Below are 144179 nucleotides of genomic sequence, written 5' to 3'. Positions count from 1 at the left end.
ACTTTTTTCTTTCGGGCACCGGTTTTGGTATTTTCCCCACTTTATGCTTCCAGTCGATATACCGTTGGTTTTATTGATGTAATCTTTAACGTGTTTTCTCATTTCGTATTACCTGAAGAATCGTCGATTTAGAATAACCACCTAAAGAATTGTCACTCCAGCCAGCTCCACCTGAAGAGTTTTTATATTTGGGATAACATAAATATATTCTTTTGCATTATACTCTCTTTTACCTGTTTCAGTCATTTGACTGCGGCCATGCTGGAGCACCGCCTTTAGTCGAGCTAATCGACCCTGGGACTTATTCTTTGTAAGCCCAGTACTTATTCTATCGGTCTCTTTTTGCCGAACCACTAAGTGACGGGGACGTAAACACACCAGCATCGGTTGTCAAGCAATGCTAGGGGGACAAACACAGACACACAAACACACACACACACACATATATATGTATATATATACATATATACGACAGGCTTCTTGCAGTTTCCGTCTACCAAATCCACTCACAAGGTATTGGTCGGCCCGGGGCTATAGCAGAAGACACTTGCCCAAGATGCCACGCAGTGGGACTGAACCCGGAACCATGTGGTTGGTTAGCAAGCTACTTACCACACAGCCACTCCTGCGCCTATTATGCATCGTTATTGCTAAAATTTCAAGGCAAAAAAAAAATACACTGTGATCCTAAATGAACTGAAATTACAATAACTATATAGATATAGTATATAAATCCTGGCGTTGCCCGTGATCGAGTCTGCCCCTACAGTCTTTGGTATCGAGTCTATCCCTATCGTCTATGGTCCGGAAAGTAGACCGTGAAGCAGTGTCTTCTTTTCTCAACCAATCGGGGCTATGCTCTCGTGTCCCTTTATCTAAAATGTCAAATGATGTTAGGCATGCAGCGATGAACAATTGTAATACGAATGTTCAAGAAACGGGAAGCACTGACCCTTTTTCTCTTTGTTGCTGCGATCGCAGCACCTCCTTGTACACAATGTTCCGTGTTTTCCTGTTTTTGGCAAAGGCGAAAAGATCCACCTTGCTCCCCACTCTTGAACAGGCAACATACAGTTCTCCATGTGAAAAACGTGACTCTTCCAAAAGAAGGCCAGCCACAGATAGAGTTTGGCCTTGGAACTTGTTGATGGACATTGCAAAGCTGACACGGATTGGGAATTAGAGTCTCTGAAATGAAAAGGGAATGTCCGCTCCTGATGGAACGAGGGGGAATTCTTGGAATGAATATGTTGTTCCCTTGTCCACATCCCATTAAAACAGACACTTCAATGACATGGGGTAGATTTTTTTTTTTTTTACAAACAGTCGTGTGCCATTACAGAGTTACTGTGGTTCCAGATTCCAAAGCAACATTATCAGAGTGAATATATATATATATAATTGATTTGTTCTATTTCTCAAAAGGTGTGTCCAAAGAGCATGCATTATTTTGCAACCTGTGGCCAAGAGCCTAATGCTTGTCTATTTCAAATTAAGGCTTAAAGTAAAATTCACTAACAAAAAGTTTAAAATGAAGCAAAGAAATTTTCAAATATCTCTGTTGATGAAAATACTAATTCTTGAGGTGTTTATTGTTATGACCAGGGTCCTGCTGCTGCACTTCGTCAAGATGTTCAAACAGGAGCTGTTTCTTTGAAAGACAAATTGAGTATTGAAGTTCAAAATGATCTTCGACATGGCATCGTGCGTTATGGTAGTGAAGTGTTCTCTGCTAAGGTTTGTATTTATAACATTTTAACTTTAATTCATATTTACAACAAGGAGTTAATACATTTAGGAAAACATTCAGTTGAGATAAAGAAGATTTTGATATATATTTTATCACATGTAAATTGATTCTTTAACCCTTTTGATACCAACCCAGCTGAAACCGCCTCTGGCTCCGTAGGAAAAATGTCTTGTTTTCATAAATTTTGAATTAAAATCTTCCACAATTTATGTTCCTAACACTAGCTGAATGATAACTAAATTATTTTACTAAATTCTTTGTTATATTTAAAGTAATTGAAAGAAACACAGAGCATCTCAAAATAAATACAGTAACGAAAGGGTTAAATATACTTTTTAAATTTTAGCCATGTTTCTACTCTACAGCAAGACATGATTTTGTCCTTTGATCATACTTTTAATACTACAACCCCTTCAGGTGAGCAGTCTTACCTTGTGAGTTACTTAGTGACTTGACTGGTACCAGTACCACATAACAAGCACACCCAGTACCACATAAAAAACACCCAGCACACACTGTGAAGTGGTTGGCTAATTTCTTTTCTAAGATTTTCAATCCAGCTTGGCCAGGTAATGAAATAAAAATGCTACAAATAATGCAAATTGTTACCTTTTAATTTTGTGTGAACAAAAAGGATTAACAAAATTTAGTTCGTTTGAAATAACTAACGAGAAATTGATTTTGTAAATTAAGATGCCGACGACCGCTCGGTTCAAAGTCTCCCTTGACCACAAGTGGCCTGAACTCTTTACATGAACACCACCCTGTACATAACTCCATGTCCCCCTACATGGCCTTGCTTTTTGCTTTTTGAGCCAAACATTCAGCTCAAAATCTGATCACAGGAGTAACTTTTTAGAATCTATTAAAGTAAGAAGAAAATTTTATTACTTAGTAAAAGTCTGTTTATTCTTTAATTCAAAGCTATTCTAGGCTTAACATTTCTGGCCAAAATTATTAAAAATTTTGCAGATGAAAGAAAGAAAAGTTTGCTTTTTCTGGTTTGCTCTAGATGTGGATGCTATGTTCATAGCCTTCATAGGCCCTCCAAGATATGTGATTGAGATATCTCTTAAACAACTGCAGCTGAAATGTAGACAGGGAGATAATTCCAGAGGGCTGCAGTTCTGAGGAGGAAGGACTCAAAAATATACTTTAGATAATATTAATTTACTTTTATGATTTATAGCAACAGAAACATGTATTCATATCTGAATTTAGAATATTATTAATTTAGCATTGATTTTTAACAAACACTGTATGTAGGAAATATTAATTAGTTCTATGAAATTTTGAAATTAGAAAGAAACCATGAACATCAGTTACTCTTTTACTTGTTTCAGTCATTTGACTGCAGCCATGCTGGAGCACCGCCTTTAGTCGAGCAAATCGACCCCAGGACTTATTCTTTGTAAACCTAATACTTAATCTATCAGTCTCTTTTGCCAAACTGCTAAGTTACAGGGATGTAAACACTCCGGCATCGGTTGTCAAGTGATGTTGGGGGGAACAAACACAGACAAATAAACATATACACACACACACACATATATATATATATATATATATATATATATATATATATATATATATACATATACATATATATATACATATATACGACGGGCTTCTTTCAGTTTCCGTCTAGCAAATCCACTCACAAGGCTTTGGTCGGCCTGAGGCTATAGTAGAAGACACTTGCCCAAGGTGTCACGCAGTGGGACTGAACCTGGAACCATGTGGTTGGTAAGCAAGCTACTTACCACACAGCCACTCCTGCGCCTACAGTTAATGATTAAATTATTTCAGTTGCTAAACTTATTGAGCCGCTAGCTTTGAATTTTATTTCTTGTAAGAAATCATCCACCTCTAACTGTTTCTGGCTTTCTAGTTAATGGATTCACCATGTATGATGGAAACCCTGAAGACTGTGGACCGGAAGACATTCTACAAAATAGCTGATGTTATGCAAGTAAGAGCTGTGGTTTTCATTTTCCATTTTAGAATGTGAATATAAGTTTATTTTTAATTATTTCTTTCTTTTAGATCTTTTGGCAAGAGATTTGTGACTTAATGTTTAATAACTGTCAGTAATGACTCTTGTTAAATACAATATCTTTTTCAACAAATTTCCATTTTTTATCAAAAATATACATGTAGCCACATTTATCACAGATTCATTCATCAATGATCTGAGATAACATGGTACACTCAGTTGTGAGCCGTGTTATTTTTTCTGTTTGTTCCTTCTCTAGCCATGCCTGGCTCATAAGGGCCGATTTCCTTGGCGTATAGATTCCCCACCTGGACGAGGCACCGGTCCGTCGCAGGTGAGCTGCAAGATGCAGGAGGAAAGAATGAGAGAAAGTTGTGGCGAAAGAGTCAGCAGAAGTTCGCCACTTCCTTCTGCTGGAGCCGCATGGTGCTTAGGGGTTTCACTCATAAGCACACACATCACCCGGTCTGAGATTCAAACCCGCGATCCCTTGACCGCGAGTCTGCTGCTCTAAACACTAGGCCATGTGCCTCCACAAGCCATGTTATACTTATCACAAATTGGTCTGTGATAACATTGGTCAAAGATCCTGTTTGTACTGCAAAACCCTACCCCAACATTCACCCACAATGCTCAGCTTTTCAGAATGCACTGGCTGCCACTTGTGTTTCATGTGTCTGTGTTACTAGACTCTCTCTTTCACTCTTTTACTTGTTTCAGTCATTTGACTGCGGCCATGCTGGAGCACCGCCTTTTAGTCGAGCAAATCGACCCTGGGACTTATTCTTTTGTAAGCCCAGTACTTATTCTATCGGTCTCTTTTGCCGGGACGTAAACACACCAGCATCGGTTGTCAAGCAATGCTAGGGGGACAAACACACACGCACAAACACACACCCACATACACATATATATATATATATATATATATATATATATACATATATACGACAGGCTTCTTTCAGTTTCCTTCTACCAAATCCACTCACAAGGCATTGGTCGGCCCGGGGCTATAGCAGAAGACACTTGGCCAAGATGACACGCAGTGGGACTGAATGCGGAACCATGTGTTTGGTTAGCAAGCTACTTACCACACAGCCACTCCTGCGCCTATGTGTAATTTTTATACAGATCTTTGTACTTACACTTATCAACATGTAACGAATGAATGGAAAAGATACAAAAGCATCTGATCCTTACAAATGATTCAGATGAGCGTATTCTCTACAGGAAAAGGTAGAAAGGGTCAAGGAAACATGTGATAATGGAAGCAAATTTAGTGCCAATGAATCTACCATTTATTCTATTTTACAAAGTGCTTGGAGATGCTTCATTTATCTTTGTTATTTTTTTGGAACCAAACCCCCATAATAAACAGGGATAGTTAGTTAGTTAGTTAGTTAATTTGGCTCAAAAGCAAATAGCAAGGCCATGTAGGGGGACATGGAGTTAAGTACAGGGTGGTGTTCATGTAAAGAGTTCAGGCCACTTGAGGTCCAGGGAGGCTTTGAACAAAGCGGTCGTCGGCATCTCCTTCGATTGAGATGAAATCGTCGCAGGTAGAGCTTTTCGGAATGACCCCGCAGCCGACGCTCCGGAGCAGGAGTGAAGAACAGCTCTTTCGAGAGGTTACACTTCCCGCTTATGATGTTGTGGGCGAGAATGAGATCACCACGGCGGCGGCGTTTTTCAAGAGAATAAAGGTCGAGCGTCCTCAGCCTTTCTTCGTAGGACAAATTTTGAGACCATGAACCATGCGGGTAGCCAGCCTCTGGACTCTTTCGAGGTGCTGTATGTCTTTGAGGAGATAAGGAGAAGAGGCTTGAATCCCATACTCCAATATGGGTCTCACCAGCGTGACATAGAGTGGCAGGAATATGGCTGCTGTGAGCATTCCGAATGACCGTCGAATCAAAAACAGAATTCCGCGCGCTTTGTTGGCAGCATGGACGCACTGGGCCGAAGGCGAAAAGGAGGAATCCACCAAGATACCCAGGTCCTTTACCTGATCGGTCCTCTCCAGCAGCAGACGACCCGGCTCGAAATCAAGTTGAGTTGCTGGAGTAGAGCCGACAGGCAGATGACAGCACTTTGACACGTTCAGACACAGGTCCCAATCGTTAGACCACTTCCAAATTTGGTGGAGGCATCGACGAAGATCCTCTATACTACCGCGAGGAGCGACCAGTTTGATATTGTCGGCAAATAGAAGGGTGTGTTGCGTGAGGTCGTCGGGCAGGTCATTTATGAAGACTAAGAACAACAAGGGCCCAAGCACTGAACCTTGAGGCACGCCACTGCTCGCACTGGAGACATCAGACAGCGAACCATTAACTTGAACTTGGAAGGAGCGATCTGAGAGGAAGGCACCAACCCATCGTACAATATCCGGATGGAAACTATAGATGTATTAGTACAAATATTAACAACTTTACCTTAGCTAATAAAATGCTGCAATTTATTACTTGTTGTTTAAAGAAATAACAACACCATTATGAATTCAAATTATTTAAAAAAATTACATTCCTATATATAGGCACAGGAGTGGCTGTGTGGTAAGTAGCTTGCCTACCAACCACATGGTTCCAGGTTCAGTCCCACTGCGTGGCATCTTGGGCAAGTGTCTTCTGCTATAGCCTCGGGCCAACCAATGCCTTGTGAGTGGATTTGGTAGACGGAAACTGAAAGAAGCCTGTCGTATATATGTATATGTATATATATGTGTGTGTGTGTGTATATGTTTGTGTGTCTGTGTTTGTCCCTCTAGCATTGCTTGACAACCGATGCTGGTGTGTTTACGTCCCCGGCAAAAGAGACCGATAGAATAAGTACTGGGCTTACAAAGATAAGTCCCAGGGTCGATTTGCTCGACTAAAGGCAGTGCTCCAGCATGGCCACAGTCAAATGACTGAAACATGTAAAAGAGAGTAAAGAGTATTCTACAAATATTCTATACAAAGAAGTGGATCCAGACATGGCTAAACGATTGAGAAGTTTGCTTTGCAACCATACGATATCTGGTTTAATCCAAGTCCTGTGGCACCTTGGGCCAATGTCTTTGCCATAGCTGCATGTCAACCTAAGCCCTGTGAATGAATTTGAGGGGATGGAAACTATAGAAGCCTGTCATATGTATTGTACCTGTAATTCATTCTTAGCTCCCTTACTTCAACTAATTTCTACTCATTTGGACCTTTGAATAATTTTAGTTAAGTAGTTTGGCAAGCAAGGGTGATCCCATTGAGGTGGGATGCATAGGGTTTATAGGCTAGTCCCTCCCTACAGAACTTGCAGCATACTTGGCATCACTGGAGCTAGTAAGCAGAAGTTCACCAGGTTGACTGTGGAGGCAGAAGAGTTTGCTTCAAAGTGGCTGTAGATGTGCAAGCCCTAGAAGGGGTTTATGCTACCAGGGGTAGCCAGGCCATCTTAGTAGCATTATAAGTCCCCAGCTGAATCAGTACATTGGGCCCCAAGATCTGTAAGGTCCCCGGGCAACTGTACAGTGAGCCCATGCTTTAAGATAGCACAGGGGCTAAGGGTAGTGTTAAACGGAGGTTGATCAACCCCAGCTGGGTGTCTGATGTTGAAAAGACCCAAAATACCTAATGAGACCCCAAAAGCATCACTGATGATGTGTCCAGGTGCATCACAGAATGATGAACGGGAAAAAACTTAACAGTGATGATGAGGTATTTATATGAACTCATCATTATCTGCAGTTTTAACTCTATTACTATCAGCTGAAATTAACCACTGATTCATGTAACTCTAATGATCTTTAAATTTTCATAAATCTTTGTAATTTAATTTTTAATTGATGCTATTAATTTCTACAGTTAGACATGGTCATCAGTTCTAACCTGTCTACATCCCTGTATAGCTAGTGAATAAGATATTTAACTGTTTGGTTTATTCACATCTTTTACACCTACTTCATGGTGAATGGTTAACTGAAGTCAATTTTTTTTTTGTTCCTTCTCAAGCCATGCCTGGCTCATAAGGGCCGGTTTCCTTGGTGTTTGGGTTCCCCACCTGGACGGGACGCTGGTCTGTCGCAGGTGAACGGCAAAATGCAGGAGGAAAGAGTGAGAGAAAGTTGTGGCAAAAGAGTCAGCAGAAGTTCGCCATTACCTTCTGCTGGAGTAACGTGCAGCTTAGGTGTTTCGCTCATAAACACAGACATCGCCTGGTCTGAGATTCGAACCCGCGGTCCCTCGACTGTTCTAACCACTAGGCCATGCACCTCCACAACTGAAGTCAGTGGTATTGATAAAATCCATCCTATTTCTGCAAGCATGGAATCTTTAGATTTATAATGTTTTCTGAATTAAATCTTGCAGTTGCTGATTTGTTCTTATGAAGATGACACGAGCCAAGATGAAAATGAAAGTCCACGGAAGAAAGACAAGGACAAGAAATACCATTACCCACATGGAAGTAGGTCACTTTATTGATTCTAATTCCTTTATTGCCCACAGGGGACTAAACATAGAGGGGAGAAACAAGGATAGACAAAGGGATTAAGTCAATTACATCGACCCCAGTGTGTAACTGGTACTTAATTTATCGACCCCGAAGGGATGAAGGGCAGAGTCGACCTCGGCAGAATTTGAACTCAAAACGTAATGGCAGATGAAATACCGCTAAGCATTTCGCCCGGCGTGCTAACGTTTCTGCCAGCTCACCGCTTTATATTTTTTTTCATTTCACCCGGTGTGCTAACATTTCTTATTTCTTTATTGCCTACAGGGGGCTAAACATAGAGGGGGCAAACAAAGACAGACAAAGGTATTAAGTCAATTAGATTGACCCCAGTGCATAACTGATACTTAATTTATCAACCCCGAAGGGATGAAGGGCAAAGTTGACCTCGGCGGAATTTGAACTCAGAACATAACAGCAGACGAAATACCGCTAAGCATTTCACCCATCATGCTAACATTTCTTATTTCTTTATTGCCCACAAGTGGCTAAACATAGAGGGGACAAACAATATTTGCATCATCATCATCGTTTAACGTCCGCTTTCCATGCTGGCATGCATTGGACAGTTTGACAATGTTTCTACAGCTGGATGCCCTTCCTAACACCAACTACTCTGAGAATGTAGTGGGTGCTTTTTACATGCCACCAGCATGAGGGCCAGTCAGGTGTTACTGGCATCATGCTTGAATGGTGCTTTTTGCGAACCACAAGTGATAGAATTGAATTTCTGGCAAATTGGCCAAATCTTCAGATTCTCCTGATAAAAACTGGTTCTATGAATGACTATGGGACAAAGTCCTAGACTACCCAGGTGGTATGCTAGTTGTACTTGATAGTTTCTGTTACATATGTCACTTAATTAGTGTTAGAAATGGTTATAGTGAAAGCATAATTGCTAGACTAAGAAAGTAATGGATGAATTTCAAGGAGTAATTGTTTCTGGTGACAACAAAGTTTTCCTTTCTTTATTGAAAAGCAAGCTGAATAAAACATAAAACATGTGATGAGCATTGAACATATGGATTTGTGAAAGCTCAAGGGGAAATTAGTTAAGCATAATCTGTTGAATATGCAGTTTTAGCTTGTCTGATAGACAGAATTGCTGGACATTAAAGGTATCAGCTGAGAAATGTCTGCATTTGAATGGACATCCACCGGACGAAATATATTCCATTTTCAAGCAGCAGAAGACCAGGATGGAGTAGTGATGTGGTCATTTATGATGGTACAGAATTAAAGGAAGTGATAATATGCAGTATCCTATTTTACTTGGGAAACAGATGTTGATAGGTGACAAAAAATAATTTTGGCTCTTAGCTATGATATTTGAAATCATTTAATGGAAAATAGTCATCTGTGTATCATACTTAATGTATATACACTGTTCATAGGCCAGTTATTATAGTATTTGTCCTGAGATAACATCCCTTATGGACACGCTGTGCTTTTTATCAACAGTTTGTATGTATTAACGATTGATACATTTTTTTTTAAAGTAAAACTGCCTCAATTGCTTGTATTGAATTCTAATATAAATTTTACAATACAAAAATATTTTTAGTTTCAGTGTATGATTTTAATGTTTTCTTGAATAATTCATTTTTCCAATAGTTTGTCCATCTTTAAAGAATGTTAGAAAAAGACGATTCCGGAAAACGTTAAAAAAGAAGGTAATTATAAAATCCCATGTATTTCTCTTGAATTTGAAGTAGGATTTGTGTTTGATTCTGTTTCTTCTTTTGCCGTCCTCCATCTTCCATGTTGATGCTGCTTAGAGTGTAACATTTGTGTAAATTGTAACTTTCATTTTCTTCAGTCATTAATCCAGCACTTTAATAATAATAATAATAATAATAGTGAAATTATAGTATACAGTGCTCAGGTGCACCACAGCTTGTCAGAAAGTGCGTATAAAGCATATGCAGTAATGTACAAATGTCTGGAAAGTGAACAGTGTATGAGTCAGATACATGCTTGCGTGTGTCTGGAGGGGAGAAAATCAAGTGTAGTGTTGGTGAATCTCAGAAAGCATGGAAGTTTTGAAGGATGCAGTGCTCCGACAACTAACAACTGATGCCGGCAGTTTGTTCCATGCTTCAGCAACTCTTAGCATAAAAAAATGTTTCCAAAAGTCATGGGAGCTGTGCTGTTTTCTGACTTTGTAAACATGTCCACGGGTGTTAGACAGATGGAGTTTGAAAAGGTGCTCGGAGTTATTGTTTGTAAGATGGTTAATAATTTTATGGGTGTCTGCCAAGTAATCTTTCAACAAAAAAAGGGTATTTTAGTAAACAGAAGAATTACTTCAGGTTACATTACAGTATGGCAATAATGTGTTGAGACACAGTGTCTGTGAAGTTGTGAAGCTATAGTACTGGATGCACATGATCAAGAGTTCAAATCTTCATACCCTGATTGTGTTGAATCCCCAGAAAAAAAAAATTTTTGTTTCTCTCTTTGTGATCAGTTGTAAGAGGCTGTGTTCATTGCTTCTACAGATTGGTGAGATTGATGTAGTTAACGTTTTTGAATAATTACAAGTTGACAATTACAAGAAAATATGTGCAGGGAAGGATTCTAAAGGACTGAATGCGTTGGCTCTTGCAGGGCCTGTGAGGAAAAACATTATATGGGTCACTGGAGGAGGAGGCAAGTCAGGAGTGATTGAGTAGAAGTAAGAGGAGACTAACCGGCTTTGAAGAGCAGAGGCCATATTGAAAATATCAGAAAAGACAGAGAAGACAGCACATTTGTGGGCTGAAGTCTGGAGCATGTTGGCAAGCAACAGTTAGTCAATGTAGCCTCTTTTTTGTATGCCATGTAGTTACTCTCCCTTTCAATAGACACCACTTCATAGTTAGTTACCTGCTTTAAAACCATCTGCTGCAGCAATATTTACACTTGGCATGGGCAGCATTTCCCATGAAGCAGACTCCTTGAGACATGGATCATAATCAGGCCAGTCACGCTACTAAAAAAAATTCGAGGTAATTTTTCATTGGCATGCCATTCCTGGAAGTCTTGCAGGTCACAGTTTGTCCATGACTGATGTCATCATCATCATCATCGTTTAACGTCCGTTCTCCATGCTAGCATAGGTTGGACGGTTCGACCGGGGATCTGGGAAGCCAGAAGGCTGCACCAGGCTCCAGTCTGATCTGGCAGTGTTTCTACAGCTGGATGCCCTTCCTAACGCCAACCACTCCGTGAGTGTAGTGGGTGCTTTTTACGTGCCACCTGCCCAGGTGCCAGTCGAGGCTGGCAACAGCCACGATCGGATTGGTGCTTTTTACGTGCCACCAGCACGGAAGCCAGTCGAGGCGGCACTGGCATCGGCCACGATTTGGATGGTGCTTTTTACGTGCGACCAGCACGGAAGCCAGTCGAGGCGGCGCTGGCATCGGCCACGATTTGGATGGTGCTTTTTACGTGCCACCAGCACGGAAGCCAGTCGAGGCGACACTGGCATCGGCCACGATTTGGATGGTGCATTTTACGTGCCACCGGCACGGAAGCCAGTCGAGGCGGCACTGGCATCGGCCACGATTTGGATGGTGCTTTTTACGTGCGACCAGCACGGAAGCCAGTCGAGGCGGCGCTGGCATCGGCCACGATTTGGATGGTGCTTTTTACGTGCCACCAGCACGGAAGCCAGTCGAGGCGACACTGCATCGGCCACGATTTGGATGGTGCATTTTACGTGCCACCGGCACGGAAGCCAGTCGAGGCGGCACTGGCATCGGCCACGATTGGATGGTGCTTTTTACGTGCGACCAGCACGGAAGCCAGTCGAGGCGGCGCTGGCATCGGCCACGATTGGATGGTGCTTTTTACGTGCCACCAGCACGGAAGCCAGTCGAGGCGACACTGGCATCGGCCACGATTTGGATGGTGCATTTTACGTGCCACCGGCACGGAAGCCAGTCGAGGCGGCACTGGCATCGGCCACGATTTGGATGGTGCTTTTTACGTGCCACCAGCACGGAAGCCAGTCGAGGCGGCGCTGGCATCGGCCACGATTTGGATGGTGCTTTTTACGTGCCACCAGCACGGAAGCCAGTCGAGGCGGCGCTGGCATCGGCCACGATTTGGATAGCGCTTTTTACGTTTGCAAAAAAAAAAGAAGCCCGTCCTTACTAACTTGAAAAAGGCAAATTGAAAACAGAGTAAAAATTTCATTTTTGTTTTGTATTTTAGTACACAGAACAACCAGATATTGAAAAAGAAGTGAAACGACTTTTTAGGATGGATGCTGAAGCTATTGATGTGAAGTGGGAAGTCTTAACCGAAGAAGAAAAAACGCTTTCAGAGAGCAACAGTCAGAATCAAATTGTGGAGGCGAGTGGCACTGCAGTGCAAGCAGAAGACAACATCTATACTGCTGATTCCAGTATTAGTTTGGATATTGGTAAGGATTTTGTGATTTAATTGAAAATTAATGAGATTGATAAGGCAGATGTCCAATTTGAACATGAGAAAGAAAACCTAGGATGTAATACAGGCAAGGAAGAATTGGGTGAAACTATTTAGCGTGAGGGGTGCCAAGAGGAAGTGTGAAGTCTGTGTTAGGTAAAACTAGGTGTTATATGCAGGTAAGTAGTGCAGAGGCTGTTGCCTTACTTTTATAAGAGGTAGAGAGAAGAAACAGCTGGCAGAAACGTTAACACACTGGGCGAAATGCTTAGCAGTATTTCATCTGACACTACGTTCTGAGTTCAAATTGTGCCAAGGTCGACTTTACCTTTCATCCTTTCAGGGTCGATTAAATAAGTACCAGTTACGCACTGGGGGTCAATATAATTGACTTAATCTGTTTGTCTGTCTTTGTTTGCCCCCTTGTGGGCAGTAAAGAAATAGGTAGAGAGAGGGAACAGTATACCTATAAGCAAAATAGTTGTAGTCTTTTAGTAAGTTAGCCATTGGTAATGAGTTGACCAGTCTTCTTTTAGATATGTCAAGGATACTTGTGTGAATCTGTAGCACTGTCCTATATATATATATATATATATATATATATATATATAGTTTACTTACAATAGGTCAAAACCTGATCAGACTAGAAATATTTGCTAGCTTTCATAATGAAGTGTAGTCTTTGGGATGTTTTCATCATCATCATCGTTTAACGTCCGTTTTCCATGCTAGCATGGGTTGGACGGTTCAACTGGGGTCTGGGAAGCCCAAAGGCTGCACCAAGCTCCAGTCTGATCTGGCAGTGTTTCTACAGCTGGATGCCCTTCCTAACGCCAACCACTACGTGAGTGTAGTGGGTGCTTTTTATGTGCCACCGACACAGGTGCCAGACGAGGTTGGCGAACGGCCATGCTCAGATGGTGTTTTTTACGTGCCACCGGCACGGAGGCCAGGCGAGGCTGGCACGGCCACAATCGGATGGTGTTTGTTATGTGCCACCAGCACGTTTTGACAATATCATATATGTAGAAGATTACCAGAAATTGTAAGGCACAATCTTTGAAGTTACCGTGAGGGTTTTGAAAAAAGGTTTTCTGCCATACTATTTCTTTGTTAAGCATGACAATTGTCTTTGTGTCAAACAGAGAGACAAAATTGTGGTGTTCCTATGGAAGAATGTTTTTGAGGTTCTTGTTCTTGTAGAGGAGGAGTTTGCATAGAGATGGCACAGTATGAAGAAAAGTCAAGGAGCACTAAAAAGTGGTACCTTGTGCATAGTAAAAAGGGACAGAAGTAGATCATGAATGCACAGAAAGAAGTACAGGAGACATCTCTAAAGCTTGGAATATATTTATACTACTAAAATATAGGAGTAAAGATTATTTGCCAGGAGTGGCTGTGTGGTAAGTAGCTTGCTTACCAACCACATGGTTCCGGGTTCAGTCCCACTGCGTGGCTTCTTGGGCAAGTGTCTTCTACTATAGCCTCAGGCTGACCAAAGCCTTGTGAGTGGATTTGGTAGACGGAAACTGAAAGAAGCCCGTCGTATATATGTATATATATATGTGTGTGTGTGTGTGTTTGTGTGTCTGTGTTTGTCCCCCTAGCATTGCTTGACAACCGATGCTGGTGTGTTTATGTCCCCGTTACTTAGCGGTTCGGCAAAAGAGACCGATAGAATGAGTACTGGGCTTACAAAAGAATAAGTCCCGGGGTCGAGTTGCTCGATTAAAGGCGGTGCTCCAGCATGGCCGCAGTCAAATGACTGAAACAAGTAAAAGAGAGTAAAGAGTATAACATGGCAGTCCTGGTTTAGGACGAATGTTGCTGTAATTTAGCCCCAGGAGACATCGTCTCCAGCCGGCTGATGAAGGGAAATAACCCAGAAATCACGATACACAGATATTATTTTGTGCTGAGTGGGGGTGCTAGATTCCCTAGTTGGAAATTATAAGGACACAGATTGTGTCATATAGCCAGCTGGAGACGATGTCTCCTGGGGCTAAATTACAGCAACATTCGTCCTAAACCAGGACTGCCATGTTATGTTGGCAAACAATCTTTACTCCAAAGTACTGTTCCTGAATATCTCTTGTGAGATTTACAAATAGTCATTTTCTAATACTAAAATATAGGTTGAAATTTTGCCATCATATATTACTATTAATTGCTGGGGCGGGGGTGGGAGGATGTATTTCCTAATATACCACAAAGTATATTAACCATTTCGATACCAACCTGGCTGAAACTGCCTCCGGCTCTTTGGTGCAAATGTCTTGTTTTCAAAAGTTCTGAATTAAAATCTTCCACCAAACCTTAGTCACAATTTATGTTCCTAACACTAGCTTAATGATAACTAAGTTATTTTACTAAATTCTTTGTTATATTTAAAGTAATTGAAAGAGAAACACAGCATCTCAACAGAAATATGGTAACAAAAGGGTTCAAATATATAATAGAGAAACCATTCTTAACCATTTCGATACCAACCCACCTGAAACTGCCTCTGGCTCTTTGGTACAAATGTCTTGTTTTCATAAGTTTTGAATTAAAATCTTCCACCAAACCTTAGTCACAATTCATGTTCCTAACACTAGCTTAATGATAATGAAGTTATTTTAATAAATTCTTTGTTATATTTAAAGTAATTGGAAGAAACACAGAGCATCTCAACAGAAATATGGTAACAAAAGGGTTAAAGACTTACGAGCCAATGCTATGCCCACCTGTGTTAACAGTTCTATTAATTCACTTTCTAAAGTTATCTCTACAGATATTCTCTAGAAATTAGAGCCAGCTCTAAAAGTTACAGTATTTCATATACCATGTAAACAATGTGATTGCAGCTAAAAGAATGGATATTGGGTGTATATGCATATTTCAAGAGTTGTTGCTCCTTCTTCATGTTACTGTGAAGCAGTCTGACAGAAAACTTCAGATTCAAATAATGGTTGATAGATAAGGCCCCTACCTGGGAAATTTATGAGGTTCTTTTGATAGACTTAGTCAGCAGAGAAAAGGTAGCATCTGTAATCTTTTTGAAGGGCTCTGAGCTTGGTGGGAGGAAGTTATCCTCAGGTCAGGGGTTTGGATCAGAGGCTTGGTATAGAGGGTACACTAAAAGGCCAAGTGTTAATATTTAGCCATCAACTAAACTTAACTCACAAAGCTTTTGTTGTCTTATGGTGCCAGGCAGGGGGTTTGAACTTCATCGTTTGCTGTCTGTTTTTCATGCTGGCATGGGTTGGATGGTTCATCAGGGTCCGACAAGCTGGAGATTGCACTCAGCTCCATTGTATACATCAGTGGTTTTCAACCAGGGTTCCGCGGGACCTTAGGGTTCCGCCAGTACAGTTCAGGGGTTCCGCAAGAAGTTACAAAACTGCTAAAATCAGCAGTAATTTTTAATTCTCCTGTGCAGATATATGTGCATAAGACTATTAAATTATTGCACAGGGGTTCCTCGAGCCAGTGGAATGTTTCCTTGGGGTTCCGCTCCAGCAAAAAGTTTGAAAAACACTGGTATACATTGACATAGTTTCTGTACAGAATGTTCTAGGCGCTTTCTTTTTTCATAGGTGTGTGGATGTATCTTTATGTCTGTATTTGTCCCCTACCACCACTTGAAATCAGTGTCAGTGTATTTCTTATTTCTTTACTACCCACAAGGGGCTAAACACAGAGGGGACAAACAAGGACAAACAAAGGGATTAAGTCAATTACATTGACCCCAGTGCGTAACTGGTACTTAATTTATCGACCCTGAAATGATGAAAGGCAAAGTCGACCTCGGCGGAATTTGAACTCAGAACGTAACAGCAGACAAAAAACCCCTAAGCATTTCGCCCGGTGTGCTAACAATTCTGCCAGCTCACCACCGGTGTCAGTGTGTTTCTGTCCTCGTAACTTAGCAGTTTGGCAAAAGGAACTGATAGAATAAATACCAAGCTTAAAAGAAATGTACTAGGGTCAATTCATCCTACTAAAATACTTCAAGGCAGTGCTCCAGCATGGCCGTAGTCTAATGACTGAAACAATTAAAAGATTATCAACACCCTTATCACACATCTCTGACTGTAGTAAATCACTAGAACTTATTTTATTGATCACAAAAACTTAGAAGGTTGAATCAATACCATAAAGATTTGAACTCACGGTGAAGAGGAATGGAACTAACCACAGCTGCAAAGCAGTCAGCATCCTCCTCCTCTGCCTCTCAGTTACTTTGTATTATTTGATAATATGAAACTAGGCTTGAGAAGACCTGTTGAGTCAAGTGAAATCGTTATCGTGGCCGATGCCAGTACCACCTGAATCAGGGCCCGAATACTAGATACAGTTTAACCCTTTAGTATTCAGATTACTCTGTGTTTTTGTTCACATTGTCTTGAATTAATCATGCATTATCTTGTTGCTTCAATATTTCAGTGACGTCATCATCATCTTCATCGTTTAACATCCGCTTCCCATGCTGGCATGAGTTGGACGGTTTGACTGGGGTTTGGGAAGCCAGAAAGCTGCACCAGGCTCCAATCTGATCTGGCAGTGTTTCTACAGCTGGGAGCCAGTCAGGCGGCACTGGCATCGCCCACATTCAGATGGTGCTTTTTATGTGCCACCGGCACAAGAGCCATTCGGAGCAATGGGGCTGGCATCGACCACATTCTGATGGTGCTTTTTACGTGCCACCATCACAGGAAGCCAGTCAGGCAGCACTGGCAATGACCCACGCATGAGTGGTGCTTATTGCATGCCACCAGCATGGGTACCAGTCAGGCAATACCTGGCATTGGCCACAACAACCGTTTCCATTTGATTTTGATTGTTTATTTTTACTATGACATTCTAGAGTGTGTACAAGATGTTGAATCTGGCCAGGCTGAACTTAAAAGAGGCAGAATATTTTGGCTGGATATGGCCAGTTTCAATGCTAAAGCATTAAAGCTATGGCCAGGTTACAAGTATGCCAGTCTACTAACTCTAGGGACACTGACACTTTCCATTGTTAAAGCTTTCTTCTTAACTTTCATACCATCGGGGGAATACTTGACTCAGATGAACTTATACAAACATATGTCTAAGTAGTTATTTTCTAACCTAATTTATTTTATTAATCATCATCATATCCTGAACGCCTTACTTCCCTGGGCATGGACACATTGAAACTCCGACGCCTGGCAGCTGACTTGGCAAACACCCATAAAATTATCAACCATCATACAAACAATAACTCTGAGCACCTTTTCAAATTCCACCCATCTAACACCCGTGGACATATTTACAAAGTCAGAAAACAGCATAGCTTCCATGACTTCAGGAAACATGTTTTTCACGCTGAGAGTTGCTGAAGCATGGAACAAACTGCCAGCATCCGTTGTTAGTTGTCGGAGCACTGCATCCTTCAAAACTTACATGCTTTCTGAGATTCGCCAACACTGCACCTGATTTTCTCCCCTCCATACACACACAAGCATGTATCTAACTCATGCATTGTTCGCTTTCCAGACATTTGTACATTGCTGCATATACTCTGACAAGTTGTGGTGCACCTGAGCACTGTATTCAATAATTTCATTATTAATATTATAATCATCATCAACAACATGCCAACAAGCAAAGCAGATGTGGACACACTTGTCCGTCCTTCTATAATTATTACAAATCTCATTCCCTTTTATTCTTTTACTTGTTTCAGTCATTTGACTGCGGTCATGCTGGAGCACCACCTTTAGTCGAACAAATGGACCCCAGGACTTATTCTTTGAAAGCCTAGTACTTATTCTATCGGTCTTTTTTGCTGAACTGCTAAGTTACCAGAGACGTAAACACACCAATATTGGGACGGGGGGATAAACACAGACACATAAAACATATACACACACATATATATACATATATATATATATATATATATATATATATATATATATATATATATATGTGTGTGTGTGTGTGTATATATATATATATATATACACAACGAGCTTCTTTCAGTTTCCGTCTACCAAATCCACTCACAAGGCCTTAGTCGGCCCGAGGTGCAACGCAGTAGGACTGAACCCAGAACCATGTGGTTGGTAAGCAAGTTGCTTACCACACAGCCAATCCTGCACCTATTAATCTTTCATTAATCCTCACCTTAGATTCAGAATTTCATGAAAAATAACGCAATATTTTGTCTGTTAAGCAGTTCATGTAATCAAATTACTGTTTTCACAAGGATACTAGTTTCTTTATATGCAATTTTATTTGGAAGTTTCAGTTTTGAATATACAAATATGTTTTTTTTTCCCAACATGGCATGTTTGCAATTTTAAGATCTGTTTATTTGTCTAATCTTTATTCAGAACAAGTTTTTGGCGAACTGAGCAGTTCCGATGATGAAGACAAAGATGTGAACATAATGGACAGTGGTGAAGATGAAGCAGCAATTATGTCCAGAGGAGCAGAAGCCGCCCAGCAGCTTATCGATGGCCTGAGTCAGTCCGTCGGCAATGAGCAAGACTCTGTCTTACTTTCTACCAATGACACAGAAGGAGGGTGTGACGATTTCTCTCTTCTGGACTTTGCCAATTGATAGGGAAATGAAAAATTGTTTTGTCATGTCAACAAAGACTTTAACCACTGAATCTCATCCAGAATTCATCTATAATGAAAGAGCTGTGAAGACTACATTCTTCATACGAGAACCATTGCCAGTATATTTCAAATTATGTTCAGTTTTCATTTAGTGGAGACTATTTCTTGTAAATTTTGATTTATTTACAATACCTGTGGTAGCATTCCAGCATGAATGCTTGAACCGTGTAAATAATTAAATAACCAGGTGAGTTGTCTTGGTTGGTTTTGAAGTCAGGTAATTTTAGTCTGGGTTTCCCTTCATGACCATCACTTAGAAATGAACAGTCAATTACTTTTGTAATTGTTATAAAATTAATAAGCAATCAATATTTAACATTGATAAAATAAGTACCAGTTGAACACTTGGGTTGATGCAACCAAATTACCTTGTGTCACCCTACACCACCCCACACCACCCCAAAATTGCTGGCCTTGTGCCAAAATTTGAAACTTATATTTAACATTGATTTTTAAAAAAATCTTAATTTGACTAATAAATTCAAAAATTCATATAAAAGATGTTCACCTATAAATTAGTTTTTGTTATTTCCTCCGGCTTTAGTATCTCTTCTTCAGTTTTATTCTTCTGGTTTCATCAGGCAACTCTTTTATAAAGAAAAAAAGAATGAAGCCTTATATGATGGAAGCACTCCATTGGTTCCGACGACGAGGGTTCCGGTTGATCCGAATCAACAGAACAGCCTGTTCGTGAAATTAACGTGTAAGTGGCTGAGCACTCCACAGACACGTGTACCCTTAACGTAGTTCTCGGGGATATTCAGCGTGACACAGAGAATGACAAGGCCGGCCCTTTGAAATACAGGTACAACAGAAACAGGAAGTAAGAGTGAGAGAAAGTTGTGGTGAAAGAGTACAGCAGGGATCACCATCATCCCCTGCCGGAGCCTCGTGGAGCTTTAGGTGTTTTCGCTCAATAAACACTCACAACGCCCGGTCTGGGAATCGAAACCGCGATCCTATGACCGCGAGTCTGCTGCCCTAATCACTGGGCCATTGCGCCTCCACGAAGCCTTATATAACCTTGTGATTATAAAGAAGAATTTTGTTTTCAGTTGAAATCTTCGACATTGTTTTAAGCTTCAATTTATTTATATAAGCATCACAATCTCTTTTTCTTTTCTATATTCCGATCTTTCAGTTTATCTTTAAACAGATTAACTTTGGACAAAACTAAATCAAAAATCTACCACAGAACTTCATATGTTGCCCAATTCTCATTACACAATCTGTTACAGAGCTGTAGGAAAAGTTCTGCATCTGCAAGAACGGTCTAAATTGCAAAGAACTTGAGGTGATTATTCAACGTTGAAGGTGAAGTTCAATGTTTATAGAAAACATTTGGCAACCAGACATGTTTCGTGGTCAATATTCCATCTCCTACTTGTCATAAACTATGTTATTTCATGATTTGGTTGCATCTTAAATGTTACAATTCACTGAAGGATTGACTTTCTCTGGCCTTTATGACCAGAAGAACCAACTTCAGCTGACTCTCAAACCAGAGGTCATAGTTGGATTATCATCATCACTACACACATTGTGCACTTACTCTCTTTTACTTGTTTCAGTCATGTGACTGTGGCCATGCTGGGGCACTGCCTTTAGTCTAGCAAATCGACCCCAGGACTTATTCTTTATAAGCCTAGTACTTATTCTATCAATCTCTTTTGCCGAACCACTAAGTTACGGGGACGTAAACACACCAGCATCAGTTGTCAAATGATGTTGGAGGGACAAACACACACACACACACATATATATATATATATATATATATATATATACATATACATATATACGACAGGCTTCTTTCAGTTTCCGTCTACCAAATCCACTCACAAGGCTATGGTCGGCCCGAGGCTATTTGTGTTGGTTGCAAATAAACAGATCTTAAACTTGCGTAAGGTGGCACGCAGTGAGATTGAACCCGGAACTGTGTGGTTCGTAAGCAAGCTACTTACCACACAGTCACTCCTACGCCTTGTATACTTTTCCTTATTCATTTGCATTACACACATGTGCCCAAGCTGCAGCAAATATATATATACAAAGATATATCGTTATCTTTTTAACGTCAACTTTTCTACACTTGCATGGATCAGATAAAATTTCTGAAGGCAGATTTTCTATGGTTAGATGCTTGACCAAGCTTGATAATAATTCCCTATGGTCAAGCATGTTTTTCATGGCAATAAACAACATTGTTTATATTGGGTTATAGGAAATTTCATTGCAAACATTTTTGCAGTAAGAAAATTCACTGTAAAAAAAAAATGAATTGCAAAAAAAAAAAAAAAGATTGGCTGTTTTCTTAAAATGGCAACTTCATCAACTTTTTAAGAAAGGTAATTTCTTTAAAATGAGTTACCGTGTTTACAGTCTCCCACAACAAAAATGTTTACAGTGAATTTTCCAGACACTGTTTGAGGGTCATACTCATTTACAACCATTGTGTGATGTCAAGACAAGGGTACACACACACACAACCGAATTCTTTCAGTTACCATCTACAAATCCACTCACAAGACATTGGTTGGCCTGGGGCTAAATCAGAAGACACTTGCCCAAGGTGGCATACAGTAAGACAGAACCCAAGGCCGCATTTTGTGGTATTTCATCTGCTGTTATGTTCTGAGTTCAAATTCTGCCAAGGTCGACTTTGCCTTTCATCCTTTTGGGGTCCATAAATTAAGTACACACTGGGGTCGAGGTAATCGACTTAATCCTATTGTCTGTCCTTGTTTATCCCCGCATGTGGGCAATAAAGAAATAAGAATCCAAGGCCACAATTTAGATAAATGTAAGATCATTAAATGTAGTTATATTACATATTGTGGATTTGTCCAACCCAAGCCACTATGAATAAAACATGCAAACAATATTGATAACACCATTAAAACCATTTCTTACTTCATACTGGGAATGTGAATAAATCAGCTGCCTTTTGTTTTTTTGTTATTGAGAGCTGTGTCCATTGAACCTTTGCATGCCCTTCCATATGTAGGAGACCAATCCAATTAATATTCCTGTTGAACAATCGCAAGTTGGTGACCGCAGTAAAAACATGTACAAGAAGTTTCAGATGGATAACGTCTGGGATGGAAGGACTGGGCGTAGGGATTAGTACAAAGCGGTGGAGACAGGGTGAATGAATCAAGAATGCTTGTGGATGAGTGGAACAAGATCAGCCAGTTCCAATGAGCTTAGGCCATGGCTGTAGTGATCGAAAAAAAAAGAGAGAGAGGTAATATTACTTCTATGGGTCAGAGGTTGGATTGTGTTGATGAGCAAGATCAGTGATGAATCATTCAGTGTAGGATGTCTGTGACTAGCAGTGTCCCAAATATGGGAGTAGGGCCCACACTTAAGACTCATAAAGGGTTTATAGTTGTGAGAGCTGAGATATTTTCTGGTGCTGAAGCAAGTCGTCTTTATGATACATTCTTTACTTTGTTGAGGATGTACATTTGCCAAGTGCAATTCTCAGAAATACATTTGTTGTGATCTTGAAGCTTGGATTGAAGAATTTGGCAAGAATAGGACTAAGCTCAGAGGAGCATTGTTTGAGGGCAATGAAAAGGAGGGTATATCACCCAAAACGTTGTGTTAACAACAAACAAGATGAGGACAAATATCCGTCAGATGTGGATAATGCATCAGATGAAGTGCTTTGCTCAAAAACATAACACACTGCCCAGTCTAGGAATTGAAACCACAATCTTGTAATCACAGTTGCAACACTTTAACCACTAGGTCATCCATCCTCACATAAGTGTGAGTAAAGAGAGAGAGAGAGAGAGAGAGAGTACATTCAGGGTAACAACCTGGCAAAATCATTAGGGTGCCAGGCAAGATGCTTACTTTCTTTACTCTTTTACATGTTTCAGGCATTTGACTGTGGCCATGCTGGAGCACCGCCTTTAGTCGAGCAAATTGACCCCAGGACTTATTCTTTGTAAGCCTAGTACTTATTCTATAGGGTGTCTTTTGTCAACCGCCATGTTATGGGGAGCTAAACACACCACCATCAGTTGTCAAGCGATGCTGGGGGCACAAACACAAACATACATACATATATATATATATATATATATATATATAACGGGAAGCTTTATGAAAATAAACAAAAGATGAAGGCAGGTGGAATACAAACAAACAATTGTATTAGTATGGCGCTCAGGAATATAAATAAAACAAGTCTTTTACGTTTCGAGCCTACGCTCTTCAACAGAAAGATACACAGAAAGAAACAAGGAGAGAAAAAAAATGCATGCAGAGGCTAGCAAATCAACATGGCAATCTGATATATATATATATATATACGACGGACTTCTTTCAGTTTCCGTCTACCAAATCCACTCAAAAGGCTTTGGTCAGCCTGAGGCTATAGTAGACACTTGCCCAAGGTGCCACACAGTGGGAATGAACCCGGAACCATGTGGTTGGTAAGCAAGATACTTAACACACAGCTACTCCTGCCTTCCAAGTTCAAATGTTGTTGTGGTCAACTTTGCCTTTCATCCTTCTGGGGTCAATAAAACAAGTACCAGTTGCATACTGAGGTTGATGTACTCCTTCCTTGAACTTGCTGTACAAGGCAGTGAACTGGCAGAATTGTTAGCATGCTGGCCAAAATGCTTAGCAGCATCTCCTCCATTTTTACATTCTGAGTTCAAATTCTGGCACGGTCGACTTTGCCTTTCATGCTTTCAGGGTTGATAAAATAAGTACCAGTTGCACACTGGGGGTTGGTGTAATTGATTTACTCCCTCCAACGAAATTGCTGGCCTTGTGCCAATATTTGAAACTACTATTCTATGTACGTTCACCCAAGACTTGATCAAGAAGTTGAATAGGAGAGAACCAGAATGGGGTGGGGGGTAAAAGGGGACAAGAGTATGAGAGTAGAAATCAAGTGATTGGAGGGGGAGTGATTGATGGGTACCAAGGGAGTAGGACAATGGTAAGAATAAAAGATAGATGACCATAACAAGTAGTTCGGGGAAGAATGAGTAATAACTTGTTCCCCGTCAAGCCATGCCTGGCTCATAAGGGCCAGTTTCCCGGTTTCCTTGGCGTTTAGATTCCCCACCTGGACGGGACGCCAGTCTGTTGCAAGTGAGCTACAAGAGAAAAGATTGAGAGAAAGCCGGAGCTTAGGTGTTTTGCTCATAAACACACACATCGCCCCGTCTGAGATTCGAACCTGCAATCCCTCGACTGTGAGTCCGCTGCTCTAACCACTAGGCCATGTGCCTCCATGAGTAATAACTGGCAGAACAGAAGCAGTAATGACAGTGTGTATTGGGTAGAAACAGATTTGGTGCAATCCCTTGTACAAAGGTTACATGAGAAGCACAGGAGAATAATACTTTGATTCTAAGATTCAATTCCATGTCTGGAATTTCTTATCTAACTCTATAACAGATTCAGATGACTAAGTCAGCAGCACATTAGAATTCCCACAGACAGCCAATCTTAAAGTTTGGAGGATTGTGATATACAGAAGTAGGATGAGGTTTAAGCACTGATGACCATCCCTCCCTCCATCTGGACACTAGATTCAACACTGAACTCATTGCTGACCATAGCTCTGTACATGGATTGTATGACTCTCACCATTTGTTTATGCCTAACTTTCTGAGTGACCCCTAAAACATGGAACCTTGTCAAAGGCTTTTACTAGGTTGATAAATACTAGCTTTGGGGAAGGCGGTGAGCTGACAGAATTGTTAGCACGCCAGGCAAAATGCTTCGCGGTATTTCGTCTACTGCTACGTTCTGAGTTCAAATTCCACCAAGGTCGACTTTGCCTTTCATCCTTTCGGGGTCGATTAAATAAGTACCAATTACGCACTGGGGTTAATGTAATCAACTTAATCCCTTTGTTTGTCCCCTCTATGTTTAGCCTCTTGTGGGTAATGAAGAAATGAAATACTAGCTTTGGGGCTTATTCCCAGCTAAATACTTTTCCTGCAGTTGTCTTACTTGGAAAATGTTATTGTAGTATTTTTCCTTATACAAAGTCAATCTACATGTCATCTAGCTTAATTTTCTTGCTAATAATTGAACACATAAATCTTACCATAACTTTGTAACCTGGTCCGGCAGTTTGATGCTTCTGCAGTTACCTCTCTCTAGTATATCTCTTTTACTCTTCGAGTAGATAGTGATGCTGAATCTATACCAGTCATTGCATATAACACCTTTCTACAGTTCTTCACTGACTCTACTCTACCAATCCCTTTGAGCATTTCAATGGTAATTCATGATGGACCAGATGCTTTCCTTGCTTTCATAACCTTAATTGCTTAACCCTTTCGTTACTGTATTTATTTCGAGATGCTCTGTGTTTCTTTCAATTACTTAAAATATAACAAAGAATTTAGTAAAATAACTTAGTTATCATTCAGCTAGTGTTAGGAACATAAATTGTGACTAAGGTTTGGTGGAAGATTTTAATTAAAACGTATGAAAACAAGACATTTGTACCTCAGAGCCGGTTTGGTAATGAAAGGGTTAATGTACCTCACTGCTATCATTTAAAAGAGCAGATCTCTGTCAGGCCCTCATTTTCTCAAACATTCTCCTCATTCAACAATCTCTTGTAATAGCACTTCCATGCTTCTTTCTTTTCAGGATCAGTAACGATAAGTGCCCCTTTCCCCTCTTCTTAGTAAACTTGCCCTACAATTTTCTGCCCTTCCTAATAGTCACCAGTTGCTTTATTCTTTTATATTATAAATATATTTTCTGTTTCTTCAATTTAACTATTTTTAGATATTTACCATTTTATATTAGCTCTATCTCAAATCTGCCACATAAAAAGCACTCGTATAGGTGCAGGTGCCACGTAAAAGCACCCAGCGCACACTGCAAAGTGGTTGGCATTAAGAAGGGCATCCAACCACGCAAACCAAGCCAAAACTGACTATGGAACCTGGGGCAGCTTCCCAGCCCTAATCAAACCGTCCAAGCCATTCCTGCATGGAGAACAGACGATGTTTATCATTCAACTTTTTAGCATCATTTGTTTTCATAATTTTTGGGTCTTTAACTTAGGTTTTACTACATCAAACAGTGGAAACAGGAAATCCTTATCACTTCCCAAGGATAATACAAATCGAAAAGTTTTAACAGGAAAGTATTTTTGTAACTTGTCTATAGATTACAGTATGAAAAATTTATTAATTTGTGATTAAAATTCGATAATCAGCTAAAGATCAATGGAAATGACTTGTAGTGTTATTGTATTCTTATCCTTCTGTTTTGCAATCGAGTTTATTATAAGTCTTGGGTCAAATTTTTTACAAGTTTTGTTTTCAGTTGGTTTGGATCGACATTACAAATAAAGTAATTACACAGCTGGCTTGATTGAACAAAATATATAATTAATAATCATGTGTTGATAACCATAAGGCAAGTAATTAAACAATTTGATCACATGGCTCCACAGCCTATAACTCTTAGTAAATAAACCAACTTTTAAATTTGAATGTGAAGCGTGAAACAGTCTTAATACAAAGTAGGAAGTCAAAATACACTTAACAAGCTAAAACAATGTAAATGAAAAGTAATTTGTGTTCTAGAAGAGGAAGGAAATGAAAGTAACCAATGAAATGGACGCTCTCAAAGGCTGTTGGGCGAACTTTCAGTCAGTGGAGTAGCAAAGGCGGGGGTCGAGATGATACAGATTTCGCGCCGTTTTCATTCAAACTTTTTTTTCTTCTATAAAATTAAGAACTTTAAGAAGTTCCTCATATCATTATTATTAGAAACATTAACAGTTTGTTTTAGCCACTTTATTCGTTATTTATTGTAAGAATATAACACATTTTAAGGATATCGACGCTTACAAATTCTTATCGATCTTAGTATGTATTTAATTAAAACCCTGTTATAAATGACATATTCATCTTACGTTGAATATCGTCTAAATGAATGCTTTAATAAAATAAAATGCTTTCGAATTAATAATTGTGTGTATTACAGTTTCCCCTACTTAGCATTGGTAAATTTACTTTCTGTTAAGTCCTCTCACAAATATTCTTAGCGAGTCTTACGGACAACCTAAGAGAGATTTTCTTTCAATACAGTTATTACCATTACGGATTAATGATCTTGTCTTTAATTTGCATGTTAGATTCCTCTTCTTCTTTCCCTCCCATTTAATAATTACACTGTAGCCCCTACTACCGTTGCCCGCGCCTCCTTCACAACACTCATCTCACACTATCCCCCTGCCACACATTTTTCGCTCGTTAAAAATCTACCACCATTATCACCATCAACAACATAAAATCTTCTTCGCCGTCAACTCCTCTCACTTCGTGGCCGAGTTTTCAAGGTAAGAAACTACACAACCTCCACCACAACCACCACCACCTCCACAACACTACAGCCTAATAAAAATGGTAACAACGAATACAGAAATAAATGCTCAAAGTGCATTTATCTTCGCCATTGCAAAAAAATCTTACTTTTATTAACAAATCCATTTCTCATCAAAGACAACCATCGCACCACCGTCTTTCACTTCATCGTTCTTGTTAATCTAATTTGATCATTACATATTTAATACATGACTCTTCCAGCATCATAATAAGATTAACGAAGCATTTTTTGTCATTATTATAATTGGTTATGAGATAGTATTTTCCTCCCCGAGCAAAATTATTGCCATTTGGTGACAATACACTATTGTATGAAGTATATATATATCTCTATATATAATATATTTATATAACTGTATATATACAGTTCGCCCCACTGTATCTATGGTCTTCTGATGCGAAATAATTCGAGGTATGGTATGCTATATGTTATGAAGACCATTAGATTTCGTAATCTCTTACTTATTGAAAGAATGTACCCGTTTTTATTTTTTTACTAACAAACAGTTGAAGTCAATCCCTAAATAATTGGTAATCTATCGATCTATCGACGTCAGACACTTTAGAACCTGTATTTATTTCGAGAAGCAGCTATCACAAACAAAACACGAAAATATTCAAAATCTGGAAAAATTTCAATATTTTTTTCTGTATCGACAAATATTTAAAATTACTTGCATTCAACTTTTTGAAATGAAAACTACATTTTATGACAGACTTCGATCTATATTACTATGTCTAGCATCTTTTGCCTAGTCTTTTCATTGATTACACCGATTCTTTTCGGGTGTAATTTCGTAAATAAATCTTGTCTTAAAAGCACTTGGTTTGCCATTTCCATTTGTTATGGTATTTTTGTGCTTGGATTTTTCCTTTATTTTTTTTCTCTCTCGGTATTACCTCCCCTTGCACTCGTAACTCTTTTGCCCGTCGAACGAATGTTACTAACGAAGAAAGAAGAAGCTGGTTCCTTCCTCCTTCATTCCTTTCTCCCTCCCTCTTGCTACTTCTTCTCCTCCTCCCTTCACACAAACATATAGCAACTCTTCCTCCTCCTACCTTCACGCAAACATATAGCAACTCTTCCTCCTCCTACCTTCACACAAACATATAGCAACTCTTCCTCCTGCCTCCCCTTCCTCCTACCTTCACACAAACATATAGCAACTCTTCTTCCTGCCTCCCCTTCCTCCTACCTCCACACAAACATATAGCAACTCTTCCTCCTGCCTCCCCTTCCTCCTACCTTCACACAAACATATAGCAACTCTTCTTCCTGCCTCCCCTTCCTCCTACCTTCACACAAACATATAGCAACTCCTCTTCCTCCCCCTCCAACACCGGTCCGTTGTCATCGTTTGAACTCTCTCTCTCTCTCCTTTCCTCTCCTCCTCTCCCTATCCCCCCCATCTTGCAGGAATGCGTCTTGACAGGATTTGTTGCTGTCCGTCAGAGCGACTGAAATAATGAAAATCGTACATAAATTTCTGTGTGTTTTCCCCCATAAAAAAAATACTATTATGTCTTTACATTTGATGTGAGTTTGCGTGTCCACCACCAGAGCTGTAAAAAAAAAAGTCGTCGTTGTTGGAGGCGAACCGTCGCCGCTGCCGCCTTCGCCTCTTTTCATATTTTCTTTTCTCTTCCAAACATTTGTCCAATATGGCGGCCGCTGCCGTTCTTCTCGGCTTCGGTTGTTGTTGTTGTTGTTGTGTCTCCTTGTTGGCTGCCTGAGTGAGTCGTCCTGCGCTTCTGCCCGTGGCCACCACCACCAACCAACCACTCACTCACTCGGATCACCTCCGGACACCGATGGTACAAATAAACCCACCACAGCAAAAACACAATGAAAATTAAAGTTTTATTGCGCTTTCCTCTTTTTGTTATGCGACCTTTTTGAAAAATTCTGGATGAGTATACCGAGGTTTAGCTACTGAGACTTAAAACAGCCCCTCCAGGAAGAAGAAGAAAACATATATATATATACCCCTCATCATCTTGTGTATATAAACATATATACATTCATATATACATACATATATAGTTATATATATATATATACACATATTTTGTACTGAGACGGAAGTTGTAACAACAAATATATTAAATTATAAAAAAAAAGGATCGTGGCGAAGGTAGAGTTGCTTAAAATTTCCATTTCCATCTGTGATCAATTATTTTGTTTACATTGTGAATATGCTATGGTTTATTTACACATTTTTAATTGTTAATCAGTGATTTTTAAATTTGTATTTTAATTGAGGTTTTGTCGTAATTTTCCAAAGCAATATTTTTGTGTATTTTTGATAAGAAGACCAGACCAGACCAGCCATGCTTTTTCCCCTCACTTCTATCGCCTTCAACTTCACTTCACTTCACTTCATCTCTCTTCTACTTCCTTCCAGATCAACTTTTTATTAAATGTCTCTCCACATATTTCCCCACCACACTTGCAAAAATATCTTATTGTTTGTGTGATGGTTATTTTTGCTTATGTGCAGAGAGACTCGAAGAGAAAGAGAGAGACATTGATTTTCCCACAAATTTTTTGTTATACCTTCGTCTTGCTAAGCTAAAGATCTGGACTTGAGGATTCAAACTACTCTCAAAATAAGCGAAAACCTCTCAGTCCTCTGCAAATATAAGCTCCTAATGACTATTTTATTACCTTATATCCATATCATAAGTGATCAATCGGTTCTTGAGAAGCATTTTCCAGGCAATATTATTCATGTCAAAGAATTGCACTTTGTATCATTTTACTCTTTAAGTTTACACATCGTTTCCTCACTCATTGCAGTTTTAATTCTCTCCTTTTTACCCACACGAATATCTATTCTGTAATTTTTAATGTTTTGACCCTTTAGCATTCAAACTGGCCAAAATATTTAACCTGTTATATATTGAAACTGACCAGATCTCACCTTTCGTCTCAGCCCTACCATGTCATGCTAAAACTAAATCTCTAAACTACAAGATAATATTGCAGGATTAATTCAAACCATTTTAAATAAACAAACATCACATTTGACAGAATAATAATCTAAACACTAAAGGATTAAATAGCCTTTTCATCGAGGGCCACTTAATTCCTCCTAGAAGCGAAATGCTGTTTTGTTGCATGGACAAAAAATCTGTATAAATACACTTTGCTCTTGAAATAAAAGCCTTTCGTTTTCAAGTGTTACTCTGTGTAATCTCGTCGATGCTTCGGTCATATTCGGATAGGAAAGGTTAAAAATATAAAAAAAAAACCCGCCTAATTGCAAATTCATTATTCCAACAACTCTGTCCAATATCCCACATTATTTTATATCAATCAAGAAACTTTGTTAATTTTTACCCAACAAACAAATCTTATATTTCTCTATGAAACAGACTTTTCCCTCCCACTTAAACCAAATTTCTGGCGATTTTTTTTTTTTACCAAAGATTAATTAAGACGAAATAAATCACGTTTCCCATTGATCATGCCTCCTAGCAGCCTTTTCTTTTGATAAAATAGGTTGTTTTTCTGAATCCTACAAGAGTTTCCTGCATCTAATTCTTTCGTGGTATGCTTATTTTGTCTCTCAGTGATTTCTGGTGGAAAATCTATTCTGGATTTCACTGTTAATATGGCCGTCTTTCTATATTTATTCTACACGCTGCTTCTTACACAACAATTGGCTCTACAATCCTCATATTTAAACTGACGAATTTCCCTATATTCGAAGCAGTCTTTGCCATTATAAAAAAAAAAAATTCGTGGTTGTCGAAATTTATTATAAAAATACATTTTTCTGTTTTCATTTTGCGCTGACTTCCTTCCCCCCCCCAAACATATTAACACCTTTTTTTTTTTTTTTATCTAATTTAATTTATTTTAAATTCCGAAAAATGGACGTTTATTTATTTATTTATTATTATCTAGGTAGGAATTTAGAATATGGGAATTGGGTTAAGAATTACCGATCGGCAATAAATAACCTGCAGTTTTGAAAATTTCCTTTTGCAATTTGGCATATTTTTGCCTGAGTAGTGGAAGTTTGTAGAGCAAAGATTACACACTATAATTGTAACCACTTGAACAGGTTTACTTACACACACACACATATTGCAATATCCGCGTAGGTTTTGATCCTATAAACCATTAGATCCCACTCTCTCCAATATGTTCACCCATTGTATGGATGTGTGTGTATATATATATATATGTGTGTGGAAGAAAAAAGGTGTTCAGAATGCTGGATGGTTGTAAAAAATGTATATTTATTTACACATCACATATTATTTCTTCATATCTGAGGAAATATGTGTTATGTAAATATATTTTTACAACCATCCAACATTCTGAACACCTTTTATCTTTCATATGTATTAAATCTGTACATCACCCCCAATACTTCTAACACACACACACACATATATATATATATATATAATATTATATAGGTGGGAGCGATTTGTTTTATAAGGGCCTTTAAATAGTGTTCTCTCTGTGGGTAGCTGGTAGTATGTGATTATTATTATTATTATAAATATACCAACAGAACATCAGCACTTCCCCTCCCGCCACCTCAGTCGATAAACATTCAAAAGGTGGCGCATATTTTTGAGGTAATGGAATCCTTCCTTTGCTGGGGCGAAGCTTGTTTGCTTTATTTTTTATTAGCCTCAAAATGGACCACACATACACACACACACACACACATATATATATATAGTAGTAGTATTGAGATCATTATCTGTTATCGCTAAGAGTAATAATCTCAGCGCTATAGTAAATGTTTATTCTCATTCTGTGTTGAGTATTTCCTCTCTTGGTTTAAAATCAAATACACACACACATATATATATGTGTGTGTGTGTGCATATATATATATATATACACATACACACACACATGTTTTAGCCATTGGAGTGCAGCCATGCTGGGGCATCGCCTTGAAGGGTTTTTTAGTCAAACGAACCAACCCCCTGCACCTATTTCTTTTGAAGCCTAGTATTTTTATTCTATCGGTCTCTTTTGCCGAACTGCTAAGTTACGGGGACGTAAACACACCAGCATCGGTTGTCAAGACATAATTGGGGGACAAACACAAACTGATACACGGATAGATACACACACGCACACACACAAACACGGCGGGCTTCTTTCAGTTTCCGTCTTACCAAATCCACTGAAAGCTTTAGTCGTGCACAATGTGCTTGAGTTTTTCTTTTACTTTCAGTTGTGTGTTACAGTGTTTTCTATTTTTATTAAAGGCAGTAAGCCAGAGGAGGGGGGGAGATGCAGTTGGGTTTAGCTTAAATCTTTTTTTCGAAATATTGATAACTTATGTTTTTTTTGTTTTTTTTTATCTGTTCAGTACAGAAGGCAGGCAGTGGTAACATCTTGAAGAAAATATACTATGAATTTATAGCTATTTTTTCCGCCACTGTTGGATATATATGTTAGATATATTCGTCCTTATTCGTTCTGTCTATCTATCTATCTTAGTTTTTGGTCTTTGCATTTGTCTGTCATATTAGCTTCCTTTAATGATACCAGTAATTCCTCCATCCCAACTATAGCAATTGTCATCTTTCGATTAGTCAACGGTTGTCCATACCAGTGGTTTTCAACCAGGGTTCCGCAAGAAGTTACAAAACTGCTAAAATCGGCAGCAATTTTTAATTCTCCTGTGCAGATGCTTGTGCATAAGACTATTGAATTATTGCACAGGGGTTCCTCGAGCCAGTGGAATGTTTCCTTGGGGTTCCGCTCCAGCAAAAAGTTTGAAAAGCACTGGTCCATACTAACACATTAGTACCATACTCGCAAAGGCATTTGCTATAGTTTGGATATGGGAATCACTAGTTAATGCTGAAACTATCGTACATGTATCATTAATAAAGCTTTTCATTTTAATTAATGAACCTTGACCTAGAGTTTGCTTCCATTGGTAATCGCTTTTGTGCATTTGGAATTTTTTCAGACATTCCCTGAGAAACCTTGTTAGATTTATGCTATAAAATACCTTCTCTGCTTTTGAGAAAGATCCACTCTTGTATAATACTCCCAATCTTTACAATATTACACAACTCTCAACACTGGAACTCTGTCATCACTTCTATAATTTGTAATTAATTCTCCAATGTCAGTGTCACATAGAAAACACCTGTGCCCTCTACAGAGTGGTTGGCGTTAGGAAGGATGTCCAGCTGGAGAAACCATTCCAAAACAAATGGCTGGAACCTGGTGTAGCTCTCTGGCCTTGCCAGCTCCTGTCAAACTGTCTAACCCATGCCAGCATGGAAAATGGACGTTAAATGATCATGATCATCATTTTGTGTAGAAAACAAAAAAATAAGGTGTGTCCAGTTTTCAATTGTACTTTTAAGATTTTGTGTAAGTTGCTTCCTCTTCTGGAACACAACAATGGATTTGATTGATGGTTTTGAAAAGGCTGTTTTTCTGAATATAAATACCAGTTCAAATTAGGCATAATATTTGAGAAATTAGTTTTTCAAATTATTACTTTTTATTTATCTAGCATATATGTCGAAGTGGGGAAATGCTACAAACTGGGATTTGATATATTAGTTGTATTTTGTTTTACATAGATTTTCTATTGTTTTATGTTTTTATATGTTGGTTGTTCTGGTTAACATTCTTAAGAATGAAATTTATAGCTACATTCATTGAAAACAATGATGTGCTATCAGCACGTAAGTCAGTTTTGGTCAGTCTAACCAATTAATATGAAACTCTATGAAGCAAAATCAATTCTCTGTCAATTTTACATAGCATTAATTTGTTTACCTACTTCCGAAATGCATCCAGGAAAGACTACTTGACTAGCATCGAGTCATTCATAGAAATGCTCCAGCAGGTGGTATCTCCTCACTCAACCTTTCTACTGCAACTATAATGGCCCCTGCTCCTCAGAACTGGCTGAGCTGACGCCAGTTCAACGTACTTCTCTCCTCTCTACCCGTCATTATTGTGTCCAGTACCCCAGGCTCTGCACTAATCATTATGCCTTGCCCTTTCTGTTCCTGTCTTTCCTGCTGGTGGAACATTGAGATTTATCTCACTTGTCTAGAAAGGCCTGTGGAGGTGACCACAGACATTGCATCTTCCTCTAGGCTCTGCCAAACAAAAAAACAAGTGAAATACTGTTGTTTTGCTTTCACCTTTTGTTCTTAGTTTTGAGAACTGTGTGACTAAGATTTTGTCTCACTTACATCTTGACTGTACACTGTGTCATCATCATAGTTGCTATTAACTCCAAGAAGCTTTCTCATTCAGTATGCCTCATTCTAAGAGATGAAACTATGAATCTCAACTTTACTGTGTAACTTGTTTTAATATTTATATCTTAGCATTTAAACTAGCCTTGTCTGGCCCAAATATTCTACCTGCTTTACGTTCAAACTGGCCAAGTCCACTCTCTTGCACTTACCCTCCAATGCCATTCTAAAAGTAAACAATCTCATCATTGATATCTCTAGAGCAACAAAATAATTCATGATTAATTGAAAACAATGTGAAAGGAATAAGCCTTACATTTCGCAGAGTAACTATACAATTTCATGTTCGGTCCTAACAAAAGGCACCTTGGAAATCTGTCGTGTGTGTGTTTTGGTGTCTTGTTTTGACCTTGCACAATAGTTGTGAATGAGTGCATTCATCAAACAAGTTGTCATTCATTTCTAATCTTCCATGAAAGCCTGTCCAGCCATGGGGCCAAAATTACTTTGGTTGGAACAGGTAGGGAGGTAGGGGTTGATGACAAGAAGGGCATCTGGCTGTCAAAAAACATGCTTCAACAAATTGCGTCTGACTCAGAGAAAAGTGATCATTAAAACGATGATGATGATGATGGCCATGTTGCAATCTGCTTGGTCTCTGGTTATCCGATATCTTATTCCAAGGTGTGTACAGAGTATTGGAATCGATTTGAAGTCGGAACCTTTATTCCTAAGTAATGCATTTAGCCACTAGGTCACTTGCACTTTTTTTTTACTTGTTCCAATCATGTGACTGTGGCCATGCTGGAGCACCGCCTTTAGTCGAGCAAATCGACCCCAGGACTTATTCTTTGTAAATCTAGTACTTATTCTATCGGTCTCTTTTGCCGAACCGCTAAGTTACGGGGACGTAAACACACCAGCATTGGTTGTCAACCAATGCTAGGGGGACAAACATATACACACGATGATACACATATATACGACGCTTCTTTCAGTTTCCATCTACCAAATCCACTCACAAGGCTTTGGTCAGCCCGAGGCTATAGTAGAAGACACTTGCCCAAGGTGCCACGCAGTGGGACTGAACCTGGAACCATGTGGTTAGTAAGCAAGCTACTTACCACACAGCCACTCCTACACCTATTACAATTATGCCACATTTACAATTAATGTGACATTTTTAGGATATTTGAATTTATTTGTTTTTTTTTTTAAATAAAAGCAACCCTATTAAGTTTTTTTATTTAATGCTGGGTTTTAAACAAGCTGTATTGCATCCTACTTTTTTATTTCTCTCAGTTTTCACTTAGAAAAAGTAGTTTTTATCAGTTACAGCTATTTAGTTCCTAGCATTTGCTAAAGATCTTACAACCTGTGTGGGCCCTTGAAGGTCAGAATAGAGGAATGTTAAAAATCCTTAATGATGGGAGAGTCAAGAATTGCTAGAATAGAATTTCTTTGATAAAGAACCACTGAAACTTGGTTGGGGAGGGGTGGGGCTAGATCATCTCTAAAATTATCATACCTTGCTCTCATTATTTCTAGTTTGGGTTAGGTAACAACTGATGTACATTTAACAATAGCTTTAAATAAAGATTGGAAATAGCATTAAAAATGGGTCCTATAATATAGTTCAGTTATTGAAGTTTGTTTTTATGGCAGTTTTTCTACCTTTTAACAGCTTTACATCATTTTGGATCGTCATCTTTAGCCCTTTAACATGTAAACAAGCTCAAGTATTCTGCCTGTTTTATGTTCAAACCAAAAAGATCCTTCCTCTCGCACCTACCGTTTATCATCATTTAACGTCTGTTTTCCATGCTGAAAAAGCACCATCCGTTCGTGGCCGTTTGCCAGCTCTGTCTGGCACCTGTGCGGGTGACACGTAAAAAGCACCCACTACACTCACGGAGTGGTTGGCATTAGGAAGGGCATCCAGCCGTAGAAACACTGTCAGATTTGACTGGGCCTGATGAAGCCTTCTGGCTCCACAGACCCCAGTAGAACCGTCCAACCCATGCTAGCATGGAAAACGGACGCAAAACGATGATGATGATGATGAATGGGTTGGACAGTTTGACAGGATCTGGTAAGCCTGAGGGCTGCACCAAGCTCCATGTGTCTGTTTTGGCATGGTTTCTATGGCTGGATGCCCTTCCTAACACCAACCATGCCACAGAGTGTACTGGGTGCTTTTTATGTGACACCAGCACCAGTTTCAATTCTGCTGTGGCAGACAGGTGTCTTTCTAAAGATAAACAATCACATCATTGAAACCTTGAAGCTCTGGGATAATGCATGATAATTCAAAACAATGTGAATATCTAAGCATTAGATTTGATAGAATGATTTGAATTCTAAGGAGTTAATCTAGAATTGAGTGAGGCTAGAAAAATTTGGTCTCTTGATCAAGGATAATATTAATTCTAGAATACATCATTATTTAACGTTCCCATTTTTCTTGCTTGCATGAGTCAGACAGTGTTGAGGCAGGCTTTCTACATTTGGATTCCCTTCCTGTTGCTAGCCCTCACCTTTTGGCAAGTAAGATAATATTTCCCAGGGCCAGATGTTTCCCACAGAAGACTGGGAACGAACAATATTGCATGTATGACAGAGATGCTCATTTACAGCCATCACATGATGTCAAGGCAAGGGTTCAAACAAAAGCATATATAAAAATGATATATATATACACACACATGTGCACACAAATAAACATCTTTCGGTTTCCATCTGCCAAATCTAATTACAAGGCTTTGGGCAGCCCTGGACTGTAATAAAATATTTGCCAAAGGTGCTGCGCAGTGGGACTGAACCCAAGACCATATTGTTGGGAAGCAAGCTTCTTAACTATGCAGCCATGCCTGCACCTATCTAAATCACAAATAAGTGGTCCATCAGCTTCTATGGTTGCTCTTGTAATTCATCATGTTAATGTTCAGTTTTCTCTGCTGCCATGAGTTGAATAAGTCTGCAGTATGGCAGATCCATACTCGTCTTTGATAATTTTGTTTTTTTCCTGTTACTGTCACCCAGGACTCTTCATCAATTCATATTTGAATTAGTGATTGTCTATTGATATCTAATCAATAAAGTTTAATGTAAATAGAATTCACATCACCAATCTCTCTATACATATAAAGCTGAAGTTGTCTGTGTATGGCAGGTTTGGTAGCCTTCAACTAACACTATCTCCTCTGAGACCCTGCGGCGCAAGTTGACCAAAATTTGGAGTACGATAGAAGAAGGCTTTCTCTTCCTTCCGTAGAAGAAAAAATTCAAATCGGACCATGTTAACACCAAAAATTATTTACATCAAAAAGGTGTTTTTTTTATTCTATGAAAAGCCCTATTTTCTACGATTTTTTGGTGTATTTCAACCAGAAAAATGTTCACTTAAAAAGAATAACAAGCTACATAATGCCAAATTTTTACTTTTCAAAAATTCCAATTCTAAAGGGTCGAAACAAACCCGAGCAACGCCGGGTGATACTGCTAGTAAAAGAAATAACTGGCTTGAAAGGGACTCACAGAGGTGACCAGAAGCAAAATGTGCTACTGTAACTGCAGACACTTCCAATCTAGTTGAGAATGGCAAACTTTATTGAAAAGTAACAACACTGAAAATACTGGGTTAAACTAATTTAACCCTTTAGCGTTTAAACGGCCCACGCCTGGCCTGTATATTCTACCTGTTTTATGTTCAGACTGGCTGGACCCCCCGCCTCACACCTACTCTGCAATGTCATTCTAAAACAACAAAATAAACATAAAAATCTTGAAGCTTTGAGATGATGCATGAATTTTTTTTTTTTTTGGTAAACATGTATTACATTTGACAGTGTGTGGCATATGGAAGTGTTAAATTTGATGTCCTAAAATCCTTATCTAATTTCCTTTGGCCAGTCTACTAACCTTCCACAATCTTTTTACTTGTTCTATCTTTACAATGTGTACCTTGAGAAATCTCTAACGTAAATTGTTTTTCATTTTGCTAATGATCCGTTTACTCACACAGCACATTCTAAATAGCCAATGCATGTTTGCTAGTTGCTGGTACATACAAAGTGAATTCCACTCACATTATTCTCAAGGTATCAAGTTATGAATGATCTGCTGTTAGCACTAATGACTATCTTAAACAAGACAGTTGGCTCTTCTGTTAGTTGCACCAATACAGTTTGCACACTCAGAGTATGTTTTCATTGTTGCTTTCATCCTCATTGTTTAACGTCCGCTTTCCATGCTAGCATGGGTTGGACCAGATGGCTGCACCAGGCTTCAATCTTGATCTGGTAGAGTTTCTACAGCTGGATGCCCTTCCTAATGCCAACCACTCCGAGAGTGTAGTGAGTGCTTTTTATAGACCATTTGACTGAGGGCTGGCGAACCAGATGGCTGCACCAGGCTTCAATCTTGATCTAGTAGAGTTTCTACAGCTGGATGCCCTTCCTAATGCCAACCACTCCGAGAGTGTAGTGGTTGCTTTTTATGGACCATTTGACTGAGGGCTGGCGAACCAGATGGCTGCACCAGGCTCCAATCTTGATCTGGCAGAGTTTCTACAGCTGGATGCCCTTCCTAATGCCAACCACTCCGAGAGTGTAGTGGGTGCTTTTTATGTGCCACCAGCACAGGGGCCATTCAGGTGGTACTGGCAACGACCTCGCTCAAACCTTTTTACACATTCCACTGGCACAGGTGCTGGTAACGATCGCGTTTGAATGGTGCCTTTTACATGCCATCGGCATGGAAGCCGGTTAGCCGCTCTGACAATGATCACGCTCAGATGGTGCTCACCTAATATACACTCTTTACTCACCACATCATCAGCAATGTTTAACTTCTGCTTTCCATGCTGGTATGGGTTAGATGAAGGGAGCCAGCAAACCAGAGGACTTTCTGTGGTTTCTATTGCTGGATGCCCTTCTCAGTGCCAACCACTTCACTGAATGTACTGGGTGCTTTTTACACGGCACCTGCACTAGTGAGATCACCAAGTAACTCATGCTTCCAAAATATCTGACCATTTCTTCAACATTATTTAAGATGGAAGACTTAAATTTTAATGTGCTTTCTACCATTGTGGAAATAATTATGAAGAAGAATCAGCATAGATTTAAATTGCTTTGGGTCATAATTTGGGAACTGCTGAACATCTTAATGGCTTTTTTTATTTTATTTATTTATTTTTTTCCACTCTGCTTGGTTGTTTAACAGAAAGCTGGCTTTGTACCAAATAGTCAAAAGAATATAATTGTTTTGTCCTAAATTTAATCAGATTTTTTTTTCTGCAATCTCTAACAAGATAATGGAGTTCTTGGATTGGATTATCTGAGAACTTTCATCTCATTTGTTATTCACAAACATGTTCAAAGAATGTCTCATTTCATCAAACTCCTCCCCATCCACATAAAAAAATTACTCAGATAACTCTTATTACACATTTACATGTGTTGTTGAAGGGGGTTTTTTTTTTGACATTTTTATCAAATACAAATTACATACCTATTTAGAAATATAATTAAAAAAAAAATGAGAAAATATTTTATCTGATGAATGCTTTTTTTATTTCTGTGAGTGTGCCTGAAGCAGATTATTCAAATTCATAAATCCATCTGTTTTGCAAACGTTACTGTACAGATCGTTAGATTTGGAATCAGTCTTTGAAGAAGATGCATTTGTATGACATTCTTTGTATTTGGTCTTTGAGCTTCTTTGTGTTATTTTGTAGAGATCAAATGTTGCATTTCATTTTCTTGGGTTTTACAGCTGGTGTACCGATTATATACTAAATTTAGTTTAATTGATTATATTGGGTTGGCAAGAAAGTAGTTTCGGTTTTTTTAGTGTGAAATAAAAGTTGTTTTTTTTTCATACAAAGAATGAACTTTAATCAATTATATATATTTCCATTTTGTTTGACCTTTTGCCATCCTTCTGGCAACTTCATGATTCCACACTCATACAACTTCTGGTCCTTATCAGCCAGAAAATGAAGCATGTGCTATTTCAAGTTATCATCATTATTGAAAGTTTTGCCAGTCAAAGAATTTTGCAAACTTTGAAATAAATGGTAATCTGATGGTGTAGAGTCAGGGCTATATGGTGAATGGGACATCACTTCTCAACCAAGCTCCAATAATTTTTCACAAGTTTGCAAAGATGTGTATGGTCTAGCTTTGTCATGGTGGAACATGATTCCTTTATGATTTGCCAGTTCTGGCCATTTTACTTTGCTTCCTCCACTTTCATTAGTTGTTGACAATAAACATCTGAATTGATTGTTTGGTTCCTTGGAAGCAACTCAAAATACACAACACCTTTGTAATCCCACCAAATTGCCAGCATGATCTTTTTTTGATGCAATTCCGCCTTCGATGTGGTTTGGGTTGGTTCATTGCACTTGGACCATGATTGTTTCTGATTGATGTTATTGTAGACATTCCATTTCTCATCGCCAGTGATGATTTGTTTCAAAAAAAGCTTGATTTCATTGTGTTTAAGATGCATATTGCAAATATTGATTCGTTGTGCTAAGTGAATCTCTTTCAATTTATGTGGAACCCAAATATCAAGCTTCTTAACGAGTCCAAGACATTTAAAGTGATTTTCAATTGTTTTGTGTGATACATTTAACCTCTCTGCAATCTCTTGCACAGTTATATGACAATCAGATTCGATTATGGCTTTGATTCGGTCATCATGATCTTCAGTAGGTCGACCGGAATGTTGGTCGTCTTTGAGTGAAAAATCTCAAAGATGAATGGAATATTTTAAACCGTTTCTGACATGTGCATTCTGTTAAGCAATCAACACCATAAACTTCACATTTCTCTTTGTGGGCTTCAACAGCTTTCTTGCCTTTACAGAAATTAAAAAAAAATATGGTGAAAATGTTCGTCTTTGCACTCCATGTTAAAAGTGACACAGAACTAACAGCTGTAAACAAAATTACGTGCAATTCGCTTCTAAAGTAACGGCTATCAAATGTCAAAAGGAAAAAATCATAACATTGACAAAAACGAAATTACTTTCTTGCCAACCCAATATTTCTTTCAAGCTATGGTAATTTGAAGAAATTTATTATGTGACTGGCTTCCGTGCCGGTGGCACATAAAAAGCACCAACCGTTTGTGGCCGTTGCCAGCCTACCCTGGCACCTAAAAAACTCCATCCGTACGTGGCTGATGCCAGTGCTGCCTTGACTGGCTTCCATGCCGGTGGCATGTAAAAAGCACCAACCATTCGTGGCTGTTGCCAGCCTCCTCTGGCACATAAAAAGCACCCACTACACTCACGGAGTGGTTGGCGTTAGGAAGGGCATCCAGCTGTAGAAACACTGCCATATCAGACTGGAGCCTGGTGCTGCCCCCTGGCTTCCCAGACCCCGGTTGAACCGTCCAACCCATGCTAGCATGGAAAACGGACGTTAAACGATGATGATGATGAGTTAATCTTTTTGAAAGACTTAACCATTTTGTTATCCTGTTTCTGTTGAAATGCACTGTTTTTGTCTCAATTGATTTGAAAATAATGAAGAATTTAGGGAAATAAGTTGGAGCTAGTGCTTGGAACGGAAATCACCATGGAATTTTTGATGGAAGCTTTTAATTTAGATCACTTCAAATCAGAAAGTTTGTACCATTGACAGCAGGGATAGTGTTAGATTGATATCAAAAGAGTAAAACATCTTTGCAAGAATTCTTGTTTCTCCTAGTGCAAACTTTCTGTTGCATTTATGGTACATACTAAACTGATTCTTATATACTCTTAAATATGAAATGATTTTTGTCTTGTTTTTCTGCCTCATCATCTGAGTATTTTGTTCAGTGACCATCTAATCAACATTTGTTCTTTTCTCTCTCTAACCCCCCTCCCTGGCTTTTCTTTCTGTGTATGCTCAAAACAATAGGCTTTTCCTTCTATTTTTCCTGAGCGTAAACCTAATACACTCTGTTCTTTTTACCTTTGTGTTTAATTTTTACACTCACACATGCCAGCTTAATTTATCTTTAGTTGAAAGACACCTGTTGTTTGTATTTGTAATTGTGTACCATTTCTCCAATTTTTTTTTTTTTTCCATCCTTGTTCTTGTATTCATTCGTTTGCTTTCTTCCAAAGAATCTAGTGCTCTTAGCTTAGATTTTCTTGGTACCGGCCAGGTTAGAGCAGTCTCAAGATTAACCGGCCGAAACTGCAAAGATGATCTGATACTCAACTGAAGATTGAAAGCACCGAATGACCCGTCCTTGTTTTTCCTTGTCATTTTTTTGTATCGTCTGTCTGAATGTTTTGTTGTTGCCTGTTACACTCTTTTTTTTTTTTTTTGTTCATATATATATATATATATATAATGTGTGTGTGTATTTATGCATGCACTGTTGCTAACTACGTGAACCGATGTAAGAACATTGATGTCCGTCTCTTGATCCAAAGGCTAGTTAGCATAAACAGTAATGAAAAGACAGATTTTACATTTAGAATCTAAATTATTTTAAATGCTGATTAGAATTTTTGTGAACAAAATTACTTGGATAATTAATATATATATATATATATATATATATATTATATATATATATATATATATATATATATATATAGTAACCTAGAGAAAAATCTGAAGATTACTTCTACTGAAAACAGCTTGCTTGTTTTTGACTTCTCAGTACCAATATTGTTTTTGTCTCTAGGCCTTGTGTTGCACACAAACACTTTATGCTGTTAAATACCTCATAACTATAGAATTTCATTTTTATTTATGTTAACTTTTCAAACTTGTTAACCACCTTTATCTAAAAAAAAAAAATTGAGATTTTCCCTCATATACATATAATTCAGTTTGCTTTTATAATTTTTAGCAATGTGCAGCACCTTGGGCAAGTGTCCTCTCCTATAACCCTGGGCCTACAAAACCTTGTGAGTGGATTTGGTAGACAGAAACTAAAAGAAGCCCATTTTATGTGTTTGTGTACACCCTTGCCTTTGACACCATGTGATGATTGTAAACGAGCACCCCTGTCATACAAGCAGTCTCATTCATTTTCAATCATCCATGAATAACATTGTGGCTGTGGGAAGAAATATTATTTTTCTTGGAAATGAGTGAGGGTTGGTGACAGGAAATGTGTCTGACCCTAGAAAACCTGTCTCAATAAATTGCATCTGACCCATGGATAAGTGGATGTCAGACAATGATGACAAAAACTTTGGTTTTGCAATTAGATTCATAAGCTTTATTTTTTTAGTATGTTGCTGACTTATTCCATGTTAAGGCTATTTAAATTTTCTCGGTTTTGGACAGGATGAATTAAAAGATGTGTAATTTTCTCAGTATGGTACTACTAAAACACTTCTGTTTTCTGTTGTATATTTTGAGAATTAATTTGAGCTAATATAATTCATTATTAATATTTTTGTAATTGTTTAATGATAATGATTAAATTTATTAGGTTTCTCTAAGTGAATAAAAGCTTTTTTTTATTATTATTATCAGCATCTGTTTTCCATTCTAGCCTTTTAAGTTATTTAACCCTTTAGCATTTAAACCAGTCATATCCAGCCAAAATATTCTACCGGTTTTATGTTTAAACAGGCCAGATGTGATTTCTCCCACCTACCCTACAATGTCATTCTAAAAATTAAGTTATCATCATCGTTGTTTAACGTCCGCTTTCCATGCTAGAATGGGTTGGACGTATGACTGAGAGCTGGCGAACCAGATGGCTGCACCAGGTTTCAATCTTGATCTGGCAGAGTTTCTACAGCTGGATGCCCTTCCTAACGCCAACCACTCTGAGAGTGTAGTGGGTGCTTTTTACGTGCCACCGGCACAGGGCCAGTCAGGCAGCACTGGCAACAACCTCGCTCAAATCTTTTACACATGCCACCGGCGCGGGTGTCAGTAAGGCAATGCTGGTAACAATCCTGCTCGAATGGTGTTTTTTACGTGCCAACAGCACGGAGGCCAGATAGCCACTGCGACACTGGTAACGATCACGCTCGAATGGTGCCTTTTAAGTGCTGTTGGCATATAAGCCGGTTAGCCGCTCTGTCAATGATCACACTCGTATGGTGCTCTTTGCACCCCGCTAGCATGGATGCCAGTCATCGAATTTGATTTTGATTTTTGATTTCACTTGCCTCAACAGGTCTTCACAAGCAGAGTTTTAGTGTCCAGTGAAGGAAAGGTACGCATAAGTGGGTTGATAACGCCCCTGGCATAGACCACGAGATTATGGTCTCATTTGGCTTGCCGAGTCTTCTCACACATGAAATCTCATAGCTACAAGATAAGGCATAATTAATCGAAAGCAATGTGAATAAATAAACATTACTTTTGACAATAACGTGAATACTAAAGAGTTAAACACGGGCAAGTTGATGGCAGTATGAGGAGAGTGGCAAACAACATGCCTTGGAGTATTTAGTTATGGTCCTTCACATCTGAGTTCAAATCCCTGGACTTATTGTAAGATAGCTAGCAGTCCCATACTGTTCCGTCCAGTTTGCCTGCCATAATGTTTATCAAGTTAATGTGGTGAAAGTAATAGCCAGGCAAAGCGTTTTGATTAATTGAAATTTATTAAAAGGATTAGTGATATGTGTTAGATCTATAAATAAACTGTTTGGTGTATTCAGACTTATGTTGCTCTATAGTCATGAATTAATCTATTTTTGTTGTGCTACATCAGCTTAAATAAGCGTTTATCTTTTTATACAAAAGACATTTGTTTTGAATTGTTTGTTGTAAAACATTATTGAATCAGGGTAAAGCTTTTTCGAGGCTCTTGAAACATTTGGCTAATTTCATTAATCTCCAGTTGTAGATTTGCTAAGAGTGACTTTTAATGTTCTGGAACTGGATTTTACTCTCATGATGTATTTTGGGAGTTGCCTGGTATCATAAGATTATAATATAACACACAATGATGTGTGTGTGTGTGGTGTGTATTGGAGTTAGGTAAACAATTGGTAGACAAGGTTTTGATGAAATCCAATTTCCCAAACCATGAATACTGACAGCTGAATTGATGAGCCGTTCGATGTGATTGATCTATCATTGTTACATAATGCATGTTGTCTATGTTAAACTATCATTTTAATAAGAAGTATGGCAGATGGATAACATTTACTTCTCATTTTAAATGGAGGTTTTTTTCCCTCTCTTTTTTTCTCTGTTTAATTCTATTTCAATAGTTAAAATTGGAAATTGATATTATTCCATTAAGTTACCAACTTGGTCAATATCTTGATCATTCCTCTTGCTCAAAGATTTCTCTAATATCAATAAGAGTAATTTTCATTGGAATATTTTCATTTGTGTGTTAGGTTTCTTTTAATTGTCTCTCGTCTTCTCATTACCATTCTCCCTATTGCTCATTTCTTCAACCCCAGCCCCTCTACCACATATCTCTCCACTCCTGTCACTCTTGCCATTTGTTTCACCTCAGACGATAGGGAGTCTACCAACCTCCCTCCCCCTCCATTGTTCTCTTGTATAAGAGTCTACACTGGGCCTGTTTGTACTCTCTGCCCTTAACCTCTAACTCTCACCATTGCTAACCTCTACCATTAGCCAATCTCTGTCTCTTCTTTTCCACCATTTTTATCATTATAATCTGCCAGACCAGATTGGAGCCTGGTGCAGCCGCTGGCTCTCCAGACCTCAGTCAAGCCGTCCAACCCATGCCAGTTTGGAAAATGGGTGTTGAACAATGAATGAATCTATTCCCTTCACCTGTTTATTCTGGCTGTTCTGCTATCACTAGCTCTCTATCCTATTTACCTAAGTGAACATGTCTCAAAAGTACTTTTCACCATTAAATTATACAAGGCAACTATTTCTGCTAATGCCCTGATAAATAGCACCTAGTATACTGTATAAAGTGGTTAATAAATGCATGGGGAAAATCGTAGGGTCAAGAGGTCCCTTTTTTTCCCCAACTTGTCGAGGACTTGACATTTCTCTAGTGCTGGTGCCAAGATAATATGTTCCCAGCACACTGCAAAGTGGTTGGCAGATGAGTGGAGAATACATGGCATTGAGAGGACCTTTTTATTTTGTTTTGCTGAGGATATGGCAACCTCTTTAGTGCTGGTGCTGTGATAAAATGCACATTCAGTGTAGAAACTAAACTAAAAATGAAACATGCATTGTTGCAAATCCATCTAATCCATGCCAAATGTTGAAATGCTAGTTTTATTGTTTCTATCACATCTAGAATGTTATTTAAAATGTTGTGGCTGTAATGATCTTTGCATTTTTTTTTTCTTGAATATATTTATATTTTCTCATTTACTATCTTTTCTGTTTAGTTGGAAATTAAGTGCTGTGTATTTTTCTTTTTTTTTTTGAGGGGTTTCCACCCTCATATTTGCTGCTACAGTTTGTATCCACATGCTATAAATAATACGCTAAAAATTTGTAGAAAAAATTGTAAATTCAATTTAATAAAACTCAAATATGTTAGACATCTTATATTTCACGTAATTTATTTGTTAAAACAACCTTTTTTTTTACATTCTATTTTGCTCACTCCAGTTTCATTTTCTGTTGATCTTATTTTTAAATCAGTATTAATATTAAATTTCTCATGAGGAGGCTTTCCTATTGTTAATTCAAATTTCTACACACACCATCAATATACTCTCCCTCTCTTAGATATACATTCAACATGTGAAACCATTTGTATAACTGTTTTATTTTGAGCCTTGAAACCTTGCAAGATAGCATTATAATTGTTTTATCAGAGCATGAAACTTTTAGTAGTTCATATTTAAATTCTGTGCTTATTAAATGGTATTTATCTGTCATTGGATGAAGTACCTTTTATGATCCCGCGAATAATTGATCGATAGACCATATATATATATATATGCATTATATGCATGCTTGCTTTCTTTACTGGGTGTTTTGAAGCAACTATTTTTACAGTGGGGGTTGTTTGTTATCCAGCACTATTTTTAGTGGGTGAACTAGAGCAAGCAGATTTATACGCCTTGTTTGGTGGTGGTGGTCGGGGGGCATGCAGCAAATCATTGTAATAGTGTAACAAGATATGAAATTATGGCAGTGTGGTCAGTTGTCCAGCATGTTGACCTCACGGCTACTCATATTCCTAAGTGTTAATGTTAAACAATGCAAATTCATTGCATACATACTCGTGTGTTTTATTCATATTAGTCTGCTTTACAGCTTGTGTAAACTAAAAAAAAAAGATCAATTATTTGGAGTAGTTTACAGCTGATTAACCTTTTTAATGCTGACCACTCAAACACTAGGACTTGTTTGATATTTTATGATGTTTTTCTTGTTTATTTAGACACTTTGTATAATTAAATAATTTGTATTGAAAGAAATATGAATACATTAATAATTAATTTTCTGTTGTGACTAGCTTTAATGAAATATATTAAGGGTAAATTGTGAAGGCACATGGCTTATTGGTTAGGTTGTTTGGTTCACAATCGTATGGTTGTGAGTTCAGTTTTGGGTGGTGCATTGTCCCCTTCAGCGAGACACTATTTCATGTTGCTCCAGTCCACTCAGCTGACAAAAATGAGTTGGAGTTGTAACTATGTTTCAAAGGGCCAGCCTGCCCTGTCACATTCCATGTCATGCTGAATCTATCTGAAAATTATGTTAAGGGTACACGTGTCTGTGGTGAGCTGGCAGAGATGTTAGCACGCCGGGCGAAATGCTTCGCGGTATTTCGTCTGCCGCTACGTTCTGAGTTCAAATTCCGCCGAGGTCGACTTTGCCCTTCATCCTTTCAGGGTTGATTAAATAAGTACCAGTTATGCACTGGGGTCGATGTAATCAACTTAACCCTTTAGTGTTCTCATTATTCTGCCAAAACTAATGCTTTTTCATCCACATTGTTTTGAACTAATCATGCATTATCTTGTAGCTATGAGATTTCAATGAGGTAGCTGTTAATTTTTAAAACAATATTGTAGGGTTGGTCTGAGAGACCAGATCTGGCCAGTTTGAACATAAAACAGGCAGAATACTTTTGGCCGGATGTGGCCGGTTTAAATGCTAAAGGGTTAATCAGTCTGTCTGTCCTTGTTTATCTCCTCTGTGTTTAGCCCCTTGTGGGTAGTAAAGAAATAGGTACATGTGTCTGTGGAGTGCTCAGCCACTTGCATGTTAATTTTACAAGCAAACTGTTCTGTTGATCGAATTGACTGGAACCTTCATCGTTGTTACTGACAGTGCCGGTTACCAGTTCGTTAAGGGTAATTAGTTTGATTGTGACATTCATCTGAGTTTTGGTGCCAGTTGACATATTTTCACAAAATATTTTTCTACACCTCACCAAAGCAGACCAAAAAACTAAAAAGGGGACACTGTTTTTACCTTAAGAACGTTGACTGCAGTTGGGGGTTCCTTGAAATGTGGCTTTCATGAATCAGACATCATCAACAGTTAGAGTAGTCCTAGTTATTTATTTGCTTCTAAGCTTTGTTGCTTTCATTGATTTTTCTTGTTTTTATTTCGTTCTCATAGTTATTCTTATATAATCGTGTTGGGAATAATGAAAAGAAACCGTTTGATCTGTCCTCTCACATAACCATAGTGTCATTCTACAAGTAAACAGTTACATTATCAAACTCTGTGTCATGAGATAATTGCAAACAATGTGAATAAAGAAGAATAAGCTTTACATTTGACTGAGTAATCAGAATGGTATAGGGTTAAGCTAGTTAAAATAGTTTGCTTTGTTATCAGCAAATTTTTTTTACTTATGTTTTTAATTAATTACTGTTTAGAAGAATTCTGGTTATTTACTGATCTGGTTCTAGCAATCTGTTGCATTTTGAATTAACCAAGTGCATCCGGTTTGATAGTCAACCAGTATTAACCATTTCCTTTATAGACATGAAGTGATAAAATCTTTGTTTCTCTATTTTTATCTTAGTTTATTTTCATTGAAATACTCATAAAGAGATTTCAAGCTCATTTATAGTATTACTTTTTTTTTTTACCTTGAAAGATTGAATTTTAATAAGCATGAGAGCATGTTAGTTGTTATTGAAATAAATTTTAATACTATTTTTTGTTTTCTGTAGTGCAGTTTGTTAAAGATATAGAAAATGTGTTTCAAAAGATCAGTGATTTTGTGAGCTATGATAAAGCAAAGTATGATAGTTAATTGTTTATCATAATTGTTCATTTAAGATTGTCTTTTAAAGTCTCTGTAGATATCTGCCAATGTTCTCCTGATAGTCTTCTTTGTCATTTTCTTTAAAACCTCTGTGGAAATTAGGTCTACACACTAGGAGCTTCTATATATAAATGTGCAAGGGTCTGTTGAGATGATGCTTGTAAATAAATGTGTTAACTACTGGTTACTTACCTTAACCCTTTCATGACCAACCCGGCTGAAACCGGCTCCGGCTCTGAGTACAAATGTCTTGTTTTCATAAGTTTTGAATTAAAATCTTCCACCAAACCTTACAATTTATGTTCCTAACACTAGCTGGATAATAACTAAGTTATTTTACTAAATTCTTTGTTATATTTGAAGTAATTGAAAAAAAAAAAAACCCCTCTGAAAATCTCAAAATAAATACAGTAATGAAAGGGATAGGAGCTCAATATTGTTTGATAAGGCTCATCAGTATGTGTGGTAAGGAATTCAATTCTAAATTTGAATCTTACTGAAACTGACTTGGAATTTCATTATTTTGGGGTTGATTTAAATTATTTATGCCCATGTTTCAAAAGTGTATTAGCCATGTACCAAATATAGAAGTTTCATCATCATCATCATATATCTTTTTTCAAGCTTGCATGGGTTGGTTCTCTCCTCCAGACGAGCATCTTGCCATGTGTGAGGTCCAACTTTCACTACTTCCCATGTCTTTCTTGTTTTCTTCCTGCAGTTTCTTTCTATTTGGAACTCTTGGCACTTCTTCATCCAACTCTCTTTCACATGTCCACACTAAATCTTTTCTCTTGCCCACTATATCTGATTCCTCTTATTCGGAATTTTCCCCTCAGCTTGTTTGTGCTCCATCATTCACTCATTTTATAACATTATGTATCCAGTGGAGTATCTTGCCTCATTCCTTTCCAGCCTTTGCATTCCCTCCACGTTCACTGATCATTTCCCCCTATAACAGCAATGCGCTTAAAACACAAATGCTATTCAATCTACCCCTTGTTGTCAGCAAAGGTAACAGCTTCCTGAATTTTTCTTTCTTTGTTCTTACTCTGGCTGCTAAGCTTTTTGAACAGCCTCCACCACAACTAGGGTACTCCTTCCCTCTGAGCATTTGAAAGAATTTATTTCATGGGTACTCTTACTACGAACTACTTTTGCTGCTTCAAAATCTTTCTTCTGTGTCGCCCTCCATATGATCCCACTGCATCTCTTTTGAAACCATATTTACATCAGATAAACTATGGCCACTTTCCATGGTGTGGTACTCTTGTCTTTCCTGTTATCCAAAATTTTAGTCATTGCTAGATTTACTGTTAGGCTTGTTGATGTTAGGTTTTGCTTCTAGGTTTGTCTCCCCCCCCCCCCCCCCGTCAGATTCAGCAATGAGAACTAAGTCATTAATGTGTAGAAATTCCCATTAGCAGCTATTTTAAAATCCTGTTATGACCTGGTGAACTATAATAATTTGGAAGGTGTCTTGAACTTCATTAACTCTTACCTTACTGACAATATCTAGGCACGTGGCTTGCACACCTCTCACAACCCCTTGATCTACACTTAGTTTGCTTAGCAACCATATTGTTACAGAAGGTGCTACTTTGTGGACGGCTTTCTCCAGGCAATGAAGGCAAGGCACAGTGGTTTGCTCTTTGTTAACTTTTGTAGTTGTCTCTCTATGAAGAGGGCATCAGTAGAAACCTCTTGTGGCATCATTTAAACTGCATCTTCATTCTGTCAGTTTGATGCTTGTAGCAGTTGAAGATGTGACTGTTACATTAAGTCATTGAGAATGGTCTCATTCTGTATCAACTCATTGGCTATGCAAGTGACTATGCACATGGCCTAGTGGTTAGAGCAGCAGACTCGCGGTCAAGAGATCATGGGTTCGAATCTCAGACTGGGCAATGTGTGTGTTTATGGCGCAACGCCTAAGCTCCACGCGGCTCCGGCAGAAGGTAATGGCTAACTCCTGCTGACTCTTTCACCACAGCTTTTTCTCGCTCTTTCCTCTTGCAGCTCACCTGTGACGGACCGGCGTCCCGTCCAGGTGGAGAACCTATACGCCAAGAAACTGGGAAACCGGCCCTTACGAGCCAGGCATGGCTCGAGAAGGAATAAACAAGTGGCTAGCTCAGGAGTGTCAAACTTGTTTGACTGTGCAGACTGATTGGAGGATAAACTAGATCTTGTGGGCAGATTGGTTGGTTTTAGGAATGGCATCCAGCAGTAGAAACCATGTGAAAACAGTCAATGAAACCTGATGTGGCTCCTGACTTTACCAGCTCCTTACCTGCTGATTAAATCCATTAATTAAAAAAAATATATATTTAAATGGCTAGAGAGAGTGGTGTACAAGTTGTTTCATTAACCTTTTAGCATTCAGATTTCTTTGTCAAATGTATTGTTTATTTCTTCAAATTATTCAGAATTAATCACACATTAATCTTATAGCTTCAAGATTTCAATGATGTGTTTGTATATTTTTAGAGTGACATTGTAGGGTAAGTGTGATAAGTTTGATCTGGTCAGTCTTAACATAAAACAGAATGTTTGGGCTGGATAAACTGCTAAATTGGTCAGTATCTGTCTTTCAGTTTATAGAAAAATCTAGACTGTCAAGTTCCTATTTTGGGGTATATATATATATATTTTTTTCATTTGCCTATATTTTGATGATTTCATCTTTACTGAGTGGCTAGTCTCCTTTTGTACTTTTGAGTATGGGAATGTTATATACTACTGAAATTGTAAGTGCTTTTGATTTTTCACTGAGCACTACATTGTGGTGTTAAAATGTTCCAAACTGGGTACCCTTGGATATAAGCCATTGTGCTTGAAAAAATATTTTGAGGAAATTTGACCCTTAGAAACCCTAAAAGAGAAGCGTTAAATAATTTTAACTACTATAAGCACAAGGCCTGGATTTTGCGGGAGGGGACTAGTCAGTTACATTGATCCCAGTATTTCACTGGTATTTAATTTATCGACCCCGAAAGGATGAAATGCAAAGTCAACCTTGGCGGAATTTGAACTCAGAATGTAGTGATGGGCGATATGCTGCTAAGCATTTCGTCCAGTGTGCTAATGATTCTGCCAGCTTGCTGCCTTAAATATTAAATAATGAAAAATGTTCAGTTTTATTATACTAACATACTATAAAGAGGTGTGGAGGCGCAATGGCCCTGTGGTTAGGGCAGCGGACTCGCGGTTTTGATTCCCAGACCGCGCGTTGTGAGTGTTTATTGAGCGAAAACACCTAAAGCTCCACGAGGCTCCGGCAGGGGATGGTGGTGATCCCTGCTGTACTCTTTCATCACAACTTTCTCTCACTCTTACTTCCTGTTTCTGTTGTACCTGTATTTCAAGGGGCCGGCCTTGTCACACTCTGTGTCACGCTGAATATCCCCGAGAACTACGTTAAGGGTACACGTGTCTGTGGAGTGCTCAGCCACTTACATGTTAATTTCACGAGCAGGCTGTTCCGTTGATTCGGATCAACCGGAACCCTCGTCGTCGTAACCGACGGAGTGCTTCCATCCATATAAAGAGGTGTCGCTAACTCTGAAGGACAAAGGAAACGCAAACAACATGCAGACACATAAAACACTTGAACAGGAGTGGAAAAAAAACCTATTCAAAATAACGATACACAACATATGAACACACACACAGGAGCCTAATGAATGCATGCACTTAACAAGTGAAAAAAGAAAGTTAATTTATGTCATTTGCACAAACATTAATCAATATTGGATCTCATTTAATAGTTATGAATACAATTAGTATTTCATGTTTCTCGTTCACACATATGTTGCTCTTTATCATTCACCCTCACGTGTGTCTGCTCACGTGTGTCTCAGCTGTATGGTTTCAGGTTCAGTCCTACTGCACAACACTTTGGACAGGTGCCTTTTATTGGGTCATCCCATAAATAATGTGGGTTTTTTTCAATTGCACAAACTAAAAGTTGGGGATGGGTGGGATAAACTACTTGCATCAACTTGCAATAAAAAGCAGGTAGTAATTTTACCTTGTACTTATTCTTAGTGCAAGTTTTGAAGAGTGCAGTTCGATTTTAACAGCTGTTTTTTTTTTCAAAGCTATGATGGAAGTGACAAAGGAGCATATTTGGCATTATGAGTCCCAATAAGGGCAACAACACAACAGAAAGTGCAAGGAATATTAATGCAGTGTATGGGGATCAGACAATAAGCATAAGCTGGTGTCAGTGTTGGTCCCAGAAATTCTGAGCCGGAAAGTACAGCCTAGAAGACAAGCCTTGTCCTGAATGATCCATAGAGCTCAACAAGGATGTCCTGCAAACCCAGTGGGACAAAGTCCCACTATAACTGTTGAACTACCAGAGAACCTTAGATTTGGCCAAACCTGTATGTGTGTGTGTGTATATATACTCTTTACTCTTTTACTTGTTTCAGTCATTTGACTGCGGCCATGCTGGAGCACCACCTTTAGTCGAGGAAATCGACCCCGGGACTTATTCTTTGTAAGCCCAGTACTTATTCTATCGGTCTCTTTTTGCCAAACCGCTAAGCGATGGGAACGTAAACACACCAGCATCGGTTGTCAAGCAATGCTAGGGGGACAAACACAGACACACACACATATATATATATATACATATATACGACAGGCTTCTTTCAGTTTCCGTCTACCAAATCCACTCACAAGGCATTGGTCGGCCCGGGGCTATAGCAGAAGACACTTGCCCAAGATGCCACGCAATGGGACTTAACCCGGAACCATGTGGTTGGTTAGCAAGCTACTTACCACACAGCCACTCTTGTGCCTATATATATATATATATATATTATATATATATATATATATATATATATATATATAATATATATATATATATATATATATATATAGATGTGAACTTTACTGCCAGAATTTAACTGTTAATTCCACATCATCAGGCACATATTTTGGCCATTAGAATTACATATCATCAATCATCTGCTTAGCTTCCTATTTGTGACATGTGTGTGTATTATAGCTTTGTATAAGGCGGCAAGCTGGCAGAAATGTTAGCACGCCGGGTGGAATGCTTAGCAGTATTTTGTCTGTCTTTATGTTCTGAGTTCAAATTCCACTGAGGTTGACTGCCTTTTATCCTTTCAGGGTCGATAAATTAAGTTGCGTACTGGGGTCAATCTAATCAACTGGCCTCCTCCCCCAAAATTTCAGGCCTTGTGCTTGGAGTAGAAAAGATTTTTGCTTTGTATTGTGATATTTGTATTGCTTCCATAAGTATTATGATTTTTTTCTCTTTTTTTTTTTTTTTGTGGTGAATTCTGTATATGGATGTATTATCTGTTAATATTTTTCCATCTAGTTTTGTTTTATAGTGTGTGTTGTAGTGTGTTGCAGTTGCTCCTTGTTGTAAATGCATTGTGAGCCTGTAAGAAGTGCAAATTCATTTCCTGCTGAACTATACATCTGTGGTGGTAAAGTACTTGTTGAAAAGTAGCTATTTTCCTTCATGTGGTCAACAGGTGCCATAACCCAAGAATCCAAATATGTTACACTTATCTGTACAACATCTGTACATGACAATCTTACTGGTATTTTTTCTTGTTGGTTGCTGACAGAATGTTGGCAAGAATACTTCTGAATCCTCACTTGCCATCTTATCACCAACAATCTTCCGTTAGAAAGCCAGTGTGGTTTCTGTTGCAAAGAGATCTTTACTGATATGGTATTAACCTTGTATCTCTTCTACAGCTAAATAACTCTGTTCCTGTTGCTTCTGTCATACTTTTTACTCTCAATATCTTGCATAAAGCCACTTAGCCTTTTTACTATACCCTCCTTTGAGAAGGCTCTTTAGTCTTGCCAGTTACAGAATGGCGTCACTAGTACCAGTGTCAAAAATGAAGTACCCAAGTACACTCTGTAAAGTGGTTGCCATTAGAAAGGACAGCCAACTGTAGATGCCAAACCAAAACTAAGACAAGGGCAAGATGTGGTTTTCCAGCCTGTTGCATTCTGTTGAATCTTATGTCAGCAAAGAATGCAGACATGAAATTTGGCCATGAAGTACGACAAATATTTTGGACAAATGTGTCTTTGTCCAACACATGCCAACATGGAGAAGCAGATGTAAAAGTGATGATGTTGGTCAACTCAAAGCTATATTAGATGATGCCACAAAGACAAACTCAAAACCATATGGTTGTGAAAAGAGCCCCTCTCTTTCATGTACATGCACGCACGTCTATCTAACCATCTATAAATACACACTTTTGCGAGTATGTCTCTCTAACCATATATCTGTAAGTGGACGTGTGTGTGCATGCACGCATTATATATGTGTTTATATGGCTATCTATCTATATCTATGTTATTGTGTGGATAGCCATGTCAGTATGTATGTATGTATGTATGAATTCTCCCTAAAATCTTTGTAACTATATACATGTGTGTAAAAGTATTCTAACCTTTTTAGTTGAGTGGATTCTTCTCTTCACTCTCTTCTAGTCTTCTGCTGCTTCTACTTTACCAAAGATCTACCCATCAACAACCTTCCCCCATTAATATTTCTCTGCTACATCCCTCCATTACATTCCAGTCCCTGAAGAATCTAAATACTACAACTGTGCTTATCTCCAGATGATACAAGTTATAAGTAACCATTGAAGTAAAATTCCATTCATTCATTCATTGTATCTGATGGTTATTAAACCAGTCTTTCCTACCTGGGCTTTATCTATGCTATGGCCACTCTTCATATTGGTTCTTTTACCATTCATTGTCATGGTGGTTTTTATTTTCAAGTTCAGTGCCAGCTTTAAAAAAGATTGTAAAATTTATTTGTATAATGTATTCTATACTCAAGCTTACTTCATTGTTTTTTAATAGGTTCTACACTAAGTATATATATTTGTGAATATATGCATGGTTGATTGTATTAATGTATATTGTATTGTATTTAGTTATTGTACTTGCCATGCTGAGGTTCTGCATTCAAGGATTTTAGTTGATCAAATTGGCCCAGTACTTCTGTCTGGACTTATTTTATCATTCACTGTTTGTTGAATTCACTGAGTAACTGGACACAAAGAAACAATACAATTCAGAAAAGCAAATATAAGAAGTATTGTTGAAGACAAGTGCTCATGGTGCCATTCAGTGCAATTGAACCCGGAACCATGTAATTGCTGGGCAAACACCTTCATAACTGTACAGCCTAAATATTTTGTCAGTTTTGTTTTCATTGTATATGTAATCACTTAAATGTCTGCTATGACAAGTGTTTAACCCTTTAGTGTTTAAATTATTCTGTTAAATGTAATACTTCTTCATTCAAATTCATCATCATCAACTTGAATTAATCAAGCATTATCTTATAGCTTTGAGGTTTCAATAATGTCACTATTTATTTTTAGAGTGTCAATGTAGGGTAGGTGTGAGAAGCTAGATATCACCAGTTTGAATATAAAACGTAGAATATTTGAGCCGGATATGGCCGGTTTAAACACTAAAGGGTTAAGGTAATTAAGAACTAGTGAAATCCAAAGAAATTCAATGCTTTTTAAAAAAATTTCTTTTCTTTTGAGGCATAAATTTATGTCTTTGTAATATGGTTCCATTATGTTAAGGATTGTTCTGATTATGAGTTGGGCAACAAATTAGGTTTTAGATCATTTATGGTGTTAGTAAAACAATATGATTTTACTAATATGATTTTTTACAATATGATTTCAGTCTTCCTCTAGCAGCAGAGCGATCATTTAATCCATTGTACTATTTAGTTTGCAGTTGGGATTGTTTCAGGGACGTGCCACCTAGGTAGGCAAGGTAGGTAGTGCCTACCTTGAATAAAATAGATCGATAGCAATACTTTCTTGTTATGGCAAAATATGCACCTAATTCCAACCCATGCTAGCATGGAAAACGGACGCTAAACGACGATGATGATGATGAATTCAATAAAATTATGAAGGTTAATCTGATTGCATAAAATGCAAAATATTTTAATTTATGTTTGTAGATTAAGTAGGCATAATTCTCCCCTGCCTTTCAATCTCAGTATTTAAGCTACACATAGTACTACTGTAGTACACGTACTGTGTACACTCGTACAACACCGTTTTCTTTACGTGCTATAAAGGCAGAAATAAATCTGCCTTCAACTCAGTCGCTCGCCTGTGTTTCACTTATTTTTTGTGTTTTTTCCCTCAGTTTTAGCTAATTTCCATTTTTCCCCCCTTTCCAGCAAAGGATAGTGACTATCTTTATATATTTATATATTTTTATCCTTTTATCTACTAACAAATCTTTTGGTGATAGTTTACTACGTGAAGGTCACCAACTGCCCCATCCTGAGTAATTGCTGACAGCACGTACCTGGATTGTTTGTTTCTTACAAACCGTAAATGGCACCCTTCAGCTCCTCTTGACGTATTTGTTGACTTTCTTCATACGTGAAGGATGCTGAAGCTACTTCTGTGTACCAGATGATAGATAATAATAGCAGACCTCTTGTACTCTCTTGCTTGTTTCAGTCATTTGACTGCAGCTATGCTGGTGCACCACCTTAAGCAGTTTTAGTCGGAAGAAACTGACCCCAGGACACATTCTTTGTAAGCTTAGTATTTATTCTATCGGCCTCTTTTGCCGAACTGCTAAGTTACAGGGACATAAACACACCAACATTGGTTGTCAAGTGATGGTGGAGGGACAAATAAAGACATGCACAGGGATGCACACAATGGGCTTCTTTTCAGTTTCTATCTACCAAATCCACTAAAAGCTTTGCTTGGCTCAAGGCCAATAGAGAACACTTGCCCAAGGTGCCATGCAGTGGAACTGAACCCAGAGCCATGCCTGCACCTGTATAATCATCTTGTTATAAATACAAGTTTGTCGTTCATCAACATTGTGCTATTGAAGACAAGCCGTTGAGAAATAAAAGCGGTAGTGCATTGGGCCATGATTGCAATATAAATATATTACGACATGAGACCCATGTTGTTAATGGGTTTCTAGAATGGATTCTGGTTGTTCCTGTTTTCTGGAAGGGCTCCCTTTTCACCTGTAAATAACATCAGTGGTTTCATTACTTTTAGGAAATTTGTACTTGATGTGTCAAGGCTTTGAAGTGTTTGAGAAACTTAGTACACCGTTTCCCCCTTTAGTATTCAGATTATTTACTCAAAGATGGTGCTTGTTTATGCACATGGTTTTGTATTAATCCTGCAAGATTTTGATGAGGTGGTTGTTTATTTTAGAATGACATTCTAGGGTAGGTGTGAGAGGCTAGATCTACCCAGTTTGTACATAAAAGGGGTAGACTACTATATGGGCCAGATACAACCGGTTTAAATGCTAAATGGTAAGGTGCATAAATTTTACATTATCGTGTTAACTAATTGAAAGAAATCGTTTATCCAGTGAAGTCATGCTGTATATCTGTAATTCCCAACCTTTTCACTACCAAGGACCCCTTTTATTTAAATGATTTTTCCCAGAGACCCCTTTTAACTCTTTCGATACCAACTTGGCTAAAACCACCTCTGACTCTGTAGTAAAATATCTCTGTTTTCATAAGTTTTGAATTAAAATTTTCCCCCAGTCACAATTTATGTTCCTAACACAAGCTTAATGATAACTAAGTTATTTTACTAAATTATTTGTTATATTTAAAATTGATTGAAAGAAACACAGAGAACCTCAAAATAAATACAGTAACGAAAAGGTTAACATGCTTATAATTATGTGTGTGTGTGTATATATATGTGAAATTTTGAATTTAGTTCACAGATCCACTTCCATGTGCTACATTTACAGAGACCACAGGTTGCAAACCACTGCTGTATATGGATACGGTTATTTAGGGCAGTTTTGGTATTATAAACCAAAAATTTTGTCTTAAAATACCAAATGTTTAAATGTGAAGTGAGAAATGATTGTCTTTCCTCATGATAGATTTGAATAGTTATTTAAAGATATTGGTTCTGTTTATCCTCTGTATTAAAAAATAAATATAACTTGTCGGTTTTACTCCGATAATGCTTTAGTAGTTTTTTACTCTGGAAAGTTCTTTGAAAGGGAAATGAAAATAAAATTTGTTGTGCAGAAATTTTGCAGGTGTGTAAAAGCCCGTTTAAAAAGAGGATAAAATATGTAATGCAAAAAATTTGCGCAGGAGTGAAAGGATAACAAGAAACTGGAATAGCTGCCGCAGTTATTTAGTAATCTGTGGAAATGGGTGATTGCCATGTCAAGTGTGAAAATAAAAAGTGTTTTTCTAGAAAAGCAGGCATGGCTGTGTGGTAAGAAGTTTGCTTTCCAATCACATTGTCCCAAGTTCAGTCCCACTGCATGGCACCTTGGGCAAGTGTCTTCTCCCATAGCCTCAGGCCAGTGAAAGGCTTGTGAATGGATTTGTTACACGGAAATTGAAAGAAGCTTGTTGTATGTGTATATGTGTGTGTTTGTGTCACCACTTGACGGTCAGTGTTGCTGTGTTTACATCCCTCTTAGTAGTTTAGCAAAATAGAATAAGTACCAGGCTTTATGAAAATAAAAAGTGTTGGGGTCAATTTGTTTGAGTAGAATTCTTTAAGGCAATGCCCCCAATATGACCTCAGTCTGGCTGAAACAAGTAAAAGATAAAAGATTCTGTATAGCATGAAACCACCCAAATCAAAACCTTCTTGTTTATATTGACTTTAAAGGAAGCTGCCAACTCTCTGGTTGTGTTGCTGAATTTAGGGGATTTGTTTATATCAAAGCTTTCATGCATTCCTGGATACTTTGTTTCAGAAGGGAATAACTCAGTTTACCTGTAGAAATTTCATAATGAACAAGGTGTAGAAAAAAGTCAGGGAAAAGGATTTGTTTGTGGTGTTTGTATGTCCATATTTGTTACTGATTGTATTCATTCCCAACTTTTCTTTTCATCCGCTTTTCGAGGGCATCTGCATTTTTGTGTGATAAATTATCAATCCTGTGCAACATTTTAGCACAAATGGATGAATAACAGTAAAGCAACAGACTTTTTAACATCCATTGTTCATGTTCGCATGGGTGGGATGGTTTGACCAGGTTTGGTAAGCTGAGGGGCTGCACCAGACCCCAGTCTGATTTGGTTTCTATGGTTGGATGCCCTTCCTAACATCAACCACTTCGAGAGTGCAATGGGTGCTTTTACGCACGGCTTCTTTATAGTAAATCTGACCCCAAGTAAATACACTATAAGTATTTGAATTTTCAGGTATTTTCTGTTTAATCATTACAGGAATGAGTGTTCCTAGAAAATGAAGTTATAAAAGTACTCAGTAGTGGACAGTAGAGTGTTGGGTTAGATGCTTTGAAGCATCTGGTTTGATGAATGCATGTTGACTCGCAGTTGGATTGTGCAAAATAAAGAAATAAACTGAAACACTGGTAGTCATCTCATTCAATTAGACTTTTATTTGAGTTTATATTGCATTCTTTCTTTCCTAATAAGGGATTTGAACAATTATTGAACTTTAGATATGTTTATCCGAAAAATAAGTAAAAAAATTTTTTTTTTTTTTGCTTTGGAAATCACAAGGAAAACAGTTTCATATTTTGAATCACTTTGAATTGTAACATATAAACACAAACTGGGACAAGCAGAGTAATAATATTACATATTTATTTTATAGGTGAAAACCGAAGATGCCACTGCCAAAGGGAGGCAAGCCTAGTAAAATTGTCTATCCTCCAAATTGCAAAGAGGTATCGGAGGATATTGGAAAAGATGAACTTGTTCGAAGACTTAAGGTTTGTTTTTGTTTTTATTAAATTTTATTTATTACAATTTCAAAAAATTTTATACAAAAATAGCTGAATCTTTGTAATCATGAATACGATGTGATTATTTTTTCATGAACTAGGTTATTTATATCACTTAGTGGTTGGAAGCAATTACTTGGTAGATATTTTCAAGTCTCTCTCAGATTAGCTTTGATTAACCTATGACCAAATATGTTCTAATAGCGACCATCTCATCCTTTTTCTCAGACACTTTATCCAATGTGTTCTTTTTCCAGAACACTATAGGTTGCTATTTTCAGTGTGTTAGTCATTTAAGGAGACAAGTAATTTTAGATCAAATTAGTAAAGTATAAAATATAGAAGTCGAATGTATTTAAGCCATTTGATATTAGCTTTATACAACCCTATATGTCTTTTATTACACCATTATGTTAATTATATCAACAAATCTACTCTTTAATGCATTTTATTTATTAATAAGATAAAGATATGAATTTGTTTGGCCTCATATTATTACTATTAGTATTTGATAGCAATATATTGACAGTATAAAAGACCAAGTTACCTTTTTCTTTACTGGTTTCTTTTTCTCTTACATTTTTGGGATGTGGAAGGAGAAAGCAGTGGCTGTGCTGAGAGGGAGCTGTGAGGAATTATAAAGAGAGAGAGATTAGATAAAAAGATGTGGTAGATTGATGGAGTAGAGAGGAGGGAGAGAGAGGAATTGCCAGCAGAGACAGGTAGTGAAATATATGGAAGGATGAGATTGGAAGATATACTGTAAGTAGTTGATAAAGGAAGGGTAGGTGGAAAGAAGATATCAGATGGAGATTTGAGAAGTAACTTAACAAAAAAAAAAAGGTTATATGGAGGATAAGTGAATGATAAAGAGAGATTAATATGACATCAAAGTCTGTGTGTTGGGTTTGGGAAAATGAAGAGAAGCAGAACAAGGAATTGGGTTAACCTGGAATTATCTATTGCAGATTACAAAGAGGAAGGAAAACAAAATTTTCTTAAACCTAAAATTTAGGTTTGCATAATTTTATAGGCACTACTATACTACTACTACTATACAAGTAAATATCATCATCATTTAACATCTGTTGTCCATGCTGGCATGGGTTGGATGGTTTGACGAGGGCTGGTAAACTGAGGGGCTGCATCAGACTCCAGGCTCATTCGGCATGGTTTCTATGACTGGATGTCCTTCCTAACACCAACCACTCCAAGAGTGTAAATGGGTGCTTTTACATGGCACCGGTATCTGCTATGATATATATATGTGTGTGTGTATGAGAGAGGTGGGGTGTCACATTGTTCACTTCAGCATTAGCTGTATAGTAAAAAAATAAAATATTCAGTAAGCCCTCTTATTTGTACAGTAAATTTTGATTTGTTACAATTTCTAAATTACGATGTTTAAAGTGAAATTTTGTAAGTAAATTTACATAGTTAAACATTTTGTTTTGATATATGTATTTTTGTGTGTTTTCCTCAGATGTTGGCCAGAGTATTCCAAGACATGGGGCAGGATGAAAATGAAAAATACTCTGAACTAGCATTACATCTTGCCACTGAATTTTTCTTCGATCATGCCAGTAAAGATGTTCGTCTGCTTGTGGCATGCTGTATTGCCGATGTTTTCCGTATTTTTGCTCCTGAGGCTCCGTATAGAGATCCAGACCACTTAAAGGTAGAGCCATTTTCATTGTAAAAATAAAAGCTTAACATTTTTTCAACTTTCTTTTAAAAAAAGTTGACCAAAGTTGAATCTATTCAGATATTTTTTACTATCTTTCAATCTCTGGTTGTTATTTTTGCTTTAGATTTATTTACACATCTTCTGTAAAAAGAATTAATGAATTGCATGTTTTCAGATCTCTTCTATTTATGTTAGAGAGGGGAAGTAAAATTAAAATATATATTTCTTTACTACCCACAAGGGGCTAAACATAGAGGGGACAAACAAGGACAGACAAAGGGATTAAGTCGATTACATCGACCCCAGTGCGTAACTGGTACTTAATTTGTCGACCTCGGCGGAATTTGAACTTGGAACGTAACGACAGACGAAATACTGCTACGAATTTCGCCCAGCGTGCTAACGTTTCTGCCAGCTCGCCGGAGAGATAAATGTTGTATGTATAACGAGATGCTCGTTAGCTTCACTTAACGAATAAGGTTTGTGTGGGTATTTTGGGGGTACAGTCATGACAGAATACTTGGTGCTTATTGTAAAATTTATTCATTTACTTGAAACTAAAGTTTCGCCTAAGTGTTATTTATTCCATCTGATGGACAAGAAAGTGAGGAGCTTAAGTTTTAAATACATGAATACACATGCTTCTACATCACATCATCATACTTTTAATTTATTATTAACGACATATTTTCATTGGTGTATTTAATTAATTTTGTGTTTTTCTCTTTTTGAAGGAAATTTTCATGTTCTTAGTCAAACAACTACGTGGTCTAGAAGATCCTGAATCTCCTTCCTTTAAACGTTATTTCTATTTGTTAGAGGTAAATATATTCTTTAATTGTTTTTTTGTTGTTTTTTTTCCTGAAATTTATCATTGGTGTGAAGAGGCCTTTTAATTTTTCTTTTTTTCCCCCTGAGCTAAATTTGCTTGCTGCTTGGCATTTGTTACAATTTACATTCATGGTCGTCATGGCTGGAGCAAGCCCTGGAAAATATAGGCATTTTTCATCTATTCATATCTAATTAATCAATGCTTTCTCCTGTGGCTTTGAGATTTTGATGATGCATTTGTTTGAGAATGAAATTGTAGGGAAGGTGTGAGAGGCTGGATCCCTCTAACTTGAACATAATACATGTAGAATATATGGATTGGACGTGGACAGGGTTAATTTGTATTTTAAGTGTGGTTTTATTTGTCAAGTCATATGTTGATAGAGATTCATAATTTTTTTTTTTTTTTTTTTCCAGAATCTTGCATGGGTGAAGTCTTTTAACATCTGTATTGAACTGGAAGATAGTCAAGAAATCTTCTGCAACTTGTATAAACTTATGTTTTCAATTATCAAGTAAGATTTTTTCATGTTTACTCTCACAATAGTTTTGTTACTTCATTTAAAAATTTTATTAGAAAGGAATGTTAATTTTGTATGTGCTTAACATTTAAAGGCACCAACCGTTTCAACCTAATTTTAACTGAATCTGATATCATTGTTATCATCGTTTAACGTCCGCTTTCCATGCTGGCATGGGTTGGATGGTTTAACTTAAGGCTGGCGAGCCAGAAGGCTGCATCAAGCTCCAATCTGATCTGGCAGTGTTTCTACAACTGGATGTCCTTCCTAATGCCGACCACTCCAAGAGTGTAGTGAGTACTTTTTATGTGCCACTGGCACGAGGGCCAGTCAGGCAGTACTGGCATAGGCCCCTGTCGAATGGTGCTTTGTACGTGCCATTGGCATGGGAACCAGCCAGGCGACACTGGCAATGTTTCAAGAGAATGGCAAGCTAGCTGAGTTGTTGACATAGCAGACAAAATGCTTAGTGGCATTTTGTACATCTTTATGTTCTCAGTTCAAATCCTGCCACAGTCAACTTTGCCTTTTATCCTTTCAGGGCTGGTAAAATAAGTACTAGTTGAATACTGGGGTCGGTGTAATCAACTTACCTCCTCCCCCAAAACTGCTGGCCTTGTGCCAAAATTTGAAACCGATATCAGAAAGAGTGGATGAACTATAAATTACTTGATTCATTTTCTTGATGCTTTTTGTTGATATTCTGTGATGGTTCATCAGAAATCTGTCATACCCTTTTAATTAACAGATTGTGAAAGCAAATGATAATTCTGTAGTTGCTAGGTTTTTTAAAAATATCTCTTGTAAAAATTTCATCTAAAGACGTCTAATGTCAATAAAAGCATTCTTTTAGTTATCCTGTCATAAGTTTATGATGAAGCTTTCACTTTATAATATTTAATTCATAGGAGACTATCTTTTTTATTTTTATTTTATTGTCTCCTGTGGCATGTTTACTATTGTGTTGTGTCAAAATTTTTGCTATATCTTGGTAATTTATTTGCAAGTTACAAAAGCAGCCTAGCATTCACAGTAGAGGCCTTCGTGTGGCACCGTCTGAAGCCATTTTTCTGCCAGTTCTTTGATACCATTTCATGTCCGTTGAGGTGAAGAACTCATCATCATCATCGTTTAACGTCCACTTTTCATGCTGGTATGGGTTGGACGATTTGACTGAGGACTGGCAAACCAGATGGCTGCACCAGGCTCCGATCTGATCTGACAGAGTTTCTACAGCTTGATGCCCTTCCTAACACCAACCACTCCGAGAGTGTAGTGGGTGCTTTTACGTGCCACCGGCACGTAAAACTCCTTCACTGAAGTTTCCATCTCCTCTTAGCCGATGAGGTGCCACGAGCACTGGAAGTGAGCCAAAATATTGCACAACTTTTCATTCAGCACAATAATAAGAATGCATTTTTACCTATTCATCTGATGTTTGTTAATTATATTTTAGCCCCTAATAACCTGATACAGCCTTTAGCCATTAATTTCAATTTTACTCTTTTCAGTGAAAAGCATTCAGCAAAAGTTCGTACATTCATGTTAGATATGATGGTTCCTCTCATCACTGAAGCTGACACTGTCTCTCAAGAATTGCTTGATACCATCCTCATTAATTTGATTGAGCCATACAAAGTAAGAAGTTTTTGGATTTCTTTTTTTTTTTTACAATATTGAATGAAATTATTAGTTTTACTTTATAGTCTTGAAAGTCAATATAAAATCAGAAATGGTTCTTCTTAATTTTACTGTTTTTTTCTTTCACTTAGAGCGTTAGTTGGACACAGCAGTTTGTTTTATCTTATTTAATCTTATCTACTTTCACCATCTGATAAAACTGCTAATAAATCTTTACCAACCAAAATTATCAATTTAACTTCTTTAAAGGTTACTCACTCCTTATGCACTTGCCAAATATTTCTTAACGCACCAAAGTCAAAACCATTTTTAGAAAATGCTCTTGCTTTGAGTTGTTACCATATTTTCTATTTTACTAAATGTTAATTTTCATTGAGACCCAACGACTCAAGTTTGTTACAGTTATATAGAATTACAAGTTATCCATTGATCGTAGAAGGTTAAGGATTAAAGAAGTTAAGGATTCAGTTGTTGTAACTTATCTAAACAAATGCTTTCCCTCTGTTTGAATAATGTGAATTTTATTCTTCAGTCACAGAATAAATTAGCATATAATCTTGCAAAGGATCTGTTGCGAAAAACCAGCTGTGCAGTAGAACCATACATTCAAACTGTAAGTAGTTTGGGTTTTTTTTTTGTTGTTGTTATTGTTTTTACATTGTTGTTTCATTCTGTAGAATAAGTTGTAACTCATAAAATACATTTGTCCTAATTTAGAGATAATTCAGGAAATATTCTTTTTTAAATCCTCTTTTGTTTCTTTTCTTTATTGAAGAAAATCTCATAAATGTTTTGCTTTTTCTAGTTTTTCAACAACTTGCTAATGATTGGCAAAACATCTGAAAGTGAAGTCTCAGACCATCTTTATGAATTAATCTATGAACTCAACATGATATCTGGTACCATGCTTCTGGCAGTATTGCCTCAACTAGAATTCAAATTGAAAGTAAGCATTTCTAAACTTGTTTTTGTAAAATATCTGCATTTGTTAGGGCTTTTATGTGCATCATTTTCTTGTAGTTAATATTTTCTGTTGTTAGCTTACAGAAAGAAATGCTTTTAGTGAATTAAAATAATTATTAAATTGGGAGTTCTCTAGTGTTTAGTGAAGTCCCTTTGAATTGGATCCCATCTTCAACAGTAAGTTTAAACCAGGGCTATGGAGGTTTTTGGTTCTTATTTTATCTATATTTACTCTCCTGAACCCTCATTGTCATTCACTGTTTTAAAAAATCATAATTAAAATATTAATTAGGAATTGTATAAAAGTATTTTGTGTATTGTAGAAGCATAACCAATTTATTGCAGAGTAAATTTTAACAACAAAATCGTATCTGGACCTTGGTTGAGAGCCACTGGTTTAATAAACTTATGAAGTTGCCTCACTCCCTACACAGTCACTGGTGTACTTTAAGAGATTAAAAGATTTGCAACATGTTAATAAAAGTTCCTAATTAGTTAGTTCAGACAAGTATTTAGTTTGTACAAATTTTATCAAAAATTTACTGATTTTTAAAATTTTTCTTTTTCTTTCTTTTTTCTTTTTTTTTTCTTTCCCCCCATTTCTTTTAACTTTCTAGAGCAGTGAGGAAATAGAAAGAAAAAATGTAACTCGTCTTTTGGCGAAGATGTTCTCAGACCCTGAGTCCGAACTAGCAACACAGCACCGTGTGCTTTGGAATTGTTTTTTAGGAAGGTCAGTAAAATTCTGCAGTTTTTGTCATTGGATTAGTTATTCTTACATGCTTGGCTCTTGTTCAACTGAGTCTTTTTTTGCTCAGAAAACTACCAGCTTGTCTACCTCGTTTACTTATTCATATCAAAATGTTGATGATAATTTCATTATTATATTAGTAATTTCACTAGGTATATACTTGTGGATAAAGAACCACAAAATTACCCTGTACAACATTTTTTTGTATTATGTCTCTGTAAACTCATTCAAAAAAATGGACATTGGATTTAGTTGTAGTGAGTCTGAATTTAAAGCTTTAGTTATTTTGTAAAATCTGTCTGGTTCATGATTTACTTTAGAATTTAATTGGAACACAAGCCTTTTTTTTTTTTTTGTTAAATATTGCAATGAAAGTGCCCTATAGTATTAACCACATTCAGTTTGAATTTAAAGAATTCTTTTTGTATATTAGATGGAAATAAAATTTGTAATAATTTTCCATGTTATTTTACCTGAGTTGTGAGAATACATATATTAATTACATTTAGATATCCTTCCAAGAAAACGCAACTGAAACTGTTATTTAATTTTACTTTGGAGCAAGTAGTATCTACTTTAGGCTTTAATCATTTTGCTTTTGGATATATTTTTATAAAAGTTATTGATTTCTTTATAGATTCAATGATATTAGTACCGGAGTAAGAACAGTCTGTGTTCAGTATGCCCAACGTTTCATTCTCCATCATTCAGATTTAGTAAAAGATATAATTGGTAAGTATTTCAAAATTTTCTTCCTATTAGTTTCTGGCATGAAAATTAGGTTTCTTTTTCGGAATTTCTACTGTACCCAAGATATCAAAATATCAGTCATAATTTTCAAAATTTTCCTGAAGTTATAAAATATCTTGTTCTTCATTTTTGGTATAATTATAATTGTTTAGGCTATTGATTTTACCTCCATCAAATGGGATAAAATGTCAAAGCTTTGTAGAAAAATATCAAATCTGGTTAGGGAATAGATTAAAGGAAGGTAATTGTATTCTTCATGCTTAACTAATAAATTAAAGCATAAAGCACCATCCGAATGTGGCCGATGCCAGTGGCACATAAAAAGTACCATCCAAACGTGGTCGATGCCAGCGCCGCCTCGACTGGCTTCTGTGCCAGTGGCACATAAAAGGCACCATCCGAACGTGGCCGGTGGCACATAAAAAGCATCATCCAAACGTGGCTGATGCCAGCGCCGGTGGCATGTTAAAAGCACCAGCCGATCGTGGACGATGCCAGACTCCCCTGGCACCTGTGCCAGTGGCACGTAAAAAGCACCCACTACACTCGTGGAGTGGTTGGCGTTAGGAAGGGCATCCAGCTGTAGAAACACTGCCAGATCAGACTGGAGCCTGGTGCAGCCCCTGGCTTTCCAGACCCCGGTCGAACCGTCCAACCCGTGCTAGCGCGGAAAACGGACGTTAAACGATGATGATGATAAAGAAGTGAATGATTGAAGGTGAGTCTCTGCATCTAATATTGTCAAAGATGACCACCTTTGCAACAAGATTTGTTAAAATTTGCAATCATCTTAAATCATTTCAAAGTTTCAAGACAAATTCTTTATCCACATGTTAAAAATACATGCAAAAAAAATTATGATTTAAAAAAAAAAAAAACTCAAGAAATACATGTACTTTATCATTTTAGAACAACTGAAAATTCGTCAGCATGATCCCGAAGAGACTGTTCGAATGGAGGTTGTATCAGCAGTTTTGAATGCTGCAAAGAAAGATTTCAAAATGATAACTGATGAACTGTTGGCTTTCATTAAAGAACGAACTCTAGACAAGAAGGTAATCCACATTTTAATTTCAAATACAAAATTTACTTGATATTTAGTATTAAATTTTTTCATAAATGATACCACATTTGTACTGGTCCGGATCATCAATAAGGTTTAAGCGTTTTACTGTTGCTAATACCAATTACCAACTTAGGATATTTTCCAATTTGGTTGTTGAAAGCAAGTAGATGACTTTGACTAAGGCTACTATACATTATCATTGACACAAATTGAAATCAGAAGACTTATCTTTATTGCAACTTGGAGCAGTGATGTTGATTGCAAGTTTCTAAGGTCCAGTTTGATATATCTCAGGAGACTTCATTTAGTATCTCCTCCCTCACCCCACCCCCTAAGTTTTCTTGAAGGTGTTTATTACACTTTGCTGACATACATAAACAAAAGCTGTGCACACACTCTCATGCACATTTTTTACCTACCATATTTAACTGAATTTATTTGACCAATCCATGCCACAGTGAGACACTTACCCAAGCTGCCTCATGGAATTGAACTCAACCACGTGGTTGTGATAAAAACTTCTTTATCACATAATCTTCCCCTTTGTTTTATATACTTACTCTTTTACTAGTTCCAGCCATGCTTAAGCATTTTACTTATTTTTTCTTGTTTATAATTATTATTTTGAAAGTTTATAAATGAAGTAAGAAATATTTCGTTCAATTTTTAATGTGATGAAATCTGATTTTCTTAGTTTAAGATACGGCGAGAAGCATTACTTGGACTAGCTCACCTGTACAAGACTTATATTAACCAAGATCCTGACAACACGGCAATTGCAAAGCGTCTTGCATGGGTTAAGGATAAAGTTTTTCACGCTTATTATCAGCACAGCCCTGAAGACAGGTAAATATATGGCCAGATTGGGGTCTAATTCATCTGGTAAAGAAATTGTGAATTTAAATAATATCATTGTCCACTTTTCTATGTTGGCATGGGTCACATGGAGTTAATTGAGGCAGATTTTCTGTTGCTGGTTGCCCTTCCTATTGCCTCCCAGCCCTACCTGATTCCAGGTAGGATCCCCTCATGGGCAGACATGTTTTCATGGAATATTGGAAATGAATGACTGGCACTTATTTACAACTATCATGCAATGTCAAGAAGACACACGTGTACATGTACACACACACACACACTCTCTCTATGAAATCTACTCAAAAGGTTTGGGTCAGCCTTGGGATGTAAGAGAAGACACTCTCCCAAGGTGCCATGTGGTGGGACTGAACTCATGGTTGGATAGTGAACTTTTTAACTACACAGCCATGCCTGCACCTACAATCTGGCCCATACAAAGCATGGAAAAGTGGACATTAAATAATGGTAATGACCAGTGTGTGAAATACTTTCTATTTCACTGCAAGATTATAAAGTCTTGTGTCTCATTATTCCTTCTTCTAAATGTAACGTATTCATATGAAATATATTTTCTATTAGATATAATGATTGTATGCCGACATGTCTGCATTTGTTTGAAAAATACATGAGTATGTATTTATATGAGTATTTCATTATTTACTTAGAGTATTAATTCTGTTTTGGATGAGTTACTATTCACAATGTGGAATTTTTTAGAAGTTAAGTTAGGATTGGGTAGAAGTTGTGGGTTTCCTTGCAGTACAGTTCTTGGAAGTGCTGTGGCTGTTAGGAATCCTTTGTTGATCTCCTTTGAAGAGGTGTAAGAATTATCCAATACTTGTTTTCTATAGGCAGTTCTAAAAATCGTCGATAAATGATATCACTATCAAACTTTTACCCTATATAGTGTTTTCATAAAGGCTGTTCTTTATAGCCATTCTAAAAATATTCACACTTTTTAAGATTTATTGCTCACTCAGTGTATTTGTGGATGAAGACTTTTATATAACAGATGGAGTGGTTGGCGTTAGGAAGGGCATCCAGCTGTAGAAACATTGCCGGATCAGACTGGGCCTGGTGCAGCCTTCTGGCTTCCCAGACCCCAGTTGCGCCATCCAACCCATGCCAGCATGGAAAGCAGACGCTAAACGATGATGATGATGATTTCCTATTTCTCAATGAATATATTGAGTCTTTATTTTATTCTAAATAAGCTGCATTTGGGTGAATATATGTTTTCTCTAAATTTCTTTTTTTTTTTTCCTTTAGGTTACTTGTTGAACGCATTTTTAACACTTGTCTTGTACCCTATACGCTGCCGACATCGGAAAGAATGAAACGGCTTCACAACTTGTATACATCTTTAGACGAACATGCTCTGAAGTAAGATTGACATTCGTGTTTCTTTATTATTCTTTGTTGAAAGTTATTTAAATTTGCAATATAAAAGTTTTTATAGAAACAGTTGGATCAGGTGAAGTGAAAAATACAGAACAGTTTTGTGTGCCAGTGAAAATATTTATAAAGCTTTACTTTTAAAATAGAGCAAGTGTCTGCTTTGGCCTACTTTCACTATATAAAATATATTGTTCCTAACTAGCACTAAAGAATCTTAAATTATTAATCCGTTAGAATTAAGTTGTCACAGTTTTTTGTACTTGATTAGATTTTCTTAAACCAATTATCCTTCTCAGGAAATTGCAAGATTATCTTAACATTGTTCTAGTTTATGACCTTATTAACCAAAACACTCTGTTTTGGTCCCAGCTTCCATCAGCACCATTTTATGTGCATTACTTCCATGCTTACAAGCATCATCTTACGTACCTGCACCAAAGACATCTCTCATCCCCACTATTATAGTTATTATTTCTAGTATTTTCTCTGTTTATTTGGGCTCTAGACCTTGTGTCATTATCTTAACCTGTCGTCTCAAACTAGAGATTTCATAAACCACTTTTCTCATTTCAGCATGATTTAGTGAATATAACTAAACATAGTTGTTTGTGTTTTAGTTTAGACTTGTTCTTTACACATTGATTTTCTGTGTAACAATTGCTTTCTTAGCACAAAGTTTATATCAGTATTTTTTTTTTTTTTCAGAGCATTTAATGAGTTGTTGAAGTACCAGCATGGGTAAGTTTTATTTCTGTTTTTATCTTTTTATTTTGCTATATCTTTTGAATGTGTTCTAGTTTGCTGTTGAAGGTAGATACATACATCCATGAAGCATTATTATGGTTGTGTGTAGATGTTTAGACAGTGTCTGGAGAGATGCAGTGTGATGTCTATGAATGTGTATGGCTAGAAATGCCTTCTTGTATGCTATTGTTACGTAGAGGAAGAAAAACCAGGCTTGAGTCAATAAAACGGAAGCGGAACACTCTCAACACATGCTACAAAAAGCAAGTTCCCAAGAAACTTTTAATGCAAATCTTGAACACTACTGAGGAAACTTAAGAAAAAACATTAATTATGGTGTAATTGAAGTTACTTTTGAATATTCACTTGGATTTGATTGGTCAGTAAAGTCTATTGTATGTTGTGTAAATGAAATTGAGATATTTTCTGGTGTGATGTTGTGATTAATATGTATTTGTACAATATTTGTTGTTCCCTAAAGTTTCCTATGAAGAGGTCTTTCATTGCTAGATTATAACTGTCTGTATTATGTGGACAATTTCACTTTATTACTAACAGCTAAGCCCGGTTTCACCCGGTCTGTTTGGATGACGTGGCTATGATCATTTTCGGTTAGGCATAATCTATAACAGCATTTGTCAACCATATCATTTCGGGTCCCCTGTTTCGATTGGATCCTTCTTCCGCTGTATGAAAATTTCCTGGCCCCACCCCCATCAGAAAACAGTTTCTAAGCAACTGGTTGTTTTAATGGCGGAAGAAAGAGGGGAATTCCATTAGAAAAAGTTTTAATTGATTTTCTCGGTAAGTATGGGGGCTGAGAAAAAAAAATACAAACTGCATTCCAATCTATGCACCCGTCTCCACATGTGTGCCATTTCTCATGCGAATCCATCCAGCCGTTTGGCTGTGAACCTCAAGGCAAGAAAGAATGCAATGATTGCCCATGTCCAATTTATATTAGAGATTTTAGTTGACGCTTTTCTTCTGGAGGCTACTTCGTGTGTATTTTAAGTGAGATATTGGGATGCCATACGTTTAGAATTATTCAAATTTATCTTTCCCCTCTCTCTCTCTCTCTCACTTTGATTATTTCTTCTTTTATCATCTGGTCTCTATTCCTCACTCATTCTTCCCTCATCATGCTGCTCATATTGTTTTTATTCAATCCTCTTCTTGCCAACATAACCATTTCTCTCTCCCTCTCTTTCTCCTCTACAAACCTTTCATGCCTATCAATCTGTTTTGCCCATCTTGCTCTTCCTTCACTGTCTCACCTTGGTTCTCCCTCCCTCTCTCTCTCTCTTATCCCTTGTTTTTGTATTCACCCTCTCAGTCACAGGGACTCTTTAGTCTTGCCTGGATCAAGACAACCTCTCTCATAGCAGTACTGTGATGACATGCACTCAGTACACTCTGTAAAGTAGTTTGCAAATTAACGGAAACACTGTAGGGCCAGGAAGACTCTTTAGTCTTTCCAATGGCATGACAACTTCTCTCGTATTGGTATCATAATGAATTGCACCTGAAAAGTTGTTGGTATTAGGAAGAGCATCTAGCCATATAAACTTTGACAAAAATGATATGTGGGACATCCTTGATTCATCTTGGAGAGCATTAACTAAGAACTGACTTAGACCGTGATAACCTGTCCAGCCTATGCCAACATTTGAAAGCAGATGTGAAATGATGATGATGATCTGTTGTGTATCAGAAAAATATCACTACTCTATCCTAACTTTATTAACTCCTTCTCTTTCAGAGTCCGAGTTTGTGTGCTGCAGTGGATTGATGCTCTTGAGCAAAATTTGCAGGGATGCCCTGCTCCTGTGGTAGCCAAATTAATAGCTCTTGCCAGTATGTATACCCTTGTTACTTAATTTTACTTGACCCTTTGCCTGTCCAAAGCATTTTCATAAATTCATCCTAAATGTCCATGCTTGTTTTCAGTCTTTTAGTTAGCCCTTTCAAATGTTTTCAGTCTCAAGTTACTATGGTGGTTGATAAAATTAGGAAATGTGTATCATATTCGATGCATGGGTGTCGGGGAAATGTGTCCTGTGTATCACATGTGATACACAGCTGGGCAAAGAGTTAATGGTGAGTTGAGCTCTGATTGCACCAAATTTGACTATTTTTAAATTCCAGCTAAACCACTATCACCTCGTGGTTTTACTCTAGATGTTCTTTGAAATGGCTTGAACAGTATTAGAACATCTCATTTCCTTTTTATTTTTTATCCCATAAATTATGAAACCTTATGTCTCTAAGCAATCAGTGTCTTTATCTCTATCATCAGTATTATGTTTACACAAACTAGAAATTTGAATTAAACTTAAGGAAGGCAGGGTGAATAGGGAAGCTTTCTGGAAACTTTCTTAAAAAGACATTTGAAGTAGTAACTGGTGTTTCATTTATTGTAACTTTTAAAAAAAATCAAGTGCAGTTGTGTAGGAATTCTGCTAGTATTTTTCTCTGATTAACCTTTTGATGTTTGCAAGTCTTGAAATTACCTATAAATATGTGTGTGTGTGTGTATGCAATTCATGCTGATTTGAAAAATCAACTCCCTTCTCCGGTTCATAAATGAAATAAATTTCAAAGAAATATTCTTGCTCTTTTTGTTTTGAATATTTATTAAATCCAATGTTGCAATTTGTATTTTCAGGACAGTTACCTGAACCTAATAAAGCTCAGGAACATCTTAAAAAATTCAATCATATTTTGAGAGAAGATAAACGTGTTCGCCATTGTCTAAAAGCACTGGTCAGCTCAGACTGCACATGCCGCAAGGCTGAAGATGCTGTTGTAATTATTTTCTTTGGTTTTCTTCACTTTAATCCTTTTGATACTAATCTGCCTGAAACTGCCCTTGGTCCTGTAATACAAAGTCCCTGTTTTAAATTAAAACTTTCCATCAAAATTCCATATTGATTTACGCTGCAGGTACCAGTTTTATTAATGACTAAGTTATGGTGCTAATGCCACATAAAAACACCCAGTACACTCTGCGATGTGGTCGGTGTTTGGAAGGGCATCCAACCATAGAATCCATGCCAAAACAGACCAAGGCACTTGGTGCAGTCCCTGGTCTTATCAGTTCCCATCCAGCTGCCCAACCCCTGCTCGCATGGAAAACTGACATTAAATAATGACTATTTTACTAAAATTCTTTGTTATTTTCAAAATTAATTGAACTAAAAGTAATGTATTTCAATAGGGTTGAGGAATATTTGTTTGTTTCATAAGCGCAGGTGTGGCTGTGTGGTAAGGTGTTTGCTCTCCAACCTCATGGTTTTGGGTTCAGTCCCACTGTATGGCACTTTGGGCATACATTTGTCTTCCACTACAAATCTAGGCCGACCAAAGCCTTGTGAATGGATTAGGTAAATGGAAACTGAAAGAAGCCCATCATGTGTTTGTACCCCCACAACTTGACAACCGGTGTTTGTGTGTTTACATCCCTGTAACCTAGCAGTTCGGCAAAAAAAGATCAATAGAATAAGTAGCAGGTTTGAAAACAAAACTAAGTACTGGGGTTGATTTGTTTGACTAAAATTCTTCAAGGTGGTGCCCCAGCATGGCCACAGTCTAATGACTGAACGAGTAACAGATAAAAGATAAACCTCATTGAATAAAAATAAATAAATTTTTCCCACATGTTTTTTTTTTTTTTTTTTTTTTTTTATTATTTAAAAAAATTTTTATGAAAAACTGTTTTCATACTCAATGGTAAATTCTTTGATAAATTCCCATTACAGAAAGAAATATTGCGAAAGGTTGGGAATCCTGGCCAGCAAACTCCTTTCTACACAGCTGTGAAGTCTTTATTAGAGCGTATAGCCCCAGTCATGATTGATGCAGATGCTATCAGTGCCTTGGTGAAGTACAACTGTGATGTAATTAGTGGCTTGATATATGTTGATGATGGAGTTCTCGCAGCTGGTGAGAAAGGTTTGAAACTTCTTCTGGTTAGTATTTAACCTTAAACTACTTATTTTTTTATTATTTTCTCATTATGAACTTAATATATTGTTTACATTATCAGAATGAATTTCAAATTATTTCCGTTCAATGTGTGGTTTTTTTTCTTTCCTTGTTCCTACAGGCTTTGTCCAGTGTCTTCCCACCCTGTTTTAACAGAGAGAGTGTTTTTGAAGATTTATTGACATTCCTGAAAAATGAAGATGAGGTTATATGTGAGTAATTAATTAAGGATTATCTTTGATTGTTTTAAATTCATGATTGTTATCAAATTCTTCCCAGTTTCTATTTTGTTAATTACTAGCAGTATCGCCCGGCGTTGCTCGGATTTGTAAGGGAAATAACTATATAAGCATTTTTAGAGAGTTATAGCCAAAAAATAGCAAAGAAATGCATTAAAATTGGGGAAAAAATGATGGTAAATTTTTTTTTAAATCGTTGACGCATCGTAGACATTTTTAGAGAGTTACTTCCCTTATATAATAGCGAAAAAGTGCATTAAAATGGAAAAAAATAATGGTAAATTATTTTTAAAATCGTAGACTCATCGTAGACGTACGCTAATACCCAGAAGGGCTCGATATGAATCACGACTATAAGATACCCGGTTTTGGTTAAACTGCACCGCAAAATGTGGGAGTAGTTAGGAATCTAAATCGTAGGAGATAGACACACAACTTCACTTTTATATATAAAGATTTTTATGAGAATAGTGTTGTGTTCCTTATGTAAAGGATTTTTTTTTCTTTTTGTACTCTTAGTAAGGTTGACCAAACTAAAGGGTTGCTTTCATCATTTGACATCCACTTTGCCATGCCAGTATGGCTTAGATGGAATTTGTTGAGTTAGATTTTCTATAGCTGGCTGGCCTTCCTTTGCCAACTTTTCAACACACACATAAGTGAAGGTACATAGCCTAGTGGTTAAGTGCGTTACACTCATGATTGTGAGATCATCAGTTCAGTTCCCAGGCTGGCTGTGCATTGTGTTCCTGGGCAAAACACTCATTTCATGTTGCTCCAGACCACTCAGCTGTAAATGGGTCACTTGTAGTGGACTTATCTTCTGGTCAGAAACTTCTTTTTTTTTTTTTTTAAAGCAGACATTTAGCAAGTGCTGCCTGACTGGCCTTTGTGCCGGTGTCACGTAAAAGCACCCACTACACTCTTGGAGCAGTTGGCGTTAGGAAGGGCATCCAGCTGTAGAAGCTTTGCCAGGTCATTGGGCCTGGTGCAGCCTCTGGCTCACCAGTCCTCAGTCAAACCGTCCAACCCATGCCAGCATGAAAAGCGGACGTTAAACGATAATGATGATTTGTATGGATGGATGGTTGATGTAATTCAAATTAGCTATAGGATGGGAACAGGAGGGGTAGAACCTCAGTGTAACAAATTCCAATGACCCCTCTTACATTCTGCATCTTTTTTAATTTCAGCTGATTTAACTCTTCAAATATTTGTGAACACTGGTTCCAATTTGAAAAAAGACTGTCCAAATATATATTCGTAAGTATCAAAACATTGAAAAATATTTTTTTGTGAGATGAATATTTTCTTTATTGGCAGAATTGTTAGCACACCAGGCAAAATGCTTAGCGGCATTTCGTCTGTTTTTACATACTCAGTTCAAATTCTGTCAAAGTCTACTCTGCCTTTTGTCCCTTTTGGAGTTGATAAAATAAGTACCAGCTGAGCACTGGGGTCAATGTAATCGACTTACCCAAAATTGCTGGCCTTGTGCCAAAATTTCCTTTGTTGCATTTTTTTTTATTCTATAAATTTTATATTGAACAGGATTTTATGTTTTGCTTTTTTTATTTATTTAACAGAAGCCTGTTGCCAGTTCTTCAGACTACAGCCAAAATGGGAAATATCAGACAAACAAAGCATGCAATCAAATGTATCAGTATTGTGTACAAACATGAAAAGGAATCTATTTTACAGCAGGTGTTTGAGGTGAGTTTTTAATGCACCTCCCCCCTTTTTGTTTTTGTGTTTAGAGTTCAGTTGGATATTGTTTGATAGTATTGAGTTAAGCCAGCTTTTGTAGAAAGGATGTTTGAAAATATGTACAAAGCCTGTGATTTGTATTTTTATCCAAAATACCTGTTGAATGTAAAGAGTGCAGAATGCTGGCTTACGGATTTTGGCTCAGGAGTTGTGAAATTGTAAGGTTTTTTCTAAACATAGATTAAAAGTGATTATTGTAGGGTTGTTATAATGAAAAGCTAGCTGGTTAAATATTCATCATCATCATGTATCTGTTTTCCATGCTGGCATGGATTGGACAAGAGCTAACGAACCAGAGGGTTGCACCAGGCTCCGGCCATTTGATTTGGCATGGTTTTTATAGCTGGTTGCCCTTCCTAACACCAGCCTCTTTACAAAGTGTACTGGGTACTTTTTAAAAGGTGTTGGTACAGGTGCTCTTTTACGTGGTACTGGCTTAAGTGCTTTTAGTTTATGATTTAAATGTAATTGCAACAGATTACAGTTAGACTGTCAGATTGTATTTCAAATTTAAGAAAAATGTATTGTAGTTGAAAGTTGAGAACAATTTATTTCTATTTGAAATCATATGTAGAGTATTTGATCAGACATATATTAAATTTACAACTAATTTTTCCCCTCCTCTCATTTTCTATTTTTGTAGCATGTGAAGAAGTCCTTGAATCCTGAGTCTGCTAATTTCCTGACTTCCATAGTGTCAATGGGACATATTGCTCAAATATGTCCGGGAGAATTTAGTACTGAAATGAAAAATGTCGTGTCCAAGTTAATTGTTAAAGATTTATTGATGCAAGATCGAGTAAGTGGACATGTTGACTTTTGATAAAGCAAAACTTTAAAAAAAAGTGTTTTTTTTTTTTTCGCTTTTAATAATCATCATCATCTTATGTCTGTTGTCCATGCTGGCATAGGTTGGATGCTTTGACCAGGGCTGGTAAGCTGGAAGTCTACCCCAGACTCCAGTCTGATTTGGCATGGTTTTCTGAAGTTGGATGCCCTTCCTAACACCAACCACTCCGAGAGTGTATTGGGTGCTTTTACATGCCACCGGCATGGATACCATTTGTGTGACACCGGTATCTGCTGTGATTGCGAATTTGCTTGGTTTGATGGGTCTTCTTCTCAAGCTCGACATAATGCCAAAGGTCTCAGTCGTTGCCTCTCTGAGGCCCAACACTCAAAGGGCACTTGGCTACTTTGCCTCCATGAGGCTCAGTGCTTGAAAGGAACTCAGCCACTCTGCTTCCGTGAGTCCCAATGTTCCAACAGTGCTCATTACGTGACACCAACATCAGCCATGATTACAATTTCACTTGGCTTGACGGATCTTCTCAAGCACAACATATCGCCAAAGGTCTTGGTCACTAGTCATTGTCTCTGTGAGGCTCAATGTTCGAAGATCATCTCCATATGCTGGAATTGTCATAAACAACTGATTCACTTTACTGTACATACACCATTTAAATCTACTAATGGATAAAGATTTTCAACAAATGCTCAATTTCTGTCCTTATACTAATGTATGCCTTCTCTCTCTCTCTCTTACACAAAATTGAGCATTAATAGCGTTTGAATTAGATTATATTCCCCTCAGTGATTAGTTCTTTAATGACAATCATTGATCCAGCTTTGTGTTTTTATTGTGCATTAATTTCAGATCAGACAGGTGCTTAAAAACGGAAATTCAGTGGATATCATTATTACTTTCATTAAGAAGGTAGCAAGCTGGCAGAATTATTAGCATGCCAGGCAAAATGCTTTGTGGTATTTTGTCCGTCCTCACGTTCTGAGTTCAAATTTTTGGGGGTTGATAAAAAGACCACCACCCGAACACTAGGGGTCGTTGTAATCAACTTGGCCCTTCCCCCAAAAGTTTCAAGCCTTGTGCTTATAGTAGAAAAAATTATTATTATTAAGGTGGTGAACTGCCAGAATCCTTCCTGTGCTGGACAAAATGCTTAGTGACAGTTCTTCCTGCTCTTTATGTTCTGAGTTCAAATTCCACTGGGGTTGATGTGATTGACTTGTCTCCTTAAAATTGCTGGCCTTGTGCTATAATTGGAACTAATTATTATTATTTAATTTATTTTTGACAGACCCAAGGTGTACATGTTCATGATAGCTGGTATGCAGATCATGCTATTTCTGAAGAAACTCAAGCAAAAGTGAGTGCAACACTCCCTTATTAACAAATTTGAACACACTAGGCAACTAAAAGTTTTTTCACAATATTTTTAAGGCTTTAATAAACTGTCATATGCTTTTTGTAATGGATGCCACACATGGCTACTTTACAAACTTTCTTTAGATTAAAATCCTGTTTTAATTGCCCTTTTTTTTTTTCTTTTAACCCTTTTGATAACCCGGCTGAAACTGCCTCTGGCTCTGTAGTACAAATGTCTTGTTTTCATAAGTTTTGAATTAAAATCTTCCACCAAATCTTAGTCACAATCTATGATCCTAACACTAGCTTAATGATAACTAAGTTATTTTACTAAATTCTTTGTTATATTTAAAATTAATTGAAAGGGACACACAGAATCTCAACAGAAATATGGTAACAAATGGGTTAAAATATATAATAGAGAAACCATTCTTAACCATTTCAATACCAACCCACTTGAAACTGCCTCTGACCCTGTAGTACAAATTTCTCGTTTTCAAAAGTTTTGAATTAAAATCTTCCAATAAACCTTAGTCACAATTTATAACACTAGCTTAATGATAACTAAGTTATTTTACTAAATTCTTTGTTATATTTAAAATTAATTGAAAGAGACGCAGAGCATCTCAACAGAAATAAGATAACGAAAAGTGTTAAACATGGTCTTTGTAACCATAATTGGTCACCTGTGATAATAATCTTGTTTGTATTAAACATCTGTCTTGAAGAAAGAGTAATATTTTGAATATAATGTTGACAGGTTTTGGCTATGAAAATGTTGGTTCGCTGGTTATTGGGCTTACGGAATAATGCAGGAAATTCAGCAACATCTACTTTACGGCTACTTTATACTGTGATAATCCATGAGGGTGATCTTATGGAGAGAGGAAAGATAAAGTAAGTATTTCTTCATTTGCTGCATTATTGCACTTGTCATCTTTACTGTTGAGATTAAAATGTTTTGAAACTGAGTAACAGATAAATGAAAACCTACTAAAAATGGCAACGAAACTCTTATATTCTTATGACTGTAGTATATTTCTTTATTGCTTGACTTTCTGCATTATCAAAAAAAAAAAAAAATGGGGGGGGTTAGTGAGATCATCATCATCATCGTTTAACGTCCGCTTTCCATACTAGCATGGGTTGGCCGGTTCAACTGGGGTCTGGGAAGCCAGAAGGCTGCACCAGGCCAGTCAGATCTGGCAGTGTTTCTACAGCTGGATGCCCTTCCTAATGCCAACCACTCCGTGAGTGTAGTGGGTGCTTTTTATGTGCCACCGACACAGGTGCCAGACGAGGCTAGCAAACGGCCACGATCGGATGGTGTTTTTTACATGCCACCAGCACGGAGGCCAGTCGATGTGGTGCTGGCTACGGCCACGTTCGGATGGTTCTCTTATGTGCCACCGGCACTGGTACCGCAAACTACAAATTCTATTGATGTGGATCGATTTTAATTTTGATTTTCACTTGCCTCAACAGGTCATCCATTATTGTAATGTAGGAATAAGGGGCTCTCTCTCACATGCCCACCACCATACTTAGATCCAACACTTAAATCCAATATTGTGTATCACTGGTGTGCCTTTTAAATTCTCTCCCACTCAAATCAGATCTAATCCTTCATTCTTTCTCACCTGATGACTTGTTGGTTTGGACGATTCATTTATTGGACTCTTGCTCAACCATTTTTAGCTTGACTGGTTCTTCACTGTATTTTGTTTTTCGCTGGGTTGGGCACAGAAGGAAGAGCAGCACCCATGCTCTTTGTATGGCCTCTGAGACATGTTGGAAAATCAGCAGTGGAGAAACAGTTCCTCAAGATATTAAGTTACTGCCTCCACCTTGATAACACATCACTATCATTCTTGGTTCTCTCTCTAAAAGGCTGGTGTGTGAGCAGAGATGTGGGAATTGTGAAGTCTCTTTGAGGCCATGGTTACATCTATGGACCCTTTGTCACAAAACCATACCTTGTGTACCCTGTAAAATGGTTGATGTTATGAAAGGCATCCAACCATAAAAACCAAGCCAAAATGAAACCTGTGCGAGATAAGATTCCTTGACCCATCTAGATGGGGAGTGGCCCTCAAAAGTGTGGTTATTCCAACTGTGGTGACGTGTCCTATCCATGCCAAACGTGGTTAATGTATGTGAAACAATGATAATAATAGTTTTATAGGATTAGTAGAAAACAAAAGAAATACCAATGTATTTATGTGGAAATCTATTTCATGTTGTGCAATTCAATATAACTTGAGAGTGATCTCCTGATAATGTAATTCCTTCTTGGATGTTGGAGGGTAGGTGGTGGAGGATTACATGCATGGATTCACTTATTCTTGTTAAATTATTTTATTTAAAGCAAACCTGAATTAGCTCGTCTCCGGCTACAAGCAGGCTGTTGTATGTTAAAGTTGGCAGAAGAACCCTGCTTTGCAGAGCTTATTACCAGAGAACAGTTCCAGGCATTAGCATTGCTTATTAATGTAAGTTGTTTTTATTTTATGATTTATTAAACGTCAGTTCTTGAAAATGTTCTGCAGATCTTACATTTACAAATGTTAGTTGGAAATAAAGTATTTTCTATATTTTGTATTAGTTTTTTTTTATTTTTTTTTTTTTACATAGTATTCTTTTTGTCTTTTGCAGGATAGCTGTTATCAAGTCCGTCTCCGGTTCGCTATGAAATTGAACAAAGGACTGCTAAGTCTTCGCTTACCTCTTGAATATATGAGTATCTTCTCTTTGGCAGCTAATGACCCTGTCAAGGAACGACGAGCTCAGGTGAAGCAGTTCCTTTATGCAAATATTAGCAAAAGGAGAGAATATCTCAAACAGCATGCAACAGCAGGCTGTAAGTTACATAACCAAGCTTTGCTTTTTGACTCTAAGCATTTCACATTAAAGTAAGAAATATAATTAGAAGAAAACCATTTGAAATTTGAGAAAATTATTAGTTTATTATCATTGATGTAGTTTTAATTTGTTTAAGGAAAGAGCTTCACTAATTGCATTGAATGAATAGTACGCTTACTTTTTCTATTTCATAGCTAATTAATGATTTTTTTTAATTGTCTTTTTTTTTTTCCTCTCCCTTTTTGAAAATTTGATAATTTGTATCAAATAACAATTTGCTGCTAAAGTGGAATCGGTACTAATTCTCTACTTTAAAAATACATTTAACGAAATGGACGTATTCATTGGACATAAGAATTTAGAATTTTATCCCAAAGTGTCCACTACAGCTCCTTGCATATCTAAAATTTTCAACAGTTTGCTTGTAATGTTGACTCCCTCTCTCTCTCTCTCTTTCTCTCTCTCTCTCTCACCCCCCCCCCACCTGTTAGAAAGCTACTACCTTATAGACGTATATAACATACATCACACACTCCCATCTCTTGGTTCCCTAACTGTATTCTCTTACACTTTCATCTGTTATTACTACTCGGATCATTTCTGTATCCTTCATTTCTGATCAAAATGACTCCATATCCATACCATACTGTAAGTCATCTTGAATATATTCTAAATGTGTTCTCTCCCTCGTTGTTTATCACTCAATCAGACGAAACTCATCCATTGTAAGTTTAATTAAAAGCAGTAGGTCAAACACTAGCACAATTGACCATTTTGCTGGTCACTTCTCATTAGTCTCAATTAGTTGGACTTATTCTCTGTAAGCATTCCAGAAAATCAGGAGAAAAACTAATATTTCTGGTTCTGTGAGTTTTTTCTCTGAAATATATATTTAAAAAAAAATCCTATTCCTCTTCTGGGGAATTTATTCATTACAGAAAAAGGAATGTTTGATAACACATACACACAAAAGCATCATGTACAGATAAAAAAAACAAACTCCATCTTATTTAGAATTTTTCGTCTTTTTTCCAGCTAAAATCTTTTCCTTACTCCCAGATTATATGCTGCCCTATACAATTCACCTGTTGGCTCACGACCCTGACCTCAAATCACATGATCATATGCAAGCTTTGAACATCATTAAAGAGTTAGTATAATTAACATTTATCTATATATACTTTTTTTTTTTCTTTAATTATAAATTGTGAATTTTTAAAAATTCGATTTTTAACTATAAAAATCTTTAAATTCTAATCTTAAGTCTCTGAAAATGTATCATTGTTTATTTTTAGATGTCTTTGGTTTGTGATGGATCCCTTGATGAGCCGGAGTGAAGACTATAACTATGCATTCTTCAGACGGATGATTGAAGATATTAAACAGACTAAAGATGCACAGGGCCCAGAGGATGATGAAATGAATAAGGTATGATCTCACATTAGGGCAGGTACAGAATTGCCTCTCTTATGTAGACTAATGGAAAACAAATGTGCATGCTTTCTCCTAGTTCACATCAATATATGAGATCAGTAGCAAAAGCATGTTGTACAGGATTAATTATTGTGAATATATTATGTAATGTTGGAACCCGTGCCAGTGGAGCACTAACAGCTCCATCCAAGCAGGATCACTGCCAGAGCAGCTGTCTGGCACGTAAAGAGCACCAATTGAGCGTGATCGTTGTCAGCTTCGCCTCACTGGCACGTGAACAAAACATTCAAGCGAGATCGTTGCCAGTGCTGCTGGACTGACTCTTGCGCCGGTGGCATGTAAAAAACACCATTTTCGAGCGTGGCCGTTGCCAGTACTGCCAGACTGGCCCTCGTGCCAGTGGCACTTTAAAAGCACCCACTACACTCTTGGAGTGGTTGGCATTAGGAAGGGCGTCCAGCTGTAGAAACTCTGCCAGATCAGGTTGGAGCCTGGCGCAGCCATCTGGTTCGCCAGTCCTCAGTCAAATCGTCCAACCCATGCTAGCATGGAAAGCAGACGTTAAACGATGATGATGATGAATGTTATAGTTAAAATGCGAAACTGTTGTTATGAAGAAAGTCCTCTTCAGGTGTGTGTATGTGAGAAGATAAGTTGAGAGATAGTAAGTTACACCTATGAAGATAGAAGGTGCTGCAACTTGAGTCAGATTGCTTCTTTAAGCCTCGAGCATGGCTGTATCTGGCCAAAATATTCTACCCGCTTTATGTTTGAATTGGCCAAATCTGGCCTCTTGCACCTGCTCTACTATGTCATTTAAAAAATAAACTGCCATATCATCAAACACTTGAAGCTACTCGATAATTCATGGTAGATTCAAAACAATGAATAAATAAGCATTGCATTTGACAGAATAGTTTGAATGCTAAATGGTTAATGTGTAAGGCGTCGAGCTGGCAGAAATGTTAGCACGCTGGGCGAAATGCTTAGCAGTATTCTGTCTGCCGTTACGTTCTGAGTTCAAATTCCGCCAAGGTCGACTTTGTCTTTCATCCTTTCGGCGGTCGATTAAATAAGTACCAGTTACGCACTGGGGTCGATATATTCGACTTAGTCCGTTTGTCTCCTCTCTGTGTTTAGCCCCTTGTGAGTAGTAAAGAAATAGGTTAATGTGTAACAGTGTGACTTTTTTGATATGCCCCATATTAATTTTCAGTTATTTATTTATGTATGTGTATATGTTTGTGTGTGTTCTTAGTAGAAATACTATTAAGTCTACTTTCTCAACATTATGAATTACTTAGCTTAATGAGAGTTATGTTATACAAAAAATTGTTTGGTTGAAGTAAAAAAAAAAAATTTTTTTTTTTTTTCCTTTTTTATTTTATAAGAAATTATATGCTGTTTGTGACATTGCTTTGGGATTGATGATGACGAAGGTATCAAATGTTGTCCTGAAAGATACGGTCATGGAGCCTGTTCTTCCAATAAAACTGTTCACCAAACCAGATCATGTAAGTCTTATATTGATGTTGCACTGTTTGATTGGTTACCTCTTCTCTTTTTGAAGAGCTCTTCGGTCTAACTTTATCTCACTATTGTGGTCTAGTGGTTAGGATTCCTGGCATTTACCCAGGCGGCCCGGGTTCGATTCCCGGCATGGGAACTTGATTTTTGTCCAACCCATGCTAGCATGGAAAGCGGACGTTAAACGACGACGATGATGATGATGATATTATTGGAAATCTTAAAATAAACCACTTTTTTTTTTCTCTCTCTCTTTAGACAACTTCACAGTTTGTCTTACTGCCTTATTTTTATGGCACTAAATACTTGTTTCGCCACACCCCTCTCTCACACACACACACATTGGCAGAAGTGATGGGATCTTAAAAGTATGGTCAAGCACTGACTTGTGGAAAAGATGGAGGCTGAATACAGCTTCATGGTGTGCAAGCACTCATTTTATATTTAATCTTTTACTTGTTTCACTTGTTAGACTGTGGCCATGCTTGGGCACCGCCATGAAGGGTTTTAGTCGAATAGATCAACCTCAATACTTATTTTTAAGCCTGGTGCTTATTCTACAAGTTTCTTTCCTAGGGCCATAAATAAACCAACACTGGATATCAAGTGGTGATGGGGGCCAAACACACACATACACATTATGGGCTTCCATGCAGTTTCTGTCTAATGTCCATTGTCCATGCTGGCATGGGTTGGACGGTTTGACTAGGGTTGGCAAGCTGGAAGGCTGTGCCAGACCAGTCTGATTTGGCATGGTTTTTTTATGGCTGGATGCCCTTCCTAATGCCAACCACTCTGAGAGTGTAATGAGTGCTTTCATGTGCCACCGGCACGACACCAGTATCTGCCACGACTGATTTTGGTTGGCTTAATGGGCTTTCTTCTCAAGCACAACATAATGCCAAAGGTCTTGGTCATTGCCTCTGTGAGGCCCAACACTCTAAAGGAACTCAACCACTTTGCCTCCATGAGGTCCAGTGTGTGAAAGGAACTCTGCCACTTTTCCTAGAATGATGTATAAGCATATTCTGTTGTGTCTGGAGAGACTCATTTTCTTTTTGTGCCTTATAATGTAACACACTCAATGGTAAAATTTCTTATTTTTATTTTCCTAAAATTTTCGTTGCGTCTTTCAACCTGTTCAATAGTCTTGATTCTGTCCGTTATTTACACTGCAGTATAAGCAGTATATTATAAACCAAAATAACACCAGTAGAATTATGATTCCTTTTTATTTTGTTTTGTGTTTAATCTATTTGATTCTAAAGTCATCTTTTATGTCTTTCCTACAGAGTTATAGCAATACCAAGTTATACCTCCCAAAGGACTTCATCTTTGATACAGGAAAGGTAAGATGAAAGATCCATAAATTACTTTTGCTGGTAGTTATTCAGTTTCCAAATATTATTGCAATGTGGAAATATGCTTTTCAGTTTTCTCTGACATGGTGTTTTAAAATATTTTTTTTCCCCTATCTTTCTTAGAAAAAAGTTGCCCCGACAACTCTAATGAATACATCTGAGAAAGCTGTAACTGCTAAACCATCTGTGCCGTTCACCACAACAGAAATTATTGTGACCTCCCCTAAACCTGTTGTAAATCCTAACCCTACATGCCCCCGAGAATCAAAGAAAAAGAAGGAAAAAGAAAATGAAGCAAAAGAAAGGTAGATATTCTTTATTATCAATACTTAAAACTCTCTAAGTCCTGACCTCAATTACTGAATGATAATTATTTCAGACAAATTAAACTTTTAATAGTAAAAAAACTTATAAACTTGCCATGTTGTATTGATCTAATATATATATATATATATATATTGCTTGTTTGATTTTAAAGAATTTTTTACGGATCTTCTTTAGCATACTTCCCTAGCCAGTGGTGTGTTTCACCATGGGGAAAAGTTGCAGGGAAAAGTATATTTTTAATAAAAAAAAACAATTTCCGTCTTACCTTTAATTTCTGAATGATTTCTCAAAACATGGTGGATATTTAGAGCATGGTATTGATTGTCCCATTTTGTTTACATAAATTTCCTTCCTTGTTTTCATTTTCGTATATCATCTTTAGGAAAATTAAAACATTTTCATAGTATTTTTAATGTCCTTAGAAAACCTGTGAATTTCTAAATGGTCTAAGCATGTGGGTGATTTTTCTCAATGAGCAAGGGAAAAATTCAATTATATACACTGAAATTGCATCCCAAAAGTTAGTAATAATGATTCTTGATTAGTTAGTATCAGAAATTTCCATGGCAACCAGACTAATAAAATGAAATTTTATAAGAGGATAACACATCTTAGACTTGGTTGTCAGAGATATGTTTTTCTTGCTTGCACAAGTTACCTTATTAGAGTGCAACAGTATTTCAGCTGCTAACACATTATCTCGTCAATCTTTAATTCATAAAAATGCAATTAATTACTTCCAAGCAGCATTAATTCATAAAATCTTTTGTACAGTTGGAAAAGTTCAAACTTTTTTGTGTTTTTAGTATGTTTTTCTGTCATAGTGATGCAATTTAAAAAAAAAAAAGGATTGGTGGAAACTTCATATGAATATATAAAAATGAATAATTTAAGCACGTCATAACTGCCACCAAGTACCACTGGTGGTACATTTTCATAATTTGAGAACATATTTTAATTCTGTATCTTTGACAATGTTTTGGGAATATTTAGATAACATGGATGCTTAATATTAAAATTTAATTATGAAATATTGTAAAACTGCAAAAAATAATTACGTTTCCTTGTAATTAAACCGTATGCAATGTGACTAGAAATATGTGGCACCACCAGTAAGCTCTAATAACAGGCTGTGGTGGTTAACATGTTGAGTATATGTGCATAATGTCACATCATGTTTTGTAAGCTATTGTTCATTATCTTATTGTTCTTACTCTGTTGATTTTGGTGGGGTGTTGAAGAGTTTTATTTCTTTTAATTACAATAATGTGCTTTCCTTCCTCTACCATTCAGTACGTCTTCACAAAGTGACAAGAAAATGAAGAGTGAGGAATCAACTAGTGAACAGAAGGCTCGAACTAGCCGAGCTGTGAGACAGACATCTGCTGCTGTCAAAAAAAAGGGTGCTTTAGTGAAAAAGGCTACACTTCAAGCTGGAAAGAAAAACAAAACCCCCATAAAATTAACAAAAGCTGTAGCCAAATCTAAAAAGGCGACAGGTATGCAGGCAAAAATAACAGACTTTCGTTCGCCCAAGCGACAAACTTCTAAAAATTCTCCTTTAAAAGTTTTATCACCTACAAAACAGATTTTGAATGGCTCTACAAAAGGCACAACACGCCGAGCTGCACAAAACCGATCGTCCAGTGCACCAACAAATAACAAAGCTGAAAGTAGTACAAGAAAAAGAACAGCAGGATCTCCTGATGAAAATATCCCAGCAAAGAAGCGAGCAGCAAATGAAAAAGAATCTCGGTAGGACACTTTGTCATCATCATCATCATCTGTGTTGTTACATTAAGAATTATGCAATTACGTGCACAGGCAGAGCTGTGTGGTTGTTAAGAAGCTTATTTTGTAGCCATGGGGGTTTTGGGTTCAGTCCCATTACACAGCACCTTGGGCAAGTGTCTTGCAAAACATTGGTCACCCTGGGCTGACTAATATCTTGTAAGTGAATTTGGCAGGCAGAAAAGTTAAAGAAGCTTGTTGTGTGTGTGTATCATCTATCCATCCATTATTTTAAATTCCGGTTTTGTTCCCATTAACGGGGGTGGCCGGATCTACCTCAATGCCATAGCAACCGTCCTCACACCATCTCGCCATTTTGCCCTGTTTTGGGTGTCCTCCTTTCTCAAGCCATATAATTGGTTTAGCTCCATGCAGTTAGCACCTCTTTCAAGTTAGCATGAAAAATAGAATTAAAATAGTTTACATATAGGCGCAGGAGTGGCTGTGTGGTAAGTAGCTTGTTTACCAACCACATGGTTCCGGGTTCAGTCACACTGCGTGGCGCCTTGGGCAAGTGTCTTCTACTATAGCCTCGGGCCGACCTAAGCCTTGTGAGTGGATTTGGTAGACGGAAACTGAAAGAAGCCCGTCGTATATATATATATATATGCATTTGTGTGTCTGTGTTTGTCCCCCTAGCATTGCTTGACAACCGATGCTGGTGTGTTTATGTCCCCGTTATGTAGCGGTTCGGCAAAAGAGACCGATAGAATAAGTACTGGGCTTACAAAAGAATAAGTCCCAGGGTCGAATTGCTCGAGTAAAGGCGGTGCTCCAGCATGGCCGCAGTCAAATGACTGAAACAAGTAAAGGAGTAAAAGAGAGTATGTATACACACTGTGTAACGAGTGCTCAGTTATATGGGAATGGTGAAAACTCAGTGTGTTTTGTTTAATGTATTTGTGCAAAAATATGGGTGTACTCAATTATATGCTGACAGTGGGGGTCTGTTGAGTTTTCTAATATGTGCAGCGTCTGGAGATTGTCATTCCACAAATGCAATTTGTTCTTCAATGAACTGCAGTCATTAGTGGAAAGATACAATGTGATAGTAATAACAATAATAGTAGTATGGTAAATTATATGGAATTTTCAAAATGCTTTTGTTTTTGTTTTTTGTTTACCGGTGTAGTAAAAAACCAAGTAGTAGTGTGAGTAATGGTAGTGAGAAGGAAGAAACTTCTGCTGAATCAACTTCATCCATCCAATCAGCAAGCAAGGAAAAGGAGGTGGAAGAAGCTGAAATTAATGTAAGTGGTGTTTGATTTATTATTGTGAAACTTAAAAGATTTTTTTTCTTTTCTCATTGGCTTGTTATGAAATTATGTTCTTATGTATGATATGTTGGCTTACATTATCTATGTATTGGTGATAATTATTTTTTCACCTAATTTTAAATGAAGCTCATTGATTGTTCAAGCTTTTGTGTTCAAAAGGCACCATATAATTCTGTGTCTTGATACTAATTAATTAGCAATGTTGCTTTCACATCAGTTTGGCAGAATAGAACAACTGTTCAAAAAGGTACTATTTTTAGCTACATTTCTGTTGTGCTTTTCATTTTTGTGTGTGGGATTTATCAGATTTTGACAGCATTTCAATAACTAGTTATTATTTGTTCTTTTCAATATTGGTTCTTTTATATTTTTAAAGAGCTCTTTTCAATTTGTCGTTTCTCTAAATGTTCCAGACTAGCCACTAACTCGATATTTATATGCAGATGAGGTAATAAAATGATGAATTACTTGATAAAATTTCCATTTAACGCTTATTGCACATTATAAGCTTGATTTTGAGACAGGAGAGAGAAACAGGCCCCTTGGTAGGACTTGAACCATATATCTTATTGTGTCTTGAGCAACTCTTACCAATAACATATAGATTGCCTGGAACTGCAAATATTCTGGAATGTGCTTATAATGTCTAATGTCATTAAAAATATTTTTTAACATTAGACTTTATTAAGGTGGCCAACTGGCAGAATCATTAGCCCGCTGGGCAAAATGCTAAGCAGCATTTCGCCTGTCTTTATGTTCTGAGTTCAAATTCCACTGAGGTCACCTTTGCCTTTCATCCCTTTAGGAGTGATAAAATAAGGACCAGTTGGGCACTGAGGTTGATGTAATCAACTGTCCCCATTCCCCAAAGTTTCAGGTCTTGTGTCCAGAGTAGAAAGGAATATTAGATTTTATTAATATTTTCACTGCAACAAATGCATGGAAAAGATGTTAAGACAGAAACAAAAATCGAGAAACCGCGTGATGGTTGTTCAGAGTATTATCTCAAGCAGTGTTTATTTGGGTGTCAGCCTATGCGATACACTTTTGATACAAAGATTTGTATTGTGCCTGAGGTACATAAATTTCCTTCCAATCTACGGCTATGAAGAACAAAAACTTTTTTATGATTGCATTAAGAAGTATCAAGCTACAAGAAATGATTTCCTACGATATCATGGTATCGACCAGACTAACGGATGTTGTTATATATCGCTGGTCACAATGCACTTTGCATTCTTTTAGTTTTCCAATGATGCCACCCAAGATATTAATAAATATATGGATTTTCAAAATACAGACTTGTTACATTAGACAGAAATCTGATTCTTGATTGCAAAAATTATAAGCGAACCTGATGTTAGTAGTGCAGTGAGGTTCCAGATGCTTCCATTTCCAGTTTCTCACTGTTATTTATGTTGAGTTTGCTGAGATCTGTGTTCAGTTAATTTTCCTTATAGCTAGATATTCCATTTCTAGAATATACAAATACTCTCATATTTTATGTTACACAATCATCTTTAATTAATATATTGTTTGCAATGAAGATTTATAATCTAGTATTCGAAAATGATAATGACAACAACCATTAAAAGCTCCTGTGTTTTCTATACATACTAAAGTCTGTTACGTGTGATTACTTGTGTATTTAATTGTTGTAGATGAATTAAATTTAACATTTGTGGTTTCCCCCAAATTCTTGTATATTTTAAATTTTGCCTTTTCTACATTTTTCCTTCTGATATTTCACAGAAGATTGAACCTTTTTTTTCTTTTTCTTAACTTGATTTACATGATAAAGAATTTCTTGTCTTCGATAGGCAAATAATGTAAAGTCATTAAAGCTCACCTTTTTTTCTATTGTCGAGATTGATTTAGAGTTTTGGAGTTGGGGGGAAAAAAGGGAATGATTATATAGTAGATAGCTTGTGTTAAAAGCTGTTCTGAATATTGTTCTTAAATAAATATTTATATATACATATGAATAAGCATTGTAATCTACTCTGTGGTTCTGAATTTTAAATCCTTTCTTTTAGCCCTAGAGAGCTTTGAAACTCTCTTTCATGGATAATCCTTGGGAATCCTGATTGGTAAAGACCATACTTTGTATAATACTTTTGTGTTGTCTTATAAATTTTTAGGGTGAGCTTTTAAATTGTGCAAGCTGGCCTAGAAAAGGTTTTCTATTGTATGTAGCTACAAGAAAACAAACTACTATGATAGACCTTTTCACTCTTTGGTTACTGCATGTGCTGGCAAACTTTGTATGGCAAATATCCATTTTACGTTGAACAGAAAATAAAGTGCATACTCTTATAATTATTATTGTAAAAAAGTTTTGTATATTTGTAAAACAAAAACATCCCAACAAATTATGAACTTCTATATTGGCTCTCTCTTCTCCCCACTTTTTTTTAAGGTTATAGTCTTAAATTATATTATTGACACTTTACTAACCTTTAATCTTTTGTATTTCCTCTTTCTTTTTTTTTTTCTTCTTTCATTCATACTAAATTGTTATGTAGTTTATATTGCTCTTTGAAGTTTGTGAAAGGATGATTAGAAATTAACTTTTAACTCAACATTGAATTGTTTTCAATTCAATTAGACTCTAGCTCGATGTCCTTTATTTTCTGTTCTCTATCTTCAATCAGTGTTCTTTGTTTTCTCGTAGAGGAAAGTGCACTCCCTGTTCCTTGCTTGTACTGCGTCCCATATTTACATCAGTGCCTTGTTGACATTGTAACAGTTGGATACATTGCACAAATTTGGCCTTCTTGAACTTCCATTGGCAAAGGGCTTTATTAATACACATTCTTCTTTCTGATTAATAAGGGGAAGTGCAACTGAGAGCCACTAATCCAACCCTCCCCCCACTCCTACTTATCAAATAACATTTCACCAATCCTTCACTCTAATATAAATTGACCCAACACCATTTAAACTGCTGCCAAACACATTAGCTTTTATGCAAACTTCACATATGCCAAAGAAACCCGAAGAATTGCAGATTCTGCATTTAGTTATATATTAGTTGGAACCATTATGTTATCATTCTGGAGCATCGTAACAACAGCACCAAAAAAAAAGTCTTAGATTTGTGGGATGCTTAATTTGTACTACTAGTCCATACTTCCATCTTAAGTTTCTTGTAGTCTTGTATATCAGTGATGATGGACATCAGACGAACCTGTTTTAGTCCTGAGGGAGAAGGTCAGTTGTGAGGCAGTTTTTGCTTTGTTAAGGACATGCATTTGGCCACTAATGTTGCTGTTGTTTTAGGCCTGTGATAGCCATGAATAAGCAAGACTGTCCTCGAAAGTGCTTTCATTCTGTGCAGCCAAACGGTGATTCAGAAGCTGATTATTGTGCATCTGGAAGCCAGGTATACCTTAGCCCACCTGGCGTTCCTTATATGCCGCACTACAAACATCTACTTCATTTAACCCACAGACATGAAAACTAAACTAAAAAAAAACGAATAACTGCAGTTTATTTATCACATAATATTTAGTAAATTAACCTCATTCCACTATTTTTGTATTTGGCCAAAATGCTTTGCTTACTCAGTCTGTATAGCATCAGATAAATTAACAGTTCTTTGAGGGTGATTGGTGTTGGAAATAGCATGCAATGATAAAATTGTGTTCCAAGAACACATCAGTATATCTCCACCTTTGCAAAATTTCTAAACTATGTCAGCATGTGGAAATGAGCAACCTTAATTAAAATATAAATCTATTAAAATTATTTATTTAGAATTTAGCTCTTACTGAAATTCCATTTCAATTCAATGTCACAAAGTTGTAAGAAACGGTAGAGGTACCTTACTATTTACTTTCATCTCTATTCAGTTTAAATCTACTAATACCAGATTTACTTTTCTTTCACTAGGATTGATAAAATATCAGTAATATCCAGGCTACTACAATCCAATCAACTACACACACATCCACTCCTAAACAGAAATCCGCATTCACTTAAAGTTTATTTGTCATTGTATGACCAAACTCGAGTAACCAGACTGTACAAATCAGGAAATCTAGTTGTGTGGAAACTCCGTGGTCCATTGTTGTACAAACTCTTGATATGGTGGTCATTTAATTTGATGAGAAATGTTGCTTACATATTCTGCTTTAAACAATCAACACAAACATTATAGCCAAATAATATACACATCTTCTCAGATAAACCATCCATATTGATACGAAATACCTCCACCTGTTTCTGTCTAACTATGATAACTTAAAAAGATGCCATCCCTCATTTTTGGAAGTTTGTTCATAAAAAGCAAAGCTCCCGCATAGCCATAGAATCTCACAATATGATTTATAAATATATATATAAATACATACATGCACATAAAACATATAAGGCGTTTAACTATTTTAAAACAATCTAAATTGGACATATTGTGTGTATCAGATAATAACTTCATCAAAATAACTCTAGTTCTTCATATTGTCATGCGTGTAATAGTTTGCCCAGTGTTAGAGAGCAAACCAGTGATTGTTTTACGTCTCTTAACCGTCATCATTTTTTTTTTTTTTTTTGTTTTCAACTTTGCTTTTAATAGTCAAAGCTACATCAAGTTTGTGAATTTTTATTTGCTTACATTTATCATCAGCTTTGTCCTTTTGGATGTTTCTTTGTATTTTTTAATTATATATATATGTGCGAAACACATTATTACAAAACTAAAATAATCTGGAACTGGTTTTAGTCAGTATTTTCCTTGTAACAACAGTTCTCTTCTACTCCATGTCATTGTAATAATTCTGACCATAAATGAATATCTTTTCAGTTACTATAAATGAAAGTTTATTTTTGTCATGAAATGCCTTTTTTTTCTTCTCTAAATGTGTTATTCTGTTTCCTTATTTTATATCCAGAAATTGTTCGTTTGCACCTTGTTAACTTTTGAACTTCATAACACAAGCTATTTCAGAATTAGTGTTTATGAGATAGAATCTCGGTGTATATGTACATATGTATGTGTGCGTCTGTATATATGTAAATGTATCTGTGTGTGTATCATGCCCTAAACAGTTAAGACTTTTTATCTGAGATGTGTAGTAACGTACATTGAATAATTAAGCAAAACAAGTTTTGGCTATTTCCATAATGTGTGATTCACATAGACAAGTTGTATTTTTTTTAAAATCTTTATAATTAAAGGGTTGATCTGACTAGACTTCATGAAAAACCAAACCCCTGTTCAACTGGCCGTTGAGAGGGAAAGAAGAGTTAGTACACAATTTATAGTCATATTACAACTTCATTAAATAAGTTAATTTCATTTGCATAATAGTGATTTTATTGGCAACATAGTTAATTGATACTGTATATGTGCAGCTTTAGTGTGTGCTTGGTCTCTGAAAAGGAAGAGCAGCCACTTGTAAAACAATACCTTAGTAATATATTCATCTTCGTCTGTCGTGTTAATAGATTAGAACTTTTATTTAACATTATTTTTTGTGAACCTTGATGTCACGAATGAAATACATTCAGGCTTTCAGTATGATTCTAACACCAGAATTAACCCTTTCGTTACCGTATTTATTTTGAGATGTTCTGTGTTTCTTTCAATTAATTTTAAATATAACAAAGAGTTTAGTAAAATAACTTGGTTATCATTAAGCTAGTGTTAGGATCATAAATTGTGACTAAGGTCTGGTGGAAGATTTTAATTCAAAACTTATGAAAACAAGACATTTGTATGACAGAGCCAGAGGTGGTTTCAGTCAGATTGGTATCGAAAGGGTTAAAGATAATTTCACCCAGAGGTTTAAACATTTTTAAATTGTTAGTCAGTTGCCATCTGAAATAAGCATTCAAAAGGACAAAGCCTCTTCCTCTTCCTCTTCTTCTTATTATTATTATTACTACTGCTACTACAATACATTCTAATTGAAACTGTGAGATATAGCGATAATAGTTTAAAGGTATAATGCTATGTAAGTTTTGGAAAGCCTGCAACAAATTAACATGTGGCATTGTAGAAGTGCAGATCTGTCGAATGTATGCACAAATATTTAAATTTTTAAAAAAATTATGGCTGAACTTCACAGATTTTAAAATATTTCAAGAAGTGTAGTTAGTTGTTGTTGAATTGGTTTTTTTTTGTTTTGTTTTTTTCTGTAGAGTTGATCTTGAAACAGTCAAATATTGCTTAAAAGTGTATAATTTTTTCTAAGTTAATATTTGCATGGATGGTAACTATATATATATTTTTTGTGTAACTTATTGTTGATCAGTTTTTATTTACTAAAGCTTGGTTATGTTGCATGTAGTTTCAAGAGTTTCTCCTTAGAAAGCATGAAATTATGTATGTTCATAATCATCAATTATTTTATTGTTGATTTGTATGTGCAGTGATTATCTTAACGAGCAGCAGCTGCTGGACATGTTTCTCTTCATATATAAATGTCAATATATTTTAACCATTTGGCAAGTAAATGTCTTATCATTTTATTTAAACCGAGAAAGAAAGGCGGTGCCCTTTCCTTCCTAGTGAGTTCAGTGTGGTTGTTTGTAGAGAAACTATAGGTAGCAATGGAACTGGTAAATCTTTGAAGGTAAGATTGGGGCAGAGTAATTAGTATTGGGTTTGGTTTGGCAAACAAAGAGAAAACTTGAGTACATTGTTGGGCAAGGTATTACTTGCTAATCTAGAGGAACAAAGATTGTTGTAGTGTTATAGGACATTGGCCCAGTACAAGCGAACACTTGCCCGTCCACTGCATTGTCCCTGCTTTGTTAGGGGTCAGCAATTGTTGAAACTGAGGAAACCCATCCTCTTAGATGCAATTTTGGTTTTGCCACATCAGAGATTGTAAAGCCTAGCATTTGTAGAATCTTTGTTAGTTTTTGACTGTTGTTCATAAACAGAGAGAATATAGTGTTTTGTGTTTTCTTTCTGTATAGGATTTGTGTGTATTCAAAGTCTCCTTTCGTAGAAGTTAGGCAGGTTCAACTGAAAACATTTATGTCATGTGTGACATAATATCTACGTGGAAGTGGAAGCACTCCGTCGGTTCCGACGACGAGGGTTCCGGTTGATCCAAATCAACGGAACAGCCTGCTCGTGAAATTAACGTGTAAGTGGCTGAGCACTCCACAGACACGTGTACCCTTAACGTAGTTCTCGGGGCTATTCAGCGTGACACAGAGAGTGACAAGGCCGGCCCCTTGATATACAGGTACAACAGAAACAGGAAGTAAGAGTGAGAGAAAGTTGTGGTGAAAGAGTACAGCAGGGATCACCACCATCCCCTGCCGTAGCCTTGTGGAGCTTTAGGTGTTTTTACTCAATAAACACTCACAACACCCGGTCTGGGAATCGAAACCGCGATCCTATGACCGCAAGTTCGCTGCCCTAACCACTGGAGGCTAGTAATCCATTGTCTTTTGTTGGGAATTTGTTTTGGCAAAGAATGATATTGAAATGTCCAAATGGTAAGCACTGTCTTTCTGATGTGGACTGATTTATTTTGGTTTTTAAAATCCCCTCTCTCTTAATAATATAAGTACCTGTTAAACACTGGGGTCAGTAATAATTGCCTTACCCCCCCTCCACGCACTTGCTGGCCTTGTGCCAAAATTAGAAACCAGTGTGTCCTTCCTTCCTTGTCTTTTGTTGAATTTAGAATTGTGAGTAAAATTGTCGTATTTATTACTAGTCCGGTACAATCAAATGTTAGTATCTAAGCAAATATATTTACACTTTTCATACTGAAGGTTCCTTTGTAACAATTTTCAAATCACAGGAGTTGCCTCATTAACTTTTTAGCTCTATTTAGTATCAACTCGTCAAGGACCAAAGTATTCATATGAATAAACTTCTAAACATGAACAATAGGCGTAGGAATGGCTGTGTAGTAAGTAGCTTGCTTACGAACCACATGGTCCCGGGTTCAGTCCCACTGCGTGGCACCTTGGGCAAGTGTCTTCTACTATAGCCTCGGGTCGACCAAAGCCTTGTGAATGGATTTGGTGGATGGAAACTGAAAGAAGCCCGTTGTATATATGTATATATATATATATATATTATGTGTGTGTGTATGTATGTGTGTCTGTTTGTTCCCCCAACATCGCTTGACAACCAATGCTGGTGTGTTTATGTCCCTGTTACTTAGCAGTTCAGCAAAAGAGACCGATAGAATAAGTACTGGGCTTACAAAAGAATAAGTCCCGGGTTCGAGTAGCTCGATTAAAGGCGGTGCTCCAGCATGGCCACAGTCAAATGACTGAAACAAGTAAAAATATCTTGAGATATTTCACTTAATCAAGATCAGCCTTAATAAACCTGTGTATTTTACAAAACACTCTTAAAATCTTGAGTATAAAGAAAATTAAAACATAGAGGCAGTCTGTTGTTATAAATGTATTTGTTATTCTGTAGACATTTACTGATGAACATCTGGATAAGCACTTTAACATTTCTTTGGTTTTAATATCTGTACAAATATTAATTCAGTGTAAATGTTGTTTTTTTTTTAAATATGTCAGTAAATGTGTAATAGTGTTAGCCCTTTAGTAATTAAACTGGTCGGATCTGGCCTCTTGCACCAACCTACCTTACAGTGTCACTTTAAAAAATAAATAACCACATCATAAAAATCTTCTAGTTATGGGGGTAATGCATGGTAAAATTCAAAATAAACATGAATAAACAAACATTACTTTTGACAGAATAATCCGAATGCTAAAGGGTCAAAGCTTCCATTCCCCTTTCCATACAAAAATGGTAATATGAAACGCAGTGAGTTACAATGGGGATAGTAAAAATTTACTTCCTGGGGAAAAACAGAAAAATAATGGAGAAAATTCATTCTTGGTGTATTTTTGAAAACAATTTATGGCGGTGCCCCAGCATGGCCATAGCTCATGAGCTGAAACAGGTTCGATTCAATTCATGATTATTGTTTGCATAATTATTTTGCAATGCATCCATGAAGGACTGCATGTGAATAAGTTGTGTTTGGGATGTTTTGTGACATATCTGCAACATGAGAATATCTCCTGAAATGACCAAAACATTATCATGAAAGTGTGTTTAATCAACCCCCTTTGGCACTTAAACTGGCCGTATCCAACCTGAATATTGTACCTGTTTTATGTTGAAACTGGTCACATTCAGCCTTTCACACCTACCTTACAATGTCATTCTAAAGATAACGGTTACATCATGGAAATCTCTTAAGTTTCAAGGTGAAGCCTCATCAATTCAAAGCAGTATGAATAAATAAGCATTACCTTTGGCAGAGTAATAGGAATGCTAAAGGGTTAAGTGAAGTACATGTTACAATGAATTTGCATTTCAATATAGATCATGATGGCACTAGAGTTATTATTCCTTTACAGTCTTAGAAAGGCTTTTGTTTCTTCTTTAGTTGAAGCACATTTTCTATTGAAGTGATCTTCGAAATATCTTCTGCCATAATTATTTTCATATTAACTATAATTTTGTATAAATACATAAAGAAAAAGTATATTAAAAAAAAAATCTCCTGACATGTCTAATATTTGTGTTGTTCCTGAAAGCTCATGTCCCATTATTCATACAAATATCTTCTGCATTATTCTCACCAATATCAGAAATATTTAATGTTTGTATTATCCTAAAGTTTTGAACCCTTTTCTCTCAGTATATTCAAGCTTTCCAATTGATCTTTGGAACAAGTTGTTTTTTGTGGTGTAGTTTAGAAATTGCAAACTAATTGTTATCAGTAACAACTGTAAATGCTGTTATGAGTGGTCAGTATTATAAACTGTTATATAAGGATAATTTATATGGAGAGAAGGGCATATAAAAGCATTTAAAGAATGAGTTAGTTGCAATCCACCAATTGATCAATGTTTAATAAAAGATCCAAAAAAATTATAGCTTTTTTTTTTGTATCCTTTTTTTCATTAATTTCTTATACATAATTTTTTTCTCTCTCTCTGCATCTCCTTTGTTATCACCTAAGTTTTCTGTTTGTTTTATATTTTACAGGTTCGACGGCGAACTCGACCCAGAAAGAAGTGATTACATCATTTAAAAGCTGTACAAGAAGGCCAGAACTCAATCCATAACTTGATACAATTGTATAAAAAACAGAATGTTAGTAGCTCATGAAAATCTGATGTTTAGTATTTCAGTCATTGCTCTAATGCAGAAATCTTTGAGCTCAGCTCTTGAAGGAAAGCTTTCATTCTGAAATGGGATCAAAACAGGAAAACATATCACACGATATGCTATTTTCTTTCTTTCTTATGACAGTTTCTGTTAGGAATTTTCCCATCTGTACAGTAAAAGCAACTAAATCATCTTTGCATTGCAATGATAGAGAAGAAATTGGTCAGAAATTGTGTTAAGAATAATACAATCACAATTTTAGTGTGAGTTTTATGTTGGTGGTATAACTGGCTTTTACATTTTTAAGGGATTCTATTGTATAGGTTTGTACAGATAAGCGTGATCCCTAAAAGTTAACTAAAACCAGAGCATGAATATAAACAGATCACACCAACTGTTAAATAAAAATTACAATTTCTTAAAAATTGTAAAAAAAAAAAAAATAATAATAATAATAAAATACTTAGGAAGGTTAATTTGAGTTGGTGATGGGGAGGGAGAGATAATTACAAAAAAAAAAAAAAAAAAAAACAAATTTGAAGAGAAGAAAATATTTTCACTTGGCTAACATGTATTTCTGTGTCTACATGTGTGTAGTTAAGTATTGTTTCAGAACTTCATTTCTCAATCTCATTCCTGGAAAAGTTGTTAAAAACAAACAAACAAACAAACCAAACAAATAAAGATCATAATAATATAAAAAAAAAAACAAAAGCAGTGTTGGCCAGTTTGTTGTGTGTTCTACACATTGCCATCAGACATTTTGCAGTATTTTTTTATCATTCACACTTCTGAATACAATGAAACTGTATGAGAGACAAAGAGAATGTAGACTCATTTACATGCCACCCCCACCCCCCTCACCATTTTCTTTCTTTTCGATTAATGAGTTTTAAACGCATTAATTGTGTTAGGGTTATTTTTTTTTGCCTGTGTTGCATATGTATAATCACACATATGCTGTCTCACAAACACACACACACACACACAAACACAAACACATATAAAAACCAAATTTTTTTGTGTACTTTATAAATAAATAATTAGCAATAATATTCCACTCATGAAGGATGCCTTCCCCTCTTTCTTTTTCTTTTTTTTCTTTTTGGGATCCCCTCATCATTATTGTCATAAATTTATCACCCTTTCTTCTCTCCAAATTCCTTTCCATTTAATGAAGCTACTGAAAAGTACCCACAACCTTGTCTGCTGACCTTGTGGTTAATTAGAATGTTTTCTCACAATACAAGAAAACAAAACTATTGCAGTTTAATCCCAACTTAGATTACATTTTCTCACATTTCTATATAAGAATATTTTTTATTGAATAAATTAAATTTAGATAATGAGTCTGAGTTTGAAATTATACCTTTCAACTTATTTATTAGTTGCTCTTTTCTCTTCTGTACCACTTTTTTTCTTTTTTTTTTTTGTGATCTTTCCACCTTGTTTCATTTAATTTACATTTATTCCTTTATGTGTTCCAGCTCATAAGGCTGTGGCCATGCTGGAGCACTACTACCATTGAGAAAACTTTCTTCCCATTTTCTTTATAGTGAAAGGATTTCAATAAAAAGATTATTTGAACTTTTTAACTCCCACCATTATACCATCTTCAAGGCTAATTAACTGATCTGTTATATATTTCTTACCAACTTGCAGCATGGGAGCTTATTAAAGACTGAAGAACTACATCCAATATCTGGCATTTAGTTGATTTTACATTCCAGAGAGTAAAATATCTTTACCAGCTGCTAATTTAGTAGACTATCTCGTTACCTTTCATGAATTATGACTAATAATGATGTTTATGGAATTCTTTCTTTAAATAAGTCTCAGTTTTAAAACAAAAATATTGTGGTTGCAATACTCTTAGTTAATTATAATTTTAAAACATTGACTAGTTTATGTGATTAATGATTTATATCATTGGATTTAAATTAGAGACCTGTAAGTAATTAATTGTAACAGAAAAGCAAAATCATTTTTCATAATCGTCGTTTTACTTCGAGTAAAACTGGGTAAATATTTTAGTCTTTTCCAGAATCATTTCTAATGAAGATTTCTAATGATGATTAGGAGTTTCGTTAATTTTAGAGAATATTGAATATTTTACTTGTAAATTAAAATTCATGAAAGTAATTACATGCTCTTAGAAATAAGTTTATGTATGTATGTGAGCTAAATGATTAAACAACGGTCTGATTGATTTCAGCTTATTTCATTACCACCATTTTAAATTAAATATTTGAAGTTTGAAATTAAATACAAATTCCACTTGAAATACAGCCTTACTGTGAGGACTGTGAGCAAAAATGTTTTTAAATTCTTATTTCAGTTTTCATTTGATTTCTTCACTAAATGACTAGAATTTAAAATTGAAAATAAAAATCCTTTAGCTTTCTCTGATGCTCAACTCATGCAGTTTCTGACGAATAGCCTCTTGTTAAATCATTTTCTTGTCCTTGTTCATTTATAATTGTCAGTAATTCTTGTTTTTCAAATAAGTTTTCTTCATCCTCCTCGCCATCATTTCTGTTTTGTATTGATCAACACTTAGATATTGAAATAAAAACACATTTCTAAGTATGCAGTTACTTCATTTTTATTATTAACTTGTCTAGAATGATCTCATAACTGGTTTTGTTTGGAATTTTAACACTGAATGAGGTGACAGATTTAAAAAGAAAAAAAGTATATATGTTTGTGAGACAATAATCTTCAAATTTTCTTGCTTGCTACATCTCTTTACACATCAAAAGGTAAGTTGGAAAATATAGAAAACAACTTCATTTTTTCTTTCTTTTTCTTCCAAATTTGTCTCCTACAAAGGTTTACATTCAGCAGTGAACTGTGAAAGCTCTCAATGTGTCCAATTGACTGAACACGTTGGTGATCAATCATAATCATCATTTAACACCTGCTTTTCCATGCTTGCATTGGTTGGATGGAATTTGTCGAGGCAAATTTTTTATGGTCAGGTGTCTTTCATGTTGCCAACTCTCACCTGTTTCCAATTAAGGGATGTTTTTGGACATTTTCACAGAAGCTTGGAAACCAAGAACACTGCTTGTATGAGAAGGATACTGGTTTACAACAGTTATACGATATTAAGACAAGGGGAACACCACCTCACACAAATATCATCCTTTAATGTCAATTTTCCATGCTGGCGTGATCATCGCCAGGGTCTGACTGGCTCCCGTGCCAGTGGCACGTAAAAGGCACCATTTGAATGTGGCCGATATTAGTACTGCCCGACTAGCCCTCATGCCAGTGGCATGTAAAAGCACCCACTACACTCTCAGAGTGGTTGGCATTAGGAAGGGCATCCAGCTGTAGGAATTTTGCCAGATCAGAGTGGAGACTGGTGCAGCCTTCTGGCTCGCTGGCTCTCAGTCAAACCATCCAACCCATACCAGCATGGAAAGTGGATGTTAAAAGATGATGACGATAATGACAACACAACTACATAATTAAAAATCAATGTTTAATTAGATAATAAAATAAAAAACCACATTTGAAACTTCTAAATTACTCCAGTAGTTTCTTGAGAATATTATTTACTAAAACGGGGTCAGCTCGTTGCCCTGTCTTCTTGATGACTTCACCTATAAGGGAATTGATTGCTTTCGTTTTCCCTTTCTTATATTTTTTGACCTGCAAGAAATAAATCATACCATTTTTAGATAACCAGAAATACAAATACATTTTATTTTAATATTCACAGAATATTGTTACGGCCAATATTGCACACACGAATACACAGTAATCTGCTTTTACAATTTTGACTCAGAGGATGAAAATAAATTCACTTACAGCCTTGGCGTTGTTTTCTATTACTTCTGAGCAGGTTTTTTCTAAATATTCAACATTCTGTATTTGGTTCCAATTTCTGGATTGTACTATAGAACTGGGAGTTTGCGAAGGATCTTCAAACAGTAAAAGCAATACCTGTAATGTAAAAAGGGCAATAGAATTTTAAATGTCCCTTTCTTGTTCTTCAAAGAAAAGGTAATGTGGTATTATGTAAATAACTGGAGAATTAAAGAGTTATATTGTAAGCTGTTTAGCTCATTATATGAATTTTCTTCAATTGCTATTATTTCTGAGGTGTAGTTATAGGCTCATTGGACAAGGATGTTTGGTGCTGCCAATATCTATATAGGGGGGCAAAGGTTCCAGTCTTTAGGTCTCTGTCCTACTCTATAGTTATGAGACTCAGACACTGCTCAGGGCCCTTAGGAGTTCCCTGAAATCTTTTGATACCAGGATGCTTCACAAGATTATGGGACACTATTGGTTGGATTCCATTCCTTGGTGGAATTTGAACTCAGAACGTAACGGCAGATGAAATACCGTTAAGCATTTCGCCCAGCATACCAACAATTCTGGCAGCTTGTCACCTTAACACTTCTGTATATTAAGTGGAAGAAATAGCAAATCTTTGAAAGGCTGCATTCTTTCATTATTCATGACAGACGAGGTTACTGGACCATTGGTGCTTTGGATTAATCTTTGCTGACTCAGACCGTTATTTCTTAAGACTCCCGATTTTTACCATTCTAAAATCAGTTTCTTCACTCGTATTGACACTGAATTTCAGACCACAAAATTGTGGTCCTTGGCATTAGCACAGTTTTCAACTGTATCACAAGACTCTTCTGAATATTTTACCCTTGTTTGATCTATTGGCTCACATCTTTTGGAATGGAAATTTCCTGTCAAGTTGCTGCACTGACAAGATTTTTCGATCCCTCATCATTCAGTTATGTTTCCTATACACGTTTTTTTTTTACTTTGCTGCTGTTGCTTCTAACAATACTCATTCCTACATAGAATAACACCACCTTATGTGAGCCTCTATCTTGATCTAGGAATAATTAAATCACCCTCAATTGTATTTTACAGTCTAAAAAATAAAAGAGGAGCACATTGATCAATTCCATCCAAGATATATATATCATCATCATCGTTTAACGTCCGTTTTCCATGCTAGCATGGGTTGGACGGTTCAACTGGGGTCTGGTAAGCCATGGAAGCTGCAACAGGCTCCAGTCTGATCTGGCAGTGTTTCTACAGCTGGATGCCCTTCCTAACGCCAACCACTCCATGAGTGTAGTGGGTGCTTTTTATGTGCCACCTGCACAGGTGCCAGACGGGGCTGGCAAACGGCCACGATCGGATATATATATACTCTTTACTCATTTGACTGCGGCCATGCTGGAGCACCGCCTTTAGTCGAGCAAATTGACCCAGGGACTTATTCTTTGTAAGCCTAGTACTTATTCTATCGGTCCCTTTTGCCGAACTGCTAAGTGACAGTGACATAAACACACCAGCATCGGTTGTCAAACAATGCTAGGGAGACAAACACACACACACACATACATATACATATATACGATGGGCTTCTTTCAGTTTCTGTCTACCAAATCCACTGACACGGCTTTGGTCGGCCTGAAGCTATAGTAGAAGACACTTGCCCAAGGTGCCAGGCAGTGGGATTGAACCCGGAACCATGTGCTTGGTAAGCAAGCTACTTACCACGCAGCCACTCCTGTGCCTTATATGTCTATGTGTGTGTGTGTGTGTGTGTGTAACAAAAATAAAAGGAATTAATAAATCCAGCTACATCAAACAACCAGATGCCAATAAATTCGAATAGTAGTTCTCGTACGATAAGTAAATCCAAATATCAGTTTGAAGAATTTCACAAAATCCAGAGAATAAAACAAGAATGGAGAAAAATCACATCTCTATTTGATGATTACACTACACATCACCAATGATCGTTTCTATTGTGCCAGCATATTTGGATAGAAAAAAAAAGGGTACAAAATTTCAGTTATAGCATCGTCATTGTCATCACTAAACGTCTGCCTTCCCTGCTGGCATAAAAGATTGAATCCACTGTCTTTTAGTGCAAAGCCTACCTGGGGTTAAACAAAAATAACACCACCCTTTGATTTGTTCTGTTCATCTATGTGCAGCTAAGATAAGTGAACAGGCCCCTACTCTCCTTCAACAGCACCTCCCCACACATTAAAGGAACAGTCTAGACCAAGTGTTCTCAACCATTTTTTTTTTATCTATGGGCCTGTTTGGTTACCATTCTGTTCTAGTGGACCCCCTTAGCCGTTCGATGCCTAAAAACTGGTTTTATAGATGCTTCTTTCAAAATCCCTATTTTGTTTTTCACAGATCAACTTTGTGGAGGTCAAACATTAGAGAAAGAAACTTCACTGTTTTTTGAAATAAATGCATCCAAAGCAACATTTTCCTTAAAATACTATTGTGGTTCCCCAAGGGTCATGTGAGCCCTAGTTGTAAATGAACCACTGGTCTCAACAGTGCTTAACCCTAAAAATCCCTACAATTATTCATTATCGTTTAACGTCCGTTTTCCGCGCTAGCACGGGTTGGACGGTTTGACCGGGGTCTGGGAAGCCAGGGAAGTCTGGCATCGGCCACGATCGGTTGGTGCTTTTAACGTGCCACCGGCACGGAAGCCAGTCAAGGCGGAACTGGCATCAGCCACGTTCGGATGGTGTTTTTTATGTGCCACCGGCACGACTTGCAATATTCTTACAGTGATGATGATGATGAGTGAGAGAAAAAAATTCAAATAAAAGTAAGTCTGGAACTGAATGCCTCACTAGGAATGGAAGTGACTTTACCTCTTTTGCGGTTCCTCTGGAAATCTCACCCTGATCCAACATATCACAGATGTCTGCCAATGCCACAGCAGTTATACCACTTGGAAAGAGAGAAAATTTAGAAATAACAGCAATTTTGTTGTCATGTATTTCTAGCATCAAATGTTGCTAATTTAAAGTTAAGATATGCTTCATCAGATTATTTGAAAATTAAGAAACAGTTTTTGTGGACACTGAAAGTATGACATCATTATCATTGGAATCTTCCTCATCATCATTTTAATGTCCTCTTCTTTATGCTTGCATTATATTTCTTTATTACCCACAAGGGGCAAAACAGAGAGGACAGACAAACAGATTAAGTCGATTATATCGACCCCAGTGCATAACTGGTACTTATTTAATCGACACCGAAAGGCTGCAAGGCAAAGTCGACCTCGGCGGAATTTGAACTCAGAACATAACGGCAGACGAAATACGGCTACGCATTTCACCCGGGGTGCTAACGGTTCTGCCAGCTCGCCCCCTTCTTATGCTTGCATCAGTTGCATTGAATTCATTGAGCCAGATTCCTTTCCCATGGCTTGACTTGAATTTGCAACAACAAATGATTAAAATTTAAGATATGAATATGTAACGATCACAGAGTCATGGCAATCATTTAAAATAATAAAGCAAGAAGAATAAAAACCAACAGCCACAAATCCTCATCGCCATTGTTACAACATTCATTTTTCCATGCTTGCATGGGCCTCACAGTTTATTTGAGGCAAAGTTATTACAGCCGGATGCCTTTCCTGTCACCAACCCTCACCAGTTTCCAAGTAACGTAGATTTTTTTCCCCATAGCCTGACACATTCTTGCAGAATATTAGACCTGAAGGACCTCCACTTGTACGACAGTGACACCAGTTTACTACTGTCGTGTGATGTCAAAACGGAGATACTAACACACACACACACATGCAGAAATATATCTTTTATCTTTTGCTTGAGAAGAGCCGACAAGCCGTGTGATACCATAGCCCATGGCCTATGCCAGTGGGTGTAACCAGCCCACTTATGAGTACCCCTCATTCATTGGACAATGAACTTTGCTTGCAAAGACCTATTGAGGCAAGTGAAATCAAAATCGCTGACATGGCTGATGACAGTACCGCCTGATTGGCACCCATACCAGTAGAACATTAAAAGCACAACCGAGCATAATCTATGCCAGGGCCATGGATTGGTTCTCGTGCTGGTGGCACATGGAAAGTACTATTCAAGCGTGAACGTTGCCAGAGTCGCTTTACTGGCACATGTCCCGGTGGCACGTGAAAAACAAAATTCAAGCATGATCGTTGCCAGTGCCACCGGACTGGCTCCTGTGCAGGTAGCGTGTAAAAAACACCTTTTGAGTATCGTCATTGCCAGAACTACCTGACTGGCCCTTGTGCCAGTGTCACGTAAAAGCACCCACAACACTCTTGGAGTGGTTGGTGTTAAGAAGGGCATCTAGCTGTAGAAACTTTGCCAGATCAGATTGAATCTGGTGCTGCCTCTGACTCACCCATCCTCAGTCAAACCATCCAACCCATGCCAGCATGGAAAGCGGACGTTAAACAATGATGATGATTGTTTCAGTCATTAGACTCAGGCCATGCTGGGGCACCACCCTGAAGAATTTGTATTCAAGTGAATTGACCTCAGTACTTTTTTCCTTAAAGCCTGACACTTATTTATTGGTCTCTTTTCTTTCTCTCTCTCTCCCTCTGACTAGGAAACCATTTATCTCCTCTACAGCCAAGACACCTGTTTCTGGCCCTTTGTCACACTCAATGCCCCATCACCTGGCACAAGGCCACCTCTTCCAATGTCCCCTCCCCTCTCAAAGGATCTTTGCCTTGCGAGTTACTTGGTGACCCTGTCGGTGTTGTACCAGGTAAAAAGCATCCAGTCCACATTGTAAAGTGGTTGGCATTTGGAAGAGCATCCAGCTGTAAAAACCTTGCCAGTGCTGGTGTCATGTAAAAAGCTTTCAGTCCACTCTGCAGGGTTCTGGTGTTAGGAAGGGCTTCCAGCCATAGAAACCTTGCCAGAACAGAAACTGAAGCTCGGTGCAATCTTCTGGATAGCCAGCTCCTGTCAAACAGTCCAACCCATGCCAGCATGGAAAACAGATGTTAAATGGTGATGATGATGATTTAATAGAAGATAACATTATGAATGTTTAAAAGGTTACCAACCTTTGCTTCACCGTAGTATTAAGAGCATTGAGATATTGAAGAAACTCATTCATTAAAAAGTTGCAGATGATTTGAACCGATGACAAACGTCCTTTGCTGGCATTCACAGAATCTTCAAACAACTGTAGTAAACCATCTTCAAACTAGAATAAATAAATAAATAATGGAAAAGCTTAAGTTACAAACTGTTTTTTTTTTAAATATGTTAATTTTAATGCCTACATGTGTACAATATTGAATAGAAACTTAGTAATTCTCCCTCTTATCACTACTTTGCAAAGTATACTCGTTTACTCTTTGACTTGTTTCAGTCATTTGACTGCGGCCATGCTGGAGCACCGCCTTTAGTCAAGCAAATTGACCCCCCAGGACTTATTCTTTGTTAGCCTAGTACTTATTCTATCGGTCTCTTTTGCCGAACAGCTAAGTTACGGAGATGTAAACACACCAGCATCAGTTGTCAAGCGATGTTGGGGGGGACAAACACAAACACATAAACACACGCACATATATATATATATATATATATATATATTATATATATATATATACGACAGGCTTCTTTCAGTTTCCGTCTACCAAATCCACTCACAAGGCTTTGGTTGGCCTATGGTGAAGTTTATGCTTTAATAAGACCAAAACCAGTCCAGTGATGCACACACACACACATCCAATGGGCTTCTTTCAGTTGCCATCAATTGATATTATCTACACAGAAGACCATTTTGTTTTAAGCTTTAACATTTAAAGATAGATAGACAGAAAACTTTAACTTACGAATCTGTTTTAAATGTCATTTTATATTACATTAAATGAAGAACCGTGAATCCACAGGAAATTTGATTATTTCCATTTCAATAACAAATTAAATTTGAAACATGTTTTAATTGATAGCTCACCAAAAGTATATTGCTGACTTCAATTGATAAATTGTAATTTTTCTGTAGATGTTCTCGTTTTTTATTGGGTAGTTCTGGCATTTGTTCTCTGAGAGTGTCAATGTTAACGACTTCAGAATGTGCATCACAAGGAACAGTTGAATTGTCATAAACATGAACAGGAAGCAAATTTGGTTCTGGCATAAATCGATAATCTTGGAAACCTTCTTTGTCTCTCATAGATACCGTTTCTCTGGAATTATAGAAAAACATAAAGAGATCACGTTTTGCTTTTCCGTTCTTCTAAATATACCTGTGAAAATAGCAAATAAAATAGATTTCAGTAACGTTTTTTAAGTTGCACAAAAAATGAGTGTGAACATAAATTTGTTTATATTTTATATAATTATCTTACACTAATTGCAAGACAGAAGTAATCAATCTTTGATAAGTCTTTGAAGTCAAGTGAAACTAGTTGGTTCAATAGTAATTTTTAGCGGATAAAAGACTTGTCCAACCGTCTGTTTATCCATGCATCCATCCATACATACATATAGCTACATAGACAAACAGACAGACACACACACACTATGGCAAGTAAACCTTCAATATTCATCCATTCCAACTTACAAAAATTTTCGTCTTTTCTAAGTTTACTTTGAGTTCTCTTGATTCCAGGTTTTGCTTCTCATTGAAATCTTCAACATATTCTGCTCTATAAACGAAGTCTTCAGCATATAAAAATTACAGTCATCATCATCAGCAGCATTGTTTAATGTCCGCTTTCCATGCTAGCATGGGTTGGACGGTTTGACCGGGGTCTGGAAAGCCATGGAGACTGCACCAGGCTCCAGTCTGATCTGGCAGTGTTTCTACAGCTGGATGTCCTTCCTAATGCCAACCACTCTGTGAGTGTAGTGGGTGCTTTTTACGTGCCACCGGCACAGGGGCCAGGGGAGGCTGGCAAACGGCCACAATCAGTTGGTGCTTTTTACGTGTCACCGACACGGACGCCAGTCAGGCGGCACTGGCATCAGCCACATTCGGATGGTGCTTTTTACATGTCACCAGCATGGGTTTTAAATTTCGCTGTTATGACTTGGAGGATTATCATAAACAAGGCAAAGCTGAGGCCTGAGCTCTGATTAACTCCTGCCTGCATGCTAAATCCATTGCTGACACACCACTTTACATGGTTTGTATGGTCCTCACTTTACATGGCTTGTATGGTCCTCACAAGCCATTTATCTGCTCACAGTTTCCTCAGTTACAACCAGATTATAAATTGTGGAACTCTGAGCTCCTCCAGGTCAGCAGATTCTTGGTACTTTTGGCTTGCTCTTAGCTAAGTACTTCTCCTACAATTGTCCTGCAAAAGGAAGTGACAATAGAGAAAAAAATATTATTTTTGGCAAATCCTCACTCACCCAGTTTCAGAGTCGAACGAACGTGTTTCATTCTCGATTTCCTTTCCTTCATTTCTGTCGACAATTTGTCTTTCTATCTCGTAATCTTTGATATGAAAGAATTTTTGAAAGGTAAAAATAAAACAGACATTAGCTCTTTAGCATTTAAACTGGCCAAATCCAACCCAAAAATTTTATCTGATTTATGTTCAAACTAGCCGGATCTGGCCTCTCGCACCTACCCTACAATGTCGTTTTAAAACTAAACAGTCACATCATTGAAAGCTCAAAGCTATGAGATGATGCATGATTAATTCAAAACAATGGGAATAAATTAGGCGCAGGAGTGGCTGTGTGGTAAGTAGCTTCTTTACCAACCACATGGTTCCGGGTTCAGTCCCACTGCGTGGCACCTTGGGCAAGTGTCTTCTGCTATAGCCTCGGGCCGACCAAAGCCTTGTGAGTGGATTTGGTAGGCGGAAACTGAAAGAAGCCTGTCGTATATATGTATATGTACATATGTGTGTGTGTATGTTTGTCCCCCTAGCATTGCTTGACAACCGATGCTGGTGTGTTTATGTCCCCATCACTTAGCGGTTCGGCAAAAGAGACCGATAGAATAAGTACTGGGCTTACAAACAAATCGAGTTGCTCGATTAAAGGCAGTGCTCCAGCATGGCCGCAGTCAAATGACTGAAACAAGTAAAAGAGTAAAAGAGTAAATTAGCATTACATTTGACAGAATAACCTGGAGGCTAAAGGGTTAATAACTTGAAAATTTTAAAAACTAAGATATAGACACAGTGTGGTTAGGAAGCTTGCTTTTGCAACCATAAGATTTCAAGTTCAATCCCATTGCATGGTACTTGAGGCAAATGTCTTCTACTTTAGCCCTGGGCTGACCAATGCTTTGTAGACGGAAACTGTGAGGAAATCCGTATGTGTGTGTGTCTTTGTATCTGTATTTGTTGCCATCACTGCTGCTTGACAACTGGTGTTGGTTTGTTTACATCCCTGTAGCTTGGCAGTTTGGGCAAATGTGACCAACAGAAAAAGTAACAGTCTTAAAGAGAAAAATAAGGTGATGCCCCAGCATGGCCACAGTCCAATAGTTGAAACAAGTAAAAGATAAAAGATATGTTTTTCAAGGAATATTTATGGCCTTTAGACAATCCTATGCTAGCTCACAGTAGTAAACCTTCATTGACCCGGGCCTGGTGGTTAGAGCAGTGGACTCGCGGTCGAGGGATCGCGGGTTCAAATCTCAGACCAGGCGATGTGTGTGTTTATGAGCAAAACACCTCAGCTCCACGCAGCTCTGGCAGAAGGTAACGGCGAACTTCTGCTGACTCTTTCGCCACTAGGCATAGGAGTGGCTGTGTGGTAAGCAGCTTCCTTACGAACCACATGGTTCCAGGTTCAGTCCCACTCCATGGCACCTTAGGCAAGTGTCTTCTACTATAGCCTAAGGCTGACCATAGCCTTGTGTGTGTGTGTATATGTTTGTGTGTCTGTGTCCCATCCCCCCATCGCTTGACAACTGATGCTGGTGTGTTTACGTCCCCATAACTTAGCAGTTCTGCAAAATAGACTGATAGAATAAGTACTAGGCTTACAAAGAATAAGTCCTGGGGTCGATTTGCTCGACTAAAGGCAGTGCTCTAGTATGGCCACAGTCAAATGACCGAAACAAGTAAAAGAGTAAAAAAACCCTCTCAATATGTTGCTGGAATCAAGACTCGGAAAATCCGGAGATGTTTCATGCCACAACATCTTGTCACTTCTTTAATTAACTGTGTCTCTCCCCATTCATATTTTATTCATTGATATCGTAAAGATATCAAATAATACTGAACATAATTTAACTGCTTCCATAACTCTATCAAATACTTTGAGATGACATTTCTTCAGCAATAACATAAATAATTAATAATAACAAGACCAAAGCCTTGTAAGTGGAAACTGTAAGAAGCCCATTGTGTGTGAGTCTGTAATCACCACCATCATCATCATCATTTAACGTCCATTTTTCCATGCCTGCATGAGTCAGGCAGAATTTGTTGAGACAGATTAGAAAATCTGCAGTAGAAAGTGCTGGATGCTCTTCCTGTTGCTAACCCTCACCTGCTTCCAGGTAGGGTAATATTTCGCACAGCTGGAAAATATTTTTCGTGGTAGATTGGAAATAAACGACTTCACTAATATGAAGGTGATGTTCCTGTACAACCATAGGTATGGGTGTTTGTGTCTCCTTGTTTTGACAACATGGGATAGTTGTAAAGAAGTGCCAATGTCATACAAGCGGCATTCATTTCCAATCATCTGCAGGGACATGTCTGGCCATGGGAAAATATTACTTTGCTTGGAAATAGTCGATGGTTGGTGACTGGAAGGGCATCCAGCCTTAGAAAATCTTAATTAATTCTGTCTCATCTAAGCAAGCATAGAAAAGATGGATGGTAAAACAATGATGAAGAATAAAGTTAAATAAATAAAGCGAAAGTACTTTACCAATAGCTTTGGCCACATTCCTAATACTGTTGATGTTTTTTACTTCAGTGCGCACTCCATAGGGTTCACTCGGACGGTGGATGGAGATGTTAGCATCAACACGTAAAGAACCCTCTAAAGAGATGAGAAACAAATACAAATTGGTAATTAACAAACAGAACAAAAGTCAGGAGATTTAGATTAGTCAAAAGCCAAACTAATCCTTGTACCTGACATCTTGCCATTGCATGTTCCCAACGTCATCAAAAGCAACTGTAATTCTTTCAAAAAGGCAGCAGCTTCCTCTCCGTTCTTAAAATCTGGTTCTGTGACAATTTCCATAAGCCCCATTCCTGTTAACGAATTCCCCATAAAAAAAAATTGAATTAGTAATAAATCTCACAAAACAACAATAACAATGTAATAATATTGTTTCGATTTAACTGACATTATACCAGAGGTGGTAGTAGTGGCAGTGCTACTACCACCACCAACAAATTATTGACAGCTCTTTCCTAAACAAATTGAGACAGATGCCTGGGTGCTGAGAATGATTTGATATGGATCTTTTCTCAGCTAGGCATAAGCTGCACTTCCTGCTGCTGCTGAAGTATGCCTTGCATCTTTCTAATATTTTCCACTTTATGTTGTATTCTGTGGTACTTTCTTTCAACAACCATAGGTATTTGGCTGGAGGTGTGGCATTTTCTTTTTCTGGCATGTTAGGAGCAGTTACCATATTTTCTTCCATAACTGCCAACTCTGAAAAGCACAGGGTTACATATTCAGGCTGTTACCTAACATCCTTTTGAACCCCTAATGCCAAATCAATTGGTAAGATCAGCTGTGATGGATATATATAATACTGTACGCTTCAATTAATATATATCTAACAGTTTTTATTCCACTCACAAAGCTTTGGTCAGCCTGAGGCTATAGGAGAAGATACTTGCTCAAGGTGCCCTGTAGTGAGACTGAACCTGGAACCATGTGGATGGAAAACTCAATTTTTTAACAACACAACCATTCCTGCACCATCATCATCGTTTAACGTCCACCTTCCATGGGTGGGACGGTTTCACAAGAGCCAGCCAGGCAGAAGCCTGTACTAGACCTCTGTGTTTGTTTTGGCAGAATTCTTACAGCTGGATGCCCTCCCTAACACCAACCACTCAGCAGGGTGGACTTAGTGGGCATTTTATGTGGCACAAACACAGGCGAGGTCAGTTTTGGCAAGGTTTTTACAGCTGGATGCCCTTCCAAATACCAACCACTTGGACCACTGTGAACTGGGTGCTTTTAAGTGGCACCACACAATATAAAATGAATTTTGCCTTACCTGCTCGATTTAAATCAATTAAAGTAGTTCTATCTGTATAATCATGCAAGCTTTTTCCACTGTCAACTTCCAACTGAATCTGAGTGATTCTAGCCTCTTTTTCAACATGTCCTTTGTCTTTCGAATGCCCTGGAACATAATATTTGAGCTTACCACCTTGAGCTAATGGTTTGAAATACTGTGTGATTTGATACCCAGCCTGGAAGACAAAGGAAAGAAATTATAAGGAGAGCAGAAGATGGAGGTCTGACATCTAACCTTACTTCACAATGAACCATATCCTTCAAAAACTAGCAATTTTTTCAGAAAAACCTACACAACTTAAACCAGAATAAAAAAAAAACAAAAAAAAACAGTAAACCTATAAGCAATGCACACAAATAAAAGGTATAAGTATACCAAAGAAATTGTCCTTCCATCAGACATCAAGACAACTGAACACACTAGCAAGAAAACTGCCATACAGTGATTTGTGCCAATAGAAATAACAGCCAAATCTTCCTCAAATGTTTTTAAGAAATTTTGCTGTAGGAAAATTTGCAACAAAAAAATTCCCCACCCCCCAAAATTAGTTGTTTTCTTAAAATGGCAACTTCATCAACTAACCAGTCAATTAGTGAAAAGTAATTTCTTTAAAATGAGTTATCTAGTTTACAGTCTGCGTATGTGCCTCCTTTATGGCAAAATTTCTTATGGTGAAAATATTTATTGCAAATTTTCTGGACACACCCTCAGATCATACCGCACCACTGAATAATGTAATCCTAGCTACATTGTGCCTGAACAAAAAGATGGAGATGGTCATGGATGGAGATGGTCATGGCTGGAAGGCCTTTTAATCAAAAGTATACTCAATCAGGACTAATCTACAGCTTCCTCATTTTATCAAAGTCTCTGAAACTGAAGAAAAAACTGAGTCATTTAAGTGAAGGACAAAATGTCATGTACTCAGAGTTTAAGTCCCTTGTAGTCAAAACCTGTTGAAGTCATCTTTGTCTTTCATCTCACTGGGGTTCCTAAAGAGGTAGTGCCAGTCCAGGCTGAAGGATAGGCAGAATTGTTAGAGTATTGGATAAGCAATACTTTGAGATATTTATTCAGAGACCATGGGTGGCGAATTTCACCAGTCGCTTGGTTTAAACACTGCCATCTGCACCTTTCAATTCCTGGACCTGGGAGAAATATACATGGCAGAGAAGCCAGAAAACTGGCCCTGTGCTCCTTCAGGGGTAATGTTGATTAACCATGTAAATAGAGCAAGAGTTTAACAAATTGGAAAATGGAAAAAGAAAAGCATCTACTCCTTTACTCTTTTACTTGTTTCAGTCATTTGACTGTGGCCATGCTGGAGCACCACTTTTTAGTCGAGCAAATCAACCCCAGGACTTATTCTTTGTAAGCCTAGTACTTATTCTATCGGTCTCTGTTGCCAAACCACTAAGTTACAGGGATGTAAACATACCAGCATTGGTTGTCAAGCGATGTTGGGGGGACAGAGACACACAAACATACACACACACACACACACACACACACACACACACACACACACACACACATACATACATACATACATATATATATATATATATATATATACATACATATATACGATGGGCTTCTTTCAGTTTCCGTCTACCAAATCCACTCACAAGGCTATAGTCGGCCCGAGGCTATAGTAGAAGACACTTGCCTAAGGTGCCATGCAGTGAGACTGAACCTGAACCATGTGGTTGGTAATCAAGCTACTTACCACACAGCCACTCCTACGCCTAGCTATAAAACATTCACATTATTGACAGAACATCTGTTTTCCTCTGCTGACATGAGTTGTTCATGTCCGCAAAACATTCTTTTTGATCCCATATCACCCAACATTTTGAGAACTTAACCTCACCCCTTCTTTCTCATATGGTCAGTTAAGGGCCTTAACTTCATTGCACTGCACAGTATTGTATTATAAAAAATACGGTCATACTTACGGGCAAATCAGCGTAAAAATAATGTTTCCTATCAAACAATGACACCTTGTTGATGTTACAACCAAGAGCCAGACTTGTAAGTACGCCAGCTTCCAAGCATCTTTTATTTAATACCTGAAATCAAAGAATGTTTAGAAATAACATCTTCAACAATACTTAACATCATCATCATCATCATCATTTAATGTCTGTTGTCCATGCTGGTATGGGTTGGACAGTTTGACTGGGCTGGCATGCTGGAAGGCTGCACCAGGCTCCAGGTAAAAAGAAATCCCTAATTATTAGGGGGTGATTATAAACAACTGTTAACAAAATTTCCTGAGAAATTACAACCCATTATCTGTACACAGCAAATAGGGTTTTTTTTGTTCCTTCTCGAGCCATACCTGGCTTATGAGGGCCAGTTTCCCGGTTTCCTTGGTGTATAGGTCCTCACCTGGACAGGATGCCGGTCTGTCACAGGTGAGCTGCAAGATGCAGGAGAAAAGAGTGAGAGAAAGTTGTGGAGGAAGAGTCAACAGAAGTTCGCCATTACCTTCTGCCGGAGCCGCGTGGAGCTTAGGTGTTTCACTCATAAACACACACATTGCCTGGTCTGAGATTCAAACCCACGAGTCCGCTGCTCTAACCACTAGGCCATGTGCCTCCACAGCAAATAGGGTGAATATTACTAATAGAATAGTTATGGAAACAAGATTACAGCATTATTACAAGTACTCATTTGTGAGAAAATGATAAAATTATGATCAGTTTGAACATAAAACAAGTAGAATATTTGGGGCCAGGTATGGCCAGTTCAAATGCTGAAGGGTTAAGAGATTACTTATGATTTAAAGAGTCTAACAACAATACAATACTACAAGCTTTGGTAGTAAAACAATTACATTTTCATCATATCATCATCATCATCAAGTGTTTTAAATCCAGGTTTTGTCCCCATTAATGGGGGTGGCTGGATTTACCTCAATGCTATAGCAACTGCCCTCACACCATCTTGTCCAGTTTTGGGCATCCTCCTTTTACATACCAACCCTCCCAATCTCTTCCTCCACCTGTCCTCTATACATTTTCCTTGGTCTACCTCGCTTTCATGCTCCATTTGCCTCAAACGCAATCACCCTCCTCAGAACATGCTCTCCATCCCTCCTCAACACATACCCATACAACCTCACAGCCATTCACCCTTGCCAACCTTTCCACCGATTCCACCAACCCCCATCAAATCCTCAGTCACTTCTTATCAAACAGCTTCACCCCTCACATTTCTCTCACCATTGCTCTCTCAGTCCTTCTCATAATTACCATCTCTCTCTCCCTCAGACACCATGTCTCACTCCCATATAGCATTGCAGCTCTCACACAACTCTTACAGACCCTTCCTTTCATCTTTAACGAGAACTTTCTCCCCTATAACAATGCTCCACATTCCCTGAACTTCACCCAGCTAAGTCTCCCTCTTGCTGTTGTTGTTGTTGTTGTTAAGCAACAAGACGGGTAAGGGTGATTAGTTGATGGTCTAGGGCTTAGGGGTGGGAGACCCCAGACCTTGAAAAAAAAAAACTTTGTTCGTCTTGAAATTGAGGGCTCTTTGTTGACGCCTGACACCACTGGGAGGTGGCCCTCGAAGTCACTGGAAATGGAGATCTCCAGGTTCAAATTCTTGAATGACTCTCACTCTTGTTGTCACAGCTGCTTCACATCCACCACTTACACATCCACAGGTAAATAATTATCACACACCACAGGTAAATAGCTTCTCCTTTTCCTACAGTTGAAAAGGTTAAATTCTATGAAACTTAACATCAATTCCATTTTAAAACAATAAAGAAACTCATGGAGATTTTAAGACACAACTTACAGGTAAAGTTCCAGGAAGGGCAGCATCAAAAAACGAAACTTGTGTGTTAGTTGGAGCACCGTATGTAGTGGCAGAACCTGAAAACATTTTGCTTTCTGACAGAATCTGAGCATGGATTTCTAAGCCAATAACACCACACCATTCTTTGTAGTCACTACAATAAATAAATATAAGAATTATTATTATCATTCAGGCAGCAAACTGGTGGAATTGTTCAAGATCCAGACAAAATGCTTAGCACCATTTCATCGCATTACCTTTGAAATGCAGGAAGTGAGGGTACCATGAAGTTTGGGAGGGTCAGAAAGGTTGCTCTCCAGGGTAGAGGACCACTACAGCATGTTTTCCATGCATCTACTATAATAATACTCTTGTGTTTTTCTCCGCCACAATATATGAATGACTTATTTATATCGCTTTACTCGTTATTTCTCATTTAATTTTTGGATCTTTTCAGTTTGACTGGCAGTTTTTTTTAATAATTTCCACGTAACTAAACACTTTTAAACTTCGTATAATGTGTTTATAAAACATCTTTTTCTCTTGGCTTTATTGAGAAAATTCTATGGTTTGTAAGATCTCTGTTTTTTTTTTCTTCAATTTCTGCAATTTCAACCAATCAATGACGTCTATTGAGGTGAAAACATTCTGTGACGTATGAATATGTCCCTCATTTAAGAAACAGATTGGGTTTATTTACATTTGTGAAGAAAAAAAGATACCCTTCCTCCCCACCCCTAACCCTAAACCCTAAAATAGACTGAAATGCAGTAGATCGATACTAGGGTCATAATTATGGGCGACAATTTCATATGACACCGCTAGAAAAAACTGCCGTTCAAACCGAAAAGATCCAAATATTTAATGTATTGTAGAAGAATAACCAGTTTATTGCTGATAAATTTTAGCAACAGAATCTTATATGGAACCCTAAGGGCCATTTAGACCCCGTTTGAGAATCACTGAGAACTATCTGAAAGGCATTTGTAGAACACTGAATTAAAAAAATACCCATTTTTTTCCCTCTAAAAGTTACGAGGAAACAATATCGAAGGAGCACACCTGAGTAGGGTATACCTTTACCAATGTAATTTGTCCTTACATTTTTTTAAGACGGTTATGATACGATTTGAAAAGAGATTTCGTTGCCATTTCGTAGAAAAATGCCCTAAAACTATTGCACACAAACGAAACTATAATAGAAGAAATTGAGCAGAATCTAGGTGATTAAGTACGGTGATACTGGGTTTATAATCTTGCCAGTGTGTTTAGTTACTCAAAGTAAACAAAATTCAATCCTTCTTGTTCGCAGTTCTATATCTAAAAGATGAAGAATTATGTACATTATTTATATTTGACGGATATTTGTCCTCCTCTTGCTGGTTGTTAACACATTTCGGCTGATAAACCCTCCAGCCTTCATCAGGTGTCTTGGGGGAAATTTCGAACCTGGGTTCTCATTCCTAAAGTATTTTTGGATGTTCGCATCTCAGAGCATTCAATATATGGACATTTGAACAATGAGACGAAAGGTCTACTGCGGCCAAGAACTCACGTAATTCGCAGTTTTCTTTCAAATAATTGTTATGTCTACATCAACAATTTATTTAAATGTATTCGTTTTTAGATGATATTTAGGAAACAATAATAGCAACAGATAAAGACAACGAGGTGGCACTCAACTTGCTAGAAATAACAGTTAACTCCTCTCAAATCACACCTTGCCCTCTAAAAAAACCCAGGAAGGTGATACTGAATAATGCAATCCTAAATAAACAATATTGGAAACAAGATGGATGGGTCATGGCCGGAATCCCTTTGAATGTCAGACCAAAGGGATCTGGCCTGGGGCTAAACAGCAAGTTTGATAGTGAACATTTTACGAGTGAAATAATCAATTAAATGAAACATAAAATGAGAAATGTTTTGCTTTACCGTTGTAGTTGAGTTGATAAAGTTCGGATTTGTTTTAAACGGGGAATAAAAACTCGATTCAAGGACAAAATGCTATAAGTCGCCATTGTTATCGACTTGTATGAGAAGTAATTAGTTTTTACATCACAAAGATAACAATATACTTTTCCCTTTCAATTAAACCTCAAATTCTTGTCAATTACACGGCGTTAATTGGCAAGAGGAAATATTATCGGCTTTAAACATGTCTGGGTTGTCTGCCCTTAATATACAGAGCACTTGTCACCTATCGACAAGTCTCTCTGAAAGTAGAGCCTACTGGAAGCTTATGTATTTACTAGGCGGATTGGTAAACTATTTGTCGATAATATATATGTTAGGTATTACTTGAGAAAAGTGGTCCCGGGTGCGCGCACTCGCGCATCCGAGCTAGCTAGTCGATCCTACAACGACTACTTAGTAAAGTAAATAAAACACAAAAGCACAAAGTAAGGATCGACTAGTCACGACTAGCCAGTGCGGATGCGCGCACCGGGACCACCCTTCTTAAGTAGTACCCAGTTAACTAGCTATGTGTGTATGTGCATGTGGTGTAAATACTGGCATTGGCTATGGGGTCGAGAAATTTGTTTCCCAACCACGTACTTTCTGGTCTACAACAGCCCTAAACCGACCAAAGCCTTGTGAGTGGATTTGGTAGATGGGAACTGAAAGAAGCTCACTATATAAATGTATAATAATTAGAAAAGCAGGCTAGCTACAAAACTGTAATTATTTATACTCATCATCGTGATCTTTATCAGTTGTTTTAAAGCCAACTGAAAGAAGACGTCGAAAGAAAGTTGTGACAACATAAAATAGATTGTGCTTATTAACTGGTTGAAATCCTTCATCCTCAGCCGAAAGGAGGTAGTTACAGTTCTAGGACAGCACTCTACACCATATGAGATGTCATCGGGTGTACCACAGGGATCTGTCCTGGGTCCCCTCTTGTTTGTGGCATACATTAACGACATAGATGCCAATTTAAGGAATGCCACAGTATTGAAATATGCAGACGACATCAAGCTGTACCTTGAAATCAAGAGGACAGATCCTGATGTCTACAACTCTTTCCTGCAATCAGACCTAGACACAATGCAGCAATGGATCACAGACTGGCAACTGAAACTGGCTGTGGACAAGTGTACCACCATGCATTTTGGGAGAAAAAACCCTGCGTTCACATACTCCCTCCACAACACTGATATCAAGAAATCCTCTTGCGAGCGTGACCTAGGCATCACTGTCAGCAGTGATTTGCGTTGGTCAAAGCATATCTCTAAGATTGTCAGGAAGGCCGAGGGGGTCTTGGCATCACTCAGCAGGTCTTTTGTTAGCCGCTCTCCAGCCATCTATTTAAAACTGTATACAGCTATGGTACGACCACACTTGGAATTCGCATCATCAGTTTGGAACCCCTATCTTGCACAGAACATTGACCTCCTGGAATCTGTCCAGAGACGTGCAACCAAACGCATACCCTCCATCAGACACCTACCATATTCTGAGCGCCTTGTTTCCCTGGGCATGGATTCACTGAAGCTCCGGCGTTTGGCGACGGACTTGGTAAACACCCACAAAGTTATCAACCACCTCACCAACAACAACACTGAACACCTTTTTGATCTCCATGTGTCTAACACACGTGGACATGCCTACAAAGTCAGAAAACAATACAGCTCCCATGACTTTCGGAAACATTTTTTCACGCTCAGGGTTGCTGAAGCGTGGAATAAACTGCCTGCATCAGTTGTTGACTGCCATGACACTGCATCCTTTAAGGCCCTCATGCTTTCCGAAATCCGTCGAAACTACACCTGATTATATATACACTTTAGATGAGTTGTAGTGCACCTGAGCACTGTACACAATTATTATTGTTATTATTATTTTATTTTTAATAGGATACTGTCAGCGCCTTTAGACAATAACAGTGCTATCAGTTTACGACAGCTGTTTCTTTATCAAAGTACTCATGTTCCGATATTTTTCTCTAAAAGGCTTAGAAAAAGTATCTGCATTAAAATCTACATTGTTATTAGCTTGGTATTTTTTACACTTACTTTTCAAAAATGTTTATTTGTCACTCTGAATTTTCTGGAAATATATTTATTATAACATAAGAAATTGTTATACTGATAGGTAGGGCCCAGCAACAAAATTTGCCCAGTGGGTGCAAACCCAGGTCCAAATTTTTTTATGCAAAATGTGGATATTTTTTCAATGTTAACATTAAAACAGGGAAATGACACATTGAACAGGGGAATAACACTGGCAGTTTTTCCGTGCTCTGGAGTGGCACAGTTTTTAAGGCAGAATAGAAAAAAAGAAAGCTGGTGCAATAGAAAGAACCCACTACATTTGAGAAGCAAGTAACACCATCAAGACCAGGAGAGGCAGAGCTGCGCTTATTTTTGAGGTGGCGTCGCAGCATTGTGGGTGTGAATCTCACAGATGTTAAGGAATTTGATGTCAGAGTTGGTGAAGATACATTGAGATTTTCAGCAGTAAAAATGCCAGCATATCATTCAACAATAAGCTCAGCGCATTCCTTGGGGTCATCAGTGATCTGACCTGTGTGGGGATTGTGAAGAGGACCAACTGGGGAGTGAGGTCTCTGTTTTGAATGCACATATTTCCAGAACACTTTGCTCTCAGGGTTAGTTGCTATACGTCGTTCAAACTCAAGCACTGCTTTTTTTGTCACTTGCTTGAGATAGTTGGATGATCTGTTGCATCTTCTTCTGTTCTATGCTGTCTGTATTTCTATTCAGCATCACAACGATCTTTCCTGGCAAGTCGAACTGCTGCAGTCGTCCAAATTGCACTGTTTTTATTTCTAGGGTATTTGCAAGGTACTGACACTTCACATGCAACCAAGATTGCACTGAGGATATTTTGAAAAACAGTATTGATGTCTCCTGAATCGTAAAATTCAAACCAGTTTGGGCATCGTGACTCCTTATGGTAACGGTTTCAGTCTGTTTTGTTCCAGTCAAAGCGAGTGGTTTGAAGGTGGTGGTAGTGCTTCTTGTTTCTGCCTATAAGAGACAAATTAGCAAGGATCATGGCATGATCGGAGTCACCTAGAATTTCCTTCATCGTAACGCTGATAATAGTTTCAGGAAAGGTGGTAAAGAGCAGATCCAAAGTGTTATTACCTCTTGTGGGGGAGGTGACTACTTGGGACCAGTTTGCATCCAGCACTACATCAAGAAAAAATCACCTGTGCTTTGTGGTCAACGAAAAGTTTTCCATTCAATTTCAGGGTAGTTGAGGTCACCAACAATGAAAATATAAGTGGCTGTTATATATATATAGAACATTTAGCATTGTAGGTGTTTTAACACCAGCACAAACTCCCTCACCAGGATATTACAACCTCTGACCCACAAAAATACTGTTTCCTATTTCCTAAATGTATCGTTGCTATAAAAGCCTCCACTCCTCTGAAAATAGTTTATTGTATACCACCTACACCCAAGCCTACCAAAAATATTAGTTTTTCTCCTCTACATATCATTCCAACTGTGTCATCTCTTCTCATTCCAAGTACAAACTTTGGGAAGTACACCTGCATGCGTTTCACCGAGAAAAAAAAAAAAAACCCTCGGATTCTTTTCGTGGAATCAAATACCCTGACCTCTTATTTTTGTTATGAAATAAACTTCTAAACCCAATCCTTCATTTACAGAGTTTCCCCATTTCAATGAAATTTTCTCCAACTGATTTTTTTCCTGAATCTGTTCACATAATAATACATGCCTCAGTTTACTTAGCTGTCAGGAATTTTTCAGAAAGTTACTTCAACTATAGTAACATCTTACCCATTTCTTGCAAGCTTATGCATGTCCTCACCAGTCATGGCCCATGTTTCACTATCATGTAGCATGGCTGTTCATACACATGCCTCATACAGTCTACATTTTACTCTGAGTGAGAAGCCCTTTGTCACCAGCAGAGGTAGCTCTCTGAACTTTGCCCAGGCTATTCTTAATCTAGCAGCTACACTTTCAGCGCACCCTCCCCTGCTACTGACCTTGTCACCTAGGTAATGGAAGCTATCAACTAACGATTTAATAAAATTAAAGCTATGGTAAGGGCTTCTGCAAAACGTAGATGTGGGTTCTGTACGTTTATGAACAACTGTTTAAAGGTTCCACAACAAAATAACCTTGGAAAACACTGAGTTGACTCATCAGGGTTACAATTAATCAACATTAAAAATAAACAATAATTTCCATCAATGCCCAACTCCAAAGAACTTTCTAAATCATATCAGCAAAGTCAAAATAATGAAAAAAAATGCAGACAGGACATAAAATATGAATTTCAACTTATATTTATAGACATAGAAAGAGTGCTCCAGCATAGCCACAATCAAATGACAAATAACTAAAAGGATATAAAAACAAAACAATTCTTAAAACTTTTATTCAATTTCGTTTCTTTTTATTGCCAAACTTAGATTTTGACTTGGATGAAAGTCTTTTGCCTTTTGGTTTCTTAGATACAAATTTCTTGTTTGTTCGAGAGAAATTCTCTTTCTTTTTCTTTGACAATGCAGACATCTTGCTTTTCTTAGAGTCAGATTTCTTTTGGGCTGGACTATCGTCTTTCTTAAATCTTTTGCTTTTTGTAGCAGATTTAAAATTACTTTTCCTCTTTTTGGAAAACAGTTCTGAAAAAAAAAAAAAAAATAAAGTCAGATGTTATTATTCTGTAAAAGAAAAATACTCGAAAAAATAATTCCCATTTTGGTGCATTTGGAGAATCAGAAGAAAAGGGAACCCTGGGCTAGAAATGGATTTTTCAATATTGATAAGAATCATTTCAAATTTCAACACAAGCCCAGCAATTCTAGGAAGAGGGAGTTATGTTTTATTGAGTACAAAAGGGAAGCTGACCATGGCAGAATTTGAACTTGGAACATAAAGAGTCGGAAGAGACGTTGTTAAGCATTTTGTATGACGTGCCCACATCAACACTGATTGATGTCATCTTTCTGCCCAATGAAACCAGACTCTTTATGCTTGTTTCATCTGCATGGTCTATTGGAAATCTACTCATCAGGTGCCTAGGGTTATAATTCCTTAAAAATTACTGCACTGACAGTCGAAGACATTGGTTAACCCCAACCTGATTTAGCTGGCCTAAGAATGTTTGATACTTTGCAGACACACAAGATCTGGATGCTGGTAAAATGCACTGCAAAGCAAGTAGCAAAACAGTCGTTCTTGGTACCCCATGAACTTCTATGAATCACAAACAGATGACAGATCCACATTTACCGGGGTCCATACAGTTCATAGCACCCACACTGGTCCCCAATTCATTAGTGTACCTCATGTACGAAGTGCTTTCACCCAATGTAAGATTGCGTTACAGGTGGGAACAGCCCGATTTTGGGGAATGTTGAAGTGCTTTGACAGACTTGTTATTCTTCATGTAACTGTCATAGGCAAACAGGCAATGCTCTATCATCCGCAGCACCATGACTTCACCTATGCTAAGAGACCGTGGACCAAATATATCCCTCCCACTGGAGCTGAGTAATAATCACTTCAAAAACGTCTGTCCTCTCTGCCCCACCCTGTATATATGACGGGCTTCTTCCAGTTTTTGCCTACCAAATGCATTCACAAGGCTTTGGTAAGCCCAAGGCTATAGTAGAAGGCACTTGCCCAAGGTACCATGCAACAAGACTGAACTTGGAACCATGTGGTTGGTAAGCAAGCTTCTTACCACACAGCCATGCCTGCACCTATATATATATATATATTCAAATTCTATTTAGACCAATGTGTCCCCAATAACATCCTGATTTGTTCCAGTAGACACAACTGAAAATACTTCATGTTTTCATCCATGACATTCAACAAAACTTCATTTTATAGCAAGAGATGAAGAGATCAAACAAGAAGACTGGTTGGAGATAGATTTCTCTAATTAACTAATGAAGTTAATTAGAGAGAGAAAGTGGGGAAAACAAAGGAAAGTTGTTGAAGTACAGATTGTAAATTTGATCAAATGATCTAGGAGATAAAAAAAAAAAAATCCCAGTTGTTAAATCCAATTCCCCTAAATTGACAATATTAAGAGAGACCACACCTGGTTCTGGTTCAGCCTGCACCTCTTGTCTGTAATATTCAATATCATCTTCTTCCACATCTTCATCCGGTTCTTTTGAGAGATCGTCTTCATCAGCTAAAAAACCACAGAAACAAAAAACAATTCACAAAAAAGGGAAATGGAAATGTAGACGCAGCAGAAAAGTTGGAGCCGAATATTTGCTTTCTGATCTTTTTATGTTCAGTTCTTCCTACCAATGCACATAATTTAAATAGACAAATGGAGTTCTTTGGTTATTTACAGAATAACCCTCTCTGTTACCAACCTACGTGAGACTACCGTGCCAGTGGCACATAAAAGGTACCATTCGAGTGTGATCGTTACCAGCGTTGCCTTACTGGCACTTGTGCCCCATGCTAGTAGGGTACTAAGAGCACCATCCGAGCATGATCACTGCCAGAGCGGCTAACTGGCTTCTGTGCTGGTGGTATGTAGGAGGCACCATTTGAGCGGGATCATTACCAGCATCGCCTTACTGGAACCTGTGCCGGTGGCATGTGTAAAAAAATTCGAGCGAGGTCATTGCCTGACTGGCCCCCGTGCCAGTGGCACATAAAAGCACCCACTACACTCTCGGAGTGGTTGGCGTTAGGAAGGGCATCCAGCTGTAGAAACTCTGCCAGATCAAGATTGGAGTCTGGTGCAGCCATCCGGTTCGCCAGCCCTCAGTCATTCGTCCAACCCATGCTAGCATGGAAAGCAGACGTTAAATGATGATGATGATGATGATGATGAAAGCTCCTGTTTCAAAGTGATCTGAATTAAAATCTTCCATCAAAATTTTATGTTAATTTATGCTTCAAACAGCAGCTTAATAACAACATCATTTTACCATTAGCTTCAAAAACACCAGAAAAGAGAGGCAAAATGCAGGGCAGAACAACTCCTGCCAGCATTAAAAAAAATTAAAAAATAATAATAATAATAATAATAATAAACCCCATTATTTACCTTCAGTGCCTTCCTCTTTCAGCTGCTTTGCTTTCTCCATTCCCTTCAACGATTTCTTTTTATGCTCTTCCTTTAACTTGGCCTTCTTCATGACGTTTTCCTGTTGTTGCTTCTTACGCATTTCTTTCAATTTACTGAAACAAAAGAAAAAACAATTTAAAACAAAAAAAGCCAACACCATCATTTATTTATAGCTCAGAGCAGTCTTTCTCAACTATTTTTGGTCTTCGATTCCTTTTACTCTTCTGGATTCATTCAATATTTAAAAAAAAAAATCCTATGGTATTTTTATAATATTATTAGGAATTGTATTTGAAAAATTGTTAAGATATTTTCTGTATTGCAGAAGCATAACCAGTTTATTGCAGATGAATTTTAACAATAAAATCTTATATATAGGGGTTAGGACTTTTGGCTTTCACTCAGGTGGCCTGGGTTCGATTGCTGGCATGGGAACAAGTACTTTTGAAAACCACTGGTTTAGAGGCAAATGTTACAATTAAAATGTGCCAAGCTAATTTAAAAGGTGCACCGGATTAGAAACAAAAAAAAAATACAGGCCAAAATGCTATAAAATTGAAAAGAAAAGTTCCATGAACACAAAATGAAAGAAATGTTGTTCAATGCACTGAGTGTTGTTTACCTTTTTGAAATTAATCATTTCATTAACTTAGTGACATGATTATGTTAGTATTTTGATTTGAATATACATAGATAAAGCTGGGCAGCTTCAAGTGCTTTGGGAATATACAATTACAATGGTTTAAAAAACTTGGTAATGAAGGGGTTAAACAGCATGAAATTAAGTGGCATCATCATCATCCATACTGGCATGGGTGGGCAGTTTGACCAGGACTGGCAAACTGGAAGGCTGCACTACACTCCAGTCTGATCTGGCAGTGTTTCTACAGCTAGATGCTCTTCCTAATGCCAACCACTCCAAGAGTGTAATGGGTACCCTAACATGCCATTTGCACAAAACCAATATCTGCCACAACTGCAAGTTTGTTTGGAAAACTAAAAGGATAACTCCTTAAGAGATTAACTCTAGCACATAAAGCTTGTTTGAGTCACAAACGCTATTCTATCTGTGTAATGCATTCATTATATGTGCATAAATATATCTGCCCTTATAGGTTTAAGATACAAGTGTAATGTTGGTTTGTTTATGACAAATATATATATATAAACATATATAGATTCAGATGAATATGGTACTTAAGTTGAGGCACTAGAATTTAGTATGGTATTATCCATACAATTTCAAAGTAAGGTGATTAAAATCAAAATAAGCAATAAGGATATCCGAGGTAAATGTTTTTTTGTCTATCTCCTTAACTTCTTGGAGATTTTAGGTATAATTATACTAATGTGTCCATCTGTTCTAAATCAACTAAATTCTATGTCTTTGTGCAGCTGAAGATTGCTCTGCAATTTAAATTGATGTAATGAAATGATTGCATTGTTCAATTAAATGGAGTTGCATGAAACAATCGTACTGCATTACCTCTGGATATCCTTGTTGCTTATTTTGATATATATATATATCTATATATATATACACAGCAATAAGCGTAGCAATTAGATGAAATTTCATGTGTATGTTTATTTGCACACTCATACAACACCATTGCTTATTACTATGAAATCTTACATTTTACACAGATGTAGAGTACATAAGATGAAAAGGGATAGAAATTTAATAACAATTATCAAGAAATAAGAAGTTAAGGGAGCAAGACCGGAGATGAAAATAATTAAAATTAGGACAAACCGTTTAGCTTCTCTCCTTTTTTCTGTAGCCTTCACTTCTTGAGGTGTTTTACTTTTAAAATTATGAAAGAGTACATCTCCACCACAAACACCCTCTTCAATTTTTTCCAACTGGAGGGTCATTCTTGGCCCTAATTCTGTTAATCTGAAAATAAAGGAAAAGAAATCAGTTATCAAAAGCAGCAGGGTGTGGTAATTACTAACAGATAATTATTGCATAAAAAGTGGTCTAAAGATTAGCGAAAGGCAAAATAAGAATCTATATCATCTAGATAAGATCTTGGGTAATATGTAAGAGCAAGCAGAAATTCAATAGCTTGCTGGATGCAACTTACAAATACCAAAGAGCAAAACCCATTATAATTGTTAAGGAAAGAGAAATAAAAGGAGAGTTTATTAACTGGTTGAACGACACCAGTAGCCAAACGATGCACACACCATTTCAGATTTGACAACATTAATCCAAATGGCACCAGGTTAAAATATTACCAAAATTTCAAAAGCAGAAATTTTCTTTGATGTCTTTTTTGAAAAAAAAAAAAAAAAAAAAAAGGTGAAGATTCCATTAAGTCACTGAAGACACCAAGTTTAAGAAATATGTATTGAAAGTGAACCACTAAATTCACAAGTTGGTCACTAAAAGCAAAAATATGGTGCTATTCTTTTGAGAACATTTGTAGTTTGATGTCAACTTCTTACTGGAGTCTAATGACATTTCTCTTTGATAGAAGAAGCATTAGTGAGAAGTTAATAATATTGGTTTCAAATTTTGGCACAAGGCCAGCAATTTTTTCGGGGGGGGGGGCTGATTACATCAACTCCAGCACTCAACTAGTGCTTATTTTATTGACTCTGAAAAGATGAAAAATGAAGTTGACCTCAGTGGGATTTGAACTCAGAATGTTAAGCATTTTGCCCAGCGTGCTAACAATTCTGCCAACCTGCCATCTTGAGAAGTTGATACTAATAGGACAAGGTTTAATGGATTTGTAAGAGTAGCGGATAAATACACATTAAAACTAAATGGAAACTATTGATAGATAAAGCAATGGCCAGTGAGAACACCTGAGATCCAGGTGACCAGTTCTGGCTAGAATCTATACAAAGGATAGTATTTTGGTTATTCTGTGATATGTTATCAAATGCTTTTTACCTCTCCACAATCCAAGGATGTTGATTCTTACTGATAAAATAACAAGATCAGTTGTGATATGCTTTATGGGAAACCAACCTAGCACATACTAGCATACTGATGAATCTTACAATCAAAAATCTTTCAATGTTGGCTTACCTGATGGCACTTTTTTTCGCTATTTTATTTCCAACACCTGACACCTCCTGAGGAAGTACAACTTCATTTAGGGGACCATCAAATTCAGCTTCACTTTCAGATAGATTTCCACCACTAAAAAGACATCGCAAATTTAAAAGACAATTAAAAAGGTAAAATAAATTTAATCATCATCGTTTAATGTCCGTTTTCCATACTAGTATAACGGTTAAAAGAACACAAAAATCATATTCAACATACATTCTTGCTAATGTTCGTTAGCGTTCCAGAAGTATATTCCCTATGGCGTTTATATAGCTGCATTTAGGACTGCGTATAATGATAACACATAAGTAAGTTATAAGTGGCATGGCTTGGACAGTTCGACTGGGGTCTGGGAAGCCAGGAGGCTGCACCAGGCTCCAGTCTGATCTGGCAGTGTTTCTACAGCTGGATGCCCTTCCTAATGCCAACCACTCCGAGAGTGTAGTGGGTGCTTTTTACGTGCCAGGCGAGAAGGGGGCTGAATCCCACCCAAAATAAACTTTAAATCCTTGGCAGATTTTGTGAAAGTACATACTAAGTTCCCTTTGTTCGAAAGAGACTTTTAACCTTTTAACAATGAATACATTTCCTGCTTATTTCAGTAATGGTGCTAAATATCTATCAAAAGACAGAATTGGTATTTTCTGACAATGAAATTCATAGCGGAATTAATTGGGAGTCTGAAGTCCTAAAAAGACTGAGATGAGCTCATGCAGTTATGGACTCACTGGACCAAGGTGTTTGGTGCTGCCGATATCTGTACAGGAGGACAAAGGTCCAGATCTTTAGGCATCTGGACGTCGGAGACTTTGATGCCATCCAGGGCCCTTAGGAGCTGCCTGAACTCCTTTAGTACCACGATTACCATTGGTTGGATTTGGTACCCAATGAATGACTACTTGGGTGAGATGCATCCTGTTACGCAATACCATCGTTAGTATGGTACAGGGTTAATCTCTTAAGTTACAAGCGGGTGCTGGACAGTTTTTGGCTTTAAGGGTATTGCAAAAGGCCTGGTTGGAGGCCCAACTTTCCAAGTTCTTTTACAGATCTTAGAAAGACTGAAGGGCCACTGCCATAAATGTGTGAATCTGGGAGAAGAATACATTGAATAAAATCGTAATTAATTGATCCTCCTGTATTTTCTTTTACCCAAAACCAGGAACTTCTCAGTTCCCACCATACATTTCTTTTCTTTCATCTCTAAAATGTACCTTTAGTAACATATATATATATACTGAGCACACTACACAAAACACAATAAATATCATACTTCTCAATATAGTCACTGATGTCCTTATAGTTGCCAAGGTTGGGAACTTTCTTCTTTTTGATAATTTTCCTGACAGCAGGAGTGAGACCCGTGGGAACAACCCTAATATTACTGGAAAGAAAAAAAGAAAAGAAAATAAAACCGATGAAATAGAAACAGAATTTACAGAAATCATTTAATATTCATTGTCCATCCTGGCATGGGTTGGATGGTTTGACCAGGGCTGGTACCAGACTCCAGTCTGACCTGGCATGGCTACATGCCCTTCCTAACACCAACTTCCAAGAGTGTAATGGGTGCCATTTGTGTGACACCAGTACCTGCCACAATCGCCATTTTACTTGGCTTCACGGGTCTTAAGTTAATTTTTAGGCTCAAAAAGCAAAAAAGCAAGGCCATGTAGGGGGACATGGAGTTATGTACAGGGTGGTGTTCATGCAAAGAGTTCAGGCCATTTCTGGTCAAGGGAGAGTGATGCATGATGTCAAAGGTCTCAGTCATTCGTCACTGCTTCCGTGAGGCCCAACACTCACAAGGTGCTTTTCACGTGCCACCAGCATCAGCCACTTTGCATGCTTATGTAAAACATTCCCATGATTGATTCAGCAGAATATCATTTCGTTACACAGCAAATCTCCCTTAACCCTTTAGTATCCAAACTGACTCTGTCAAAAATGCAATACTTACTGATTTACATTGCTCTGAATTAAGCAAGGATTATCTTTCAACTTTGAGATTTCCTCGATGTCATTGTTTATTTTTAGAGTAACATTGTAGGGCAGGAGTAAGAGGTTGAATCTGGTCAGTTTGAATATAAACATGTAGAATGTTTGGCCCAGATATGGCCACTTTAATCCTTTCAATACCAACCCGGCTGAAACCACCTCTGGCTCTGTCGTACAAATGTCTTGTTTTCATAAGTTTTGAATTAAAATCTTCCACCAAACCTTAGTCACAATCTATGATCCTAACACTAGCTGAATGATAACTAAGTTATTTTACTAAATTCTTTGTTATATTTAAAGTAATTGAAAGAAACCCTAAACATCTCAAAATAAACACGGTAATGAAAGGGTTAAGCTGGCCCAGATAGTCTACTCATTTCATGTTCAAACCAGCCAGATCCAGCATCTCACACTTAGCTTTCAATGCCGTTCTTAAAATTGTCATCGAAGTCTCAAGTTATGAGATAATGCATGAGTAATTCAAAACAACGTGAATAAATAAACAACACATTTGACAGATTAATCTGAATGCTAAAGAGTTAAATATAGACAGGAGGTGGGGAGCTGGCAGAAACGTTAGCATGCCGGGGGAAAAGGCTTAACGGTATTTCGTCTGCCACTACGTTCTGAGTTCAAATTCCACCGAGGTCGGATTTGTATTTCATCCTTTAGGGGTCAATTAAATAAGTCCCAGTTAAGCACTGGGGTCAATATAATCGACTTAATCCGTTTATCTGTCCTTGTTTGTCCCCTCTGTGTGTAGCCCCTTGTGGGTAGTAAAGAAATAAGAAGATATATATTCCTGAAAGACGATAGCAAACTCTTGCTCATCCAATCACCATCGATATACATGATCAATCGCCTCACAAACACACGACACAGATTAGACAAACATAGAAAGCATATACACACGAAAAGAGCAGCTGTATTTATCATTTCATTTAACTCCAGCCACAGCATTGAGAAGCACTCCACCACAGGTATCATCAGCATCATTTAATGCTCCATTTTCCATGCCTGAATGGATCAGAAAGAATTCATTAAGGTAGACTCTCTACAGTTGGATGCTCTTCCTGTCACCAACCCTTATGTTTCCAAGCAAGGTAATATTTTCCTATGGCCAGGCATGGTCTTCATTGAAAACAAGTGGTGATGCATGATGTCAAGTCAAAGACACACACACACAGACATACACATAATGGGCTTCTTTCAGTTTCCATCTGCCAAATCTGTTTTGAAGGCTTTGGTAGGCTCAGGGTTGTAGCAGAAGATACTCACCCAAGGTCCTGCACAGTAGGACTGAACCCAAGACCACAGAGTTGGGAAGCAAGTTTCGTAGCACACAGCCACACTTGCACCTAAAATAACAACAGTTGTGATCTGAGTCCATCTTGCCAGCCTTCACTGTTGCCAGAAGCGAGTTCTACAGAAACAGACTGGAGAGACGGGAATATGAAACACGCCTACACTGCACGTAACCCGTACAATAAAGTATTACATTTAATAACAGCAAAACTTTGTTGGAGGGAAACAGAGAGAAGGAAAAAGTTCCAAAGTGTTTACTTACTAATGTCGGAATTGTATTAATTCTGTTTCGGGATCATAAAATAACAAAACACAACGCCTGATTCGTCTTAGTTTCACCTGAAATGAAATTCAAAGCAAATTTTTAACCCTTTTGTTACCATATTCCCGTTGGCATATATATACCTCCTTTTGTTTCAATTAAAATAAGGAAGAATTTTGTAAAATAACTTTCTCATTTCTGATCGTTTCAGTTGTACTCCTCACAAAAAGTGTGTGTGTGTGCGCATATGTAATGCTTCTTCAAATGAAAAGTGTTTCCATATCTTGGTTTTAATACCTATTTCTTTATTACCCACAAGGGGCTAAACACAGAGGGGACAAACAAGGACAGACATAGGTATTAAGTCGATTATTTCGACCCCAATGCGTAACTGGTACTTAATTTATCGACCCCGAAAGGATGAAAGGCAAAGTCGACCTCAGCGGAATTTGAACTCAGAACGTAACGGCAGACAAAATACTGCTAGGCATTTCGTCCGGCGTGCTAACGCTTCTGCCAGCTCACCGCCTTATTTTAATACCAGTTTAAGTCTGAAAGGAAGATTTGAGGTCTTTGTCCATAGAGGATGTGTAATGCTTGGTAAAAGGTGTTGAATTGAACAAGATGAAATCTGGGACAACAACTATGCTTTTTACCAATGTTTTCAAGGGAAAGAGACATTTGTTACAAAACAAAGAGAATTTCTACTGTCAGAACATATGATGTGTGTGTATGTGCACGTGCGCATGCACACACACACACACAGAATGTATATATATATTAAGCCTGAAATGTGAGTGAGAGCTAGAAGTTATTGTTGGTATAATCAGAAAGGTTTCTCTATTCAAGATGTGGTTTACACATTTTTGTATTTCCAAATCCAAAGTGTAAAAACCGTGTAGAGATATAAAGGTTAAAAATTTGATGGGGATAGAAACCAGATTTGGAGCACATTGCTTAAAAATAATAGATAAGAATCTAACAAAATTAACTTATTTGACCTTAAATGACATAAATTTTCACACAAGATAATGAGGATAAGGGACCATAGGAGAGTTGAAGGGAGATTGAAGTTAGAATGATTCATAAAAAAGTTGTCTAGTAAGAGTTTTGTTTAGGGATGAAATCCCGAGTTTTATCTATGATAATAGGCTGACAGTTTAGAGTTGTTAGTTAGTTATGGCAACTGAACACAGAATTATTTATGAAGATCTGAACGTGCACAAAATCTGTGCAGAGTCTGTTCTCAGGGTTGCTCAGTGACAACAGAAGGGAAAATGCATTCGTGGCAGCAGGGAGATGGTTGAGCTCATTAGCTCCAATCCAAGAGTTATTGGAGTCTCTGGTGAACTGGGACGACATCTGGAACTACTGATATGATCCAGAGATCAAGAGAGAGTATCAGGGGAGCATCCAGGCTCCCTCAGACTCAAGAAGTCCACTATAAAGCTCACGATGGTTACCTCTTTTAACAGCAAGGGCATCTTCTACAGCCACTGGGTCCCCTCTGGTCAAACAGTCAACAAAGTGTACTTTGTGGAGGTTGTGAGGGAGTTCAGGAAGAGATTTTGTTGCAAAAGGTCAGAGCCCTTCCACTCTGGTTGATGGCACCTGCAGCACTGAGACAATGCCATCCTGGTAACCAACTATTTGGTTTGATGGGCATCAAAACTGTCCCTCACCCTCCATGCAGTCCAGACCCTGCTACTTGTGACTTTTGGCTGTTCCCTAAGCTGAGGGAGAACCTGAGGGCAGTCATTTTGAAGAAATTGAGAAGATGAAGGCTATGGCAAAGGTGTTGGACACCTTCATGTAGAAGGACTTCCATAGGGGCCTTCACAAAGTGGCTGCAGTGCTACAATAAATGCACTTAAGTCAGAGGGCCCCTACTTCGAAGATTAGGGCTTTGTACTTCTTTGAAATTATTAAATGTCTCTTGTGAAAAAGTCTCAAAACTTCTGAAAAGAAACATCATCATCATCACCATTTATCCATGTTGGCTTGAGAAGAGCTAGTACAGCCAGTCTGTTTTGGCAAGGTCTCTACAGTTGGATACCCTTCATAACACCAACTACTTTACAGTGTAACGGGTGCTTTTTTTCATGCTACCATCACCTGTACTCTTTAGGTGGCACCAGCATCAACACATTTTCCATGGTACCTTGGTTTCAAAACCCAGATATTCATTAACCCTTTTGTTACCATTATTTCTGTTGAGATGCTCTGCGTTTCTTTTAATTAATTATAAACATAACAAAGAATTTAGTAAAATAACTTAGTTATCATTAAGCTAGTGTTAGGAAAATAAATTGTGATTAAGGTTTATTGGAAGATTTTAATTCAAAACTTATGAAAACAAGACTTTTTTACTATGGAGCCAGAGGTGGTTTCCGTCAGGTTGGTATCAAAAGGGTTAAGCAATTGAAGTAACAAAATTTCATGACATAAACTTACCTGGTTGACATTAATTGAAGGAAAGAGGTTCTGAAAGACTGTAGTAACGAGCTTCATGCTTATTGTTTTTATGTTTAGGTTTTTCATCACCAACAAAGGTTGGTGGTCAAATTGTTTACAATTTCGATTGATAGATTTCATTGCAGATTCAACATCCTTTGTTAATGAGTATTCACAGACTTTAAAGTATAAAGTTGGTCCCCGAGGCTGTCGAATGATGCGCAGATTCAAATAGTTGTCTGTTCTTGTGAAGCATAATATTTGTGTGACATTAAAATAACCTGCAATTGTAGTGAAATCCTTTATTCTGTTCCATTTTTTGACCTAAGAAATAAAATAATGGAAAATATGTAAAATGAATAAAAGAAAAAAAAAAAAAATCCTAATACGTTACTCAAAAGATTAAAGAGATTTTGTCAATTTATTTATTGGGAAAATTCACCATTACTGACTTAGTATGGAAGGTTAGGCTTTGAAACTCGTTCTGTTTCTGGCAATGTTATTAACATCATCATCATTGTAACACCCATCTTTCGATGCTTGAATGGGTCAGACAGGAGTTTATCAAGGCAGATTTTTCTACAGCTAAATGCCATTCCTGTTGCCAAGCCAAACCTATTTCCAAGCAAGGTAGTAATTTCCCACAGCCAGACGTTTTTGGAGGAATATGGAAATGCATGACATTTATCTCCAACAATTATTCAATGCCAAGACAAAAGGAGACACAAACACGAACATACCCACACATTCATACAATAGGTTTCTTCCAAACCCACTGACAAGGCTTTGGTTGGCCTAGGGGCTATAGCAGAAAACATTTGCACAAGGTTCCATGCAGTGGGACTGAACCCAAAACCATGGGGCTGGAAGCAGGCTTCTTGTCCACACAATCACGCTTGTGCCAACAGACACAATCATCATCATCATCACCATTCTCCATGCTGGCATGGGTTGGTCAGTTTGACAGGAGAGCAGCACCAGGGTCCAATTGTCTGGTTTGACATGGTTTCTATGGCCGGGTGCCCTTCCAAACGCCAACCATTTTACAGAGTAAACTGGTGCTTTTTTTACATGGCATCAGCAGGTCATTTACATTAAAAACTGACAATGTCATTCACAGGTATAAATGCATGCACGAAGAACAGGAGAAAAATATTTAGGCTTAAAAGAATACGTACCTTCAATTTGGATGCCGTATAAGGTTCCATGACTTTCCTGACATCTTTTACTAACTGCTGTACATATTTCCCTACATTTCCACTTTTAATGACAAACGAATGGGGAGCCTTTTTTAAATCTGAATCCTCTTCTTTCTGTGTTGCTTTGTGTGCACGCACGGACTTGGCCTGGAAGAAACAAGAAGCGGAAATGATACGATCATTATCTCAAAATCTACAACATCCTGAAAAAAAAAAAACACACACACACACGTATATATATATATACACACAAACACATATATACACACAAACACATATATACATATATACACACACACACATATCTATACATACATATGCTTTTTTAATTATTATTAAAGCTGTAAAAGCATCACAAAAAAGCTGCTACTCAGACTTTCACATTCCTGTTTGTTGGGCAGATGTGATTAAGAATTCTCAACCACAACAGCCCAACGAATCAGGAAACATTTGAATTTGAGTGGCAGTTTTTTTTTTTGTGATGTTTTGCAGTTTTAATAATAAAAACAATACTCTACTTCCAGTATTTGAGTACTATTTTTTTTACCACCTTGTTTCACATTTACGTGCTTACTCATGTGTGTGTGCAGATATATATATATATAGTAAAAAAACCTATGTAATTTATGCACATTTTTCGCAAAAACAAAAATAAACTTTAAGGTCTGTGTAAATTACAGGAGTAGATTGTTTACAGAATTTTTTTAGAAATTTTTTTGTAAAAAATGATGCACAAATGTAAACATTCGTACCAGAAGTTGACTCATTTAATGTCAGAATAGGTTTTTACAGAAAAAATATGAAGTTGACTTTTATTTATGCTGGATGGTATAATGCTTACTTTTTCTGTATAAATTTACTAAAACCATTAAACGGTTAAATACTTTTTGAAGTTTAACATTCATGCTGGTAATCACAGTCTGGGCCATATTTTACATTGCTTGAAGTTCCTACCTATCGCAACGGAGCCCAATAATTCCCTTAAATAGATCAGTTTTTATCCACTTTAGAAGTCTAGCTTATATTTGCCTCCAGGAAGCTATTGCTCACTTTCTCCACATTAGAACAATGAAATTCATCACTGCCAACATTGCTGCTACAAGCTCTTACAGCATCTAACACCGATGACAACACCATAATTCGTCCTTGCGCATGTAAACTCACTAAATGAATATGACTTAGTGTTCCTACAGAAACCTTCATTTACCTTATGTCTCCTCACAGATTGTATAATCTAACAAGTCGCTTCTTAAATTTCGCATCTCTCTTGTTCAATAAACACTGGGTTAAGCTTGCAAAGCTGTTTATTTTCTCCTTTTGAATTTTAATGTTTATTTTAGCAGGTTACCAAACTATCAGTTTGGTCACCTGGCTAAAATGGTAATGGCAAGTGTTTAAGTGTGCTTGACATTTTATAAGTGTGAAAGGGATTAGGGTTAAAATTTTGATACTCTGTATTAAAGGTTCTGACAAGAATAGGCAGAAAATCAGAGCTTGATACCAGAATTTTGTTTATATAATCAGTTTGATCAGTCACCTTCCTCTGTTGGTTGAGTAAAGTGTCATCCAAGCTGATGTTTATTGGTAATTAAACTTATACAACTAAATTGAAAGAAACCCCCCACCCCCAGCCACATCAGCAAGTCTGAAAACTTTCGGGTGCAAATTTTACACAAGTAAAAGCTTTTTTTTTAACATTATTATCCTGAAAATCACCTGCGCAAATTACACAGGGGCACAAATAACACGAGTTTTCATGGTGTATATATATATTTTTTCTTTTCTTTTACTTGTTTCAGTCATTTGACTGCGGCCATGCTGGAGCACCGCCTTTAGTCGAGCAAATCGACCCCCAGGACTTATTCTTTGTAAGCCTAGTACTTATTCTATCGGTCTCTTTTGCCGAACCGCTAAGTTACAGGGACGTAAACACACCAGCATCAGTTGAGAAGGATCTATGTACGAGATTCCAAGTAAGCAAGCAGAATCCATTTTAAACTTTAAAGTCTTTAAACGTTATAAAACGGAAGAATCCGAGGAGACTAAAAATGCTTTACGTTGGCAACAGTACAACTGTATAAATATGACGCGAGGAGAAAAGTCTAACACTACGGGGTGCATGACCCTCTTTCGAGAGAGTATAGAGAAGAAATGAAGATTCTGGGAATTTCTATGTTATCGGAGATAATTTTGGGGGATACTGAAGGATTCGGTTGGTTTAAAGGTCAGTAAATGGGAACACGGTGGAGTGAAGAGAAGTGAGTAGATGACAGCGGAAGGGTGGGCTCAGCATCGAAGAAGGAATTAAGGAGAAAGATACCAAAAACAAACTCTGAAACAACCCAAGGAAAAATATGGCGCTTCTTCAGAAACGCACATCTCCAATTAACCCTAAAGATACTGGAGAGGTGTGTTTATGAAGAAGCTCCAAAAATAATTGATATCAAAGATGCTGATATACTGTTTAGTAATGTGTATAAACATAATGAACTAAAGGGAAGATTGGAGAAAACAGAGGATTTATCGGTAAACTCAATGTCAGTGATGCTGTTTGAAGGAATCGTCACAACAACGATTCAACGGCAAAGCGAAAACAGCCATTATCAAATAAGATGAAATGAGGAAGATTTTGATGCCAAAGATTTACTACCAAAATTCGTCAATGAGACAAATGTCCATCTCGGCCTTGTGGCTAAGATCAAGGTGTAGAGAGATAAATGTCCGAAATTATTTAATATGCGCACTACTAAGGGTTTTCATATAGACAAGATAGTAATTATCAATAAACAAAATGTTTTAAATAGCATTCAATAATTGATGTATAGACGATAGTCTAATATGAAATCATGTCCAACTAACTTGGCAGGCCTCGAAACAGGTATTTTTTTTTAATTCGTAAATAAAATTTATAGATTCGTTGTAGGATTCTTGTGTGATATTCAAACATATGACACAATTAAGTCACTAAAATAAATCAACACTTGAGTGATTGCTGTGGGAAGAACCCAGCAATTTTAGAAGAATTCCATCAAATTCAGAATTGCAAAAATTACGACAATATTAAAAGAAAAATTAAAAACGAGGAAAAAATTTCTTTTCACACACGCACGTGTCTGAAATACTCCACGTGTCTTGGTGTAATTAAGAATTTATATAAAAGCTTGGAAAACTCTAAAAGACAGATTCAGAATCATAAAAAAAAAATCGAAGGCGTGTGATCAATAATATTTTGTTGAAAACAGTTATTTATAACGAATTTCGTTATTTATAACTAATTAATCTTTTTATAATTATAATTAATTAACATTTCGTTGTTCATTTCGTCTCACGTGTGTTTGCTTATGCAGTAAAATTACTATCATGAATATATCACACAACCTATATATTTCTGATATTATATTTTCCAATCTATCAATAGAACACGAAGGATAATAACAAAGGATTGATTTCCTACCCGTTTCTTTGGCATCTTCGAGAATTTAATGAAAGGAAAAACTTTGAAACGGAAATGAGTTTCATAGAAATTCCAAAACCTGCCAGGATTATCTCCCCTTTAAATAACTTCCTTCTTCTTCTTCTTCTTCTTCTTCTTTTTCTTCTTCTTTTTCTTCTTTTTCTTCTTCTTTTTCTTCTTCTTCTTCTTCTTCTTCTTTTTTTTCTTCTTCTTTTTCTTCTTTTTCTTCTTCTTCTTCTTCTTCTTTTTCTTTATCTTCTTTTTCTTCTTCCTTATCTTCTTCTTTTTCTCTATCTTCTTCTTCTTCCATTAGTCTTTACAGCTGTTTTCCTTATTTCTTTCGGCTTTTCTTTTTTCCCACAAACGAGAAGCCATCCTCCTCCATAACATTAATCTGTTAAAATAGTTAGACACTATTTCTAATAATGTCAGTTCAAATTCGGGATCGATAAATTAAGTATCAGTTGCGTACTGAGTCCATCTAATCGACTGGTCCCCTCCCACCAAATTTTGGGCATTGTGCCTAGAGTAGAAAAAAAGAAAAGAAAAAATTTAGACAATTTATCTATCTATTCATCTATCTATCTATCTAT

At 37.3% G+C, this 144179-nt stretch overlaps 4 protein-coding genes across 8 annotated transcripts in view; 2 read left to right on the top strand and 2 right to left on the bottom strand.

Moving 5' to 3' along the window:
* Positions 1–19801, top strand: part of LOC115218448 (transcription initiation factor TFIID subunit 7) — a 21140-nt gene extending 1339 nt beyond the window's left edge. Inside the window, exons 2-7 of the mRNA XM_029788269.2 lie at positions 1606–1737; positions 3642–3722; positions 8090–8186; positions 9846–9904; positions 12432–12642; positions 18995–19801. Of these exons, the coding sequence (XP_029644129.1) occupies positions 1606–1737; positions 3642–3722; positions 8090–8186; positions 9846–9904; positions 12432–12642; positions 18995–19224 (810 nt within the window). The 3' untranslated portion in view covers positions 19225–19801. The remainder of the gene's footprint in view (positions 1–1605; positions 1738–3641; positions 3723–8089; positions 8187–9845; positions 9905–12431; positions 12643–18994) is intronic.
* Positions 19802–27487: 7686 nt separating this feature from the next.
* LOC115218247 (sister chromatid cohesion protein PDS5 homolog B) lies at positions 27488–102691 on the top strand. Of its 4 annotated transcripts, XM_036508457.1 has the most exons (34): positions 27488–27636; positions 61749–61866; positions 63362–63556; positions 64300–64386; positions 64814–64911; positions 66429–66555; positions 67091–67171; positions 67364–67504; positions 68139–68254; positions 68910–69004; positions 69932–70077; positions 70783–70934; positions 72216–72329; positions 73050–73082; positions 74851–74945; positions 75757–75896; positions 76850–77059; positions 77197–77287; positions 78508–78577; positions 78901–79027; positions 79725–79880; positions 81178–81246; positions 82006–82142; positions 83614–83737; positions 83901–84105; positions 85143–85257; positions 85403–85535; positions 86933–87055; positions 88361–88417; positions 88553–88734; positions 90050–90511; positions 91680–91797; positions 93861–93914; positions 101825–102691. In XM_036508457.1, the coding sequence occupies exons 2-33, from the start codon at positions 61762–61764 to the stop codon at positions 93864–93866; spliced, it is 4110 nt and encodes a 1369-aa protein (XP_036364350.1). In that variant the 5' UTR covers positions 27488–27636; positions 61749–61761; the 3' UTR covers positions 93867–93914; positions 101825–102691. The 4 variants fall into 4 exon arrangements, with proteins under 4 accessions (XP_036364350.1, XP_036364349.1, XP_029643843.1 ...); XM_036508456.1 differs by lacking the exon at positions 93861–93914 and having other exon boundaries at positions 85167–85257; XM_029787983.2 differs by lacking the exon at positions 93861–93914.
* Positions 102692–105423: 2732 nt separating this feature from the next.
* Positions 105424–122969, bottom strand: LOC115218535 (glutamyl-tRNA(Gln) amidotransferase subunit B, mitochondrial). 2 transcript variants are annotated; one of them, XM_029788410.2, is made up of 12 exons: positions 122723–122952; positions 120788–120941; positions 118930–119043; positions 116948–117146; positions 115839–115961; positions 115630–115743; positions 113140–113224; positions 111734–111965; positions 110835–110977; positions 108628–108706; positions 105767–105901; positions 105424–105607 (listed from the first exon to the last, which is right to left on the bottom strand). In XM_029788410.2, exons 1-12 carry the CDS (start codon positions 122806–122808, stop codon positions 105482–105484), a joined length of 1590 nt encoding a protein of 529 aa, XP_029644270.1. In that variant the 5' UTR covers positions 122809–122952; the 3' UTR covers positions 105424–105481. The 2 variants fall into 2 exon arrangements, with proteins under 2 accessions (XP_029644270.1, XP_036364352.1); XM_036508459.1 differs by lacking the exons at positions 105424–105607; positions 105767–105901 and adding an exon at positions 108312–108331 and having other exon boundaries at positions 108522–108706; positions 122723–122969.
* Positions 122970–127147: 4178 nt separating this feature from the next.
* LOC115218418 (suppressor of SWI4 1 homolog) lies at positions 127148–143740 on the bottom strand. Its single transcript, XM_029788220.2, has 10 exons — positions 143587–143740; positions 140112–140279; positions 138934–139257; positions 136480–136556; positions 134188–134298; positions 132891–133004; positions 131601–131744; positions 129827–129960; positions 128855–128950; positions 127148–127424 (listed from the first exon to the last, which is right to left on the bottom strand). Exons 1-10 carry the CDS (start codon positions 143599–143601, stop codon positions 127180–127182), a joined length of 1428 nt encoding a protein of 475 aa, XP_029644080.1. The 5' UTR covers positions 143602–143740; the 3' UTR covers positions 127148–127179.
* Positions 143741–144179: the final 439 nt, after the last annotated feature.

Source organism: Octopus sinensis, linkage group LG13 (assembly GCF_006345805.1).
Source record: "Octopus sinensis linkage group LG13, ASM634580v1, whole genome shotgun sequence".
NCBI classification, from domain to species: domain Eukaryota; kingdom Metazoa; phylum Mollusca; class Cephalopoda; order Octopoda; family Octopodidae; genus Octopus; species Octopus sinensis.
Note: the sequence above shows the minus strand (reverse complement) of the source record. Positions and strands in the feature narration are given on the sequence as shown.

What these genes read in the sequence shown, in the direction of transcription:
- LOC115218247 (XM_029787983.2), top strand. Translation starts at nt 61,762, where the DNA reads ATGCCACTGCCAAAGGGAGGCAAGCCTAGTAAAATTGTCTATCCTCCA. An exon ending in AACGAACTCTAGACAAGAAG is followed by an intron (nt 70,078 to 70,782) that starts GTAATCCACATT and finishes TGATTTTCTTAG; the next exon opens with TTTAAGATACGGCGAGAAGC. An exon ending in GCTTTGAACATCATTAAAGA is followed by an intron (nt 85,258 to 85,402) that starts GTTAGTATAATT and finishes GTTTATTTTTAG; the next exon opens with ATGTCTTTGGTTTGTGATGG.
- LOC115218535 (XM_029788410.2), bottom strand. Translation starts at nt 122,808, where the DNA reads ATGGCGACTTATAGCATTTTGTCCTTGAATCGAGTTTTTATTCCCCGT. An exon ending in TTATCAACTCAACTACAACG is followed by an intron (nt 120,942 to 122,722) that starts GTAAAGCAAAAC and finishes TATTTATTGTAG; the next exon opens with TGACTACAAAGAATGGTGTG. An exon ending in ATGCAATGGCAAGATGTCAG is followed by an intron (nt 115,744 to 115,838) that starts GTACAAGGATTA and finishes TCATCTCTTTAG; the next exon opens with AGGGTTCTTTACGTGTTGAT.
- LOC115218418 (XM_029788220.2), bottom strand. An exon ending in CTTCAATTAATGTCAACCAG is followed by an intron (nt 136,557 to 138,933) that starts GTAAGTTTATGT and finishes ATTTCATTTCAG; the next exon opens with GTGAAACTAAGACGAATCAG. An exon ending in GCAGGCTGAACCAGAACCAG is followed by an intron (nt 127,425 to 128,854) that starts GTGTGGTCTCTC and finishes TTTTTTTTTCAG; the next exon opens with AACTGTTTTCCAAAAAGAGG.